The sequence below is a fragment of the Xenopus laevis genome, chromosome 1L (assembly GCF_017654675.1).
Source record: "Xenopus laevis strain J_2021 chromosome 1L, Xenopus_laevis_v10.1, whole genome shotgun sequence".
Lineage (NCBI taxonomy): Eukaryota > Metazoa > Chordata > Amphibia > Anura > Pipidae > Xenopus > Xenopus laevis.
The window spans coordinates 10,966,636-11,110,814 of record NC_054371.1 but is presented as its reverse complement, the minus strand read 5'-3'; the positions used below and the strand labels follow the sequence as shown (position 1 = coordinate 11,110,814).

At 42.7% G+C, this 144,179-nt stretch overlaps 3 protein-coding genes across 3 annotated transcripts; 2 read left to right on the top strand and 1 right to left on the bottom strand.

Moving 5' to 3' along the window:
- Positions 1-50,356: 50,356 nt before the first annotated feature.
- Positions 50,357-73,543, bottom strand: LOC108697349 (disintegrin and metalloproteinase domain-containing protein 28). Its single transcript, XM_041586908.1, has 15 exons — positions 73,239-73,543; positions 72,047-72,124; positions 65,649-65,755; positions 63,955-64,031; positions 60,739-60,817; positions 59,493-59,569; positions 55,157-55,322; positions 54,574-54,627; positions 54,080-54,151; positions 53,536-53,705; positions 53,291-53,375; positions 53,052-53,188; positions 52,273-52,378; positions 51,903-51,948; positions 50,357-51,799 (listed from the first exon to the last, which is right to left on the bottom strand). Exons 1-15 carry the CDS (start codon positions 73,336-73,338, stop codon positions 51,702-51,704), a joined length of 1,452 nt encoding a protein of 483 aa, XP_041442842.1. The 5' UTR covers positions 73,339-73,543; the 3' UTR covers positions 50,357-51,701.
- A 5,513-nt stretch (positions 73,544-79,056) lies between these two features.
- Positions 79,057-94,495, top strand: spef1.L (sperm flagellar 1 L homeolog). The gene is made up of 7 exons (XM_018227328.2): positions 79,057-79,521; positions 81,846-81,957; positions 82,693-82,849; positions 86,649-86,691; positions 87,417-87,477; positions 92,534-92,639; positions 94,066-94,495. The coding sequence occupies exons 1-7, from the start codon at positions 79,413-79,415 to the stop codon at positions 94,165-94,167; spliced, it is 690 nt and encodes a 229-aa protein (XP_018082817.1). The 5' UTR covers positions 79,057-79,412; the 3' UTR covers positions 94,168-94,495.
- An 8,380-nt stretch (positions 94,496-102,875) lies between these two features.
- LOC108719387 (UPF0687 protein C20orf27 homolog) lies at positions 102,876-142,105 on the top strand. Its single transcript, XM_041586900.1, has 6 exons — positions 102,876-103,029; positions 114,641-114,723; positions 118,465-118,607; positions 124,507-124,645; positions 130,279-130,401; positions 141,438-142,105. Exons 2-6 carry the CDS (start codon positions 114,705-114,707, stop codon positions 141,536-141,538), a joined length of 525 nt encoding a protein of 174 aa, XP_041442834.1. The 5' UTR covers positions 102,876-103,029; positions 114,641-114,704; the 3' UTR covers positions 141,539-142,105.
- Positions 142,106-144,179: the final 2,074 nt, after the last annotated feature.

Here is a 144,179-nt window from a genome sequence, read left to right as displayed (position 1 = left end):
AATCCAAATCAAAATAGAAGGCTGGGATAAAGAACCTTTTTATTTTTAAAGTTCAGCCTTACATCAGTTACAATACTACTGCCAATATTATTTATTATTATTTATTATTTTTCAGAATATTTTATTGGTCATGCCCTTTTTTTTATTACCGTAGCACCTTTAATCCACACTTTGCCAGTCTGTTTTTTTTGCAGGCTTGGGTGGGTATACCTTGCATTAGGAAAAGAGCTGGATGGGTGATAAAATAGGGCCGTAGACATTGTAGTGATTTGGGAAACCCATTGTTCCACTGTTTTCACCCAAGGTGAAAGAGTTGTACTGTTAGGAGAAGATGGTGACAATAGGGCAAGATGTAGACTGCAGGACAAAATAAAGACGGTAAGGCAAGACGGCAAAATGATGGTGACAGTTGCTAAACCATGGTGATCATGCCACCATTTAAGACACATTTTATGCTGCTTTGGTTGGGTCCTCTTGCCCAGATGATGGCCACTTTTAAACGATGGACCCTAGGTAGCCCTGTGCATTATCTGACTCTGTACAACCTCAACCCTGGAGAAATAATTCAAGGAGCTATTTTTGTGGGTGTTGGATGAAAGTATCCCCCCAACTTGCCCAACCGAATACCCAAGCAGGGGAGATAATAATGTGGACCAAAAACATTTCAAGCATAAAACAAGGCTAGTCTTGTAGAATAACTCACCAAAGTGGAGACGTGGCCCAAGTGCTCCAGCCCCAGGCCCTCAGCTCAAGGGAGCGCTCAATCCGTATGCAAGCAAATAAGTGTTGGTGCAAGGCACACTGGTAACCCACGTATAGATCAGACCAAAAGTTTGTAGATAAAAAATGGATACTTTTATTTATACAATCATCTCTTGCCTGATGCATTTCATGTCACTAGGACACTTAGTCATAGGCTACTGTGCATAATGTACCATCAGGCTGGGAAATTCATGTTTTTTACTCTGTTAGTTAAATGTGTTGCTCCAAGCTCAGTATGATGGACTTCCAACATCTGGGCACTAAGACTGATAGACTGCCCAAGGCCAAGATACAGGTTCGGGGGAAGAAGCATATAAACTCACTACTGGCCGTTATTACTCTGATACTGATACTTACGCTTGATAGAACTGTCTCAGTTTCACTTTAATGCTAATGCTGTACTATAAATTGTGTTGAAAGCATATGAAGTAGTGACACTCAATTACTGGCATAGGTGAAAATTTGTACCAGCGATATAACTCATAGCAACCAAGCAACAACAAGCTTTGATCTGTGTATGCGCTTATACTAATAGAGGCAAATCTGACCGGTTGCTATGGGTTACTGCACCAGTGCAAATTGGCACCATGTAGTAAACGAGTAAACAAGCCCTACTGAGCAAGAAGGTATTGTGAGTGTTGTGAGTCGGAAACAGTGTTACCAGCTGACGCCTATTTAATGCAGTGTTTCTCAGTCAGCTAATGGGATTCTTATTAAATTATATATTCTTATATAATATTATAGTAATATATACACACACACTATATAAATGTACTAACTGTTACATATAAGGTGAGCTACCCCCTTAAAAGTCATATGTCATCTTCCAGCCCCTTATTTGCTGGTTTCATACAAAGTTACATTCACTTACATGCATTGTGCACCAAGCTTGCATCTTCCCCCCAACAGAGAAATCTAATGAGCCCCCACTCATGCCCTCCTGCTGTCCCCTGTTTGGGGTGAGGGACACCAGGGTCCTTGTTGACAGCCAATCACAGATTCAGACTCAGTTCCATTTCAAGTTCAGCTTTCCCCAAGCTTTGGTCTCCTCCACTTGAACCCCCGCACCCCCTCTGAGCTCTTTGTTTTTCTTTCTCCAAGGCCCATTGTTTTGCTATGTGGGAACTAAGATGTCAGCAGGGGGGCGATTCTCTATTTATTTATTTATTTAACACAGGTAGAAGAGGCTGCACACAAACACACGGTGGGGATTTTTCTTTGCCAACTTTACTAATTTGGTTTCATCAGATTCTGATACCAACCCCAACTTTACGACTCTCTCACCCCAAAGCCCAGCTGCCCAGATGAAAAGAGGGTGAGTACTTTCAGCCCAAGATTAGGATGGATCAATAGATCTCTACAAAATAGGAATTCTTAGGGAGCCATGTTATGTGATTCTGTATCACCCCCAACACAGCCTTTATACTGGCACTAGGTGCTAAACTGGACCCTTCTATTATACCTAGACTAAATACCAAATTGGCACTAAGTATTGCCCTAGCTATTATACTGGCACTAATAACTATACTGTCTCTGGGTATTATACTGACACTAGGAACTATACTGGCTCTGGGTATTATACTGGCACTAGGAACTATACTGGCTCTGGGTATTATACTGGCACTAGGAACTATACTGGCTCTGGGTATTATACTGGCACTAGGAACTATACTGGCTCTGGGTATTATACTGGCACTAGGAACTATACTGGCTCTGGGTATTATACTGGCACTAGGAACTATACTGGCTCTGGGTATTATACTGGCACTAGGAACTATACTGGCACTAGGTACTATACTGGCACTAGGTACGGCCCTAGCTTTATACTGGCAGTAGTTGCTAAACTGGCTCTTTCTACTACACATTAGACTGGCCCCTCTCTATAATATTGGCACTAGGACTAAACTGCCACTAGCATTAATATAAGGGATACAATTAATCCACTATTTTAGGATTTGACCAAATTCTGAATCCTTTGTGAAAGATTCAGCCGAATACAGAACCAAATCCAACCCCTAATTTGCATATGTAAATTAGGCAAACAAGGGGAATTTTTTGGGTTTGGATTCAGTTTGGCCCGGCACTTGGATATGGCCGAATCCAAACCATGGTGGTAAAAGGCCAAACCCTGAACCGAATCCTGGATTTGATGCAACCCTATTTAATACTGTCAGTAGATACTACACTGGTTCTAGCTATTATACTGGTATTAAGTATGGCCCTAGATATTATGCTGGCACCAGGTATGGCCCTAACTATTATACTGGCACTAGTTGCTAAACTGCCCATAACTATTACACATTAGACTGGCCCTTGCTATTATACTGGCACTAAGTAAAAAACAGGCCCTAGATATTATACTGACACCAAGTATGGCCCTAGCTATTATACTGATATTAAGTATGGCCCTAGATATTATACTGGCACCAGATATGTCCCTAGCTATTATACTGGTATAATACACAAAAGCCATGAATATCTTGTAAATTATATCCTTATAAACGGTGAGTTCTGATGTCATCAGTTATAAACAGTGAGTTCTGATGTCATTTCTGTCACATGACTCACTCAAACTTGTGTATTATAATAAATAAAGTACCCCCAGTTGCAAAATATGAAGATATTAGAAGTTACCTCAGAGTTCCATGACCTGTATAACAACACTCGGCCTTTGGCTTTGTACTTTTATATGGTCCTGAAACTCCTCGGTAACTTATAATATCCTTATATTTTACAAAAGGGGGTACTTTATTCACTATATTAAGTATGGCCCTAGCTATTATACTGGTATTAAGTATGGCCCTAGATATTATACTAGTATTAAGTATGGCCCTAACTATTATACTGGTATTAAGTATGGCCCTAGATATTATACTTGCACTAGGTATGGCCCTAGATATTATACTTGCACTAGGTATGGCCCTAGATATTATACTTGCACTAGGTATGGCCCTAGATAGTATACTGGTATTAAGTATGTCCCTAGATATTATACTGGTATTGTGTATTATGTATGGCCCTAGATATTGTACTAGTATTAAATATGGCCCTAGATTTCATAATGTCAGTCACTAAGTACTAAATTGGCCCTAGCTATTATACTGGCACTAGTTGCTAAACTGGCTCTGGGTATTACACTTTAGACTGGCTCTTGCTACTATACTGGCACTAAGTAACTTTAGTATATAGCAATGAGCAAAATGTTTACATCCGTAGATCGAAAAATTGCTTCGAATTGGACATTCTATAACATACTAAAAGTTATTTTAAAGGTGAACCACCCCTTTAATGTGTCACTGGGCTTAAACTGGCCCTTGCTGGGTTGCTGGATGTTAAACTGGCCTTAGTCAATAAAATATAGGTGCTAGGTGCTGAACTGGCTGTTATACCAGGAATATAGACATTATAGGACCTTACGAGACCCCCCAGTCACAGAATGGGCTCCCCTAAAGTTTCTGCACTGGCCAGTACTCTAGGGCAGCTGCAAACGAAGTGACAGTTATTAGTGTGTGTTGTTGTGTTAGTGATATGTTATCAGTAGTACTGGCTGTGAGCAGCTCCCTGGGCTCATTAGCAAGTGTGAGGGTGGGCACAGACCTGACAAAGGGAGGGGGCCCCTATCTACTCCCACTGACTCTTTGCCTGGACCTTGCTATGCTAATTTACTATAACTTCTGCTTCTGCAACTTGTTTACAAACCCGAGGCAATAAATATATTTGATAAATATATACATGCAATTGTCATGGCTGGGGGGCACTTTCTGTATGGAGGCAGCAGCCCAGCAGCAGGAGAGGGGCAGCTGCCATATTTACTTGGCATGGGTATGAGGAGGACACTTGGCAGCATGGGGAGATTGAATTGCCAGTGATTATCTATTCAGGGAAGCTTATCTGTCAGTGTTTGCATCTGAAGGGAGCATGGTAGCTTCTCATTACCTGTTCATGGAGGGATGACAATGCCCCCCAATAGCTACAATGAAGTGCAAATCTGTTATTTAACGGGATACACTTTTTAACTCTTCTCAAGCCAGGAATAAAATACTAATCACCTGCACACAGGGAAGTAGCACTACAGGGATCCCAGATGGAGAGGATTTACTATTTAAAGTTCATGGGGGGACCTATGACAGTCATTAAAGGGGGATTAAAATCAAATAAGGTAACATTTATGGGAAATGTTAATTTACAGTAAAGTCTACTAAATATTCCTGTGAAGCCCACTGCCATGACCAGTGAGGTCTGTTCCAAGGCAAATGCTTATTTATGTTCCTAGATATTTAAACATGGCACATAAATAATACAACAATATATCCAGGGTACCCCTAGGCCCACTGCCATCCATCCCCCCATCAGGTCCAGAGTACTAGGGATTGGAGCACAGTAAATTTTAACAACTATTGTATCTCCTGCGAATCCCCGGTAGTTCCAAACCAACGCAGGTGTGGTTGGGCAGCATGCCATCCCCCTAAAATTCTGACACCCTAGGCCCGGGCCTTTGTGGCCTTTCCACAAATCCAGGCCTGGAGTTGAGCAAATGCTCAACTTTATAAAGTATATAGTACTAGTGAGATAATAGTCTCTGGGAAGGGAGTGTGACTTTGGGATAGCAGGTATAGTAGGGAGAGATGGTGTCTATAGTAACAGTGAATAATAGTCTCTGGGAAGGGAGTGTGACTGTGGGATAGCAGGTATAGTAGGGAGAGATGGTGCCTATAGTAACAGTGGATAATAGTCTCTGGGAAGGGAATGTGACTGTGAGATAGCAGGTATAGTAGGGAGAGATGGTGCCTATAGTAACAGTGGATAATAGTCTCTGGGAAGGGAGTATGACTTTGGGATAGCAGGTATAGTAGGGAGAGATGGTGCCTATAGTAACAGTGGATAATAGTCTCTGGGAAGGGAGTATGACTTTGGGATAGCAGGTATAGTAGGGAGAGATGGTGCCTATAGTAACAGTGGATAATAGTCTCTGGGAAGGGAGTGTGACTGTGGGATAGCAGGTATAGTAGGGAGAGATGGTGTCTATAGTAACAGTGGATAATAATCTCTGGGAAGGGAGTGTGACTGTGGGATAGCAGGTATAGTAGGGAGAGATGGTGTCTATAGTAACAGTGGATAATAGTCTCTGGGAAGGGAGTGTGACTGTTGGATAGCAGGTATAGTAGGGAGAGATGGAGCCTATAGTAACAGTGGATAATAGTCTCTGGGAAGGGAGTGTGACTGTGAGATAGCAGGTATAGTAGGGAGAGATGGTGCCTATAGTAACAGTGGATAATAGTCTCTGGGAAGGGAGTGTGACTGTGGGATAGCAGGTATAGTAGGGAGAGATGGTGCCTATAGTAACAGTGGATAATAGTCTCTGGGAAGGGAGTGTGACTGTGGGATAGCAGGTATAGTAGGGAGAGATGGTGTCTATAGTAACAGTGGATAATAATCTCTGGGAAGGGAGTGTGACTGTGGGATAGCAGGTATAGTAGGGAGAGATGGTGTCTATAGTAACAGTGGATAATAATCTCTGGGAAGGGAGTGTGACTGTGGGATAGCAGGTATAGTAGGGAGAGATGGTGTCTATAGTAACAGTGGATAATAGTCTCTGGGAAGGGAGTGTGACTGTTGGATAGCAGGTATAGTAGGGAGAGATGGAGCCTATAGTAACAGTGGATAATAGTCTCTGGGAAGGGAGTGTGACTGTGAGATAGCAGGTATAGTAGGGAGAGATGGTGCCTATAGTAACAGTGGATAATAGTCTCTGGGAAGGGAGTGTGACTGTGGGATAGCAGGTATAGTAGGGAGAGATGGTGCCTATAGTAACAGTGGGATAATAGACTCTGGGAAGGGAGTGTGACTGTGGGATAGCAGGTATAGTAGGGAGAGATGGTGTCTATAGTAACAGTGGGATAATAGTCTCTGGGAAGGGAGTGTGACTGTGGGATAGCAGGTATAGTAGGGAGAGATGGTGCCTATAGTAACAGTGGATAATAGTCTCTGGGAAGGGAGTGTGACTGTGGGATAGCAGGTATAGTAGGGAGAGATGGTACCTATAGTAACAGTGGATAATAGTCTCTGGGAAGGGAGTGTGACTGTGGGATAGCAGGTATAGTAGGGAGAGATGGTGCCTATAGTAACAGTGGATAATAGTCTCTGGGAAGGGAGTGTGACTGTGGGATAGCAGGTATAGTAGGGAGAGATGGTGCCTATAGTAACAGTGGATAATAGTCTATATAGTAGGGAAGGATGGCTACAACAGAAGTAAATGATGTTAGTAACACCTAGGCCTACAGTTGTTGTAATAAAACTCCCAGTAGTACTGACAATTGAAGGCACATTTGCTACCCACTTGTACATCAAAGTCATTGCAGTGAATACATCCTTTACCTATAAAAAGGTAGTTTCCACTAGCTTGATTGCAGCCGGTAAGAAAGAAGTAGTCATTGGTAGAGTAGAGGGGAGGGTGTTACTGGGAGTAAGGAGAGGAATGTTACTGTTTATCTAATAAGAGGATGGGGGTCTCTCAGTGAATGTGGACTGTAGAAAAGCTGGGGAGGCCTTGGAGAGAATGGCCTGAGAGACAAGGGAATGCCACACACTGAGGGTCCGGGAGGTTATTTGGGGTCAGAGAAATGGACTTTGGGGGATGGAATCCTGATAGACAGAGCTGGGGGCTGTGGGAGAGAATGTAACTTACACAGGAAATACGTGGCAGACGCTAAACAGACCCTCCAATCAACTCACCTTGTTTCAACATTTGGCTCTAAAGTGAGTTACACCCCCCCAAGCTGAGTGTAAACAACCCCCCAGTTACTGAATTACTAGGCCTGAGAAATGCGAAAATGATCAGTTGTTTATTTCCTGATGTATTGAAGTTGGGGTTCCCACCTTTTGTGGAAAAAATACCGGCCTTCCTATATATTCATAATTTTCCCTATAAATGACATTGGGATCCACCATCATTTTTGCCAGCCAGGCCGGTAAAATACTGGCCAGGTGGCAACTGTAATTGAAGTTGGGGTACAATATGGTTGTCAGTGTTACCCTAATCTGTAAACCAGCACCCCAAACATTTAGATTTATTGTGTGCACATTCCTTCTCTGTGTATGTGTTATCCAGAATGCTTGGGACCTGGGGTTTTCCGGATAACAGATCTTTCCTTAGTCTACTAGAAAATCATGTAAACATGAAATAAACCCAATAGGCTGGTTTTGCTTCCAATAAGGATTAATTATATCTTAGTTGGGATCAAGTACAAGTTACTGTTTTATTATTACACAGAAAAATTCTGATTATTCGACTAAAATGCAGCCTATGGGAGTTGGAAGGCCTTTCCTTAATTGAGAGCTTTCTAAATAACGGGTTTCTGGATAACAGATCCCATACATGTATTTTTATTTGTGCAATAAATATTCTCCCCCTAAATGACATTAATGCACAACTCTAGCCTGTTAGGGAGATTTTTGGGGACTCCGGATGCTTCGGTACTGATGGAGTGTAACGGTGCATGACAATGATTGGTTCTGCTGGAGACAGACGATGCCGGACCCTCAGCGACTGAGTGGGATGAAAGTGGACATCACATCACAAGCTGAATAGGGAGGTTTCCCCATGTGCATTGATCCTGCCTGTCTTATTTAACTTTAGGCTCCATGACACTTCTTCCAGGTCACCCCTTTCTTCTGGCCACAATGGTGGGTTCATCAAGGGTTGGACGTCGTTGGGAAGATCCTATTGTCCCAATAACAAGAGAAGCACCACAAGGACAAAGCAATTGAGGGCATAAGTGTCCTATAGAGAGGCATTCCTCTGCACCCTGCTAAGCAATATAACCACACCAAGCACTCTCATTCACTGACCCCTGCCCCTCACCGACCTCCACTCCATCCATACGGAGGCTCCTCAGCAATGGTCACAAACTGGAGCAACTGAGATGTTATACTCAAAAATAGACAAAACGCTCTAATTTCCAAACAATATGTCATCCTAATCACTTATTTCTGAAATATTGTTTAGCAGAACATTCTGTCCCAGTGGCTGTACAGATCCTATCTGATCCCCATTGTAAGCAGCAGTCCTGTCCTGCTTTATGGCAGCTGAGATTCTAGCTATCTGTATAACAGAACATTTTGTCCCAGTAACTGCACAGATCCTATCTGATCCCTATTGTAAGCAGCAGTCCTGTCCTGCTTTATGGCAGCTGAGATTCTAGCTATCTGTATAACAGAGCATTCTGTCCCAGTGGCTGCACAGATCCTATCTGATCCCCATTGTAAGCAGCAGTCCTGTCCTGCTTTATGGCAGCTGAGATTCTAGCTATCTGTATAACAGAACATTCTGTCCCAGTGGCTGCACAGATCCTATCTGATCCCCATTGTAAGCAGCAGTCCTGTCCTGCTTTATGGCAGCTGAGATTCTAGCTATCTGTATAACAGAACATTCTGTCCCAGTGGCTGCACAGATCCTATCTGATCCCCATTGTAAGCAGCAGTCCTGTCCTGCTTTATGGCAGCTGAGATTCTAGCTATCTGTATAACAGAACATTCTGTCCCAGTGGCTGCACAGATCCTATCTGATCCCCATTGTAAGCAGCAGTCCTGTCCTGCTTTATGGCAGCTGAGATTCTAGCTATCTGTATAACAGAACATTTTGTCCCAGTAACTGCACAGATCCTATCTGATCCCTATTGTAAGCAGCAGTCCTGTCCTGCTTTATGGCAGCTGAGATTCTAGCTATCTGTATAACAGAACATTCTGTCCCAGTGGCTGCACAGATCCTATCTGATCCCCATTGTAAGCAGCAGTCCTGTCCTGCTTTATGGCAGCTGAGATTCTAGCTATCTGTATAACAGAACATTCTGTCCCAGTGGCTGCACAGATCCTATCTGATCCCCATTGTAAGCAGCAGTCCTGCCCTGCTTTATGGCAGCTGAGATTCTAGCTATCTGTATAACAGAACATTCTGTCCCAGTGGCTGCACAGATCCTATCTGATCCCCATTGTAAGCAACAGTCCTGTCCTGCTTTATGGCAGCTGAGATTCTAGCTATCTGTATAACAGAACATTCTGTCCCAGTAGCTGCACAGATCTTATCTGATCCCCATTGTAAGCAGCAGTCCTGTCCTGCTTTATGGCAGCTGAGATTCTTGCTATCTGTATAACAGAACATTCTGTCCCAGTGGCTGCACAGATCTTATCTGATCCCCATTGTAAGCAGCAGTCCTGTCCTGCTTTATGGCAGCTGAGATTCTAGCTATCTGTATAACAGAGCATTCTGTCCCAGTGACTCAGGATATATGATCAGTGGTTACAGTGTATCAGATACAACATTAGACATTTGTGCAATGTAACATTATCCAGCCCAACTGCGTGACACAAAGGCTAATAACAACAGGCTCTTTCACAGTCAGCAGAACGAGGGCCTGAACTGAGCTCAGTCTGGGACATACAAAGGCTTGTTGTGTTAGGCTGATACGGATTTTCCTTCCACCCACCAGTGTAATGCGTGCAGACACATGTACCTATCCCAGGACTGGATTATGTGCTGCACTAGAGGGGCCTATTCTACCCCCAGCGTCTGCATACACAGGAGATGCTTTTATAGAAAAAACATTTATTTTATGGCAGTGAAGTGTGAATATCCAATAGATAAGTGCAGATAAACACAGGGCTGGTGTAATGCTTGTGCCAGGCACTCAGAGCTAAACAGATCATGTATTTTCTATATGTAAAGGATATCTAAACTATCGACATTGAGCTGTAGTTGGACTACAACTCCCAGAAACCCCTCAAAGTCAGACTGCTGAACTGGGGGAGTGATATATATTGTGTGTAAAGTGCTGTGAAATATGTCTCACTGCTATATTAATATTGGATAATAATATCTGACTTCTTGAGCTCGGTAGCCCATACCTCCCAACTGTCCCGTTTTTAGAGGGACAGTCCCTCTTTTGACAGCTCAACCGCAGTCCCTCATTTGTACTGGAAAGTCCTGTTTTTCACTGCACTCGACAGCCAGAAAAAGAATGTTTCTAACTTAATTGGCTTTTGGAGAGCCCAGAACAGCCACAGCTTCAGATAAGATACATTTGTAACAATTTCAAGATAAGCAAATAAGTAATTGTAACAATATAAGATAACAGGTCTCTTGGGAAAAGTTAGACTCACAGCTTAAAGGGCAGTTCACCTTCATTAGCAAAACTGTAATAACTGGAAAAAAACACAGAAATATGTTCAAACATTCATAACCTGCCAAATTTTGTAAAATGAACATGGTAATTAGGGGGTGTGGCAACAAAAATAGGCGAACAATTTCGCAGCACCATGCACAACAACTTTTTTGTCCCTCTTTTTATTTCCAAAATGTTGGGAGGTATGCTATAAATTATGCTGGGCACTGGCAGTTTTAGATTAAGGAATAACTGGCAGTAGTGTAAAGGTGGGTATATACTTTAAAATCAACTTTTTTGTCCCGAGTTCATCAATCAGATCATAATAGGGCGAACTACAGCAACTAGGATTGCCACCTTTTCTGGAAAATAATACCGGCCTTCCTATGTATTTATCTTTCTAATAAAGATAAATATTAATAACATTAAAGGGCCTGTCATCAGAAAATATGTTTTTTTCAAAATGAATCAGTTAATAGTGCTACTCCAGCAGACTTCTGCACTGAAATCCATCTCTCGAAAGAGCAAACAGATTTTTTTTATATTCAATTTTGAAATCTGACATGGGGCTAGACATTTTGTCAATTTCCCAGCTGCCCCTGGTCATGTGACTTGGGCCTGCATTTTAGGAGAGAAATGCTTTCTGGCAGGCTGCTGTTTTTCCTTCTCAATGTAACTGAATGTGTCTCAGTGGGACCTGGATTTTACTATTGAGTGCTGTTCTTAGATCTACCAGGCAGCTGTTATCTTGTGTTAGGGAGCTGTTATCTGGTTACCTTCCCATTGTTCTTTTGTTTGGCTCCTGGGGGGGGAAGGGAGGGGGGTGATATCACTCCCAACTTGCAGTACAGCAGTAAAGAGTGAAAAAAAAATTATTTTCCCATGACAGTATCCCTTTAATAAAGATTAATAACATTGGGATCAACCATAATTTTTACCTGCCAGCCCGCAGGCCAGTAAAATACCGGCCAGGTGGCAACCCTAACAGCAACCCATTGAAAAGGGCCCGATACATGGCAAATAAGCTGCCAATCCTATAGGCCAAAGACCACATCAGTCATAGGCCCCTTTTCTGGTCCATTCATTGTCCTGGGGCCACTGACTAAAGGCGTTAGGTGGCTTTTTGTATGTCCTAATAAATGATTTAAACTCACAACGTTTTGCTGTTTTGGACTTTTGCACCTGTGGACTGGGGTGAACTGTGAGTATTTTCTCTTTTTCATTAATTGCCTTGGATATTTTGTCTCTTGACTAATAATGGTACACTTATTGGCAGTAAGTACCAATTTTTCTATACACTGACTAAAGGCCCCCATACACGGGCCGATAAAGTCGGCAGCTTATTGGCCCATGTGTGGGGCCATCTGCCAAAAGTCGCAAGTTAAAAAATTCAGTTGGATCGTTGCTGCATCTGTGCGTCTATGCAGTCCCGCGACCACCCCTATCGGACTCATTATGATCCAATCGTTGTGCCCTAGGGCCCACGATCGGATCAGCCGAATATCGCCCACTTCAATGTGGGCATATCGGGGAGAGATCCACTCATTTGGCAACATCGCCGAACGAGCAGATCTCTACCTTTATGGCCAATTTTAAAAAGACGCATTATATTATGTAAAGGAAGGTCTTTTGGGGGAAAACTTTTAAGTTGAAGTTGTTTCCTCTTTAAATAAAGGAGGTGGTATTTGTTGGAGCTTGAACGAATTGACTTGTGAATATACTCAAGTCCCATAGACTCAGGGCAGGATCAATATCTCACCCCCACTGCACCCTATTGTATTCTACACACAGGTGTTGTGTAACCTTTGTAGCTGGGATCCATGCATTTAGTATGAAATCTGAGCTTCTCCTATAACACAAAATAGCACAGTGTATAGAACAAGGGTCAGACCTCACTCCCCCTTCTCCACTGCCCATGGATCCTATTGCCAAACTGCTGTGGTTTCGTTTTTCGGCTGCTTTGCTTAGGTTTCTTCTCTTGACAACTCAAAGGCTAAAGTGATATAAACTAGATCCATCCTAAGGGCCCTTACACATGGGCGTTTTTACCTGCGCTCCCCTGCGTTGCGCTTTCTTCTGTTCAGCCACAGGGGAGCGCAGGAGTAGATGCACTCAATTATTTTGAATGGGGCTGTACTCACACAGACGCATGTAAGCGCCAAACACATGTTGGGATGCAGCATGTTGCATTTCATCTGCGTTTGGCGCTTACATGCGTCTGTGTGAGTACAGCCCCCTTCAAAATAATTGAGTGCATCTACTCCTGCGCTCCCCTGTGGCTGAACAGAAGAAAGTGCAACGCAGGGGAGCGCAGGTAAAAACGCCCGTGTGTAAGGGCCCTTAGAGTTCCATGCAAGCCCCTGTTTCCCCCAGCATTCCTTGATTTACTAAAATTTGTGTTTTAATCAAAATTCGCTGGATACAATTAGAGGGAATAAGTTCATGTTGCCGACTGTAGTGCTTTTTGCACAGACGTGTAACGTGCATATCATTCATTTGCTGATTATCTCTTCTATATGTGGATTCTATGAAAGTGTATAGCTACAGTCAAATATTTTATGAATATCTTATAATTTAGCACTAAATTAATGCCGGGGGAAGCAGACGATGATGGGCCCATCTAAATCATTTCAGAGAACTTCCTGCACCTGCCGGTGCCCATTCGTTATGCTTATTATGCTCGTTACCACTCCGTTTACACAACTAAGGAATTGTTTACACTGAGACACTTCAGATTATTGAGTTACTATAATGGAAGCTCATTGGTCAGAGAGGAGAAAACATCACTTTCAAATGCTAATTAATTAGCAAGTCTAATTTAAGATTGGGGGTGCCATCTCTATGGGTCAGAATTTCATGCAATCATCCTGTGAATTAGATCGAATCACAGTTTATATGCGGCCAATCATGACCAACTAGCTGTTGGCTCAGACAAATCATGACCAATCAGCATTTAGTAAGACTGGATATTGATTCAAATGAGAGATTGGGCCTTGTTGCTAAGCTGCGTATCTAAAGCAACATGAAAACAGTCTAAGGGCAGAGACACACGTGGAGATTCGGGAAGATTTAGTTGCCCATCGTCAAATCGCCTCTTCTTTGGGCGACTAATCTCCCCGAACTGCATTACCGCTGGCTAGAAAGTAAATCGCCGGTGGGATGGGACTCGGAGCAATTCGCTTTCTGAAGTCACCCAAAGTTTCTTTGTGAGGCGACTTTGGAAAACAAAGCACTCCGGATGCCATCCCCCCCGACGGTTTACATTCTAGCCAAAAGGAAGGCAGTTCGGGGAGATTAGTCGCCCGAAAAAGAGGTGATTTGTCGCCAGGTGACTAAATCTCCCCGAATCTCCACGTGTGTCTCTGCCCTAAATGCCAGACAGGGAAACTGCAGAACCTAAAGAAATCAAATACTTTATTAAAGGACCAGTAACATCAAAAAATGAAATTGTTTTAAAGTAATACAAATATAATGCAGTGTTGCCTTGCACTGGTAAAACTGGTGTGTTTGCTTCAAAAACACTACTATTGTTTATATAAACAATCTGCTGTGTAGCCATGGGGGCAGCCATTCAAGCACAGGATACACAGTAGATAACAGATAAGTACTACTATAGTTTATATAAACAAGCTGCTGTGTAGCCATGGGGGCAGCCATTCAAGCACAGGATACACAGTAGATAATAGATAAGTACTACTATAGTTTATATAAACAAGCTGCTGTGTAGCCATGGGGGCAGCCATTCAAGCACAGGATACACAGTAGATAACAGATAAGTACTACTATTGTTTATATAAACAAGCTGCTGTGTAGCCATGGGGGCAGCCATTCAAGCACAGGATACACAGTAGATAACAGATAAGTACTACTATAGTTTATATAAACAAGCTGCTGTGTAGCCATGGGGACAGCCATTCAAGCACAGGATACACAGTAGATAACAGATAAGTACTACTATAGTTTATATAAACAAGCTGCTGTGTAGCCATGGGGGCAGCCATTCAAGCACAGGATACACAGTAGATAATAGATAAGTACTACTATAGTTTATTTAAACAAGCTGCTGTGTAGCCATGGGGGCAGCCATTCAAGCACAGGATACACAGTAGATAACAGATACGTACTACTATAGTTTATATAAACAAGCTGCTGTGTAGCCATGGAGGCAGCCATTCAAGCACAGGATACACAGTAGATAATAGATAAGTACTACTATAGTTTATATAAACAAGCTGCTGTGTAGCCATAGAGGCAGCCATTCAAGCACAGGATACACAGTAGATAATAGATAAGTACTACTATAGTTTATATAAACAAGCTGCTGTGTAGCCATGGGGGCAGCCATTCAAGCACAGGATACACAGTAGATAACAGATAAGTACTACTATAGTTCATATAAACAAGCTGCTGTGTAGCCATGGGGGCAGTCATTCAAGCACAGGATACACAGTAGATAACAGATAAGTACTACTATAGTTTATATAAACAAGCTGCTGTGTAGCCATGGGGCAGCCATTCAAGCACAGGATACACAGTAGATAACAGATAAGTACTACTATAGTTTATATAAACAAGCTGCTGTGTAGCCATGGGGGCAGCTATTCAAGCACAGGATACACAGTAGATAACAGATAAGTACTACTATAGTTTATATAAACAAGCTGCTGTGTAGCCATGGGGACAGCCATTCAAAGGAGAAAAGGCTCAAGTTACACATCAGATAGCAGATAAGCTCTGTAGAACATAATGTTATCTGTTATCCACTATTTATCCTGTGCCATATAGCCGTTTTTCAATTTCCGCCATTGCTACTCAGCAGCTTATTTATATAAACTATAGTAGTGTTTCTGGAGCAAACACGTCAGTTTTACCAGTGCAGGGCAACACTACATTATATTTTTATTACTTTAAAACACTTTCAGTTTTTGGTGTTACTGTTCTTTTAAGACTGAAAGGATAAAGGGGACAGTATCTGTAGCTGTTAGAATATCCTTGATGTGAAGCCCATGCAGATCTTATAATCGGCCTCCAAAGAGAATTAAAGTGGTTCATGGGCCATGGACTTAGACTACTGATCAACTCACGGCCAATTTAAATGCAATCAGCTCTTTAAACATAGAGACTAGTACCAATATAAAGCTGCATCTGTCCTCCTGTTGTAAGACTAACGTAGCACACGTAAGGCAATGTTCCTTCTAATTCCTTCTCAGCTATGTAGGTAAAACATTTTCTTTTGTGCTCACATTTAAAACTTGTGTGTGTGTGCAGTTTTTAAAAACGGTTTGCTCGGGTCAGAATTGATACAACATTCTTTGTGCACACCACAATTTGTAACGTGCGCAGGCCTCAAAATGTGTGTGCGTCTGCATGAACTCACATCTTGGAGGGAACATTGATGGTGGGGCATTGCTGGGGTAAAGGGGAACTGTTCCCACTGTGGGCAGCAGCCGGACATACTGGAAAGTCTACAGTTTAATAAGCAGACTGTGCTTACGTTTATTATACTATGTTATGCCCTGCCATGAGCCTGGGGCACTTCCTCGCTCCTGGATTCCACAAATTCTCATGTTAAATACCTCTGGGCTCATTACTACATCTGACCCTTGTAAGATCTGATAGATCAGCTGCACTTGTTACTATCACTCCTCTCTCTATATATAGGGAATAAAGTACCCCCTGTTGTAATATATAAGGATATTATAAGTAACAGAGGAGTTCCATGACCATATAAAAGCACAAGGCTGAGGATCCAGGATTCAGTCTGGGATTCGGCCAGGATTTGACCTTTTTCAGCAGGATTCGTCTAATTTGTACATGAGGGCGGGTAGGGAAATCACGTGACTTGATTTTTTCCATGTTTTCCTTTCCTGTCCCTAATTTGCATATTCAAATGAGCATTCGGATTCAGTTTGGTATTCGACTGAATCTTTCACCAAGGATTCGGGGATTCCCAAATAGTGGATTGGGCGCATCCCTAGTTTTTATACAGGTCCTGGAACTTCTCTGTGACTTCTAATATCCTCATATTTCGCAACAGGGGGTACTTTTTTAATTATAATACACAAGTTTTAGTCCTGTGACAGAAATCACATCACTAAGCTCTGATTAAATATAGTGAATAAAGTCCCCCTTATTGTAAAATATAAGAATATTATAAGCCGAAGGCCAAGTGCTTTTATACAGGTCATGGAACTACGAGGTGACTTCTAATATCCTCATATTTTCCAACAAGGGGGACTTTTTTATTATAATACACAAGTTTTAGTGAGTCATGTGACAGAAATGACATCACTACTCACCGTTTATAACTGATGACATCACTACTCACCGTTTATAAGGATATCATTTGAAGGATATTCATGGCTTTTGTGTATTATATATATATATATATATTTTACTCTTATGGCCCGGGGACATAGAACTCCTCTGCAGCGTCTTTACTTTCTCTCCACTTGTTCACACTTTTTCCTTCACTTGGGTTGCTAGGCGCCCTAGCAATGAATTTTGGCGCCAATTTTCTGGATTTAAAAGGTCACTCTGACCACTCTGGTCATAATGAGTCTTAGTCTAAGCTCTATGAGTTCTAACTACAAAACTATCAGTCTTCCCCCTGTCACCTTTGAGAATAATTTACCTTCATTGCACAGAGGAGGTAAAAATAAATGACTTGAGGTCAGGGGAGCACAAGGAGTGTTCTTATTGGTATGTGCCTGGGAGTGGCACCGCCTACACCTTATTAACCACAGGTGCGTCCAACCTGTAATGCTCCTCAGCTAAATGTGTATGTTTGTATGATCACGGAATTCCTCAGTGACTTCTAATATCCTTATCATTTACAGTAGGAGGTACATTATTCCTTATAATACATGAGTGATACTCAGAGTTCCCTGTATAACTCAGCCTGCAGCCTTGTGCCTTTATATGGTCACAGAACAACCCCTCAGTGACTTCTAATATCCTTATCATTTACAGTAGGGGGTACATTATCCCTTATAATACATGAGAGATACTCAGAGTTCCCTGTATAACTCAGCCTGCAGCCTTGTGCCTTTATATGGTCACAGAACAACCCCTCAGTGACTTCTAATATCCTTATCATTTACAGTAGGGGGTACATTATCCCTTATAATACATGAGAGATACTCAGAGTTCCCTGTATAACTCAGCCTGCAGCCTTGTGCCTTTATATGGTCACAGAACAACCCCTCAGTGACTTCTAATATCCTTATCATTTACAGTAGGGGGTACATTATCCCTTATAATACATGAGTGATACTCAGAGTTCCCTGTATAACTCAGCCTGCAGCCTTGTGCCTTTATATGGTCACAGAACAACCCCTCAGTGACTTCTAATATCCTTATCATTTACAGTAGGGGGTACATTATCCCTTATAATACATGAGAGATACTCAGAGTTCCCTGTATAACTCAGCCTGCAGCCTTGTGCCTTTATATGGTCACAGAACAACCCCTCAGTGACTTCTAATATCCTTATCATTTACAGTAGGGGGTACATTATCCCTTATAAAACATGAGTGATACTCAGAGTTCCCTGTATAACTCAGCCTGCAGCCTTGTGTCTTTATATGGTCACAGAACCCCTCAGTGACTTCTAATATCCTTATCATTTACAGTAGGGGGTACATTATCCCTTATAATACATGAGTGATACTCAGAGTTCACTGTATAACTCAGTCTGCAGCCTTGTGCCTTTATATGGTCACAGAACAACCCCTCAGTGACTTCTAATATCCTTATCATTTACAGTAGGGGGTACATTATCCCTTATAATACATGAGTGATACTCAGAGTTCCCTGTATAACTCAGTCTGCAGCCTTGTGTCTTTATATGGTCACAGAACAACCCCTCAGTGACTTTTAATATCCTTATCATTTACAGTAGGGGGTACATTATCCTCTATAATAATGCCATGTTTTCAAACACAGGATCTCATACAAGGTGCGTAGATGCAGCAGGATGTAGGTGGGAAGGAGAGGGTTATATTCTCACAGTTCTTATACTCATACAGTAAATATTTACATTAAACATGGAGTAGAACTGTACAAGCTCATGCTTGAGGGTAATGTAGTTATACAATCCATGGAATGTTCTCAGTGATTAGCTGAGCTGCTTTGGTTCATGTGAGAAAGGATGGAGAGGGTTGGAGGAAGGTCACATTTGAGTCCCATGTTTGTCAGCATGTGAGCCTGTGATGGTTATACTGAATAAAAATCATTAAACCATTGTCCTGATGAGAGAGGTCACCATGCAACTGATGAAGCATCCCAAATGTACCAAAGCTAGAGTTGGAGGGGCAGGAATGTCTATAGAAGGGCACACTATGAGCAATTGCACCCCTGGGGTACCAATTCAGGAGCTCGAATGCAGGACGATCTGGGGACGGGGAGATTGTTCTCAATGGGGCGACATGGCTGGGTTGGTGGAACCTTGGGTGACAGGCCCTGGTGAGACCCAAACACCCCAGTCTGCTCAGTAATGGGAAATCTGAGGCCACATGATCAATCCCTGCATTCTGATTGGTGTACTGTGCCTTTTAAATCATATTATGGAACATCTCCCCAACCCCAGGTGATACATTAAATGTATTCACAAGTCGTTCACCAATGATGAGTCACAGAGATGCAATTCACCCACATATTTACAGAGAGATCAATCAAGCACAACCACAATATCCACATACCAGTCTGTGTAGGATGGGAAACCCTGGGATTTACCTACAGTGCTACACACATTATTAATACTATCATTAACATACTCTGCAGTGATATACAATGATCTTGTGGTACCAATTTACTCTCTGGGGATGCTGGGAGTTGTAATTCAGTAAATTCTGGGCTTTAATAGGGTTTGTTAGGCTTGGGGCCAATAGTCGGTTGATGTGGGCTCTACCTAATGTAGGCGCATTGTGTGACGAGTGAGTAAACCGGCTGTTGCGGGTGGGCAGAAGGGAGTTGCATGTTGCAGCCTTCACTGATTTCTGTTCAGCCATGTAGAATGCATCAAAATCAAACTGCTTACTAGCCATGCAGCATGGGGGTTTTATATGAAATACCTGCACATTTTTGATGATAAAATATGGCAAAGTGCAAAACGCCAGCCAATGATCAGCAGGGAACACATTCAGAACTCCCTGTTTCTTAGCTATGCCGGCTTGTAAATTGCTCTGATGAAGGCCCGGGCTTGGAGATCTGAAGTCTTGGTGGTCTATAGTCCCATAAACCTTCTGGCCGCATCCTTCCTGAAGGCTTCACTACCTGAAAGGCTCAGTTTCCCTATAAAGTGCCCAGTATTTTCATTCCCCTTCAGCCCAGCGACTGAGCCGGGAATGTGAATGACATTGGGAATGTGGGATGGTGGGTTGGCCTCCTACACTTGTAAATCAGCAATATCCAACAATGGCAATCTGTCTGTCTTTAGTATCTAGGTACATAATAATGAAAATAAGGAAATACCTTTATTATCTTCCTTTCCTTTCTCCCACCTGGAATTGAAAGTTCTTACATTTTTCCTTAAAGGAACAGTTCAGTGTAAAAATAAAAACTGGGTAAAGAGGCTGTGCAAAATAAAAAATGTTTCTAATGTAGTTAGGCAAAAATGTATAAAGGTTGGAGTCAGGTCTGGACTGGTAGTCAACATAGGCCCTGGCCTTCCAAGTACACAAAGGCCCAAATAGTCCTCCACCAGCCCAATAAATAGTGGCTGTCTATGGGACCTTAAAGAAACCCATCTGGCCAGTCCGGGCCTGGCTGGAGTGACTGGATGTGTAACATAATAGCCAGAACACTACTTTATGCTTTTCAGCTCTCTAACTCTGAGTTAGTCAGTGGGGCTCATTTATAAACACTGGGCAAATTTGCACCTGGGCAGTAACCTATGGCAAGAATCAAATGTTTGCTCTCTATGTTCAACCTGCAGCTGGCTGAAAAAAGCAAGTCACTGATTGGTTGCTAAGGGTTACTGCCCAGGTGCAAATTTGCCCAGTGCTTATAAATGAGCTCCAGTGACTATAAGGGGGGGCCACATGGGACATAAATGTTCAGTGAGTTTGTAATTGATCCTCAGTGTTCAGCTCAGATTCAAAAGCAACAGATATGACCCATGTGGCCCCTCTTCAAGTCTCTGATTGGTTACTGCCTGGTAACCAATCAGTCAAAACCAAGAGAGCTGCAAAGCAGGAAGTAGTGTTCTGTTATGTTAGACATACAGTTCTGTTATGTTAGACATGCAGCCAGGGGAAAAAACCCGTCCCTTGTGGGCCCCCGCTGACCCAGGCCAGATCCCTGGTGGACTTTGAGCTCCTCACTCTGTTCACAACTAACTTTGAAAAGAGGTGTGCAGCAACATCACATGATATGGAGGGGGATGGGGGATGTCCACCATTGGTGAAAGATGGCGCTGACTTAGCCTATGGGGTGGGGGTAGGGTTGCCACCTTTTCTGGAAAAAAATACCGGCCTTCCTATATATTTATCTTTTTCCCTATTAAATAACATTGGGATCAATCATCATTTTTACCAGCCAGGCCGGTAGAATACTGGCCAGGTGGCAACCTTAGGTGGGGGCCTCAGGGGGAAGCCAAGGTGGGCCTCAGACAGCCCAGTTGACCACTGGAGACTGTATGAGTGAGCAAATATGCAAGTGGGTGCAGGAGGGAAGGTGTGGGGGGGGCAGGGAACTTTGCTGTCTATGGGACCTTACAGCAACCCATCTGGCATTTGCCTGAACCCACAAATTGGGCCAGTGTGTTTATGGTTTGCTGATGTAGTGGCAAGGTCTATAGTGATTTCTCTAAATAAGTAGTTTGTTGCCTGAGAAACCCGTAATCTGGGCCATATTGATCTGAACTAATTGGGCTAAAATAGAGTTATACAGTGAAGCCTAAGAAGACCCGTCGGAAAACAACCAACTTAATACCCCTTGTGGTCCTGTCCATTGGGATTTTCATATCTGCCCAGTAGATAGTTGGGTGGTTTTCGAAGGTCACCCCTAAACATCAACCATCCCACCCTACTGATCATTCCTCTGCCCCCTAATGCCCACAGATAAACAGAACACTAGGCGGAAGCCCAGGTCCCATATTCTGGGATTCTGGATAGGCCTTTTATTAGCCCATGTCTTAGCTCCTCCATACCTGTTGGCTAGTGAAATGGCATATACCTTCCATGTCTTGGGTCGGTGAAGACCAAACAGCAAGTTCATGGAAACCCCATAGTGGCAGGGCCTTTACCAATATTCAGATATATAAGTTCTAGTTCTAATGCTGATATTTTTTCAAGTGAAAATGGAAGGAAAAGTGGTTCTGCACAGTGAGAGACCCCCTCCTACCCCAGCAGAACATTATCTGTGAAGGCTTCCTGCTGGGCAATGATAAACCTTCTTCTTAACCCCATATGGATCATCCAAAAGTGGATTCAACCCCCAAGGGACCAGTTGTTTGTTTTGTAGGCCCAGATGAAGGGAGGTTGGGACTGAGCTTGGAGGGGGTGGGGGATTAGGAGGAACCATTGAGGAATTTCAAGGCAAGTTTAGGAAAGATTGTGAGGTGGGTTCCCATTAATGGTCTTTTCACAGAATCTGCCATAAAGATTAGCTTGATGACAAGGGCCCTGGGAGTGTTTGACCTTTGGGATCAACCACCTTCCAAGCTGGAGACAAAGAGTTGGACTGGGGGTTTTGTTTCTAATGTTTAGTCCATTTTATGACTAAATTTAGATTTATTATGTAGATTTATTATTTTGTAGCTTTATTATGTTTATTTTCAGACATTGTTAATTATTATATATGATGCTGAGCACTAGGTTATTCATGCCAGTTTCTAGGTTGAGGAGCATACAATCTAAATTTAAGACACATTATTCTGGGATATCTCATGTGAAAACCAGAAAAAGTTTACTCGGGAGTCACCATCAGTTGTCCAAAGTGTAAAATGCAGTTGTTGACCTGTGTAGTAAAGTGAAGTAATTAGCATGTTACTGTAGGAGTAAAGTATGATCAGTGCCCAATTGTATTTTCGGTCCTGACAGACAAATATATGGTCGATATTAGAGGCATGCAGCCATGAGCAACCCAGTTTATGTGCCAACAAGTTACCGACTGTGGAGGGACCTAGTTAGCAGATTTTAGAGGCCTGTGCTGTGTATGACCAGCTTTACTGACTACGTTCTGCCCTAATGGCACCGTCTTGCCTTACTGTCAGCATTTTGTTCTGTTGTTACCATCTTCTCTTATTTTTTCATTTTGCCCTTCTGTCACCAGCTTATCCTACAGTCTCAAACTTGTCCTATTGCCTCCATCTTTTCCTACTGTAACCATATTGCCCTACTATTACCATCTTCTCCTATTCTCTCAATCTTGCCCTTCTGTATTGATCTTGTCCTACTGTCTCCATCCTGGCATAATATCACCATCTTGCCCTACTGTCTCCATCTGCTCTTACTGTCTTCATCTTGCCCTACTGTCTCCATCATGCCCTTCTGTCTCCATCTTGTCCTACTAAAACCATCTTGCCCAACTGTCACCATCTTGCTTTACTTATTCTATGTTGCTCTACTGACTCCATCTTGCCCTACTGTCTCTATCTCGCCCTTCTGTCTCCATCTGGCCCTACTATCTCCATCTGGCCCTACTGTCTCTATCTTGCCCTACTGTCTCTATCTTGTCCTACTGTCTCCATCTTGCCCTACTATCTCTATCTTGCCCTACTGTCTCTATCTTGTCCTACTGTCTCCATCTTGTCCTACTGACTCCATCTGGCCCTACTGTCTCTATCTTGCCCTACTGTCTCTATCTTGTCCTACTGTCTCCATCTTGCCCTACTATCTCTATCTTGCCCTACTGTCTCTATCTTGTCCTACTGTCTCCATCTTGTCCTACTGACTCCATCTGGCCCTACTGTCTCTATCTTGCCCTACTGTCTCTATCTTGTCCTACTGTCTCCATCTTGTCCTACTGACTCCATCTGGCCCTACTGTCTCTATCTTGCCCTACTGTCTCCATCTGCTCTTACTGTCTTCATCTTGCCCTACTGTCTCCATCATGCCCTTCTGTCTCCATCTTGTCCTACTAAAACCATCTTGCCCAACTGTCACCATCTTGCTTTACTTATTCTATTTTGCTCTACTGACTCCATCTTGCCCTACTGTCTCTATCTCGCCCTTCTGTCTCCATCTGGCCCTACTATCTCCATCTGGCCCTACTGTCTCTATCTTGCCCTACTGTCTCTATCTTGTCCTACTGTCTCCATCTTGCCCTACTGTCTCTATCTTGCCCTACTGTGTCTATCTTGTCCTACTGTCTCCATCTTGTCCTACTGACTCCATCTGGCCCTACTGTCTCTATCTTGCCCTACTGTCTCTATCTTGTCCTACTGTCTCCATCTTGTCCTACTGACTCCATCTGGCCCTACTGTCTCTATCTTGCCCTGCTGTCTCTATCTTGCCCTACTGTCACCATCCTGCCCTACTGTCTCTACCTTGCCCTACTATCTCCATCTTGCCCTACTGTCTCCATCTTTTCCTACTGACTCCATCTTGTCCTACTGTCTCCATCTTGTCCTACTGTCTCCATCTTGTCTTACTGTCTCCATCTTGTTTTACTAAATTCATTGTGCCCTACTTACTCCATATTTGCCTACTGTGATTATCTTGTCCCACCAACTCCATTTTGCCCTACTGTCTTAAACTTGCCTTACTAAAAACAATTTATATGATGAAAACCATATTGCCTTCCTGTCTCCAGCTAGCTTTTCTGACTCCATTCTGCCCTCCGACTCTATCTTGTCCTAGTGTCTCTACATTGCCCTACTATATCTATCTTGCCCTATAGTCACCATCTAATCGAGGCTGTCTCTATTTTGCCCTACAGTCACCATCTAAAGCAGGCTGTCTCTATCTTGCCCTATTATCCCACATTCTTCCTAGGTAGAACTTCAATGTACAAGGCCCAGTGTAGTTGCCCGAGTGTGGAATACCTCTGTGTATTGCATATTTAATTGCACTTTTAGCCTCGAGGGACCTAGTTTACCTATGAAAGCACCCCTATACACAACAAATGGGGCAGTAAAATTTGTTCTTTCACTAGCACTGCTGGTTCTGCCCCGCTGCTTTTTATTGTATGCAAAGTGAGGGAGTCACTAACTTGCTGAGAAAACTCCATGTTGAATTGTGATGGGTCCATATTAACAAAGTTTCCTGGGTGTGAACCCAAAGTAAATAGAATCAAAGAGAAAAGCTTCAGAATAGAACCAGTGGGAATCCCTATTGATACCTTACTGACCAACCATAGAGCATTTGCATTAAAGTTTCAAATGCATTGCACCCCGGGAATCAATATGGTAACCATAGCCCTAGTTGAGCTAATATATACAATACATTCATTAGTGCAAATGCATTCAGTGCAACTGAGAGTGGGTACATAGAACATTCCTTCTCTGTATGCATGTGATATATATATATATGTATATACAGTATATGGGTATGAGGTGCCATGGTGTTCCCCTTGGCAGAAAAGAGGGACAATATAACTAAATGAGTTCCCTAATTTCCCCAGGCCTAGTTGCTGATTCATAAGAAAGAATGTGTTGACGCACTAATGTGTCTGTTTCTGCAACAGAGAGAGAGCTCAGTATATAATCTACATGACTGGTGTCTCCCTTCTTCCTCTTTAAGTCAAGATTTTATGAGATATATTTGATACTGAGGGAAATAAGGAAGGCAGGATCAGCAATCAATCTAAATTAGCTTGTCATGTGGAAGTGATAAGAAGGTTAAATAAGTGCAAAAGTTGGTCACTTGACGATGTATAAATATTTAGTCTAGGGGTGATGGGAGTGCTGGGGGTTACATGTCAACAAGGACTGAATATCAATATGTTGGACATTTATTTTTTTATATTAATAATGGGGCCTCACAATCCATTTTGCACAAAACCCAGTCTCTGAGAAGAGACAGCAAGATTGCAGGTATAGTAGGGAGAGATGGTGCCTATAGTAACAGTGGATAATAGTCTCTGGGAAGGGAGTGTGACTGTGGGATAGCAGGTATAGTAGGGAGAGATGGTGCCTATAGTAACAGTGGGATAATAGTCTCTGGGAAGGGAGTGTGACTGTGGGATAGCAGGTATAGTAGGGAGAGATGGTGCCTATAGTAACAGTGGATAATAGTCTCTGGGAAGGGAGTGTGACTGTGGGATAGCAGGTATAGTAGGGAGAGATGGTGTCTATAGTAACAGTGGATAATAGTCTCTGGGAAGGGAGTGTGACTGTGGGATAGCAGGTATAGTAGGGAGAGATGGTGTCTATAGTAACAGTGGGATAATAGTCTCTGGGAAGGGAGTGTGACTGTGGGATAGCAGGTATAGTAGGGAGAGATGGTGTCTATAGTAACAGTGGATAATAGTCTCTGGGAAGGGAGTGTGACTGTGGGATAGCAGGTATAGTAGGGAGAGATGGTGCCTATAGTAACAGTGGGATAATAGTCTCTGGGAAGGGAGTGTGACTGTGGGATAGCAGGTATAGTAGGGAGAGATAGTGTCTATAGTAACAGTGGATAATAGTCTCTGGGAAGGGAGTGTGACTGTGGGATAGCAGGTATAGTAGGGAGAGATGGTGCCTATAGTAACAGTGGATAATAGTCTCTGGGAAGGGAGTGTGACTGTGGGATAGCAGGTATAGTAGGGAGAGATAGTGTCTATAGTAACAGTGGATAATAGTCTCTGGGAAGGGAGTGTGACTGTGGGATAGCAGGTATAGTAGGGAGAGATGGTGCCTATAGTAACAGTGGATAATAGTCTCTGGGAAGGGAGTGTAACTGTGGGATAGCAGGTATAGTAGGGAGAGATGGTGCCTATAGTAACAGTGGATAATAGTCTCTGGGAAGGGAGTGTGACTGTGGGATAGCAGGTATAGTAGGGAGAGATAGTGTCTATAGTAACAGTGGATAATAGTCTCTGGGAAGGGAGTGTGACTGTGGGATAGCAGGTATAGTAGGGAGAGATGGTGCCTATAGTAACAGTGGATAATAGTCTCTGGGAAGGGAGTGTGACTGTGGGATAGCAGGTATAGTAGGGAGAGATGGTGCCTATAGTAACAGTGGATAATAGTCTCTGGGAAGGGAGTGTGACTGTGGGATAGCAGGTATAGTAGGGAGAGATGGTGTCTATAGTAACAGTGGATAATAGTCTCTGGGAAGGGAGTGTGACTGTGGGATAGCAGGTATAGTAGGGAGAGATGGTGCCTATAGTAAGAGTATTTAGAATCAGAAAGACAGATGTTCATGGGGATTTGGCCAGTGCACGTTGCTTATATTTCTATGTTTGGGGGAGTGTAAAGTCATTAGTCAGAGGGATGTTAGACAACACTCCCACCCCCTTCCATCACCTGCTCACTTCCCTCCCAAAACAAAGACAAAGCTCAAACTGAGCTGGACTCCCACCTGCTCCCTGGCTAATGAATAACAGGGAAAGCAAAGAAGGAGCTGGAATCCATTTACACAAAGCCTGATAACCCAGCACTGCCAATACTCCTCCTATTGGGGGTACTCAGAGGGAGCTTACTATACCCCCAGGACATACAGGGGTATCATAGTCTCAATGGCTTTGTAATGAGCACATTGGCATGTAGATGTAATGTGAGGACATAGTGAAAATTGCTGGACTCTTTGTTATTCATAGATATCTCCAATTTGGGCAAATGAATCGGGGCCTGCCAACAACATACACGTTACTCTTTTAGCTGTGCAGTAGGTTTAGCAGTTCCATACATTAACGATTAAAGGGAAACTATTGCAAAAAATTACAATTTAATATAAGCTTCATCATACTGAAATAAGAAACTTTCTAAATACAATGAATTAAAAATTCAGTACCGTTTCTGAAATAATCAAGTTTATCTTCACTATTCCTCTCTCAGCATCTGTTTATCTTTATTCTCTCTTCATGCAGCAGTTGGGTGTCAGATATTCACTGACAGTTAGATCCAATATATCTTATAGGGGGCTCCTTTCCTAGCAGATGTATTAGAGCTCACTCTATTAAACTCACCAGACATTATGCATACCTCCCAACTGTCCCGTTTTTAGAGGGACAGTCCCTCTTTTGACAGCTTAACCCACAGTCCCTCATTTGTACTGGAAAGTCCCGTTTTCACTGCACTGAACAGCCAGATAAAGAAATGTTTCTAACTTAATTGGCTTTTGGCAGAGAGCCCAGAACAGCCACAGCAGAAGATAAGATACTTTTGTAACAATTTCGAGATAAGCAAATAAGTAATTGTAACAATATAAGATAACAGGTCCCTTGGGGAAATTTACACTCACAGTTTAAAGGGAAATTCACCTTCCGTACTGTAATAACTGGGAAAAAAAACCACAGAAATATGTTCAAACTTTCATAAGCTGCCAAATTTTGTAAAATGAACATGGTAATTAGGGCGTGTGGCCACAAAAATGGACCTTGTCAAAAAATGTCGCCGCACCACGCACGAAAACTTTTTTGTCCCTCTTTTTATTTCCAAAATGTTGGGAGGTATGATCATGTCTCTCTACATGCAGGATTTGTGCAAAAGGCAGTTATTTTGTTAGATTTTGTTTGTACTGGAATCAGTCATTTGAGTGAGCTCTAATACATCTGCTAGGAAAGGAGCCCCCCTATAAGATATATTGGATCTAACTGTCAGTGAATATCTGACACCCAACTGCTGCATGAAGAGAGAATGAAGAGAAACAGATGCTGAGAGAGGAATAGTGAAGATAAACTTGATTATTTCAGAAACAATGCAGAATATTTAATTGATTGTTAGTAGAAAGTTTCTTATTTTAGTATGATGAAGCTTATATTAAAGGAAAACTATACCCCCCCAAACAATGTAGGTCTCTATAAAAAGATATTTAATAAAACAGCTCATATGTAAATAAACCATTTTCATAATAATATACTTTTGTAGTAGTATGTGCCATTGGGTAATCATAAATAGAAAATTGCCATTTTAAAAAATAAGGGGTGCCTCGTAGGATTCCTGTTGCACACAAACAAACCATACATGTTAGGTCACATGAGCCAATTAACAGACAGAGTTGTGTCTTTTGCTTCAACACTTCTTCCTGTTACAGTTAGAGCTGCAGTATTTCTGGTCAGGTGATCTCTTCCTGTTACAGTTACAGCTGCAGTATTTCTGGTCAGGTGATCTCTTCCTGTTACAGTTAGAGCTGCAGTATTTCTGGTCAGGTGATCTCTTCCTGTTACAGTTAGAGCTGCAGTATTTCTGGTCAGGTGATCTCTTCCTGTTACAGTTAGAGCTGCAGTATTTCTGGTCAGGTGATCTCTTCCTGTTACAATTAGAGCTGCAGTATTTCTGGTCAGGTGATCTCTTCCTGTTACAGTTACAGCTGCAGTATTTCTGGTCAGGTGATCTCTGAGAAAGCACACAGACCATCACAAAATGGTGGTTCAAGGCAAGAGATGTAAAAGGGCAATATTTACTTAAATATATATATATATATATATATATATATATATATATATATATATAAGTTTGATAAGGTTCTTTTAATATGCCACTTAATATGATATCTGTTGCTTAAATATTCATTTTGGGGGTATAGTTTTCCTTTACATTTTTATTTTTGCGTGAGTTCCCCTTTAAGTTAGAGGAGCAGTTTTGTAGAATGGCTTGTGCAGAACCATCCAGCACCCCATAAGCCTCTACTTCCCATGACCCCCTTTTCAGAAGCCTTGTGCTGTACTCTCTAGGGCTCATTTACTAACAGAGGTGCTGAATTGCCCCAATGCAGTTGAATATGGCAAATATCAGTTAGAAAATGAAATCAAAGATCCACTGGTGCAGTTTAGCACCTACCTTAGTAAATTGGCCCCACCCTGGTTTGCACATGGCATTCCAGCCAGAGATAACAACCTCTATTCTATGGCAGGGTAAGAATTATGAAAGTCAGAGCAATATACTGAGATTCCTGTTTTTAGGAACTAGAAATGGACTCTGCTTTTAGTGTATTCGCTGGAACGAGCATAAATATTTGCCCTTTGTCCACAACCTTGATAAATCAGCCTGTTATTATACCTGCGGTGTTGGCGTCCAGCCATAGAGGAGAACAGGGAGTCTTATTGGCTCAATCAGCTGCTGGACACACCCAGGTTCCTGGAGAGATTTCACCGATTCTGTTGTACAGAGGCCGGACACAGCAGCACCGCACTCTAACGCACAGAATAAAAAAATCTGCTCCTTAGGTAAACAGGTGGGAAGCGGTACTGCAGGAAGCAAAGATATCCATTCTTACAAATGGCATGTATGGATAAAAGTATTTATGTGGGGGATAGGCATAACCAAACCAGGCAATAATAATTCTTTCTATTTATATATATGTGTGTTTGTGGATATTTGACTTAAAGTGGTAGTTCACCTTTAAATTAACTTTTTAGAATGTTATAGAATGGCTAATCCTAAGGGTTGCCACCTTCATCGGCCTAGCCTGTAAAATATCAGCCAAGGCCAGGCCGGTATTACAAATTTACCGTCAATGTATTAGCCAGTAAATTTGTAATCCCTATTGTTCCGCCCCTTGCCTGCCTCAGATCTGCCCCTCTCCCCTACTCACCTAATCCAAGGGTGCAGTCCTTTCTGGCGAAACTCAGTGACTCCGCCCTGAAATGTCCTAATCCCGCCATGGAACATCATAACCCCACCCCCGGACCAGCAAAACCCCCTCTCTGGCCCGCCCCCACCCTTACATCACCGGACGGTAGGGCCAGATCGAAAAGGTGGTAACCCTAATTCTAAGCAACTTTTCGATCGCCCTTCATTTTCTCTTTCTTTTTATAGTTTTTAATTATTTGCCTTCTTCTGACTCTTTTCAGCTTTCAAATGGGAGTCACCATTGCCATCTGTAAGTAGGGTTGCCACCTGGCCGGTAAAAATGATGGTTGATCCCAATGTTATTAATAGGAAAAAAAAAGATAAATATATAGGAAGGCCGGTATTGTTTTCCAGAAAAGGTGGCAACCCTATCTGTAAGGCTAGACATTATTTTTATTGCTACTTTTTATTACCCCTCTTTCTATCCAGCCCCTTTCCTATTTATATTCCAGTCTTTTATTAAAAGCAATGAACGGTTGCTAGGGTAATATGGCCCTTAGCGACCAGATTTTTTAAAACTGAAGAGATGCTGAATAAAAAGCTAAATAACTCTCTACCTCATACTAAAAGTTAATTTAAAGTGATACTGACACATTTATCTTGTAGTGCATGCTGGGAGTTGATTCCATAACTGAAGGGGTGCAGGTTGAACATTCCTAAATCCTAGTGATATTTGGGGGTCCCCTTTTATCTTTAACTCTGTAGGCCCAGGCCCTAACGGACTGATTCAGTTGCCATAATGATCCCATTCATGAATTCTTTGCTGAGGGGGGGGTAATATATTCAGGGGCAGTTGTAGACTAAATGATCCCCTCCTCTCGGACTCCCTGCAAGTAGAAATAGGCGAGTGCAGGGGGTTGGGGCACATTTGTATTCCAAGCCAGGGCTTTATAAAGCCGAGTGAATGGGATCACAGAGCTATTGAGAGACAAGCCCAGCCAGACAGATGCCTAATTATGCAGCGCTCTAATGCTATTGTGCAGCACTCTCTATCCTGTGGGATGCCAGCTGTCCCCAGACACTCCAGGGCCCCATCTCTCTATTGTTCCCCGAAATTAGAGCAAGCTTGCACATAAGAGAAATGTATAAAGGACTCGCTTGGCACAGCGCTTAACCCCGTCTGTGTCAGAGGAAACTGCACTGTTTATGTAGCAAGAATAATAGGGAGGTTTTCTTATCTTCTATCTATGTATATGGGGGAGGGAGCTGCCATAGAGTTTCCCTTGGATAATAGAAAAGATATAGGTCATTGTGTACAAAGACCAATCTCTATCTGTACTGTACACAGCAGAGTGCAGAAATATATATATATATTGTAAGCGGACTCTGTTTTTCAGGGCAAGTGTTGCTTAAGAGGCAGATAAGGTAAAAAGCAGCGTAAAGCGTAAAGTGACAAGAGTCTGTTTATCACCACTGAGGGTAACTGCTCACTGAGATAAATCCTGCCCCTCCTGGCCTTAGGGATTTAAAGGTAAATACAACTCAAGGGATCTCAGTTCACAATGGCACACGGTAAGATTAGTCGCCTGCGGTAAATCTTCGCTACTGCAAGCGACTTATCTCCCCAAATGCCTTCCCACTGGCAAGAATACGAATCGCCAGTGGGATGGCATACGAATCACTTCGGATTTCTGAAGTCACCCGAAGTTTTCTTGTGAGGCGACTTTGGAAACGTATGCGATCCCGCCAGCGATTTGTATTTTTGCCAGTGGGAAGAGATTTTTTGGGGAGATTAGTCGCACAAACTGATTACATGGGTACATTTGTGCACCCTACAAGTTGCAAGGAGCATAGAAGGTGGCTGGTATCTTTGTGAACACCATCAATTTGCTGTTTTGGGTCTATTCTATCATTTGCACTGCTGGTCAGGGCCGTCATCAGGGGGTACATCTGTACGAGGCCCTGGCCTGAAGGGGGACACAGCTGTGTTGCACTTTTCAAATCAGCTGTGCCCCCCTTAACAACGCCTAAGTTCACACGATGCTGAAGTGCTGAAAGACCCAAAGCCGCCACGAAGACCCGAAGCCACAAGGAGACCCGAAGTTGAAGTCCTGACGCCGCGAAAACACAAAAATACCCAAAGTTGAAATCCTGAAGCCGCAAAAAGACCTGAAGCCACAAAAGGAGCCAAAGGAAACCGAAGAAGCTGAAGAAGCTGAAGAAGAACCTAAAGTTGTTGGTAAGATGTTTTTTATTTTATCGAAACCCTTGCCACCAATGTTTTTTTAAAATATATAATATAATATGTGGGACCACCAATGATATTTTAAAAACTTTTATGGGGGGCCCTGGCACCAATGTTTTTTTTTTAAACTTATAGGAGTGCCCTGATCACCAATGTTTTTTTTTAAATTGTAGGGGGGCCCTGTGCACCAATTTTTATGCCGGACCCTGGCCGCCAATCTTTTTTTTTTTTTAAATTATAAAGGGGCCCTGACCACCAATGGCTTTTTATAACTTGTGAGTAAGGGGATTATAGTTTTTAGTGCTGGTGTCTTTGTGGACTTTTTACTGTGGTGTCGGCTGGGCGGGATTTGAGGTGAGGCTTTGAGGCAGGATCTGGGGTGGGCAGGGACCCGGGGGCCCAGAAAATGTATGGGGCTGGTGATTTTTGATGGCAGCCCTGCTGCTTGTAATCCTATATTTGTCCCCTTGCTACAGCTAGGAGTGCTGTGATCAAAGCTTGGGCTCAGGGTTGGATTGGGTTTATAGGAGAAAGAAAGCTACCAAAGCAGTTTATTGCCAATAGATTAGCCACAATAGTGCAAGCTATAATACTTTATTTATTCTGCAGAATGCTTTACCATACCTGAAGCTCTCTCTGTTTGTTTAGGATAGCAGCTGCCATATTAGCTTGGTGTGACATCACTTCCTGCTGAGTCTCTCCTTGCTCACTCATAGCTCTGGGCTCAGATTACAGCAGGGAGGGAGAGAGGAACAAACTGAGCATGCTCAAGCCCTAGCCCTGGAGGTTTAAGCTTAAAACAGGAAGTCTGATACAGAAGCCCATGAGTACACAATAGAAGGAAAGAAATGTGCTGTTTCTTTTGACAGAGGACTCAGAGCAACATTACTTTGAGAGTTTACTGGTGTATTTATATAGACCTTTCTGATAAAGATTTACTTCTCCTTTATGGGACACCAGGGAAATAACCCAGTGGGCCCCCCCAGTCTGACACTGACTTAGACGGCCAAGAGGCTTCAACTGAAAATCCCACAATCTCTGCCCTAGAGGATTGTATACATGAACACAACTGAGTTGCTGTACAACTAAAGCAAATGCTGGTACTGTTGCTGGATTGGCTATAAAACATGAATTAATAAAAAGCAAGGGTTCAGTTGCTTCCATATTCACACATTTTGCCAGTTCGAAGGTGCCCACCATGATGCCGAAATTCTGGGAAAAACATCACATTTGTCATTGCACACAAGGACTTGCAGGCAGCAATGCTGACAAATGATGGTGGGAGATGTAGTTTAACAACAGTAGAAGGGTGGCAGTTGTTACATCTCTATTGCATTTACACTATTAAACATGAAAGCAGCCCTGGCTAATAGTGCCTGTACCTGGGCTACCAGTAGAGTTGCCAACTTTTCAGGAAAAAAAATACCGGCCTTCCTATATATTTATCTTTTTCCCTATTAATAACTTTGGGATCAACTATCATTTTTACTGGCCAGGTGGCAACTCTAACTACCAGTTGGGTCTGTGGCTAATGGACTCATTGGCTAAGGATCAGATGTGTATTTGCAGCTTTAGTGCTATGCGTCCATCTGCACTTGTACAAATTCCTTTCTTTTCCCAAGGGCTCCCCCTGCCTTCCAGGGAAACCTTCCTGCCACAATGAGACTTTTTGTTAGCCCCGTGCCATTGCTCAGTACAAGGAGAACATTTAACTGCACACACGAGAGAACAAATACTCTATTCATGTACCCAGTGTTCCCCAGGCAGCCCCCCGAGACCCTGACCGCAGGGGAAAATAAACACCAATTTTCACTTTGATTAAAAAGGGCAAAGCTATAAGAGAATGGTCCTACAAAAAGCCCTTCCTTCTATTGCACCCATTGGTGCCACTGTCCTCGGTATTAATATTCCTACATCTTCCTACTTCATCTATCTACCACTACCAGCATAATGAAGTCCTATCCTGTAGAGCAGCGATCCCCAACCTTTTGTACCTGTGAGCAACATTTAGAAGAAAAAGGAGTTGGGGAGCAACACAAGCATGAAAAATGATCATGGGGTGCTAAATAAGGGCTGTGATTGGCCATTTGGTAGCCCCTACGTGGGTTGTCAACCTACATTGAGACTCTGTTTGGCAGTGCACCTGGTTTTTATACAACCAAAACTTGCCTCCAAGCCTGGAATTCAAAAATAAGCTCCTGCTTTGAGGCCACTGGGAGCAACATCCAAGGGGTTGGGGAGCAACATGTTACTCACGAGCTACTGGTTGGGGATCATTGCTGTAGAGCTTGCAATCTAAGGTATGAGGCAAAGGGAGGATCAATAATAAATTGCACCAAATACTGAACCCTCTGTCATTAAGACTATTGAGATACTGTATGTGCTGGCCTTTCAATCCAACCAATATCCATGTACTGTCTGAAATTAGGCAGGACTGAAAATTCATCTCTGAATTCATGACAGCCAGTTCAAGTTCAAGGCGACCAACCCTTAATGGCCTATCATAAACTCTCCTTGTGTCTCCCCATGGGCTTATCAGGGGGAAAGTGTAACCGGTCAGCCTGTATATGGCTGCCTTAAGTATCATGGCAGTTTATCACTTGAGGTAGTAGACGCTGATACATTAACCTTACTAAATGTAGACCCCACATTGGTAAAGTGTTTGATTTGCCTTTTATGACGAAGTAAAGGTGGCCATACACGGAGATATCCACTCGTTTGGCGGATCCTAACGAATGATAACGGGCGGTCGGATCGCGGGGTGCGACCGCGATCTGACGGAATTTTTTGTCGCATCCGATCGATATCTGGCAGACTTTCGGCCAGATCTCGATCGGGGAAGCCCGTCGGGGGCCCCCATACACGGGCCAATAAACTGCCGACTCGGTCTGTCGGCAGCTTTTATCGGCCGTGTATGGCCACTAACAGTAAGATGCTGGACAGTGGGGGGGCAGTAGATGTGATCTATTTGGATTTTGCCAAAGCGTTTGATACTGTGCCCCACAAACGACTGCTTTCTAAACTAAGGTCTGTTGGGCTTAATGAAGTCGTTTGCACATGGATAGGAAACTGGCTACAGGATCGGGTACAGAGGGTGGTTGTTAATGGGACATTCTCTACTTGGAGTAAGGTTCTTAGTGGGGTCCCTCAGGGCTCGGTATTGGGTCCACTTTTATTTAACTTGTTCATTAATGACTTAGGGGAGGGTGTTGTAAGTAATGTATCAGTGTTTGCAGATGACACAAAACTATCAGCCCAATTAATTCCATCCAGGATGTGGCACTTGCAACAGGATCTTGACTAACTGGCAATCTGGGCAGCTAAGTGGCAAATGAGATTCAATGTTGATAAATGTAAAGTCCTGCACCTGGGATGTAACAATATCCACTTATACCCTTAATGGGACTGCACTAGGCAAATCCATAATGGAGACGGAGCTTGGAGTCCTTGTAGATAATAAACTTGTCTGTAGCAGTGCCGGGCCAAGTTGGCTATTCTCCCGCAATGCCGTATTATCTGAAGACTTTACACTGCACGTGCCCTGTGTCTTACCTGGTTAATGTTTGTGCAGAAATGCTAGTTAGTTGGTAGTGGTTGGTTTGTTAGAATCCTGTTTCATGGGTGAAGATTCTGATTTGATCCCCTTTAGGATGGTTAGTTGGTTTTGTTTCTTGGGTGTTCAATCTGATTCTAACCTTTAGTATGACTAGTTGGTTTTGTAGCATACTGTTTCATAGGTGATGAATCAGACTCTTTATGTTGGTTGGTTGGTTTGCTGGTCACTTGCTTGAAGCTGTTTTTTTTTTTAGCGTTTTTGCTAATTGTGAAGTCTCCTGTATGAATCCATGTAATGTTGCACAGTACCATGTCCCACTGGCCCAGGCTGCATGTATGAATGAACCTCCCGCAATCTCATATTATCTGAAGACTTTAGGGTAAGGGCACACTGGGCGACTCAGGGAGATTTAGTCGCCTGGCCTCATGAGGAAACTTCAGAAAACGAATTGCCACATGTGATTAGAGCCTGCGATTTTTCATTTTAGCCAGGCGCAGAGTGAGGGAAGGCATTTGGGGAGATTGGTCGCTGCAAAGTCGAGGCAATTAGTCACCAGGTGACTAAATCTCCCCGAATCGCCCACTGTTCTCTTACCCTTACACTGCACATGCCCTGTGGCTTACCTGGTTAATGTTTGTGCAGAAATGACTCTTGCCAGGAATCAGATTGAAAACAATGACAAGAAATGAAAGTAAAAACAGCTCCTCTGAACTTCTGCTCAACAAAAGCTGATAAGGGGCAGATAAGGATCCTGACCAACACATTCTTTGGCTAAAGGGGAAGTCGTGCATCATCTATCATTTCTGACTTCTCTAAGATGATAATAGTCTCTTGGAAGGGAGTGTGACTGTGGGATAGCAGGTATAGTAGGGAGAGATGGTGCCTATAGTAACAGTGGATAATAGTCTCTGGGAAGGGAGTGTGACTGTGGGATAGCAGGTATAGTAGGGAGAGATGGTGTCTATAGTAACAGTGGATAATAGTCTCTGGGAAGGGAGTGTGACTGTGGGATTACAGGTATAGTAGAGAGAGATGGTGCCTATAGTAACAGTGGATAATAGTCTCTGGGAAGGGAGTGTGACTGTGGGATAGCAGGTATAGTAGGGAGAGATGGTGCCTATAGTAACAGTGGATAATAGTCTCTGGGAAGGGAGTGTGACTGTGGGATTACAGGTATAGTAGAGAGAGATGGTGCCTATAGTAACAGTGGATAATAGTCTCTGGGAAGGGAGTGTGACTGTGGGATAGCAGGTATAGTAGGGAGAGATGGTGTCTATAGTAACAGTGGATAATAGTCTCTGGGAAGGGAGTGTGACTGTGGGATAGCAGGTATAGTAGAGAGAGATGGTGCCTATAGTAACAGTGGATAATAGTCTCTGGGAAGGGAGTGTGACTGTGGGATAGCAGGTATAGTAGGGAGAGATGGTGTCTCTAGTAACAGTGGATAATAGTCTCTGGGAAGGGAGTGTGACTGTGGGATTACAGGTATAGTAGAGAGAGATGGTGCCTATAGTAACAGTGGATAATAGTCTCTGGGAAGGGAGTGTGACTGTGGGATAGCAGGTATAGTAGGGAGAGATGGTGCCTATAGTAACAGTGGATAATAGTCTCTGGGAAGGGAGTGTGACTGTGGGATAGCAGGTATAGTAGGGAGAGATGGTGTCTATAGTAACAGTGGATAATAGTCTCTTGGAAGGGAGTGTGACTGTGGGATAGCAGGTATAGTAGGGAGAGATGGTGCCTATAGTAACAGTGGATAATAGTCTCTGGGAAGGGAGTGTGACTGTGGGATAGCAGGTATAGTAGGGAGAGATGGTGTCTATAGTAACAGTGGATAATAGTCTCTGGGAAGGGAGTGTGACTGTGGGATTACAGGTATAGTAGAGAGAGATGGTGCCTATAGTAACAGTGGATAATAGTCTCTGGGAAGGGAGTGTGACTGTGGGATAGCAGGTATAGTAGGGAGAGATGGTGCCTATAGTAACAGTGGATAATAGTCTCTGGGAAGGGAGTGTGACTGTGGGATTACAGGTATAGTAGAGAGAGAGATGGTGCCTATAGTAACAGTGGATAATAGTCTCTGGGAAGGGAGTGTGACTGTGGGATAGCAGGTATAGTAGGGAGAGATGGTGTCTATAGTAACAGTGGATAATAGTCTCTGGGAAGGGAGTGTGACTGTGGGATAGCAGGTATAGTAGAGAGAGATGGTGCCTATAGTAACAGTGGATAATAGTCTCTGGGAAGGGAGTGTGACTGTGGGATAGCAGGTATATTAGGGAGAGATGGTGTCTATAGTAACAGTGGATAATAGTCTCTGGGAAGGGAGTGTGACTGTGGGATAGCAGGTATAGTAGAGAGAGATGGTGCCTATAGTAACAGTGGATAATAGTCTCTGGGAAGGGAGTGTGACTGTGGGATAGCAGGTATAGTAGGGAGAGATGTGTCTATAGTAACAGTGGGATAATAGTCTCTGGGAAGGGAGTGTGACTGTGGGATAGCAGGTATAGTAGGGAGAGATGGTGCCTATAGTAACAGTAGATAATAGTCTCTGGGAAGGGAGTGTGACTGTGGTATAGCAGGTATAGTAGGGAAAGATGGTGTCTATAGTAACAGTGGGAAAATAGTCTCTGGGAAGGGAGTGTGACTGTGGGATAGCAGGTATAGTAGGGAAAGATGGTGTCTATAGTAACAGTGGGATAATAGTCTCTGGGAAGGGAGTGTGACTGTGGGATAGCAGGTATAGTAGGGAGAGATGGTGCCTATAGTAACAGTGGATAATAGTCTCTGGGAAGGGAGTGTGACTGTGGGATAGCAGGTATAGTAGGGAGAGATGGTGTCTATAGTAACAGTGGATAATAGTCTCTGGGAAGGGAGTGTGACTGTGGGATAGCAGGTATAGTAGGGAGAGATGGTGTCTATAGTAAAGCTGGCCATAGATGTTGAGATTTTTAAAAAATCAGATCCTGATCGTGAGACCGCGATCTTCTCAGAACGATCGTACGATCGTACGAATTTTCCATCAACTAAAAAGACCAATTTACCAGGAAAACAAAGGGGAGCTGCCTGCTTGGCCCTGCAAACATAGAGAGATTGCACTGGGACCGACAAAGATTTTTTGACCTGGCCGATCAATTTCCCGACAGATGTCGGCCGAAAAATCGTAAGATGTACGATCGTTCGAATACCACTAACCACACGATAATTGGTCGGGCTTCCCTAAAATCGGTCGTTCGGCAAGAAGAATCGTCGCGTCTATGGGGAGCTTTACAGTGGGATAATAGTCTCTGGGAAGGGAGTGTGACTGTGGGATAGCAGGTATAGTAGGGAGAGATGGTGCCTATAGTAACAGTGGGATAATAGTCTCTGGGAAGGGAGTGTGACTGTGGGATAGCAGGTATAGTAGGGAGAGATGGTGCCTATAGTAACAGTGGATAATAGTCTCTGGGAAGAGAGTGTGACTGTGGGATAGCAGGTATAGTAGGGAGAGATGGTGCCTATAGTAACAGTGGATAATAGTCTCTGGGAAGGGAGTGTGACTGTGGGATAGCAGGTATAGTAGGGAGAGATGGTGCCTATAGTAACAGTGGATAATAGTCTCTGGGAAGGGAGTGTGACTGTGGGATAGCAGGTATAGTAGGGAGAGATGGTGCCTATAGTAACAGTGGATAATAGTCTCTGGGAAGGGAGTGTGACTGTGGGATTACAGGTATAGTAGAGAGAGATGGTGCCTATAGTAACAGTGGATAATAGTCTCTGGGAAGGGAGTGTGACTGTGGGATAGCAGGTATAGTAGGGAGAGATGGTGTCTATAGTAACAGTGGATAATAGTCTCTGGGAAGGGAGTGTGACTGTGGGATAGCAGGTATAGTAGAGAGAGATGGTGCCTATAGTAACAGTGGATAATAGTCTCTGGGAAGGGAGTGTGACTGTGGGATAGCAGGTATAGTAGGGAGAGATGTGTCTATAGTAACAGTGGGATAATAGTCTCTGGGAAGGGAGTGTGACTGTGGGATAGCAGGTATAGTAGGGAGAGATGGTGCCTATAGTAACAGTGGATAATAGTCTCTGGGAAGGGAGTGTGATTGTGGTATAGCAGGTATAGTAGGGAAAGATGGTGTCTATAGTAACAGTGGGAAAATAGTCTCTGGGAAGGGAATGTGACTGTGGGATAGCAGGTATAGTAGGGAAAGATGGTGTCTATAGTAACAGTGGGATAATAGTCTCTGGGAAGGGAGTGTGACTGTGGGATAGCAGGTATAGTAGGGAGAGATGGTGCCTATAGTAACAGTGGATAATAGTCTCTGGGAAGGGAGTGTGACTGTGGGATAGCAGGTATAGTAGGGAGAGATGGTGCCTATAGTAACAGTAGATAATAGTCTCTGGGAAGGGAGTGTGACTGTGGGATAGCAGGTATAGTAGGGAGAGATGGTGCCTATAGTAACAGTGGGATAATAGTCTCTGGGAAGGGAGTGTGACTGTGGGATAGCAGGTATAGTAGGGAGAGATGGTGCCTATAGTAACAGTGCGATAATAGTCTCTGGAAGGGAGTGTGACTGTGGGATAGCAGGTATAGTAGGGAGAGATGGTGCCTATAGTAACAGTGGGATAATAGTCTCTGGAAGGGAGTGTGACTGTGGGATAGCAGGTATAGTAGGGAGAGATGGTGCCTATAGTAACAGTGGATAATAGTCTCTGGGAAGGGAGTGTGACTGTGGGATAGCAGGTATAGTAGGGAGAGATGGTGCCTATAGTAACAGTGGGATAATAGTCTCTGGGACGGGAGTGTGACTGTGGGATAGCAGGTATAGTAGGGAGAGATGGTGTCTATAGTAACAGTGGATAATAGTCTCTGGGAAGGGAATGTGACTGTGGGATAGCAGGTATAGTAGGGAGAGATGGTGCCTATAGTAACAGTGGATAATAGTCTCTGGGAAGGGAGTGTGACTGTGGGATAGCAGGTATAGTAGGGAGAGATGGTGCCTATAGTAACAGTGGGATAATAGTCTCTGGGAAGGGAGTGTGACTGTGGGATAGCAGGTATAGTAGGGAGAGATGGTGCCTATAGTAACAGTGGATAATAGTCTCTGGGAAGGGAGTGTGACTGTGGGATAGCAGGTATAGTAGGGAGAGATGGTGCCTATAGTAACAGTGGATAATAGTCTCTGGGAAGGGAGTGTGACTGTGGGATAGCAGGTATAGTAGGGAGAGATGGTGCCTATAGTAACAGTGGATAATAGTCTCTGGGAAGGGAGTGTGACTGTGGGATAGCAGGTATAGTAGGGAGAGATGGTGCCTATAGTAACAGTGGATAATAGTCTCTGGGAAGGGAGTGTGACTGTGGTATAGCAGGTATAGTAGGGAGAGATGGTGCCTATAGTAACAGTGGATAATAGTCTCTGGGAAGGGAGTGTGACTGTGGGATAGCAGGTATAGTAGGGAGAGATGGTGCCTATAGTAACAGTGGATAATAGTCTCTGGGAAGGGAGTGTGACTGTGGGATAGCAGGTATAGTAGGGAGAGATGGTGCCTATAGTAACAGTAGATAATAGTCTCTGGGAAGGGAGTGTGACTGTGGGATAGCAGGTATAGTAGGGAGAGATGGTGCCTATAGTAACAGTGGGATAATAGTCTCTGGGAAGGGAGTGTGACTGTGGGATAGCAGGTATAGTAGGGAGAGATGGTGCCTATAGTAACAGTGCGATAATAGTCTCTGGAAGGGAGTGTGACTGTGGGATAGCAGGTATAGTAGGGAGAGATGGTGCCTATAGTAACAGTGGGATAATAGTCTCTGGAAGGGAGTGTGACTGTGGGATAGCAGGTATAGTAGGGAGAGATGGTGCCTATAGTAACAGTGGATAATAGTCTCTGGGAAGGGAGTGTGACTGTGGGATAGCAGGTATAGTAGGGAGAGATGGTGCCTATAGTAACAGTGGGATAATAGTCTCTGGGACGGGAGTGTGACTGTGGGATAGCAGGTATAGTAGGGAGAGATGGTGTCTATAGTAACAGTGGATAATAGTCTCTGGGAAGGGAGTGTGACTGTGGGATAGCAGGTATAGTAGGGAGAGATGGTGCCTATAGTAACAGTCAGGTCCAGACTGAGATTCATAATAGACCCGGGTATTTCAGGTACACAGAGGCCCAATCAGCCCCCACCAGCCCAATAAATAGTGACTGTGAGTATCTATGTCAATGGTATCTTACAGCAGTAGGTAGTAGTAGGTATAATGATATGTGCAGTGTTCATGCTACTAATCAGTAATATATTATGTATTATTAGGGAAGAAACTAAAACCTGCCCTTTCCATTGACTGGTGGACAAAAGGCCCAGATAACAGATGTGTCTCTGATCTCTCACTTCCTCAGTGCGTTTGCCAAGAGACAATTAAAGGACACGCTTTTATTACTACCATTTCATAATGGCCCATTCAGAGGGGGGATTTAAATAAATATAGAGTTACCCCAACAGTCTTTGGACTCTCTGAAACACCCACAAAGCTCTTTTCTAATGTTAATGAGCAAAGAAGAGCAAGGAAACAGCATCGCAGGGGCATCTGCCTTGGTGGGATCAGGATTTGGGAACATTTATAGCAATAAAAATTCATTTTGCAGAGGATTTGCTGTGACTGATGCACAATATGAGGTTGTGGAGTTGTGAATATGCAGTGACTCCATCTCCAATAGAAATAATACTTCGCTTTTTGTCATATGCGCTGAAAGGAGGCAGAGAAATATTTAGTAATTAGAAGTATTTAGTAATTAGAAGTATTTAGTAATTAGAAGTATTTAGTAATTAGAAGTATTTAGTAATAAGAAGTGTTTAGTAATTAGAAGTATTTAGTAATTAGAAGTATTTAGTAATTAGAAGTATTTAGTAATTAGAAGTATTTAGTAATTAGAAGTATTTAGTAATTAGAAGTATTTAGTAAGGGTCCCATTGCAGAAAGGACAGGTTTAATGGGTCATTGATGGATGTGCTGAATGCAAGTGCAACAGACTAACAGGTGCAACATTGTGCCCTGAAGTTGCCTCTGGTGGCAACTTTGGGTGATTTAGCAATAAGTTGGGCATACCACCTACGATTTCAATTATTGGCAATGGAGAGGCATTTTCTGGAAACAAATCTTACTTTGTGCCACTGCCCTTAGTGCTAATTGTACTGCACTTGTCCCTGGCACTGCAGCACTCTGGGATTTTGGAGCAAGATGCAGAGTTGTTGGGCAGTAAGTATAGGGCTGTGCTGTACCCTGAATGATGCACAAGTTACGGGGTGGGATAGGGGACCCCAAAGGTTATGGGCACCAGGCTGAAGGCTGTTGTTAGTCTGTGTGTTTTTGATGCCTCAAAGAAGCCTCCATCTCTCAGCCTGCAAAACATGCTGCCCCAGTGTGGCCCTGGTGAATACAGAGCTGCTGAAAGTGGGCAGGCTCAATATCATAATGGGCAGGCCATTGGTTAATTGGCTGATAGACAAATTGTCCTTTACCAGGGTCAGACTGGCCCCCCGGCCCCTGCCACATTGGCAAAGATACCTCAACCCCCACACCCCAGCCACAACCCCCCTGACCCCTCATGCCTGACTTTTTTTCTGATCGAGAGGGAGGGAGGTCGGGAGGCAGCGCTAACAGCGGGACTGGGCCAGCAGGGCCCACAAGGGTTGCCACCTTTTCTGGAAAAAAATACTGGCCTTCATATATATTTATCTTATTCCCCTATTAATAACATTGGGATCAAACATCATTTTTACCAGCCAGGCCGGTAAAAACAGGTGGCAACCCTAGGGCGGTAGAATCCTGCGCGGGTCCATTTTTTGGAACCCGTACCCGACCTGTACCCGCAACCTGCAATCCGCAACCCGGACCTGCAACCCGCATTCTTACCTGCTTGGACCCGCTACCCGATCCAAGCCGCAAGTAGGGTTGCCTTCCTATATTCTTGCTGTTTTTCCCTATTAATAACATTGGCATCCAGCATTATTTTTATCGGCCAGGCCGGTAAAATACCGGCAAGGTGGCGACCCTACCTGCAAGTACCTTATCCACAACCCAGACCCACAACCCGATGACCATCAAGAATCAGGAAGTGCTGTCATTGTAAACCAGAAGTGACATCATTGGAAGTAGACGTGATCAGAAAAAAAGAGTAAAAATCGCTATTGAGAAGACCCGTGGGCCGACCCGAGACCCGCAGAACCGCCGACCCGCGTCTGTACCCGCACTCGGAACTTCTACCCGCAACCTGCAGGAATCTACCACCCGGTTTTTTCCCGGTGTCCCGCCAGGCCAGTCTGACCCTGCGCAATATAGACCATGTCTGCAAATTAGGCAGCTTCCCAAACACATGGATCAACAGGACTGAACTGGGCCAGCGGGATACAGGGAAAAACCCAATGAGCTCCAGCCTTCATGGGCCCTGCCAAACTAGACTTGCGACCCTCCCTGGGCACTGCTCCATCACCAATCACGGCTAGGGTTGGCACCTTTTCTGGAAAAAAATACCGGCCTTCTTATATATTTATCTTTTTTCCCTATTAATGACATTGGGATCACCTCCCAAAGCGTGCTGCTGTCCCACCAGAGAGCAAGTAGAGAGGGTCTCGTGGGTTACAGGGAATACCCCCCCCCCCACACACACACACATTAGCCCAACAAGTCACAACTGCTTCATTTCCCCATTCTGCTGTTGTAGCACAGAGTGCTGTGTGTTACAGTTCTGCAGCAAATCTCAGAGAGGCGGAACCTTTGGTCTGTGGGTCTCTATTGGCCATTATTGTTGCTTGCTGGCCATCTGTCCCTGTGAATGCCGACAGGTTAGACTGCATGGAATTTGCAGGCTGAATAGAGAAGCTTATCTCTTGTTATTGCCCTCGCTCTACAGCTGTCACTGTTTGAGGCAAAGATAAAGCAGTGGGGTGCGGCTCTTACTGGGGAAATCTGTGGCTTTTTTACATCAAACAGACGATAGTTAAACACAATTATAGGCTTTTTGCACTTACTCCATCTGCTGCGGTTACTGGCTCCAACCCAACGGCATTGCAGTATGGCAGCTTCCAACCAGCCCCCAATCCTCAGTCTTATTACTGGAATTAATATCAGATTATCTGCCTGTCCGATGGACCCACGCCACCAATATCTGGCCAAAACTCACCTCCGAGTTCCATGACCTGTATAAAAGCACTCGGCCCGAAGACTTGTACCCTTATAGGGTCATAGAACTCCTTGGGCGCTATTAATACTTATACTTGTAATATAGTGAAAAAAGTACCCCCTATTGTAAAATACAAGGACATTATAAGTTACCAAGGAGGTACTCCGAGGTGACTTTTAATATCCTCATATTTTACAATAGGGGGTACTTTATTTATTATAATAAAGTCATGTGACAGAAATGACATCACTGATTATAACTGATGACATCACTAAACAGTACAATACAATTTATGACATCACTGAGCTCAGATTATAACGAATGACATCACTAAGCACTTTTTATTATAAGGATATAATTTACAGGATATTCATGGCTCTTGTGTATTATATATATATATATACTGTACCCCTACTGTGAATTATAAGGATATTATAAGTAGGGATGCACCACTATTGTGCCCCCAAAATACTAAAACTAATCCTAATTTGGGGGGGAAGGGGAAACATTTTTTACTTCCTTGTTGTGTTACAAAAAGTCACGTGATTTCCTTACCCACCCCTAATTTGCATATGCAAATTAGGATTCCGATTTAGTTCGGCCTGGCAGAAGGATTTGGCCTAATCCAAATTCTGCTGAAAAAAGATGAATCCCGAACAAAATCCTGGATTCGGTGCATCCCTAATTAGAAGTCAGTGAGGGGTTCTGTGACCATATAAAGGCACAAGGCTGCAGGCTGAGTTATACAGGGAACTCTGAGTATCACTCATGTATTATAAGGGATAATGTACCCCCTACTGTAAATGATAAGGATATTAGAAGTCACTGAGGGGTTGTTCTGTGACCATATAAAGGCACAAGGCTGCAGGCTGAGTTATACAGGGAACTCTGAGTATCACTCATGTATTATAAGGGATAATGTACCCCTACTGTAAATGATAAGGATATTAGAAGTCACTGAGGGGTTGTTCTGTGACCATATAAAGGCACAAGGCTGCAGGCTGAGTTATACAGGGAACTCTGAGTATCACTCATGTATTATAAGGGATAATGTACCCCCTACTGTAAATGATAAGGATATTAGAAGTCACTGAGGGGTTGTTCTGTGACCATATAAAGGCACAAGGCTGCAGGCTGAGTTATACAGGGAACTCTCCCTTATTGCCATAAGCTTTCCCAATTTATCTGAGATACTTTTTTATTCCTGGAAAAGACCCAAATTGGCCAACTGCAGGGAGGTATTACATTGTTCCAGTGGCTGTTCATTGAAAGAACAATGGGATTGTAATTATCACGGCCGAGGCACAATCTGACCCGTGTTATGTGGGACGTGACCCTGGGAATGACATGCGGAAGCTGACAGCGTGCGGGACTCCATGGGGTAATATCTCCTCCTTAAAGAAGTAATGACACACAAAGGGGAAGTTCACCTTACAGTTAACTTTCAGTATAACAGACACAACACTTGCAGTGACAGTTCATATTTCAGGTTGAATGGTTGCAGCTGTTTTTTACATTAAAGCAATACTCCTGTCGCATTAATGTGTAAACGTAGACCGAAAGCTTTTGAGACAAGAACTGGCTCATCATGTTGCTGTTTAATTTCTGCAGTGTTTTTTTTCCGGTCCTTCTTTATGTCTATTCATATGTGTTGCAATTCAGTGTGAATATTTTAAACAGAAAAAGCACCGTGATGTGACAACTGCTCCCTCTAATGGCCACTGAATGAACTGCAGAACCCAGAGCTTTGCCCTCACTCTGGGCCAGCATCAGTCCCTGCTCACTAGCCCACATCTGAAAGCATCTTCCCCACTGTCTGGCCCTTTTAGCTTTGAAAGCTGCACACTTGAAGTTTCAGCTGTGCAGGAGGGAGAGGCAGCTCAGCAGCACTGAGAAAGAAGAAAAGTTTCTATACATTTTGTGCAGTGATCTTACTGGCATGTCCGGATGTAGTTAATGTGTTCCTAAACCATTTCTGCAGTGATCTTATGGGGATGCCTGGAGTTAATATGCTCATCGTTCATTCTGCTTACTAGTATGTCTGGGGTTAATATGCTTGCTCTCCATTTTCTACAGTGGTCTTACAGGCATGTCTGTGGTTAAGGTGTTCATTGTCCATTTTCTGCAGTGATCTTAAAGGAACAGTAACACCAAAATATGTAAGTGTTTTGAAGTAATGAAAATACTGCTATAGTTCATACAAACAAGCTGCTGTGGTTGAATGGCTGCCCCCATGGCTACACAGCAGCTTGTTTATATAAACTATAGTAGTACTTATCTGTTATCTACTGTGTATCCTGTGCTTGAATGGCTGCCCCCATGGCTACACAGCAGCTTGTTTATATAAACTATAGTAGTACTTATCTGTTATCTACTGTGTATCCTGTGCTTGAATGGCTGCCCCCGTGGCTACACAACAGCTTGTTTATATAAACTATAGTAATACTTATCTGTTATATAATGTGTATCCTGTGCTTGAATGGCTGCCCCCATGGCTACACAGCAGCTTGTTTATATAAACTATAGTAGTACTTATCTGTTATCTACTGTGTATCCTGTGCTTGAATGGCTGCCCCCATGGCTACACAGCAGCTTGTTTATATAAACTATAGTAGTACTTATCTGTTATATAATGTGTATCCTGTGCTTGAATGGCTGCCCCCATGGCTACACAGCAGCTTGTTTATATAAACTATAGTAGTACTTATCTGTTATCTACTGTGTATCCTGTGCTTGAATGGCTGCCCCATGGCTACACAGCAGCTTGTTTATATAAACTATAGTAGTACTTATCTGTTATCTACTGTGTATCCTGTGCTTGAATGGCTGCCCCCATGGCTACACAGCAGCTTGTTTATATAAACTATAGTAGTACTTATCTGTTATCTACTGTGTATCCTGTGCTTGAATGGTTACTCCCATGGCTACACAGCAGCTTGTTTATATAAACTATAGTAGTACTTATCTGTTATCTGCTGTGTATCCTGTGCTTGAATGGCTGCCCCCATTGCTACGCAGCAGTTTATTTATATAAACTATAGTAGTACTTATCTGTTATCTACTGTGTATCCTGTGCTTGAATGGCTGCCCCCATTGCTACGCAGCAGTTTATTTATATAAACTATAGTAGTGTTTCTGAAGCAAAAACAGCAGTTTTACCAGTGCAGGGCAACACTGCATTATATTTTCATTACTTAAAACACTTTTATTGTTTGACATTACTGTTCCTTTAATTGCATGCCAAAGAGAGAAGGACATAGTAAAGGGGGTTGATGGGAGAGCTCAAAATAATGAATTTGAATTAAGTTCCAAGAGACAAAGAAGGGAGAATCTTAAAAGCAGAAGAGAAACAGGAGAAAATAAAAAACATGAGAGTTATCAGTGGATGAATGGAAATTAGCGATGTAGCGAACTGCCGATTTGGTGTTCGCGAACTTCGAACACCCGCTAAAATCGTTCGATTCGAACGATCGAAGGATTTTAATCGTTCGATCGAACGATTTTCATTCGAATCGAACGATCAAAGCATTCGATCGAATGCTTACAATCGTTCAAACGAATGGAAATCGTTCGATTTTTAGCGGTCGAAGGAATTCAAATGGTCGAATGGTCGAACGATTTGTATTAGAATCGAACGCGAACTCAAAATGCGAACATCGCGCGACGTTCGCGAACATTCGGCGGACGCGAACGGTCGAAGTTCGCGCGAACAAGTTCGCCGGCGAACAGTTCGCTACATCCCTAATGGAAATGGAAATTCTTAATTTAGGCAGAATTGTGGCTGCTGCACCGAGGGATCCCACCAACTCCCAGTCTGAACTCGTCTGTATTTGTTCTGTTAGGAGAAGGTATTGTGTGAATATCACTCCCCATGAAGTCTCTTATATGTCTGGCTCACTATATATGTGTAACTTTATTAAGTACTACTAGGATACACAGCGCTGTACAATGTTATCTTATAGAAAAGTACCTGCAGGGAGGAGAGGATTATAATAAATAATATTAAGTAAATAAGTATACATACACAGGTATGGGATCCATTATCCAGAAACCCGTTATCCACAAAGCTCCAAATTAAGTAATGGCCGTCTCCCATAGACTCCGTCTTATACAAATAATCCACATTTTAAAAACCGATTTCCTTTTTCTGTGTAATAATAAAACAGTCGCTTGTACTTGATCCCAACTAAGATATAATTAATCCTTATTGGAGGCAAAACCAGCCTATTGGGTTTATTTCATGTTTATATGATTTTCTAGTAGACTTAAGGTATAAAGATCCAAATTACGGAAAGAGCCATTATCTGGAAAACCCCAGGTCCAAAGCATTCTGGATAACAGGTCCCATACCTGTACAGCGATTAAGCGACACTTATGACCAGGGCTGCCATCAGGGGGGGACAGTGGGTACAAGTGTCCCGGGATCAGGCCTGAAGGGGGGCCCAGCAGTCCTGGACTTTTTGAAAGAGCTGGGCCCCATCTTGATAGCGCCGAAGCCGTGCTGCCTCCTTCCGAAGTCCCGACAGCCGAAAGGCGGGAGTGCCGAAAAGCTGAACAGCAGATGTCCCGAAGCAGCGATAAGACCCGAAGTCACAAAAACAGCCGAAATTGAAGTCCTGAAGTGGCGGAAAGACCCATAGTCATGAAAACAGTCAAAATTGAAGTCCTGAAGCGGCGAAAAGACCCGAAGTCACGAAAACAGACGAAATTGAAGTCCCGAAGCAGCAAAAAGACCCAACGTCACAAAAACAACCGAAGCCAAAGTCCCAAAGTGGCGAAAAGATCCGGAGTCATGAAAACAACCGAAGCCGAAGTCCTGAAGTAGCGGAAAGACCCAAAGTCATGAAAACAGCCAAAATTGAAAAAAAGACCCGAAGTCACAAAAGGAGGGGAAGGAGAATTCATTTCTGCATTAGTCTTGCTTGCGTGTCCCAGATTACAAAGGAGGAGAGGGTGCAGAGGGTACAAGAGACTCCCCCCAAATGTCTCAGGCTTTTTCATCACCTGCAAATGCCTTTATTTAGCCATTTGTTTTACATCAGATAATAACAGTAATGCTTTTTGTTTTTAACCGTGACAAATATTTGAACATTGGTTGGCGCCACCTATTGGCAGACAGAAGAACTGTCAGTAAAGCAGTTAAAGGGTAAATAAAAACACTCAGGCACATCAGTGATGACACTTTTATTTGGATGAACAATTCTCTTATTAGGACAAGCCTCTATGGCCCAAAAATCTCCTTAGTGCATTTGCATTACTATTAATCATTCATAGGATTATTGGTTTAAAAACAGTCATCATAATTTAAGTGCTTTTTTTTTTTTTTTTTTACAGAGCCTGTGGGGGCCCTATGGCAACCCCAGCTCTACTCCTTTATCAGTAGGGGATTTTGAAAGTCAGCTCATTGGGCTAGGATTGCCTACAGAACTGAGAAACAGAGGTTAGATATGGATAGGGTATGACAGGGACATCATTAGGTCCCACAAAATGGCATTTCAGTTTAAATGGAGTAGTCACAGCACGGCTTATTCTGGGCAGCCAGGAGCAAGTCATAACATGACCCCAGGAGACGTACTATAGTGGCACTGAGGAATATAAATGGGACTAGAAATGATATTCATTATGCATTGCAACCAGTCCTCGGGTCAATATATGCCACATGTTTGAACTCACCCAATGAATCAATCTTTACATCTCTCATGATTAAACTAGCTACCTTTAAAGAAACCCTTCCTATGCTTATGGTGAAATCTTCTCTCCTCTAGTTTTAGAAAGTGTCCCCTTTTTCATCATTTCATATATGCTGATAATTGATATATAGTGTTCCGCTCCAGTGTACTTGGATTCCAGCAGATGAGGCTCCAGCCGAGACCTGTACCAATAATAACGTCTGGGTTACAAGCTAAAAGTCTCATGGATGGTCAGTGAAGTGGAACAGTCAGAAGCAGAAAACTACAGGGCATCTTTCTAGTGCAAACGATGTCCCCAAAATCCTGGGGGTGCGGCAGACTTCTCTCCTTCTCCATGATTCTCCATCCCCTAGGATGGTCCTTGGAAACAACCAGTTTTGGACTTCCCATCAGACATATTAACTGCTTTGCTGTGATCCATCCCATTCCACCTTCATCATTTTTGATCAGCACCATCAGGGGTCATGGCACCCAGTTATCCTTCCCATGACTGCACGTGGGAGGAAAAACAACTCTTCCCGCATCTTCACTGTCTCCCCACTTACACAGCCTGTGGTTTTTTGCAGGACACTCTTCTCCAGATGATCAGGAAGGATGGCAGGACAATCAGAGAACAAAGGAAAATGGAGACTTTTCCAACTGGAAGAGAGACAAATAAAATCCAATAGTGTGGGTCAAGCTGAAGATATCAGTAAAACCCAGATATATAGAGATGCCCCTATCCCGAAAAGCTAGCTCTTACCAGTTTCAAGAATCATGTGCTGATCAGCCCCCGGGGGAGATTCCTCCTGGCAACACAATGTAGTATAATCACATATTAAATATATATGAATACAAGACGCTGGCACAAATATGCAAAGGGTAAGCCTAGTCTATAGAACTAACACTCTAGCATTTGTAAACCCATGTAACGTTGTACATTTATATTAAGGGGTCACAGTGTCCCCATGGGCAGTGACCCATGTGTGACCCACAGTCATGAGGAAATTATAGGAAAAGCATTGCATTGTGGGTAAAAACATTGCAATTGCATCTGAAATTGAACTTTGCACACTGCACTTGTGGTCAGTAAATTATTCCTAAAATGTAACCCTTCCCCCAGCAGCACTTACGATGTATGTGTGGGGCCGGTCCTTTAAGCAGGTGATGTCCTTCTCCTCGAGGAACCGATCGAGGAAGTGGTGGCTGCATTCGCTAAACACTGGATGAATATGGGACCTAGGGGGCGGGACAGCTCATTAGCATGGATGCAGAACTAGCCAATCAAACAAGATAGAGTACTAGACATTAAGCCCGTTAAATTAACGGGCACTAGAACATATGTCGTCACATACCTCCCAACATTTCAGAATGGGTAACATTAGTAGGCAGGGCCCCCTTTGTAGCACTGGTGGCCAGGGGGTTAATGCTGGTGCCCAGGGGGGTGTTAACATTGGTGGCTAGGGGGGTTAACATTGGTGGCCAGGGGGGTTAACATTGGTGGCCAGGGGGGGTTAACATTGGTGGCCAGGGGGGGTTAACATTGGTGGCCAGGGGGGGTTAACATTGGTGGCCAGGGGGGTTAGCAGCATAGCCCTGAACACTTCACATCCCCCTGTTACCTGCTTTCTACTCCCTACTATCTTCTCCCCTCCATCCAGCACAAAGACGACATCTCGCCTCACCTCGAGCCACAAGTAGCATGACCCGCGTCAGTAAAATAAAGATGGCGGCGCCGGCTGGGCTGCAGCAAGCTCTCACGAGACTTTGGACCTGTGGGGCACATGCGCAGTAGCGCATTTCCACGGACACAGGGACTGGGACTGGACGCAGAGACACTTGGACTTTATTATATAGGATTTCTTATTATGTTGGCCAGAATAAGGGCCTTTGGTTCTAGTGGGCCACTTACCAACTCCGATTTGAAAGGAGGCACATCCCCGCGCCCTCTGGACAATAGCAATTTTCCGTATCGTGACTCATGCCCAGATTGTGTCCTATCTCGTGTGCAACGTGCTTGGCCAACTCTTTGGAGCTGAGCCCTGTGTCCTGCAGAGGAACATCAATGATCTATATCAGCCATACAAATGCATGCCATACGCAAGAGCCACAAACAGCCTGCATATGAAATCCTTATAAACAGATCCTTACCCGGATGACCCCACCACTATGGGACGCTGTGCACATTTTGGCCACAAAGGCTTCCCCGATGGTGTGGTCCTTGAAGCGAACCCCGCTGTGAGATACAGAAAAGCATTAAGTACACACATTAAGGAAGTTCCTGCTTGACCAGGGGAAAGAGAGCAGCCCAGGAGTGTGGTTTCTAATGAGTTCAGATTTTATCCCAAGTAGACTTGCCCTTTAATAATCAAAGACATAAAAGAGAAGAGCGCTACCTTATAAGCTGAATGTTGTCGTGGTGCATCCGGGGCAGAAGAACCTGCTCCCGCCACTCCAAGAAATGCCGGAGAGATAACGACGCCGTGTCAGAAATATTCACTTTATTCTCTTGAGTCCAAATCTCAATCCCCACGAGAAAGATCTGGAAGTTTATTTCCAAAAAGATCTGGAAAATAAAACCATAGTACAAAAAACACCCGTTAAGAAATGTAAGGTTCTCTAATTTCATGATTCTTATTTCTGGACAAAGGGGTGGAGCCAGAGCTGGATATAAAAAAGGAGGAGCCATTGCATCCAGAGAAGGTGGGGTCTGTGGGCTCCTCAGCTGTTGTAGAACCTACAACTTGGGAGCTGTAGTTGTTACACAACATAATATGTCATTAGTGCTTTTATCTATAGTGCTTTTATCTATGGTCTTCCTCTCTGATTCTGGGAGCCAGGGGCAATTGCCTTTTCTGCCCTTCCCTAAATCCACCCTGGTGCATGTAGCTACCCCTTTGCCTCCCGGCCGTACCCCTCTGTAGGCAGCCTCCCTCCTACCTGATTGAGATGGTGGGCTACAGCTATGAGATGCTGCCTCGTTGTCTCCACCTTCTCTTCATGCCTGTGGAACTGAGGAGAAAATGGGAGTGGTGAGACTCATAACCGGAACACACAAATATCCAATAAGATTTGTTGCTGGGGGATCAGAAAGTTCTCATTGATCTAGAAACACCATCCTAATGGAACCCTATGGGGCAGGGTCTATGTTATTAAGAGGTTTGGGCCAGGGCTTGGAAACCAGTGAGTATTGTAGGAAGCTTGGGTCCCCCTAGCCTGGGAGTTATTCTGCTTAGTACAGTGCTAATAGATACAAGTTCAAGCACAAGGGAAAGGTGAAAATCACAAAAATCACTGGGAGGGATTGGGGGTCTCGGTATATTAACTATTTTAATAAGTGACAGAATGGAGAAGAATGTCCACTGGCTGGTCTACTAAATAAAATGGTGGGACTGGAGGGAATAAAGACATTATACTCATTGCAGGCCACTTACCTCTTCTTTATCTGCCACCAAAAAGAGCTCAATCTTGTACGTCTCTCTGCCGCCCTTTTTTGGAAAGGAATAGGTCAATATATTATATTGTGAGATACAACAGAAGTAATATTGGTATTGACTATCATACAGATTGAGGAAAACACAACTTAATTGTCTATCTCCTATCATTGAGTACTGAGACAGTACAGTGACCCAGCAGGAGAGCGGCTGAGAGGGACTGGTGGGGTCCAGCTGGAATCAGATAGTGGAGTGACCGAAGGAGTTCAGAGGGGGTGGAAGGGCTCAAATACAGAGGGGTAGATGCCTGTAAAGCTGGAGAAGGATGGAGGCTGAGCTGGAGAAGTGCAGATGAGGCTCAACTGGTTAAGGGATTCAGCTGCAGTAGCTAAAGAGAGGGTCAACAACAAAGAAACATGGAGATAGAGAAAGATGGAAGGGGACAGCAGGAATAGAGGGAGAGAGTTTGTGGGCAGAAATGAGATGAGGAAGCAAAAGCGCAGTATTTTTATTATTTGTACTGGATACACTAGACAGAGAGAGATAGATGATAGACAGACAGACAGATAGATAGACACGTTACCTTCTCTGAGCCGGAATCCTGGAGGGAACGGAAGGGGCGCCTGGGTGTCGCACCCATAAATGACTTTTTAGGGTGATAGTGCAGCTTTATGGGTGTGTGTCCGGCAGTCTCAGCTGGTCTCAGGGCATCAAAGCTGTAAATTCCGTCTCTCATGGTGATGTACCCACTGCAACACAAAGGCATATCAAGCTGGGGGCAGGAGGCTGTTCCTTTGCCAATCACTTTTATACAGGGAGGCCTCTTGCTATAAAGAGATCAAAACTAAATTGTCTGGAAGCAGAATCCTCACCTGACCCTTCTGCCGTTTACGCTGCCTTTTATATACGGTATATATATATTGCTTTCTTTAGTCTTAGGCATACGGTTTTTTTTTGTAATGATCCTAAATTCCCACTGGGTGGCACTATTATGTGTATTATTTGGAAGCTGTTGCCTTCATTGCCATTCCTATTGTCTCATTTATTTCAGCTTGACACCTTTTTTGCCCCAGAGCCACTGAAAGGGGAGCTTTCTGATTTTCTGGGGGGTCACTCAGAATGAACCTCACACAGTTAATAACAGCTCCTGGGCTTTAGTTTGTTACAGAACAAATATGATATTGGATAAAACAAATGTGATATTGGATAAAACAAATATTATATGGGATAAAACAAATGTGATATTGGAGAAAATGTGATATTGGATAAAACAAATGTGATATTGGATAAAACAAATGTGATATTGGATAAAACAAATGTGATATTGGATAAAACAAATGTGATATTGGATAAAATGTGATATGGGATAAAACAAATGTGATATTGGATAAAACAAATGTGATATTGGATAAAATGTGATATGGGATAAAACAAATGTGATATTGGATAAAACAAATGTGATATTGGATAAAACAAATGTGATATGGGATAAAACAAATGTGATATTGGATAAAACAAATGTGATATGGGATAAAACAAATGTGATATGGGATAAAACAAATATGATATGGGATAAAACAAATGTGATATGGGATAAAACAAATGTGATATTGGATAAAACAAATGTGATATGGGATAAAACAAATGTGATATGGGATAAAACAAATGTGATATGGGATAAAACAAATATGATATGGGATAAAACAAATATGATATGGGATAAAACAAATGTGATATTGGATAAAACAAATGTGATATGGGATAAAACAAATGTGATATTGGATAAAACAAATATTATATGGGATAAAACAAATGTGATATTGGAGAAAATGTGATATTGGATAAAATGTGATATGGGATAAAACAAATGTGATATTGGATAAAACAAATGTGATATTGGATAAAACAAATGTGATATTGGATAAAACAAATGTGATATTGGATAAAATGTGATATGGGATAAAACAAATGTGATATTGGATAAAACAAATGTGATATTGGATAAAATGTGATATGGGATAAAACAAATGTGATATTGGATAAAACAAATGTGATATTGGATAAAACAAATGTGATATGGGATAAAACAAATGTGATATTGGATAAAACAAATGTGATATGGGATAAAACAAATGTGATATGGGATAAAACAAATATGATATGGGATAAAACAAATGTGATATGGGATAAAACAAATGTGATATTGGATAAAACAAATGTGATATGGGATAAAACAAATGTGATATGGGATAAAACAAATGTGATATGGGATAAAACAAATATGATATGGGATAAAACAAATATGATATGGGATAAAACAAATGTGATATTGGATAAAACAAATGTGATATGGGATAAAACAAATGTGATATGGGATAAAACAAATATGATATGGGATAAAACAAATGTGATATTGGATAAAACAAATCTGATATGGGATAAAACAAATGTGATATTGGATAAAACAAATATGATATGGGATAAAACAAATATGAAATTGGATAAAACAAATGTGATATTGGATAAAACAAATGTTATATGGGATAAAACAAATGTGATATTGGATAAAACAAATTTGATATTGGATAAAACAAATGTGATATGGGATAGAACAAATGTGATATTGGATAAAACAAATGTGATATTGGATAAAACAAATGTGATATTGGATAAAACAAATGTGATATTGGATAAAACAAATGTGATATTGGATAAAACAAATGTGATATTGGATAAAACAAATGTGATATTGGATAAAACAAATGTGATATTGGATAAAACAAATGTGATATTGGATAAAACAAATGTGATATTGGATAGCACATGGGCCGCTGATCCCCAACCCTTTGTGCTTCAGGAATCTCTGATGGGACAATGACCCTTACATTATAATATGTACAGCACCACAAATACCCCTTTTACTCCATGGCCTCTCCCAATCACCACCCCCTCAATCTTCTGCCCATTCACTACAACAGCCCCCTACTTCAAACCCCAGTCCCCCCAGTTAGCCAACACTATAACAGTTAATGGGACAAATAAAAACAGGATAATTATGGGATGACTGTATCTCTTTAAGATTGGTTCAGCTCTCAGTCCCACTGCTGATATTTGCACAGAACCTGCCTCTAGGGCCCCGGGCCCAGTAGAACATATAGACACTGCTAGAATTTCATTCTCTGGAAAACTGTTTTGAATCGGGAGGCTGAAATCAGAGCCGCTATCTCAGACGAGACAAAAGGGGGTGACCTAGTTTTGGTTACCTAATACCCCTGACTTGGGTTGGTGGGGGGGAGGCATAAATGGGAAATATTGAGCTTCAGTTTCACTATAAATTACTTATATACACACAAACATAAGCCACTGATTAACAATTTGGCCTCTAGGTAGAATGTACCCCAATATGCACACTGAGGCACAGGCTTAAAGAAGAACCAAACCCTAAACATGAATGTGGCTAAAAATTTAATATTTCATATACTGAACTTATTGGACGAGGCTAAAGTTTGAGCTTGTCAATAGCAGCAATGATCCAGGACTTCAAACTTGTCACAGGGGGTCACCATCTTGGAAAGTGTCTGTGACACTCACATGCTCAGTGGGCTCTGATTGGCTGTTGAGAAGCTAAGCTTAGGGCTCGTCACTAATTATCCAGCAGAAAATGAGCTTCCCTGGCTGTAATATAAGCTGATGCTACAGGTTTGCTGATTATTCAATTCTGATGCTAATTGCACTGGTTTCTGTGCTGCCATGTAGTAATTATGTGTATTAATTACTAATCAGCCTTATATTGTGACATTTCTATTCTATGTGTACTGTATATTGTGAGTGGGTCCCTAAACTCAGTAAGTGACAGCAGCACAGAGCATGTGCAGTGAATCAGCAGAAAAGAAGATGGGGAGCTACTGGGGCATCTTTGGAGACACAGATCTTTACTGCTAAAGGGCTGTGGTTGCCTTGGGCTGGTACAGAAGCACAAAACATCATGTACAACATTTCTAGCTACTTCTTTAGTTAGGCCAGTGATCCCCAACCAGTAGCTCGTGAGTAACATGTTGCTCCCCAACCCCTTGGATGTTGCTCACAGTGGCTTCAAAGCAGGAGCTTATTTTTTAATTCCTGGTTTAGGGCAAGTTTTGGTAAAAACCAGGTGTACTGCCAAACAGAGCCTCCCGTAGGCTGCCAGTTAACATAGGGGCTACCAATAGCCAATCACAGCCCATATCTGGCACCTCCCAGGAACATTTGTCATGCTTGTGTTGCTCCTCAACTCTTTTTACAATTGAATATGGCTCATGGGTGAAAAAGGTTGGGGATCCCTGAGTTAGGCTTTAGTTCTCCTTTAACTGCAAGCTTCAGCCCAATGAATCAACCTGGTGTCGAAGTGCCCCTGTGTATGCCAAGGAAGCCACTGGGCACTTTAAGGCATTTTCTCTATAGCAATGGAATTGTGCCTAAAAATGAGTTACATTGAGTTAAATTGGCGTCCCAGCCAATCAGAACTGGATACAAAGCTGAGTTGCTCCACCCACGAGGAGCAGAGGCAGAGATGCCAGTACTTGTCAATGGCAGTGGTTCCAGGAGTCTAAAGTCACTGCCCATGATATATTAGCACTGATATATATATATATATATCTATATGCAGAGAGCTGGGAAAGGAAAGCATGTATACAGTACATTTATCCTAGGATTTACCAGACAATACAGAGACACTAGGAGGGCCCCTTTCTTGTCATCCTGGGGTGCAAGGAGGGAGTAGCAGAGGTGCAAGTGCCGTATATATATCACCTGCTTGCCTAGGATTCCTTGCTCCTGCAGCTTGCACTTCCTTATGGGTATGGGCTCCTTAATGCTTCATTCCTAGTCCCTAGAGTCTCCCATATCCCAAATCTTAGCATGAGAAGGCAACACTATCTCACCTGACAGTGGGACAGGTACACAGGGAGACCAGGGAGTCTGGGATTCCTTCCACGGAGCCCGTATAGCAGCATTGCTCCTGGGAATAGAGGCACAGGGGAGGCAATGTTATATACAATGTTATACACACTCACGCTTGCTACATGATACAAGTTAAAGGGATACTGTCATGGGAAAAAAAAAATTTTTTCAAAATGAATCAGTTAATAGTGCTGCTCCAGCAGAATTCTGCACTGAAATCCATTTCTCGAAAGAGCAAACAGATTTTTTTATATTCTATTTTGAAATCTGACATGGGGCTAGACATATTGTCAATTTCCCAGCTGCCCCTGGTCATGTGACTTGTGCTCTGATAAACTTCAATCAATCTTTACTGCTGTACTGCAAGTTGGTGTGATATCATCCCCTCCCTTTCCCCCCCCCCCCAGCAGCCAAACAAAAGAACAATGGGAAGGTAACCAGATAGCAGCTCCCTAACACAAGATAACAGCTGCCTGGTAGATCTAAGAACAACACTCAATAGTAAAAACCCATGTCCCACTGAGACACATTCAGTTACATTGAGAAGAAAAACAGCAGCCTGCCAGAAAGCATTTCTCTCCTAAAGTGCAGGCACAAGTCACATGACCAGGGGCAGCTGGGAAATTGACAAAATGTCTAGCCACATGTCAGATTTCAAAATTGAATATAAAAAAATCTGTTTGCTCTTTTGAGAAATAGATTTCAGTGCAGAATTCTGCTGGAGCAGCACTATTAACTGATTCATTTTGAAAAAAAAATTTTTTCCCATGACAGTATCCCTTTAAAGAGAAAACCATAGGGATAGCATTCAGTTCCATGGAACAGCTCCCCCGAAGCTATCCAAACTGTCAGTCCCAAGGGTAGAGAACGCTGCCTTTATATATATATATATCTTGCCTGCCCCAGCTTGCCTGGAATTTCCCCCCGTACAATCCCCCCCAAACAGCTGCTGGCTAGTGATATTCTCCCCTGGGAAGGTCTGTGGCCAATAAAAAGATGTTTTTATATAAGAATCCTTAGTTCATTGTATGATGTTTATATATATCATAGGTTTGCTGTATGTGCAACAACATCTGTGCCCTGCCCATATACTGGCACTGAGCTCAGCAGCAGCTTATACCTGGGTTTGGCTTTATACAGAGGGAGTGTAACACACAAGGAGGGCTATGGGAGCACAAAGAATATAAGATGGGTGTGTAAGACGGGTATTACTGTAACAGGACCTACCAGGGGCCCCAGTGACTCTGTCACTAGTCGTCCATCTGCTTCATAATGGGATGCTGAAAAATTTCCTGCCAGCAAATCACTGAAACAAAAACACAAATTCATTAGAAATTAGAATACTATAGATTGATAAGGAAAATAAAGGGAAATAAAGTTCTCATGGCTCTTCTGGGTGACCAACAAGTCATTCAACCTCCCTGTGTCTCAGGCCCAAACTCGGGGGATCCTGTCATCGGAAAACATGTTTTTTTCCAAAACGCATCAGTTAATAGCGCTGCTCCAGCAGAATTCTGCACTGAAATCTATTTCTCAAAAGAGCAAACAGATTTTTTTTATATCAAGCCACATGACCAGGGACAGCTGGGAAATTGACAAAATGTCTAGCCCCATGTCAGATTTCAAAATTGAATATAAAAAAATCTGTTTGCTCTTTTGAGGAACTGATTTCAGTGCAGAATTCTGCTGGAGCAGCACTATTAACTGATTCGGTTTGAAAAAAACATTTTTTCCCATGACCGGCCATGACTTGTTTTTTCATTTTTCAAAAACATGTGCTTTTATAGAATTCTTACATTCCTCTTTGGGCGAATCTACAAAAACACCATGTGTACCACCAGCTTCGAGGGAATTAGCCACTGTCAATGTGCCACATGCTTGGGGGGCAATGGCAGCTATTTAAAGGGGATGCTGAACTTAAAGGGGTTGTTCACCTTTAAAGGAAAAGTAAACCTTTACAATAAGTGAATGTAAAATTAATAAATGTGCTGTTCTAAGAACTTTTGTAATTTACATTCATTATTTATTGTTTTTTAATTCCAAGATATTAATGAATGCATTTTGTTACAACAGCGCCACCTGCTGGTCAGTTTCCCAAAAGTCTGACCACCAAGTAGTCAAGGAAGTTGTCAGGAGAAAGAAAGAGGCGGCTCTGATGTTCTTCTGCTTAGGAATAAAATTAGAAATCTCTCTCAAATCTTTCCTAAGCAGAAGAACATCAGAGCAGCCTCTTTTTCTCTCCTGACAACTTCCTTGACTACTTGGTGGTCAGACTGGTGGGAAACTGACCAGCAGGTGGCGCTGTTCATTCATAGTAACATTAGATGTATCTTTTAATATCTTGGAATTAAAAAGCAATAAATAATCAATCTAAATTAAAAAAGTTTTTAGAATAGCACCCGTATTAATTTTACATCCACTTATTTTAAAGGTTTCCTTATCCTTTAAATTAACTTTAAGTATGATGTAGAGAGTAATATTAAGAGATAATTTGCAATTGGTTTTCATTTTTTATTATTTATGGTTTTCTGTTATTTAGCTTTTTATTCAGCAGCTCTCCAGTTTGCAATTTCAGAAGCTATCTAGTTGCTAGGGTATTGTTTTCCTTAGCAACCAGACACTGGTTTGAATGAGACACTAAATTACAAAAAGTAGAGTGACTGAATAGAAAGAAAGGAATAAAAAAACAACATAATAAAAAAAATTGTAGCCTGACAGAGCAATGTTTTTTGCTGGGGTCAATGGTCACAAAACCCCTCAGTGACTTCTAATATCCTTATCATTTACAGTAGGGGGTACATTATCCCTTATAATACATGAGTGATACTCAGAGTTCCCTGTATAACTCAGCCTGCAGCCTTGTGTCTTTATATGGTCACAGAACAACCCCTCAGTGACTTCTAATATCCTTATCATTTACAGTAGGGGGTACATTATCCCTTATAATACATGAGTGATACTCAGAGTTCCCTGTATAACTCAGCCTGCAGCCTTGTGCCTTTATATGGTCACAGAACAACCCCTCAGTGACTTCTAATATCCTTATCATTTACAGTAGGGGGTACATTATGCCTTATAATACATGAGTGATACTCAGAGTTCCCTGTATAACTCAGCTTGCAGCCTTGTGCCTTTATATGGTCACAGAACAACCCCTCAGTGACTTCTAATATCCTTATCATTTACAGTAGGGGGTACATTATCCCTTATAATACATCAGTGATACTCAGAGTTCCCTGTATAACTCAGCCTGCAGCCTTGTGCCTTTATATGGTCACAGAACAACCCCTCAGTGACTTCTAATATCCTTATCATTTACAGTAGGGGGTACAGTATCCCTTATAATACATGAGTGATACTCAGAGTTCCCTGTATAACTCAGCCTGCAGCCTTGTGTCTTTATATGGTCACAGAACAACTCCTCATTGACTTCTAATATCCTTATCATTTACAGTAGGGGGTACATTATCCCTTATAATACATGAGTGATACTCAGAGTTCCCTGTATAACGCAGCCTGCAGCCTTGTGCCTTTATATGGTCACAGTACCTTTTCCCTTATTGATGGAATATATAGAAGTGAATAAAATCGTCCGTGCCCCTATGTAGCATAACATTATATAATACACAAAAGCCATGAATATCCTGTAAATTATATCCTTATAAATGGTGAGTTCTGATGTCATCAGTTATAAATGGTGAGTAGTGATGTCATTCTGTCACATGACTCACTGAAACTTGTGTATTATAATAAATAACGTACCCCCAGTTGTAAAATATGAGGATATTAGAAGTTACCTCAGAGTTCTATGACCTGTATAAAAACACTCGGCCTATGGTCATGAAACTCCTCGGTAACTTATAATATCCTTATATTTTACAAGAGGGTGTACTTTATTCACTATATATTGTTATATTCTGGTGCCTGTTACAGAATCCCAAATATTCACATTATTTTTCATTCACATCTGTTTTCGCATCTCCCAGGTGACCATGTTTTTTACTGTCTCTATGTGAGGAATTCTACACATTCTCTTATGCCCTCAGGTAAAATAACTCAGGATGGACTTCCATGGAATGACTTGCAGGTAACCAGGTGGACTAACAGATATATTATATAACACGTCTCTCCCCTTTTTCATCTTGTTTCATTTCTAAAGCACAGAGGTTTATATGTATTGTAACACGATTTCATGGATTTATTTGATCTCCTTTACTAAATGTATCTGTCCACATCTCTGTTTTTGGATCATTCATGGGTGTCCCTTTGTAGCTTTTTGTAATACCACAATAGGAGGGCTGTGAGAGGAGCTAAGGAAAGGCCTGAAGCCTGGGAGACAAGTTGGCTCAGGCACAGATAACCAATAACAGTTATAGTTGCCCTTTAACCATGACAGAGAATATTGAAAGAAAGTGAAAATAAAATCCATGTGTCTGTACTCACTGTGCCTTATGAAGTGTGAGAATGTGATTTTTCCCTTTCATTGTAATGGAGAACTGAATCCTCCTTTCAGTATTTGCCTGGGAAAAAGCAAGTTTCCATTTGTTATAGAAAATACCATTGGTAGTAAAGTAGCATTGTTATTGCAAATGGATTCTCATAGAACTCCCGCCATCCTCTTGCTAACTCTGATGGATGGACTTGTTATTTGGAAGTATGGGGAATGCCCAGTATTGGCTAGATCTGCAGTATATAATCTTCTGTATTGTACAGATGCTGTTACTCACAGTCCAAATAAGGGTATTAGTAGTAGGGCCATCATATAGTGAGGGACAGCTGAGTAGAAGTAATAACGGGTATGGCATAGTATATAGATTAAGACAGTAGGACAAGTTGGTGACAGTAGAACATGATGGAGACTGTAGGACAACCTGGAGTCATTAAGCAATGGAGACAATGAGACAAGCTGGAGTAATTAGGACACAATGGAGACAGTAAGGCAAGATGGAGACAGTAGGGTTAGATGATGACAGTAGAACATAGTGGAGACTGTAGGACAAGGTTGAGTCATTAAGCAATGGAGACAATGAGACAAGATGAAGTAATTAGCACTAGAGGGAGACAGTAAGGCAAGATGGAGACATTAGGGCAAGATGGAGCTAATAGGACATGGGGGGTAAGTTGGTCAAATAGAGACAATAAAACACAGTGGAGTAAGTAGGACAAGAGGGGACAGCAGGGCATGATGGAGACTGTAGGACAAGGTAGAGTCATTAAGCAATGGAGACAATGAGACAAATTGGAGTAATTAGGACAAGATGGAGACAATAAGGCAAGATGGAGAAAGTCAGGTGAGATGGAGACATTCGGGTAAGATAGTGACAGTAGAAAATGATGGTGCATGTAATACAAGGTTGGGGGACAGTAAGGCAAGATGGAGACAGTAGGGCAAGATGGAGACATTAGGGCAACTTGGAGCTAATAGGACATGGTGGAGTAAGTTGGTCAAATGGAGACAATAATAGAAAAATTTATATCAAAAAATGATATAAGTCCCAAAGCTTTCTTCAAGTAAAAAATATTAATTTATTGAAGTACATTTTAAAAGAATTAAAGCTGGTACATACTACCCCCCCATATCCCACCTTACGCGTTTCGCACCCTCCGGCGCTTAGTCATAGGTGTGTCTGACACCTTACTTGAAGAAAGCTTTGGGACTTATATCATTTTTTGATATAAATTTTTCTATAGTTGATGGCCCTTTTGAACTGGGGCAAGTCCCGTGGGCTTGGTTTGATAATAATATGGACTCCCGATTTTGTATAGAGAAATGGAGACAATAAGACATGGTGGAGTAAGTAGGATAAGATGGAGACCCCATCTAGAATATGCCGTACAGTTTTGGTCTCCAGTGCTCAAACAGGACATTACTGAATTATAGAGAGAGCAAGTTGGAGACAGTAGGGCAAGTTGGAGACAATAGGAAATGATGAGTAGATTGGGGCAAGATTGCTCACAATTACAACAAAAAATGGAGACAGTAGGGCAAGATTATCACTTTATTATACTTAACTTGCCAGTTACACATGTGTTCCTCTAAGGTCACCCCAAAATAATCACTGCATACACGACTATCTGATATGGTAAAGCTTTATGCTGTATGTAGGAACTTTACTGGAAATAAACATTAGATTTACCTGGTGAGCCCTTCCACGTGATGCTTCTGGCTCCCCCTTGATCCAGTGTAGGGTGGAGATGGTATATGGAGTTGGGAACTGTCTCCGTGACATTCTGCAGGGCACAGCTTTAAGAAGCAAAGGAAGGACTATAAGGCTTTGGGGTGAACAATAATGGAACTCACACCTTCTCTTCCTTTCCCATTCAAGTGAATGGGGGGCTCTACTAAAAAGTGAGCTGTGAGTCTTTAACCTTTATTGGCTTTATTGGTTATCTTTTCATTCAGGCCCCCTCCCATCCATCCTTGCATGCCATCATAATAAAATGGAATAATAAAGACTGTAAAGCGAACTTCCCCTTTAATACAATCCCATTTCATAGGTGGAATATGTAAACACTCACTTAAGTGCAAAATATGTAAACAAGCCATTAGACTCACACGCAGAGACAGAATGAGAAGTCAACTTCTGACAAACTTCAAAGAAAACTGGGAGATGTGTGAGAGAAAATCTGTTGGCGTAATATTCTCTCACTTATAAATGACTAGGGATGCACAGAATCCAGGACTCGGTTCGGGATTCGGACTTTTACAACAGGATTCGGATTCTGTTGAATCCTTCTGCCCGGCCGAACCGAATCTGAATCCTAATTTGCATATGCAAATTAGGGGCGGGAGGTAAATCGCATGACTTTTTGTCACAAAACAAGGAAGTAAAAAATGTTTTCCCCTTCCCATCCGTAATTTGCATATGCAAATTAGGATTCGGTATTCAGTCTAATCTTTCGTAAAGGATTTAGGGGCTCGGCCAAATCCTAAATAGTGGATTCGGTACATCCCTATAAATGACTCAACTCTATATATCAGGAGGAGGGCAAGAAAGCCTTGGGGGACTACATGATGAAACCCTCAGTAGGTAATATCTAGTAAGTCAGGTTTATTTTACAAAGTAATAAAAACATTAAATTGGCTACAACTGCTACTTTGTGGTTGCTCAACACTCAGATTTGTAAATTCACAACAACAAGGGGTCAGAGATTGGTGTTACTTTAGCTGTCCTTGTTTTACATATCTCAGTCGTGCCCTTCTGTGGCCATTTGTTACAGGCACCATATTTCCCTTCTTTCTTTATCTGGGTCTATTGTGTACATCTAACTATACTGTCTTCATATTCTCCTAGTGTCTCAATCTCCTCTTGCTCCTCTCAATATTGAACCACAGTCTCTAGCTTGTCCTTCTTTCTCCATCATCCCCCACTATTTATGGTTTGGCCTTCTGGTTTCATCATCTTGGCCTTCTCTTGACATCTTGGTCTACTACTGTATAAATCTTACCCTATCCGTCTAGTCATACTGTCTCCATCTTGCCCCTCTGTCTACAGTTTAACCTACTGTTGACATCTTGTTCTACTGTATATCTTACTCTACTATCTTCACCTTGTCCTATTGTCTCTATCTTGCACTTTTTTCTCCATGTTACCCTACTGCCTTCATCTTTCCCTGTTTCTCTATCTTGCCCTACTGTCATATTGTCTTACTGTCTTCATCTTGTCCTACTGTCTATCTTTTCCTAGTATCTCACTCTTGTCCTACTGTCTTCATCTTGTCCTACTATCTATCTTTTCCTAGTATCTCACTCTTGTCCTACTGTCTCCATCTTTCCCTACTGTCTCCATCTTGTCCTGTTTCTCTATCTTGCCCTATTTTTCTATCTTGTGTTACTGTCTTCATTTTGTCCTACTGTCTTTATCTTTCTTTAGTATCTCCATGTGTCCTACTGTCTCCATCTTGCCCTACTGGACTATATTCCTTAATCTACATACTGTTTTAGACTAAAACTGCCATGGTTGGACTGGGCTGGAGGGACACTGGGAAAGAACCCTGTCCCAAGCCTGCTCTATGTCTGGATCAGGTGTTTGCTCAGATTGTAACTGCATGCAATGAGAAGGAAGAAAGTGATAGTGGGCCCTCGAGGTAGCAACCCTGTTGGGTAAGGGACACCCCATTTCAACAATGGAAACATCTAGACTGGGTGGTGCTCCACTACAAGTTTGGCTCAAAAAAGTTCCCATCCCAATTTTCAGTCCCTGTTCTTTGGGAGCCTCACTTGCCCGGACTCAGCAGTGTTTCCCTCTACTCTCTGTTGCCGCTTTTGTGGGTGTTTGATCAAACACTGTGGGGTAGAGAAATATGAGATGTTGAGATACATGGAGTAGAGAGCTCCTGTACCAACATGGCCGCTCGCTGGTGCCAACCAGCGGTTGTGAGTGTAAATAGCAAACACCATTCTTTTTTGTATTGCCAATTTTCTGATTACTGGATTACACTGTTATCACAGAATTACTGTAATAAAACAAGCTTCTAACAATGCCAGCTCATTTGCTCGTCATTCTTGGTCTATAAAGTGTGAGGTAATACTGAATATATATCAGCTGGCACAATACCCTATTATATTGGGTTCCTAAGAAATTCTGTAAAGTTTTCTATTCAGTTGTTGATGCTAAAAATACAATAAAAATCAACCCCATCTGTATTTTATTGCCTTCTGGAGAATAGGACCCAGGGTACAAATAATCACTCACCCCAAATCTCCCCCTAACTGACCTTCAGGCTGGGCCCCCTTAGCTCATAACAAGGTTACAGATATATAGAAACATTGGGGTGTCACCCTGCTATAATTCCAGGGGTACCCAGGGTACAAATAAGCACTCACCCCAAATCTCCCCCTAACTGACCTTCAGACTGGGCCCCCTTAGCTCATAACAAGGTTACAGATATATAGAAACATTGGGGTGTCACCCTGCTATAATTCCAGGGGTACCCAGGGTACAAATAAGCACTCACCCCAAATCTCCCCCTAACTGACCTTCAGACTGGGCCCCCTTAGCTCATAACAAGGTTACAGATATATAGAAACATTGGGGTAACAGTCACCCTGCTATAGTTCCAGGGGTACCCAGGGTACAAATAATCACTCACCCCAAATCTCCCCCTAACTGACCTTCAGACTGGGTCCCCTTAGCTCATAACAAGGTTACAGATATATAGAAACATAGGGGTGTCACCCTGCTATAGTTCCAGGGGTACCCAGGGTACAAATAAGCACTCACCCCAAATCTCCCCCTAACTGGCCTTCAGACTGGGCCCCCTTAGCTCATAACAAGGTTACAGATATATAGAAACATTGGGGTGTCACCCTGCTATAGTTCCAGGGGTACCCAGGGTACATATAAACACTCACCCCAAATCTCCCCCTAACTGACCTTCAGACTGGGCCCCCTTAGCTCATAACAAGGTTACAGATATATAGAAACATTGGGGTAACAGTCACATACTGACAAAACTGGGTCCTGGGCATTATACGTAGAACTTGGCTACAGAAATACTATTTATTGATCTTGTGACTCACTTATCACAGGACATTACCTAAGAAGTAACTGCAGTAAAGTTTTGGTACAAACAGAGAATGTGCACGTTTCACCGCAGAGAAAGAAGTTTGGGGGGGGGGCAGAATATTTTGCATTGTTTGGATGGCGGCACATTATCATTTCTCACCAGAAGATGAAATCCTTCCCTGAGCTGCTATAAATTAGGAGAAAACATCTGTACTGAATTCCCTGCTCACAATGATTTCTAGCTGAGCAATCCCACAGCTGGGAATTGGAGTCAGGATTTGTCCTGGACTTAGGGCTGAGAAAAATAGGAAAGGGAAAAAAAGGGAAAAAAATTTTGAAAAAAACACTATTTCTGCTGTACAGTCTAAAAACAGAAGGAATGAGAAAAAAAAAAAACATTTGACCTGTCCCTTCAAGGGTATTGCTGATGAGAGTCTGTATAATGGGCGGTTACACTGAACCAGTACAAACGAAAGGATAGTTCATGTATAAAAGTCGCCGTGTAGCTATAGGGGGGCTCCCATTCAAGTTCCAGCGGGGCCACATTTACATAAGAGATAAAATCTAGGGAGAATATCATTTATCTCCCATAAAATATGCAAGTTGCTGCCAAGAAATCATTTACGTGCAGCGGCTGGACAAAGGGATATAGGATTTAAAGGGGAACTAAAGGTCAACAAAGAATAAGGCTAGCAATTATGCACTTTATGTTTTAAAGTTCTGTACCAGCCCAAAGCCCTGTAGCCTTTAGCAGTAAAGATGCCCCAGTAGCTCCCCATCTTTTTTTCTGCTGATTCACTGCACATGCTCTGTGCTGCTGTCACTTACTGAGCTTAGGGAGCCACTCACAATATTCTGTATAAATGCAGATCTGATATGGGGGTGCTGTCATCTTCGCAAGTAACACCTATGGGTGTCCTGCGCTTTCAAACAGAGCCCCCAGTCTGACTTGCATCCAATATATAAGTACACAGAAGCAGGTGATTTGTAAAAAAGTGGTGGGCGAAGCATGGGGCCCTCCTGTGTGGGGGTGGCAGGGGTTCACAGGTATCCACTTTGAATCTGGTTCTTACAATTTTTTTGGGGTGTTCCAGTAGCATCAGATTCTACTACAGACACACTCTTATGTTCTAATAATAATTTGATCATTTGTGATGATCCCTAAATTTAGCTTCTAAGCAGCAACCCAGAGCCCACTGAGCATGTGCAGTGCCACTGACTCTCAATAAGAGCTAAAGATAGAGAACTGCTGGGCACGTTTATTAAAGGTATGGGACCTGTTATACAGAATGCTTGGGATCTTAGTCATTTGGATCACCCTACCTTATGTCTACTTAAAAATAGTTATGCACCGGATCCACAATTTTGGATACGCCCGAACCCCCGAATCCTTCGCAAAAGATTCGGCTGAACACCGAACAGAATCCAAATTTACACATGCAAATTAGTGGTGGGAAGGAGAAAACATTTTTTACTTCCTTGTGACAAAAAGTCACGTGGTTTCCCTCCCCACCCCTAATTTGCAAATATTAGGATTTGGGTTCGGCAGGCAGAAGGATTTGGAGGAATCCGAATCCTGCTGAAAAAAAGGCAAAATCCAAGGCTGAATCCCAAACCAAATCCTGGATTTGGTGCATCTCTACTTAAAAACCTTTAAAAAATAAGTTAAACCCAATAGGATGGATTTGCCTCCCATAAGGATTAAAGGGGAACTTTTGCAAAACTGAAAACTATCATCATATTGAAACAAGAAACTTTCTAAATACAATCAATTAAACATTCTGCATTGTTTCTGAAATAATCAAGTTTATATTCACTATTCCTCTCTCAGCATCTGTTTCTCTTCATTCTCTCTTCATGCAGCAGTTGGGTGTCAGATATTCATTGACAGTTAGATCCAATATATCTTATAGGGGGGCTCCTTTTGCCTAGAAGATGTATTAGAGCTCACTCTATTAAATTAATCACCAGACATCATGTCTCTCTACATGCAGGATTTGTGCAAAAGGCAGTTATTTTGTTACATTTTGTTTGTACTGGAATCAGTTATTTGAGTGAGCTCTAATACATCTGCTAGGAAAGGAGCCCCCTATAAGATATATTGGATAATTGATCTAACAAAATAACTGCCTTTTGCACAAATCCTGCATGTAGAGAGACATGATGTCTGGTGAGTTTAATAGAGTGAGCTCTAATACATCTTCTAGGCAAAAGGAGCCCCCTATAAGATATATTGGATCTAACTGTCAATAAATATCTGACACCCAACTGCTGCATGAAGACAGAATGAAGAGAAACAGATGCTGAGAGAGGAATAGTGAAGATAAACTTGATTATTTCAGAAACAATGCAGAATATTTAATTAATTTCTTACTTCAGTATGAGGAAGCTTATATTCAATTTTCATGTTTACGATATTATCTTAGTTGGGATCAAGTACAAGGTACTGTTTTATTATTACACAGAAAAAGGAAATCAGTTTTAACAATTAGAATCATTTGATTAAGATGCAGTCGATGGGAGACGGCTTTCCCGTAACAGAGTTTTCTGCATAATGGGTTTCCTGATAATGCCTGTATATAAAGTATAGGATTTCCCATCTAGGTTTTAGGCGATTGTCACACAAGGCATTTTCTCCAGCAGCACCTCCCTGACAATGGTATCTCCCATGGTGGTGGATTTTGGGCAAAAAGTCCTCATACTTTTGTTATGGGGTAAATATGTGCACACAAAGATGCTGGGAAACTGAGGAAAAGAAATGCCTTTTGGGGTAAAATAAAGTAACTGAAAAACGAATTTGTACCAATTTGGGCACTCGCGTGTCAGTTATGCCCCTGGCAAAGTAAAATAAGTCAGAATGGGTGGATTTAACTAAAGTGGGGCGACGTTAGGGGCCATGGAAAGCAGCATAGCAGCCCTGAGGTTAATAAAAATGATGCTTATTTCAGCCATTAGCTGCAGCTGTCTATCACCAGTCACACAGCAGCCCTATACTATACATACAATAAATGCAGAATTGTCCTTACCTTGGGCTCCGGGCCACATCTGTATGAAGATACCAATAAGCCACACTCCTGAGAAGATGCCCATCATTGTATTGAAACCTCAGAGAGAGAAATAGACTGAGCTGAGTTGTGAGCTTTCTTGTCTCTGACACTGGGGAGAGGAGGGGACAGGTAATGACAGGTAATATAATGACAGGTAATCCCCTGGGCAGTCACTAACCTGAATGATGTTACCTGCGGGGCCAGTCTCTGTGTGTAGCCTTAACCCTTTCCTGCTCACACAACATTTAACCCAATATCCTCGTGCAGATGGGGCACGCCGGCGGCTATTTGAATACAGTAATCTTTAGAATTCTTACCTGTGTCAATATTGAGTTATCTGGAAATCTCATGTGATACAGTTCCGAAGAATCGATGGCTGCGGGGGATGAGCCTCCCCCATTCAAGATATTACAGATATTATCATTATAGATATATATACTGTATGACCCTTTAATTGCACCCCTGATCCCAACCCAGCCCAGTGGGGAGTAAACTGTTCCTTTGGGAATATCCCTGACTTATAGGGACAGATACAGGCTCTGGTTGAATCTCGGGGCCCACTTTCATTGACAGTACATTGAACATTGTATATTTGGGCATAGCAACCAGGTTCACAATCAGAAATAATGGGGCCCCATACTTTATTAGCAGAGCCCTCACCCCAATTTCTATTGGCCAGGCTGATCCTATGCAAGTCCACTACCTGCCTGGGGAGCCTGAACTGTGGCCTCTGCCAACTAAGTAGAGTGGCGCCCAAATAAAAAAAAAAAGAAAACCTAATGGAACCCTGCTCCTGACTATGCCCCTGAGCCACCCATTTTACCCCTAACACATTCACAATCTGCCCAAACTGTGCCCTCACTTCTACAAAAACCACATACATCTCCCTTTTGTGTTTCTAGGGGCCCACTCTGCCATGGGGCTCCTGACTGGTGTACCCCTTTGTTGGCAGATGTCTGTGGAAGGCAAAACAAAAACTACAGAGATTTCAGGTTAGAATTGAACCCAAACCCCCATCTAAAGCCCATGGTCCTCTTGTAGATGTTGTGTCCTCTGATCCAGAGCAGCTCATTCCTCCCACACATTATCCTGCCCCTCAGCACATCGCTTCTCTGTAATATCTATTTTACTGGGAAATGTTCCGCTGAACTCTTTGAAACCTGAAACTTACTATTAAGTAAATACAAGTAATGCAAGTCCTGCTCCCTGTTGTATTTCATTGTGAGACTCCTGATTCCTCTGGGCAATGAGAGAATCGCTGACCAACACATGGTGCCCAACGCAATGTCTGACTGTTTAGTGGAGACTCAGCAGGAGAGGATTTAGATAGATCTAAACAAAAATAAAGATGATTTAACATGAGACATAACACAACAGAATTCTAGTGAATGGGGGGAGTCTTCTTTTGGTTTATATGCAACACCCCCCCCCCCATCCCCATACTCAAGCAGTGGTGTAATTATTATTACACTGCAACCACGGATGGGGCCAGATCTGTCATGTTACCCCACTGTACTCCAGGTATTTACAGAACTTATACAATTGTCTCCATCTTGCCCTACTGTCTCCATCTTGTTCTACTGTCTCCATCTTGTCCTACTGTCTCTATCTTGTCCTAATGTCTTTGTCTTGTCCTACTGTCTCTTTCTTACCCTACTGTCTCCCTCTTGTCCTACTGTCTCTATCTTGTCCAACTGTCTCCCTCTTGTCCTACTGTCTATATCTTGTCATACTGTCTCTATCTTGTCCTACTGTCTCCTTCTTGTCCTACTGTCTCTATCTTGTCCTACTGTCTCCCTCTTGTCCTACTGTCTCTATCTAGCCTCACTGTCTCCCTCTTGTCCTACTGTCTTTATCTTGTCATACTTTCACTATCTTGTCCTACTGTCTCTATCTTGTCCTACTGTCTCTATCTTGTCCTACTGTCTCCCTCTTGTCCTACTGTCTCTATCTTGTCCTACTGTCTCCCTCTTCTCCTACTGTCTCTATCTTGTCCTACTTTCTCTATCTTGTTCTACTGTGTCTATCTTGTTCTACTGTCTCTATCTTGTCCTATTGTCTCTGTCTTGTCCTACTGTCTCTAGCTTGTCCTACTGTCTCCATCTTGTCCTATTGTCTCTGTCTTGTCCTACTGTCTCTATCTTGTCCTACTATCTCCCTCTTGTCCTACAGTTTCCCTCTTGTCCTACTGTCTCTATCTTGTCCTACTATCTCCCTCTTGTCCTACTGCCTCTGTTTTGTCCTACTGTCTCCTTCTTGTCCTACTGTCTCTATCTTGTCCTACTGTCTCCCTCTTGTCCTACTGTCTCTATCTTGTCATACTGTCTCTATCGAGCCGTACTGTCTCCCTTTTGTCCTACTGTCTTTATCTTGTCATACTTTCACTATCTTGTCCTACTGTCTCTATCTTGTCCTACTGTCTCTATCTTGTCATACTGTCTCCCTCTTGTCCTACTGTCTCTATATTGTCCTACTGTCTCCCTCTTGTCCTACTGTCTCTATCTTGTCCTACTTTCTCTATCTTGTCCTACTGTGTCTATCTTGTCATATTGTATCTGTCTTGTCCTATTGTCTCTGTCTTGTCCTACTGTCTCCATCTTGTCCTACTTTCTCTGTCTTGCCCTACTGTCTCTATCTTGTCCTACTATCTCCCTCTTGTCCTACTATCTCTGTTTTGTCCTACTGTCTCTATCTTACCCTACATTCTTGTCTCACAGTCTCCCTCTTGTCCTACTGTTTCCCTCTGATCCTACAGTCTCCATCTTGTCCTATTGTCTCTAACTTACCCTACAGTCTCCCTCTTGTCCTACTGTATCTATCTTATCCTAATGTCTCCATCCTGCCCTACTGTTTCCATCTTGCCCTACTGTCTCCAACTTGTCCTACTGTCTCTATCTTACTCTTCAGTCTCCACCTTGTCCTACTGTCTGCACCTTGTCCTACTGTCTCCATCCTGCCCTACTGTGTCCAATTTCCTTATGGACTCCATCTTGCCCCACTGTTATTCTAAATTAATACAAAATACAAAAATGAAGTTAGTTGTGCATTTTCCCCCTGAAATGCTTAACCATACATGACTTTTAAAAGGATTTTTGCTCACTACAATCGCATTCAATGTATCAAAGTGCAAACAACTGTTTTTGGAGTGGAGACTGCATCATGTGTGCATGTAATTCTCAAGGCAAAAGTCTGCTGCAGCTATTAATGTCTTTAGTGGGGTCCCTATACTTACTGCCACCTAGACTTGTGGGTATAATGGAGTGTGGTGCAAATACACACAAGTGTGGGGAGATGTAACAACTGCATTTACTTTTGCACTTCTACAACTGGCTGTGGTCAGAAATGAGCTGAATGACGTTGACTTTTCCATTTCACTTTATGGAGAATATCACGGATCATTTACAAACAAAGTGTATGGTTTATTGAGTATTTACTCAGAATTCCAGTGTACATGCCCTAATCACCTCATTATAATGAATCATACGCAAGTTGCAGCCAACATTTGTAGGGAGGGTATGACTTCCAATGCATGTGGCATTAATAATGGCAATATTGTGCACTTTGCTTGGCACTAATCAGTTGCAGCTATTTGTAACTATTGTCAGGGGAATCGTGAATTGGGAGGCAGTTAATCCAGGTTTTATTTGTGTCAACGGGCTCACTTGTGCACAATCATCAGAACGGCTGGATGGGTGCATTGGGTGCAATTACACAGAAGTGCAAGGGTCATTACAAGCACCTTTTATGATATTTTATGACATGTGATATGCGCACAACTGTGCGTCCATTTTTCACAAATGAGCCTTTCGATTTTGGTATTCAGGGCCACCTCCAGAAAGTAAGAATAAAGAAGTAAAACGGTGCACACGTACAAATTGCTACAGTGTACCCCAAAAGTACCTCCAAGCACAGGAGTAACTACAGAGAAAGCAGACCCTGCAGGGGGGCCCAGGAGGTATAGGGGCCCCACGAGACCCTAATTCATATACAGTTTCAATAATTATTAGTAAAACAAGTCAACCTCTATACATTAGAAAAATAATTTGCTGTGGGGCCCAGTAATATCTGGTTACACCACTGCTTCCAAGTGTTTATTTTGCGGAGTACAAAAACCAAACATTTCAAAGGCTTTCTGTCTTTCTTGTCGGTTGTATAGTACACAAGTATGTCCCCAACAATGTGCATAAAATTAGGGATGCACCAAATCCAAGATTCGGTTCGGTAGTGGGCTGTTTTCAACAGGATTTGGCCGACTCCTTGTGCCTGGCTGAACGAATCCTTAAAATCATGTGACTTTTCATCACAAAGAGAGCGCACGCGGCTCTCTTTCTCCCTCCCCCTCACTGATTTGCATATGCAAATTAGGGGTCGGATTCGGTTCATTATTTGGCAGAATCATTCACAAAGGATATGGGGGTTTGCCCGAATCCAAAATAGTGGATTCAGTGCATCTCTAATAAAAATCACCAACTTTCCAAGCATGTGTCTGACATCATAAACGTGCACATGACATCTTAAGATGTCTTCATTTTGCCCAATAGAAATACAGATTAATGGAGGGCACTCCCAACTCAACTACAAAGGACTATGTTATAATACAAATTCTCTGATATAGAATGTAAGTGAGGTGCAACTAGCCCAAGGGTACACCCACAATATGCACCCAAAAACTCAATAGACAATGTATTGGGCATGCACACATTTATTTGCAAACAACAGGAGGTATGAAGAAAATATCTTTATATTTCAAGTAGTAAAACATACATCAAAAAATGGCTGTTCAGTGTAACACATGTACAACAGAATAAGCAAAGATATATATACCACCTAGCAATATATTTCTGTCAGGGGGCCTATCGGTAATGCGCACCAAGGTGGAAGCTTCAGGCAAAAGTCCAAGTTCACAGTACAATTCGGGATCAGGAGTAGTTGTAGTCAATATTCAGGGAATAGTTCAATAGACAGGCAGATTAGTAGCAAAGTCAAAGTTCAGACAAGGTCAAAGTCCAGGAATCAATACAAGATGAATTATAGAACACCCAGGAATGCGGCAAACAAATCCTATAATCGGGCATTGAACCCGTGACCTCGGTGTCCTTTTATTTTGATGACTTTGTATTCTGTAATTCAGATAACCCATGTAGTGCTCAGCCTGGGAGGTGTGTCCATTTCATCGGATCCTGGGATTTGTAGTTTTTTCTTTGAGTGACACATCGGGTGGCTCCGCCTACTCATCTTCCATTGGCCATTTCTCTTTTAAATAGTGTGCATGTATTGTTTAAAGTCTAGCCTATGAGTAAGTGTCCCTGGTAGACATGAAACGCGTCAGGCCTGTTTTCTTAATTATGGAAAATAAAATGTAAGCTTTTTTAACTCTTTTACAACCTGACTCTGGCTTTACTACTTCGTGGGTCCAGGCTTGTGCCAGTCTTCTTCTGAAGTTTCCATGATGAACATACCCTGCCTGTGATCTGCCAATCCCCTGAACACTAGTCTGCAAGCCCTGCCCCTTTATGGACCACAAATCAGCCTTTTGGGTCTCGTTGTCCCCCTAACTTGGTTCCCCAGGAGGAGGCATTGAGAAGGATAGAGAGGGAAGAGGAAGAAAGAAAAGTTACAGAGGGGAAAAAAAAAGGAAAGGCAGATTAATAAGGCAGAAGGTGACAGTCAGGAGGAAGACCGGGCGCAACAGAAAAGGAAATAGAAATGGCAGTTGCAGGCTCCTGCAGTTGAATCCCTTGTTTTTCTGCAAAATCAGCATGTGGGAGAAAAAGCCCATCATAGAGGATCAGGGGAAGATAATGAAATTGCCACCTGTCCAGGTCAAAACTGCCTGCCGGGTTCTCCTAATTTGGAAAACCGGGCAGGATTCCCTGGAAGTCCCCATAGACGCAAAGATTTTTCTTGCAGAACGACGGATTTTAGTGAAGTCCGACCAATTCGGCAAATTATCGTGAAGTTAGTGGGATTCGAACGATCGTACATCTTACGATTTTTCGTCCGACATCTGTCAGAGAATTGATCGGCCAGGTTAAAAAATCGTTATCAGTCCCAGTGCAATCTATCTATGTTTGCTGGGCAATCAGGCAGTTCCCCTTTGTTTTCCTGGCAATATTGCCTGAAATGTTCTTTTTAGTTCATGGACACATCGTACATTTAACCCATCATTTCGAGATAAACAATTGGATCTTTTAAAAATCTTTACATCTATGGCCAGCTTAAGACTGACGCGCGATTGGGCAATGCATATCATAGCTCTGCCCACCGTCACCACCCCCATGACATCATTCCCAGCGGGAAAAGGTGGCAATCCTAAAAGTAAAGAAATGGGAGAGCAGGGAATTTCAGAGGGAGGGGGGCTGGTGTTTCTGGAGGACGAAAGTGATTCCCAAGGAGTTTCAGGTAAAGAGATTTGAGGAAGGATTGGATGAATATTTTGTTAAATCCTCAAAGGCCCCAAAATCACCAAAGAAACCTAAAGGGGCAACTAATTAAATATAGTTAAATGTAACAGGGAGTCTCTCAGTTAATGATAGGGGAGGTTTAGGGGGAGAAATCATTTGCTTATTAACTATATGGTTTGTATATTTAGTGCATTTAGTTTTTGTACAGAAGATTGTATATTGTTTTGTTTTATAGTTGTGTGTAGGGTTTCACCTTTTCTGGAAAAAAATACAGACCTTCCTATATATTTATCTTTATTGGGATCCACCATCATTTTTAGCGGCCAGGCCAGTAAAGTAGCGGCCTGGTGGCAACCCTAGTCGTGCGTTATGTAACAAGAATTTTATAAATAAACAAAGTTCCCTCCCATTTGTATAAACACACAGCGGCTGATAACTCTTTCAATTTATTGACTAATTCCAATTCAGAGGAATGTTTTTCTCCTCTCCGTGTTTTAGCTGGAATTTCTCCTCACACACGGGATTCATATACTGTGACACATGACTGCACTGAGGAGCCTGGGAGGGAAACACACAAACATAACATGGAATTATAGAGACCCCCAAGGCTTTCTGACAGGGGCTAATAACTGAATTCTCCATGGCAGGAGGGAGAGGATAAATAATTCAGGATCACTTCAGTGTGTCATGTAACAGGCTAGAACTACATCTCCCACAATTCCAAGCTTCCACTTCCTGGAGTCCTGGCACAGCTGTTGCTATGGCTACCCTAAACAACATGGATGCTGGCAGCAGGGGATGTGAATGAAGGAGCTTGCTGGGGATGTAACTTGATAGGATAAAGGGAATTTGCCTACAAACTACACATACACACACACAACTGTGTTTATTCCTAATCGAACAGGACACACACTGTATATCGGGGATTCACAAGTCACAAAATGGCGGTGGAGTTTGAAGAGGAGGCCCTGCAGGAGCTGTATTCTTGGGTGGACAAGATTCCATTATCCAGACCCAAAAGGAACATCGCCAGGGATTTCAGTGACGGCGGTGAGTGCGGTTCTGGAATTTTATGCATCTAGGCACAAAGGGATTGTGGGTAATGTGCTGCAGGGTTATCAGCGGCCAATCAGCAATTTGTTTTGATCAGTCTAATGCGAGCGAGAAAATGAAAGCAGAGATCTGATTGGTTGCCGTGGGTTACTACTAGGGATGCCCTGAATCCTGGATTTGGTCTTTTTCAGCAGGATTCGCATTCAGCAGAATCTTTGTGCCTGGTCGAACTGAATCCTAATTTGCATATGCAAATTAGGTTCAGGAAGGGAAAATCACTTAACTTTTTGGCACAAAAAAAGGAAGCAAAAAAATTTTTTTCTACTTTTTTTCCTTCCTGTCCCTAATTTCCATATGGAGTAGTAATTACTACTCACTGTGTCTATTAGTTCACTACAAATCCCAGCATCCCTTACACACACTTACTTGGGTTCATCATTTGTGGGTGTGGGGGGGAATTAGGAAATTTTTGGAAGGGAAGCACTTCTATCTCATACCTCCCAACTGTCCTGTTTTTCGTGGGACAGGCCCAGTTTTAACAGCTCAGCCCTCAGTCCCAGAATGTTACTGAAATGTCCTGACTTTCACTTTGATCTCCTGCACTGAACAGCCAGAAAAAGATACAAAGTTTCTAACTTAATTGCCTCTTGGCAGAGCCCAGAATATGTGGCAGTTGCACTTCGATACATGTGTAACAAATTAAGATAAGCAACGAAACGATTGTAACAATTCAAGATCAGCAGGTCTCTTGGGGAAACTGTCACTTGCAGCTTAAAGGGCAATTCAGGCAATTTAGCAAAACTCTAATAACACATAAAAACCACAGAAATGTGTTCAAACTTTCAACCTGCCAAATTTTGTGTAATGAACATGGTAAATAGGTGTGTGGCCACAAATATTTTCTATTTCCGAAGTGTTGTGAGTTATGTTATATATACACAGCTGGGGCGACACACTTAGTAGCTGTCGGCCAGTGACACTCCTACAACACAAGTGTGAGTGCGCAAATATTGCCACACCTTGTGGGAATGTTACACGCTGTATATTATTGTTGTGCTCTATCTATCTATCTGGGGGTCTGTGAGCAAGAACTGAACCTCTGAGAGCTTATTGCCCCCTTATTGCCCCTCAGTCTGTCCTAGGAATCCATAATGTGTCCCTGAAAGTGTCAGATTATAATACAGGCAATTGGGCAGCTCTGGATGGATGGGGCCCATAGCAATCAGGAAGATTCTCCTGGCCTGTGTGTAATGCAAATATTAACCCACTGTGGGCACCAATGCTAGACTCGGTTGATCAGTAAGGGTTAAGCAGGCAGTACTTATCGTCTCATAGAGGCCTGGGTGCTCGGGCATCTTCTTGCTGCACTCTATAGGCCACAAGTGAAGCAGACAGGGCTGATTTATGGAAGGCATCACTACACATATAGATTATTAACGTCTAGTCGCTGATTTACATCCCTGTTATATGAAGCCCCCAGACACAGGGGAGACGCAGTGTAAGCAGCATTTATTGCATGTTTGTAAGTCAGGTTTATGTTCCCTTTATGTTTTGTTCCAGTTCCCTTTAAAGGGGAAGTTGAAAAAAACATTAACTTTCAGAAAGACGCTGGCAATTAAATTCTTTGTTTCTAAACATCCCATGATGGGTAGTAAATCATTTCCAGGCTGATCAGAAACACAGACTCATCTTCCCTTGGCTGCTGATGGAGTATATAGTATATCTGATAACAGGCCTGTCTCCAGCGATTCATTATGTATTGCTTGTGTGTATGTGGGGTGTACAGCAGGATCCTGGCAATGAATCTGTATGGGAAATGTATTAACAGCACAGCAGCAGGTAGAACAGAGCTAGTGAGGGGCCACTTCTTATTTTTATATATATATATTTGCAATTAAAGGGTAAATCTATTTAAGATTAAACTGGGACCCATTATGATGAGTAGCCCCCTGAGGAACCTAATCCAGCCCCTCCTCCCCAGTACTGACCCAGTACAGAGCTCTGATTCTCTGTATTTCCTGCTCCTGGGCTGCTCTCTTTCCCATGGTCAGACAGGAACCTGACCCCTTAATAAATTAATCCAGCCTGTCCCCTGTACGTACCTAGGCACAAAGCTAGGTTGTGGGTTTAATGAGTTTCCTATCAGACTAGCAGCAAATAGCACCCCCCTGTTCAATGCACGTCTCACATGTCCAGATGCACAAACAGTGAGGATTATTTTATTTGCACCAAACACTTGTGAATTAAAGGGGAACACTCCACATTATATATACACGCCAGATGCAGATAATCACATGACCCGTGCCCGTGTTTCCTCGCAGTGCTGGCGGCTGAGCTGGTGAAGTTTTATTTCCCAAAGCTTGTGGAAATGCACAACTACGTGCCGGCCAATTCTATCAGTCAGAAACTCAGCAACTGGACTATACTGAACAGGTAAGTGTCTCCTGCAGCCCCACCTGCTGGATAACTCAGGGAATGACATCTGCTCTGCCTTTTAATCTCGATATTGATGTTTAGCCTGGAATGGGATAATACTTTCTATTGGTTACAGATAAAAATACACTATGGAGCTTTTATAAACAACCCTGTAGCCAATCACAGCCTTAGAATATCCACAGATAAAACCTCAACGGATATCAGCCAATCAGAGCATTTACACACTGAGATGGTAACAGAACCAAGTGCCAACTAAATGCCCCTGTGTATGGAACATCCAGCTTATATCTTGTGCTGCAACATTTACGGGATGATCAAATACGTTTAGTAAGCCAATCAACCGCCAGCATTTACTGGTTAATTGTTTAAAAGCAAAAATCGTATTGGTTGCTATGGGTTACTAGACCCGATTCGCAGCAAACAGAGGCATCACGGATCTCTGACCTGACACCCTCTAGCTGGCCATTAGACAGAGTGTTCAGAACCCCCAAATATTTCCCTGGGGAACCTCTATGCTTGTTAAACTCCTGCTACAGTTTTGGGGGTTCATTAGAGTTGATTAGAGTTGCGTTTGAATGCAAAACCCTTTATCTCGTTTGCTGTTTGTCCTGCAGTTCCCTCGAGGCAGGGGAGAAGTCAGCGGCTGCTAGTGAAATGGAATTGGGGGGTGGGTTGAGCGTTTATACGTGAGCGTGTATGTCGGAATATAATTTAGATTGTCCCCCCCAACAGGAAAGTTCTCAGCAAGCTCAGCTTCTCTGTTCCTGATGACGTGATCCGTAAGATTGTCCAGTGCTCCCCGGGGGTGGTGGAGCTGGTGCTGATTACCTTGCGGCAGAAGATCGAGGAGAAACAGAGACTAAATCACATTTCAGCTGATTTATCTCAGGTAATGCACAGCGGGGCCCCCGTCTGTCTGTATTGGGAGCTGCAGTTCATCAGCACTATGTCTGCTCTCATTTCATTTCATGCAAGGACTTCTATTATCCTTTATTTGTACAGCAGCAACATGTTCCATAGCTCATTATACAGATTATACATCATTCCCATCAGCCCCTGCACCAGTGGAGCTTACATTCTAATCATGTCCCTATCACATCTGCAGACACCAGGATCAGTTTTATCAGGAGCCAATTAACCTACTTGTATGTTTGTAGCGTGTGCGAAGGAAATCAGAGAATCGAGAGGAACCCATGTGAACATGGGAAAGAGCATACAAACTCCTTGTAGATAATTGGCTGGAATTCATCTCCTCCCATTGCCCTCCTATTTTATTATAATTCCCTCAGCAGGGGGTGCCGACTAGTGACCAAAGACACATGGTTATTAGGGGTATGGCACTTTATTGGGTTGTGTTTGCTCATAGTCTGTACAGAGAGATACCGTAAAACGATGGCAGCATAGGTATCCCCTGTACTAAGCACAATTCAGCAGGAACAGTCCCTAAGTTTGTTCGTAGACTGTACAGAGAGATCCCATAAAACTATGGCAGCATAGGTATTCCCTGTACTAAGCACAATTCAGCAAGAACAGTCCCTAAGTTTGCTCATAGTCTGTACAGAGAGATCCCATAAAACTATGGCAGCATAGGTATTCCCTGTACTAAGCACAATTCAGCAAGAACAGTCCCTAAGTTTGCTCATAGTCTGTACGGAGAGATCCCATAAAACTATGGCAGCATAGGTATTCCTCTGTACTAAGCACAATTCAGCAGGAACAGCCCCTAAGTTTGCTCAGTCTGTACAGAGAGATCCCATAAAACTATGGCAGCATAGGTATTCCCTGTACTAAGCACAATTCAGCAGGAACAGTCCCTAAGTTTGTTTGTAGACTGTACAGAGAGATCCCATAAAACTATGGCAGTATAGGTATTCCCTGTACTAAGCACAATTCAGCAGGAACAGTCCTTAAGTTTGCTCATAGTCTGTACAGAGAGATCCCATAAAACGATGGCAGCATAGGTATTCCCCTGTACTAAGCACAATTCAGCAGGAACAGTCCCTAAGTTTGCTCATAGTCTGTACAGAGAGATCCCATAAAACTATAACAGTATAGGTATTCCTCTGTACTAAGCACAATTCAGCAGGAACAGTCCCTAATTTTGCTCATAGTCTGTACAGAGAGATCCCATAAAACTATGGCAGCATAGGTATTCCCCTGTACTAAGCACAATTCAGCAGGAACAGTCCCCTAAGTTTGCTCATAGTCTGTACAGAGAGATCCCATAAAACTATGGCAGCATAGGTATTCCCTGTACTAAGCACAATTCAGCAGGAACAGTCCCCTAAGTTTGCTCATAGTCTGTACAGAGAGATCCCATAAAACTACGGCAGCATAGGTATTCCCTGTACTAAGCACAATTCAGCAGGAACAGTCCCTAAGTTTGTTCGTAGACTGTACAGAGAGATCCCATAAAACTATGGCAGCATAGGTATTCCCTGTACTCAGGGCCGCCATTAGAAATCACGGGGCCCCGTACAACAAAATTTTTGGGGCCCCCTGGGCCCCGCCCACACTGACGACCAAGCTCCGCCCCATATCCCGCCCACATCGCAGTTAAAAGACCACACAGACATCAGCGCTAAAAAAGTAACCCCCCCCCCACACAAGTTGTAAAAAGCTATTGATGGTCAGGGCCCCCTTATAAAAAAAATTGGGGCCCCAAAAAAAAAAAATTAAAATTTTTTTTTTTTTAAAAACATTGGTGGCAGGGGCCCCCTGTTAAAAAAAACTTGGGGCCCCAACAAAAAAAAATGTAAAAAAAACTAAAAAATAAACAAACATTGGTGGCAGGGGCCCCCTTCTAAGTTAAAAACAAATTGGGGCCCCAAAAAAAAATTTGAAAAAAAATTTATTTTTTTTTGAAAAAAAAAAAAACATTGGCGGCAGGGGCCCCCTTATAAGTTAAAAACAAATTGGGGCCCCAAAAAAAATTTTGAAAAAAAATTAATTTTTTTTTGAAAAAAAACATTGGCGGCAGGGGCCCCCTTATAAGTTAAAAACAAATTGGGGCCCCAAAAAAAAAATTTGGAGAAAAAAAAATTTTTTTGAAAAAAAAAAAAAAATGGTGGCAGGGGCCCCCTTACAAGTTAAAAACAAATTGGGGCCCCAAAAAAAATTAAAAAAAAAAATAATTTTTTTTTGAAAAAAAAAAAAACTGGTGGCAAGGGGCCCCTTACGAGTTAAAAAAAAAATTGGGGCCCCAAAAACAAAAGTTTTAAAAAAAAGATTGGTGGCAGGGGCCTATAGAATATTAAAATAATACATTGGTGGCCAGGGGATTAAAAAAAAAAAAAAAACACAAACTGGTGTTCAGTAGAATTGAACTCATGGCTTCAGTACTTCAACTTCGCCTCCTTTCGTGACTTCGGGTCTTTTCACCGCTTCAGGACTTCGGCTTCGGCTGTTTTCGTGACTTCGGGTCTTTTCGGCGCTTCGTGACTTCGGGACTTCGGCTTTTTCCGTGACTTCGGGTCTTTTCGTCGCATCGGCTTCGGCTTTTCGGCACTTCCGCATTCGGCACTGAAGAGGCAAGACGTACGGCTCGGGCACTCGTAAGGGGGGCCCGGATCTTCAAAAAAATGCAGCGCTGCCGGGCCCCCCTTCATGCCCGGGCCCGGTACGCTTGTCCCCCCTGTCCCCCCCTGATGGCGGCCCTGACTGTACTAAGCACAATTCAGCAGGAACAGTCCCTAAGTTTGCTCATAGTCTGTACAGAGAGATCCCATAAAACTATGGCAGCATAGGTATTCCCCTGTACTAAGCACAATTCAGCAGGAACAGTCCCCTAAGTTTGCTCATAGTCTGTACGGAGAGATCCCATAAAACTACGGCAGCATAGGTATTCCCTGTACTAAGCACAATTCAGCAGGAACAGTCCCTAAGTTTGTTCATAGTCTGTACAGAGAGATCCCATAAAACTATGGCAGCATTGGTATTCCCTGTACTAAGCACAATTCAGCAGGAACAGTCCCTAAGTTTGCTCATAGTCTGTACAGAGAGATCCCATAAAACTATGGCAGCATAGGTATTCCCCTGTACTAAGCACAATTCAGCAGGAACAGTCCCCTAAGTTTGCTCATAGTCTGTACGGAGAGATCCCATAAAACTACGGCAGCATAGGTATTCCCTGTACTAAGCACAATTCAGCAGGAACAGTCCCTAAGTTTGTTCATAGTCTGTACAGAGAGATCCCATAAAACTATGGCAGCATTGGTATTCCCTGTACTAAGCACAATTCAGCAGGAACAGTCCCTAAGTTTGCTCATAGTCTGTACAGAGAGATCCCATAAAACTATGGCAGCATAGGTATTCCCTGTACTAAGCACAATTCAGCAGGAACAGTCCCTAAGTTTGCTCATAGTCTGTACAGAGAGATATAATAACTATGGCAGCATAGGTATTCCCTGTACTAAGCACAATTCAGCAGGAACAGTCCCTAAGTTTGCTCATAGTCTGTACAGAGAGATCCCATAAAACTATGCAGCATAGGTATTCCTCTGTACTAAGCACAATTCAGCAGGAACATTCTTAGTTCAGGGAAAAAGATTTAAATCCTGTTCTCACACAAATACAGTTATACGTGTGAGTACAAGTGCCAGTGAATGTGCAGCACAGACACAAGGGTGATTATTACAGTAGATAATTCTTTCCTTCTCTAAACCTTTTTGTTCTTGTCTTGTACCCAGGAGCAAGTGCCACACAATAATACAAACACTCACTCCGATAAAGGTAAATTTACTCAACGTATATGTATCGACTATGAACTTCTAAGTACTTTTGGCAGAATTGGAGGTGTTGTGTTTATTTATTTATTCTTATAGTAAATCACAGTTATAGGAGCAATGCCAGGGATTCACTTCCATATGCCCAATCCTCAGCTAATTTACAATTAATTACATACCAGTAATTACCACTCGCCTGGCCCTCTGTCTCAGGGTAAATCTGGGGTTACTCATTCCCTATGTGCCCATCTCATTACCCTCTGACTGGGCAGGGAGCTGATATAGGAATATTTTATTTTATTCACACTCCATGTTTCCTCTAATAAACGGCTCTTGATTATATAACGGCAGGAACAGCCCAGGTTCCCCAATACTGTGACACAGGAATGATTGTCTGCCTCTCAGTCAGCCATGATCTGTGCCATGTTACATCAGTAATAAATAAATCAATAAATACATAAGGTTTTAGTCCTTTTAAGCCAATATAAAGAGCTGCGTGTAAGTAGGATACACATAGAAGCTTCCGTAAAGAGCACAGTGAGCAGAAACTGGCACAGATCGATTATTTAATAATAATAATAATAAACGGCCTTGTCAATCTGATTGGCATGAGAGCGACGCAGAATTACAGGCTTGATACCACAATCCATAGTTAAATCATAGAGTTCCATGTACAGACATAATGTAATATATTCTGGATATTATCTAACATTTTCCTTTCACGTCACACAGGGTATAAAAGCAATGGCACAGAACTCAGCCCGAGACAAGGTGCCAAGGCTGATCCAGCAAGGTGAGTGGGTTGGTTCCACGAGACGTGTCAGTTACGGGAGAGACGGACAAATTGGTCCCTGTTGGGTCTAGCCTATGATTAAGTGCCCAAAAGGCACGAAACGCGTAAGGCATTTGGGATGTTGTTGTTCTAAATAAATACATTTTTTAAGTACATCGTGGAGAGTGATCCAGTTTGTGCCAACCTTTTTCATTTGATATTCTGTCACAGTGTCTTCCTGAGCTGAAGGCTTAAGGTGTGAGCACCTGGATCCCCCAATGCATTGGGTAAGTTAAACCCTCAAAAAATTTACAATTTGGAGCTTCAAGCACTATACAAATTATTTATGTATATAATCCCCGTTGGGTCTATCTTATACCCAATGCAACAGAACAGCACCATCTAGTGTTACAATAGCTGAATGACTTCCTGCTCAGATGTATCTATATATATATATAATACACAAAAGTCATGAATATCTTATAAATGATATCCTTATAAACGGTGAGTTCTGATGTCATCAGTTATAAACGGTAAGTTCTGATGTCATTTCTGTCACATGACTCACTAAAACTTGTGTATTATAATAAATAAAGTACCCCCTGTTGCAAAATATGAGGATATTAGACGGCACCTCGGAGTTCCATGAACTTCGGCCTCATGTTTTTATATGGTCATGAAACTCCTCTGTAACTTATAATATCCTTATATTTTACAAGAGGGGGTACTTTATTCACTATATATATACACAACCACTGGCCTGGTGCACACAGATCACCTGTAACTGCCTAGGTGCTGGTACAAACAAAATAAGTATTAAGCAACAACAAAGTCCGCACTCATCGGTCTTCTGATGAAAAAGAAAAATGTGTTTATTTCAACATTTCGGCTCTTACACGCGAGCCGTCCTCAGCCGAAACGTTGAAATAAACACATTTTTCTTTTTCATCAGAAGACCTTTGAGTATATATATATATATATATATATATATATATATATATATATATATATATATATATATATATATATATATATATATATATACACGGTGGTCTGAAAGCCGGCACTACACGTCTAAAGGTCAAAGTTGCCTGGGTGCAAAAAGCCCAAAAATTAGGTAAAGGAAAGAAGAAGCTCGCACTCACAGGACTCATCAAGTCAAAAAAGGTGTTTATTTGATCCAAATAAACACCTTTTTTGACTTGATAAGTCCTGTGAGTGCGAGCTTCTTCTTTCCTTTTTCTATATATATATATAAGGTAATCTGGAAGCCGGCACAACACGTCAAAAAGTCATAGCTGCCTGGGTGCAAAAAGCCCAAAAATTAAGTAGAGAGATGAAGAAGCTCGCACTCACAGGGCTTATCAAATCAAAAAATGGTGTTTATTCAGTAATGAAAACAACTAACGTTTCGGCTTGCACTCAAGCCTTTCTCAAAGTGCAAGCCGAAACGTTAGTTGTTTTCATTACTGAATAAACACCATTTTTTGATTTGATAAGCCCTGTGAGTGCGAGCTTCTTCATCTCTCTCTCTCTCTCTCTCTCTCTCTCTCTCTCTCTCTCTCTCTCTCTCTCTCTCTCTGTATAGTGTGTGTGTGTGTCTATCTATATAAATAAACTAGGGATGCACCAAATCCAGGATTCGGTCTTTTTCAGCAGGATTCAGATGAATCAAATCCTAATTTACATATGCAAATTAGGGGCAGGGAGGGAAATTAGGAGTTTCACTATATTGCAATATATTTAAGCTGAACAACTACGTCAAAGTCATCCCATATCTGGCCAGTCCTACGCTCAATTTTCATCTGATTCATTAAGAATTCTATTGCTTAATTATACATTTTACAAAGGGACTAAGTTTTACCTGCAACTTACTTGCTGCTTTCAAAGTAAAACTCCCAAACTTGGCTGCCCTTTTATTAGACACCAGTGGGATCACCTGACTATAGCTGGCATAGGACTGGCCAGATATGGGATGAGTGTGACGTAGTTGTTCAGCTTAAATATATTGCAATATATGGACAAACAATCCCTGTGTTGTTTAAAGGGTAAGGCATTTTTCAGTAGCAGTAGCACAAAATGTCTCTGTCTTAAATATATTGATAATGGGTTGAGTGCAGAGGACTCTTGTGTTTGTCTATATATATATATATCAAACAGAATGGAATGCACAACCATTAGTATGCAGAAACCCGGGTGCTAGTCTGAGAAGTATGTAGACAAAATGCAGGGATTGACAGCACTCCAAGGAAATACATCAAGTCAATAATTCAAATGAAATTGGTGATCCTTGGAGGATCACCAATAAATCTCCACTTTCATTTGAATTATTGACTTGATGTATTTCCTTGGAATGCTGTCAATCCCTGCATTTTGTGTGTGTGTGTATGTGTGTATATACCCTTTTACTACTGTATATATATATATATATATATATATATATATATATATATATATAATGCATATAGAGGGACCCACACTGCAAAATCTTGAGTTACGGAATTTTTATTGATTCATCACTCGATGCACGAGTGATGAATCAATAAAAATTCTGTGACACGAGATTTTGGAGTCCGGGTCCCTCTTTAAGCATTATATAACTAAAATTGACCAAGCATCCACAAACGAATATTGACGTAGGAGTGCGGGTACTTACTGGACTTATATATGTATATAAGAAATTGCTAGAACACGTAAAATGCATATAAAGTGCCTGGGTGCAATCAGCAAGCAAATGGATAATTATCCTACAGTAGGCATGCACTCACTGGTCTTATGAAGAGTGAAAGTGGTGTTTATTCAGCAAAAAAACAGCTAACGTTTTAGCTACCACTCTTTGAGAAAGGCTAGAGTGTTAGTAAAGTAAAAATAGCAAACATATTTTTTAATATTTGATTTTGATATTTGACATGGGACTAGACGTATTGTCAGTTTCCCAGTTGCCTCCAGTCATGTGATAAACTTCAGTCACTCTATACTGCTGTACTGCAAGTTGGAGTGATATCACCCCTCCCTTTCCCCCCAGCAGCCTAACAACAGACCAATGGGAAAGTAACCAGATAGCAGCTCCCCAACACAAGATAACAGCTGCCTGGTAGAACAACACTCAATAGTAAAATCCAGGTCCCACTGAGACACATTCAGTTACATTTAGTAGGAGAAACAACAGCCTGCCAGAAAGCAGTTCCATCCTAAAGTGCTGGCTCTTTCTGAAATCACATGACCAGGCAAAATGAGCTGAGATGCACCTACACACCAATATTACAACTAAATACACTTGCTGGTTCAGGAATGACATTTTATATTGTACAGTGAATTATTTGCAGTGTAAACTGTGTGATTTAGAAGTAAAAACTACACCATAAAAATCATGACAGAATCAATTTAATATGTTATATATGCAGGTTATGCCATTATACTGAGCTGTATTTGGAGAGACAGCTAAATTTGTTTTTTATATATATATCCCCTTTCAGAACAATTACATATCCTGCCAGCAAATCTGCTGTAATGCTGTTAGATCCTGTCTAATATTAGTGGGTATAGCTATTGAGTGTATTATTACACAGACATCTCACAGCTCCTGATCTGTTGCAGAACTACAACTCCCAGCATACACTGCTGTGTTTAATCTAATCTACAGCTAACCAGGTGCTCATGGCCAGGGTGGAGGCCAAACCACAAAGTCAGTGTGTCCTCAGATACAAATATAACGCAGGCCCCTTGATCGTTGTCTCTGTGGAATCTGCACAACAGAACTCCTGGCACGTGAGCGCTGCAGGGCAAGTGGGGAATAGAATGCAGCCGGGGGGGATGTAAATATAGTGACATTTAAATAAAGGTCAGGGACTTGGAACCGGCAGGAATACGCGGTAAATGAAATGCAGAACTGCAGTCTCCCTGCAGCACATTACTCTACTAAAACAGGGTACTGCAGGGCCTGTAACCCATAGCAACCAATCAGATCATTGCTGTATTTATGCAGACTGCTCAGAAAGTGTAAAAGTGAACTGCTGGTTGGTTGATATGGGTTATATAGTATATTAAAGGGGAACTATCACAGAAATAAAAATTTAATATAAGCTTCAGCCTACTGAAATAAGAAACGTTCTACATACAACTAATAAAATATTCTCTCAGCATCTGTTTCTCTTCATTCTCTCTTCATGCAGCAGTTGGGTGTCAGATATTCACTGACGGTTAGATCCAATATATCTTATAGGGGGGCTCCTTTTGCCTAGAAGATGTATTAGAGCTCACTCTATTAAACTCACCAGACATCATGTCTCTCTACATGCAGAATTTGTGCAAAAGGCAGTTATTTTGTTAGATTTTGTTTGTGCTGGAATCAGTTATTTGAAAGTTTCTTATTTCAGTATGATGAAAAATTTTCATTTTCACAATAGTTCCCCTAAATAATTCACTTTCATGTTAGAGAAAGCTGCTCTAAAAGGAGGTGGGAAAAGAAGTTGGGTCCCCCAAAGACCTGTTGTTAAAGTGGACCCGTTACCCAAAGAAATTATTCCAAATCCTATTTTATCACATTAGTCAAGCAAAATGAACTTTAATTACACTGTATAAATTATTTGAATCTTGTTTCCATCAGTCTGGGATTTCAAAATTATAACAAGCAGGCAGCAGCCATTTTGTGGACACTGTTATTAAGACAAGTCTTGTATCATCTCAGAATTTGTGCACCAGAATGGGGGACCTGATGTCCATCCCCATGTCCTGGTTACACAATTAAATGGTGAAGAGAACGGGGGGAATGTGGGGAGAGCAGTGACATGTAGGAAGTGCTGAATGGAAAGTGAAAGTAATTGTCTAAGGCTTAGAGGAGGGGCAGACAATATTTGATTGACAGCGGAGATGTTTAAATGAATTTACAACAGCTATGAATGCTTTAATAAAAAATAGAAATTGGATTTCATGTTTAATTTGAAAAGGACTTTTATTATACAGATTTTTGTGTCTGGGTGACAGGTCCACTTTAATCGGGCTTAGTTTTCATGTTGCTGTCAGAACAGTGTTGCTCTGCAGAGCAGAATGCTAGAAATTCTTCCCTTTTCACCCCCAGTAAAACACACCAAGGATACACCCAGGCAGCTAATGGCGACAGCACCCTGCGCTTCCAGCTGGCAGAGAAAGAACAAGCCTTGATCTTATCCCAGGAGACTATTGAGGTGAGGCTTCTGCAGTCACACAGAGCAATGGAGAGCAGGACCAATGGCAACCAATGTTCACCTTCAAACAACTAGTTGGTTTCAGATAGATCACCAGAAATAACCACTTTTTCCAATTACTTTCTATTATCCATGTCTTTTTCTAATATTGAAGTGTAAAGTGTCATTTTTCACCTTCTAAAGCAGCTCTGGGAGGGGGAGTCGCCGACCCTGTAAACTGTTCTGAATTGATACATTTAGTTGATACATTTGTTATCTTTGTCCCTGCTGAGCAGAATCTCTGGGTTTCATTACAGGCAGCTGTTGGAATTGATACAATAGTTACTGATACTCCAGAGATGCTGCTGAGAAATGGATCAACTCAATGTTGTAAAATTGTAACAGAATCTGAACCTGAATTACTGAGCTGCCAGACTCAAACACCAGAGACAGGAATATTCAACTCTAAAGGGATACTGTCATGGGAAAACATGTTTTTTTCAAAACACATCAGTTAATATTGCTGCTCCAGCAGAATTCTGCACTGAAATCCATTTCTCAAAAGAGCAAACAGATTTTTTTTTATATTTAAATTTGAAATCTGACATGGGGCTAGACATATTATTAGTTTCCCAGCTGCCCCCAATCATGTGACTTGTGCTCTGATAAACTTCAGTCACTCTTTACTGCTGTACTGCAAGTTGGAGTGATATCACCCCCTCCCTTTCCCCCCAGCAGCCTAACAAAAGAACAATGGGAAGGTAACCAGATAACAGCTCCCTAACACAAGATAACAGCTGCCTGGTAGATCTAAGAACAGCACTCAATAGTAAAATCCAGGTCCCACCGCGACACATTCAGTTACATTGAGTAGGAGAAACAACAGCCTGCCAGAAAGCAGTTCCATCCTAAAGTGCAGGCACAAATCACATGACTGGGGGCACCTGGGAAACTGACAATCAGTCTAGCCCCATGTCAGATTTCAAAATTGAATATAAAAAAGTCTGTTTACTCTTCTGAGAAATGGATTTCAGCAGCACTATTAACTGATGTGTTTTGGAAAAAACATGTTTTCCCATGACAGTATCCCTTTAAACTTAGATATTGGAACAACAGTAAAAAAAATAAATAATGGAAAGTAATTGAAAAAAGTCTTTATTTTTATATGCACTGACCTTGAAAATATATTGCCGATTGTGGACTTTACATTTCAGAAAAAATATCACCCGTTTCTCCAATATATCATCTTTTAATATCATTCATTTATACTTTTTCCTGTGCCTTTATATTTTTTTTATACTTTTATAATACCTGTGATTTCTGTACCTGGAAAACCAGAAGTCTGGCCAAAATCCGAGTTGCACCCCTTGCCCTGCTAGTTCCTCCACAGAATAGAATCCTCCATAAATCTGGGAAGCTGTAACTGAATGTTGTCCCTTCCTCTCAGATTCTGCAGGCAAAGTTGCGGCGACTGGAGCAGCTCCTTCAGTTGAAGAACGTCCGGATTGATGATCTGACCCGGCGACTGCAAGAACTGGAGAAGAAATGATCACATTTATATAAGTTTATTTCCTTTTTATATCATTATATATGGGGATATGTTTGCCGTGCTGCTTATTTAAGGTTTTATATGTGTATATATATATATATAGGGTTGTATATACCAAAGGACAGTTATACACTAAAACAACATCTAGTAGTCAGTCAGCTCTTTGTGTAACCATTTCCCCAACTGCCCCTTTCTCTGAGACTCCAGCAAAGAATGCAGCACGACTGGCAGTGCAGAAAGGCTGTGGCCCCAGAGTAGGTTATTAAAGGATAAGTAAACCTTAAAAATAAGTGTAATGTAAAATTGATGAGGGTGCTGTTCAATGTACATTCAATATATATTTTTTTGAATTCCAAGATATTAAAGGATACATGTACAGTCAAAGGAGAACTAAAGCCTAACTAAAGAAGTTGGTAGAAATGTTGTACATGATGTTTTGTGCTTCTGTACCAGCCCAAGGCAACCACAGCCCTTTAGCAGTAAAGATCTGTGTCTCCAAAGATGCCCCAGTAGCTCCCCATCTTCTTTTCTGCTGATTCACTGCACATGCTCTGTGCTGCTGTCACTTACTGAGCTTAGGGACCCACTCACAATATACAGTACACATAGAATAGAAATGTCACAATATAAGGCTGATTAGTAATTAATACACATAATTACTACATGGCAGCACAGAAACCAGTACAATTAGCATCAGAATTGAATAATCAGCAAACCTGTAGCATCAGCTTATATTACAGCCAGGGAAGCTCATTTTCTGCTGGATAATTAGTGACGAGCCCTAAGCTTAGCTTCTCAACAGCCAATCAGAGCCCACTGAGCATGTGAGTGTCACAGACACTTTCCAAGATGGTGACCCCCTGTGACAAGTTTGAAGTCCTGGATCATTGCTGCTATTGACAAGCTCAAACTTTAGCCATAAGTTTTGTATATAAAATATGCCATTTTTCGTCATATTCATTATTAGAGTTTAGTTTTAATTTAATATGAATGAATTGTGTTACAACAGCGCCACCTGCTGGTCATTTTCCCACCAGTCTGACCACCAAGTAGTCAAGGAAGTTGTCAGGAGAAAGAAAGAGGCTGCTCTGATGTTCTTCTGCTTAGAAAAAATAATTAGAAACCTCTCTGAAATCTTTCCTAAGCAGAAGAACATCAGCCTCTTTCTTTCTCCTGACAACTTCCTTGACTACTTGCTGGTCAGACTGGTGGGAAAATGACCAGCAGGTGGCGCTGTTGTAACAAAATTCATTCATATTAACAGCACATGTATCCCTTAATATCTTGAAATTAAAATAAAATAAATAATGAATGTACATTGCAAAAGCACTTATAATAGTCCCCTCATCAATTTTACATTGGCTTATTTTTAAGGTTTACGTATCCTTTAAGCAGCTGCCCAGAGCCCTGGATGCCAGTTGTAGTTGAACTGGTACATGCACACTATACACTGGCACTATGATGAGTTCAATTAAAGATCTGTCATTTAATAAATTTATGTTCATGTTTTTTAGCATTTCTAAAGTGGATTCTCCTCTGCTTGATTATCACTCTTTAAAGGTCCCACACACCCTCGTTATAGACATTTCTTCTGTGTGTGTGTGTGTGTGTGTGTAGCTATGGGTGGGAGTCGGGGGTCGGGGTCTGAATTCATCCATTCATTGTCAGGTGCCCCCCAAACTACATGCACAGGAGATGAACAGATTCACAATGATCACAGACAAACATGCCAAGTGGATTACACGCGTGTAAAACATCTGCTGCTGGAAAACATTATAACATGTGCTCTGCTGCCTGCGGGTGAGGGGGTCGGACACTTCAGGGAAAGGACGTGCATCCGGCCAAGGCCAAATATATCCCTCGCAATTCAGATTGGAAACTATTTCTGTACAAATGATAAAATGGAAATTGATATGAAAATGCTGCGCGGGGTCTTCCGAATCCAACAGCAGCTCTACATACAGTCATGAGTCACGTGATGTCACATATGTGCACTGGGGGTATGTATAATAGGAGGGGAGTCTCTAAACGGCTGTAAATAAGAAAAGTTACCCTTTGGCTACTGGAACTAAGTTTGTTTTGATAACTGCAAGAAATGTAGTACTTAATATGTCCCTCACCCTGCACCCCCTCCTATTAATATGAACTGAATCCTGTCTAGTTATACAGGGAACTCTGAGTATCACTCATGTATAATAAGGGATAATGTACCCCCTACTGTAAATGATAAGGATATTAGAAGTCACTGAGGGGTTGTTCTGTGACCATATAAAGGCACAAGGCTACAGGCTGAGTTATACAGGGAACTCTGAGTATCACTCATGTATTATAAGGGATAATGTACCCCCTACTGTAAATGATAAGGATATTAGAAGTCACTGAGGGGTTGTTCTGTGACCATATAAAGGCACAAGGCTACAGGCTGAGTTATACAGGGAACTCTGAGTATCACTCATGTATTATAAGGGATAATGTACCCCCTACTGTAAATGATAAGGATATTAGAAGTCACTGAGGGGTTGCTCTGTGACCATATAAAGGCACAAGGCTGCAGGCTGAGTTATACAGGGAACTCTGAGTATCACTCATGTATTATAAGGGATAATGTACCCCCTACTGTAAATGATAAGGATATTAGAAGTCACTGAGGGGTTGTTCTGTGACCATATAAAGACACAAGGCTGCAGGCTGAGTTATACAGGGAACTCTTGAGTATCACTCATGTATTATACGGGATAATGTACCCCCTACTGTAAATGATAAGCATATTAGAAGTCACTGAGGGGTTGTTCTGTGACCATATAAAGACACAAGGCTGCAGGCTGAGTTATACAGGGAACTCTTGAGTATCACTCATGTATTATAAGGGATAATGTACCCCCTACTGTAAATGATAAGGATATTAGAAGTCACTGAGGGGTTGTTCTGTGACCATATATATATTGGATGCAAAGCAATCCTATTGGGTTTAATTGATGTTTAAATCTAGAAACTCCCGAGCATTCTGTATAACAGGTCCCATACCTGCATAAATATACATATGTATATATAAATAACCAAACGCTTGCACTCTAATCCAGTCTTCAGCTGCAGTGATATGAGAGTGCGGGTCCATTAGAATTATATATATATATATTATTAGCAAACACAAGAGCTGACAGAAACATTTACGAGCTGTATATCAGAGAGCACATTGGGCGACACATAAAAATGCTTTATTTTGGTGACAGTGTTCCTTAATGAATGACAAATATAAATCCTGCTTGTTATTGAGCTGGGGGTGATTTACAGCTGTTTATAAGTCAGAATGTGTCTTGTTATGACAGGGGTGACTTTGCCTGGCCATGTTTATATGCAGCCCACGTCGCAGTCACTTGTAACAACATCAAGTCTCTTTCTTTCTCATCAGTTGTGGCTACTGACACTGCCCCTGGGCTAAACACCAGCGTTTGTCTTCACTCACTGCCATAATAATCAGCCTTCTATTATAAACTGCCAGATAAACATGAGGGTATCACATGATGGCTACTCAGGGTTGGCACACATACATACATACATATATACAATCTTTTTCATTGGCTTTGGGGTCTGGGCATGTGCTAAGCCTGCTGGGAACAATACAGTAACAGAACCAATCAGATATTAGATCTCATCATTCTATCTGCACTAGATACATCAAAGCTAGCTGCTGATTGGCTGACACGGGTAACTGCACATTACACAGCGGTCAGGTGACAAAGAGAAAGGGCACAGTTACAGGGCAGCGTGGGGTTTCTGGATGTAGCGAGTGAGACACATCATCTCAATCACCCATTGGTCTGTCAAATTCCTGTCCTGCCGAAAAATAGCAATTCTTTAAAGGGGTGGTTCATCTTCAGGTTATCTTTTAGTATGTTACAGAATGGCCAATTCTAAGCAACTTTTCAATTGGTTTTCATTTTTTATTTTTGATAGTTTTTGAATTATTTGCTTTCTCCTTCCAGATTTCAATAGGGGTCACTGACCCCATATAAAAAAAAAAAATGCTCTCTAACGCTATAAGTTCATTGTTATTGCTACTTTTTATTACTCATCTCTCTACTCAGTCCCCTCCTATTCATATTCAAGTCTCTTATTCAAATCTATGCATGGTTGCTAGGAGAATGTTGACCCTAGCAACCAGATTGTTGAAACTTCAAACTGGAGAGCTGCTGAATAAAAAGCTCAAAAACCATAAATAAAAAATGAAGACCAATTGCAAATTGTCTCAGAATATCCCTCTCTATATCATACTAACAGTTAATTCCCCTTTTAACTCCACTGCCACATTTCACAGTGAGTCTCCCCCCAGGCTGCCACTCTAATGCCCTGTGGGTGCCCATATAGCCCTGATTATTAGTACAGCTTTGGGACCAATTATCCAGAATGCTCAGATAAGGGGTCTTTCTATAATCTGTATCTTCCTACTTCAAAATACTTATCTTTATAGTCAGGCCTCTCCTATCCATATTCCAGTCTCCTATTCAAATCAATGTATGGTTGCTAGGGGAATTTGGGCTCTAGTAACCATATTGCTGAAATTGCAAACTGGAGAGCTGCAGAATAAAAAGCTAAATAAGTCAAAAACCAGAAATAATAAAAAATTAAAACCAATTACAAATTGCCTCAGAATATCACTCTCTACATTACAGTAACAGTTAACTCAAAGGTGAATTACCCGTTTAAGATAAACCAAAATGAGGCCGTATTACTGCTCAGTGTCAGTTTGATTCTCCATGAATCTACCAGTTATTCTTTCCTGTACATCTCCCCCAGCTCTTTTCTAGCCAAGATTCCCATAATGACTTGTTTGCTTCTTCACAGCTCTGATGCTCAGCTGGCTCCTTCTGCTACATTCTTGCTAAAGCCGGAAGCAGCAGTGCAGAGAATAGACAGGTGACTGATTGGAATAAGAGACTGGAATATGAATAGGAGAGGACTGAATAGAGAGATAATAAAAAGCAGCAATAACAATAAATGTGTAGCATTTGTTTGTTTAGATGAGGTCAGTGACCCCGCTTGAAAGCTGGAAAAAGTCTGAAGGCAAATAATTAAAAAAAACTATAAAAAAGAAAAAATGAAGGCCAATTGAAAAGTTGCCTATTGTGTAACATATTAAGAGTTATGATTTCTCTGCCTATAGTAACAATGATTGCAAGTGATTCCCCGGTGTGACAGGAACATTACCCACAGGGTAGCAATGAGGGAGGTGATTATACAGTGTGGGACAGATATGATTGGCTGGACAACTACACACAGAGTCCCATGATGCAGTGCAATATATATTCCTGGCCACTCACATTACTCTCATCTGATGTTTCACATAAAGACAAACAAAATCTCTATGGTAATAAACACGCTGCGTGAGCTGTATGAGCAGCAGGGGATTGTGGGAGTTGTAGTGTAAGACAGAGCTGTATGAGCAGAGGGGGATTGTGGGAGTTGTAGTGTAAGACAGGGCTGTATGAGCAGCTGGGGATTGTGGGAGTTGTAGTGTAAGACAGAGCTGTATGAGCAGCAGGGGATTGTGGGAGTTGTAGTGTAAGACAGAGCTGTATGAGCAGCAGGGGATTGTGGGAGTTGTAGTGTAAGACGGAGCTGTATGAGCAGAGGGGGATTGTGGGAGTTGTAGTGTAAGACAGAGCTGTATGAGCAGCAGGGGATTGTGGGAGTTGTAGTGTAAGACAGAGCTGTATGAGCAGAGGGGGATTGTGGGAGTTGTAGTGTAAGACAGAGCTGTATGAGCAGCTGGGGATTGTGGGAGTTGTAGTGTAAGACAGAGCTGTATGAGCAGAGGGGGATTGTGGGAGTTGTAGTGTAAGACAGAGCTGTATGAGCAGCTGGGGATTGTGGGAGTTGTAGTGTAAGACAGAGCTGTATGAGCAGCAGGGGATTGTGGGAGTTGTAGTGTAAGACAGAGCTGTATGAGCAGAGGGGGATTGTGGGAGTTGTAGTGTAAGACAGAGCTGTATGAGCAGCAGGGGATTGTGGGAGTTGTAGTGTAAGACAGAGCTGTATGAGCAGAGGGGGATTGTGGGAGTTGTAGTGTAAGACAGAGCTGTATGAGCAGCAGGGGATTGTGGGAGTTGTAGTGTAAAACAGAGCTGTATGAGCAGCAGGGGATTGTGGGAGTTGTAGTGTAAGACAGAGCTGTATGAGCAGCAGGGGATTGTGGGAGTTGTAGTGTAAGACGGAGCTGTATGAGCAGAGGGGGATTGTGGGAGTTGTAGTGTAAGACAGAGCTGTATGAGCAGCAGGGGATTGTGGGAGTTGTAGTGTAAGACAGAGCTGTATGAGCAGAGGGGGATTGTGGGAGTTGTAGTGTAAGACAGAGCTGTATGAGCAGCAGGGGATTGTGGGAGTTGTAGTGTAAGACAGAGCTGTATGAGCAGCTGGGGATTGTGGGAGTTGTAGTGTAAGACAGAGCTGTATGAGCAGAGGGGGATTGTGGGAGTTGTAGTGTAAGACAGAGCTGTATGAGCAGCTGGGGATTGTGGGAGTTGTAGTGTAAGACAGAGCTGTATGAGCAGCAGGGGATTGTGGGAGTTGTAGTGTAAGACAGAGCTGTATGAGCAGAGGGGGATTGTGGGAGTTGTAGTGTAAGACAGAGCTGTATGAGCAGCAGGGGATTGTGGGAGTTGTAGTGTAAGACAGAGCTGTATGAGCAGAGGGGGATTGTGGGAGTTGTAGTGTAAGACAGAGCTGTATGAGCAGCTGGGGATTGTGGGAGTTGTAGTGTAAGACAGAGCTGTATGAGCAGCAGGGGATTGTGGGAGTTGTAGTGTAAGACAGAGCTGTATGAGCAGCTGGGGATTGTGGGAGTTGTAGTGTAAGACAGAGCTGTATGAGCAGAGGGGGATTGTGGGAGTTGTAGTGTAAGACAGAGCTGTATGAGCAGAGGGGGATTGTGGGAGTTGTAGTGTAAGACAGAGCTGTATGAGCAGAGGGGGATTGTGGGAGTTGTAGTGTAAGACAGAGCTGTATGAGCAGAGGGGGATTGTGGGAGTTGTAGTGTAAGACAGAGCTGTATGAGCAGCTGGGGATTGTGGGAGTTGTAGTGTAAGACAGAGCTGTATGAGCAGCAGGGGATTGTGGGAGTTGTAGTGTAAGACAGAGCTGTATGAGCAGCTGGGGATTGTGGGAGTTGTAGTGTAAGACAGAGCTGTATGAGCAGAGGGGGATTGTGGGAGTTGTAGTGTAAGACAGAGCTGTATGAGCAGAGGGGGATTGTGGGAGTTGTAGTGTAAGACAGAGCTGTATGAGCAGAGGGGGATTGTGGGAGTTGTAGTGTAAGACAGAGCTGTATGAGCAGCTGGGGATTGTGGGAGTTGTAGTGTAAGACAGAGCTGTATGAGCAGCAGGGGATTGTGGGAGTTGTAGTGTAAGACAGAGCTGTATGAGCAGCTGGGGATTGTGGGAGTTGTAGTGTAAGACAGAGCTGTATGAGCAGAGGGGGATTGTGGGAGTTGTAGTGTAAGACAGAGCTGTATGAGCAGCAGGGGATTGTGGGAGTTGTAGTGTAAGACGGAGCTGTATGAGCAGAGGGGGATTGTGGGAGTTGTAGTGTAAGACAGAGCTGTATGAGCAGCAGGGGATTGTGGGAGTTGTAGTGTAAGACAGAGCTGTATGAGCAGAGGGGGATTGTGGGAGTTGTAGTGTAAGACAGAGCTGTATGAGCAGCAGGGGATTGTGGGAGTTGTAGTGTAAGACAGAGCTGTATGAGCAGCAGGGGATTGTGGGAGTTGTAGTGTAAGACAGAGCTGTATGAGCAGAGGGGGATTGTGGGAGTTGTAGTGTAAGACAGAGCTGTATGAGCAGCAGGGGATTGTGGGAGTTGTAGTGTAAGACAGAGCTGTATGAGCAGCTGGGGATTGTGGGAGTTGTAGTGTAAGACAGAGCTGTATGAGCAGCTGGGGATTGTGGGAGTTGTAGTGTAAGACAGAGCTGTATGAGCAGAGGGGGATTGTGGGAGTTGTAGTGTAAGACAGAGCTGTATGAGCAGAGGGGGATTGTGGGAGTTGTAGTGTAAGACAGAGCTGTATGAGCAGCAGGGGATTGTGGGAGTTGTAGTGTAAGACAGAGCTGTATGAGCAGCTGGGGATTGTGGGAGTTGTAGTGTAAGACAGAGCTGTATGAGCAGCTGGGGATTGTGGGAGTTGTAGTGTAAGACAGAGCTGTACGAGCAGCTGGGGATTGTGGGAGTTGTAGTGTAAGACAGAGCTGTATGAGCAGCAGGGGATTGTGGGAGTTGTAGTGTAAGACAGAGCTGTATGAGCAGAGGGGGATTGTGGGAGTTGTAGTGTAAGACAGAGCTGGATGAGCAGAGGAGGATTGTGGGAGTTGTAGTGTAAGACAGAGCTGTATGAGCAGAGGGGGATTGTGGGAGTTGTAGTGTAAGACAGAGCTGTATGAGCAGAGGGGGATTGTGGGAGTTGTAGTGTAAGACAGAGCTGTATGAGCAGAGGGGGATTGTGGGAGTTGTAGTGTAAGACAGAGCTGTATGAGCAGAGGGGGATTGTGGGAGTTGTAGTGTAAAACAGGGTACGGGTACAATACGTGACCACAACAATAACGAGGCCTGTAGGCAGTGACGTCAATAAAACAACAGCCAATAAGAAAGGAGGCGGGAGGGCGGGATGGCGAGCGAGGTTTATAAGCGGGTAAGGAGTATGTGGGCGCGGCGTCTACGTCATTCACATAAATTCTCCAATTATAAGTCGCGGCTCGGAGTGGTGGGCGGTGCTATGGAACGGGCGCTTAGTGGCTAGAGTGGAAGACGCATAAGTTCAGTGTGAGTCCGGGACTGGAGACGGGCGGTTGTTTAGTAGCTACAGTCACAGACAGGTGAGTGGGGTGCGAGCAATAGGCTGCTTGTGCCGCTTCTTTCCCCGGGCTGCGCCGCGCTCTACAGTAGGACACGTGCGGGCGGCTAGTACTGCGGGGCGGGGCTGTATTGAGTTACTGAGGTGCTGGGCTTTCCCTCCTCACACCTCTGGATTCCACTGCTCCTACACTCACTCTATTGCTCTACTTCATGGGGTCACGTGGGACAGCACCTGGGTGTCACTGGAAATAGCAACAAATACACAGGAGCCTGGGATACAGGAGTGTGTGAGACTGACCCAGTGAGCTTGCACTCTAGTACACAGGGAATACTCTGCAGTTCATGTTGTGCAAGCTACTGACCCAGGGAGCTCAGTCTGGAGCATTGATCATACCAGTACTGACCCAGGGAGCTTGCACTCTAATACACAGGGCATACTCCTGTATTCATTTTGTTCCAGGTACTGACCCAGGGAGCTTGCACTCTAATACACAGGGCATACTCCTGTATTCGTTTTGTTCCAGGTACTGACCCAGGGAGCTTGCACTCTAATACACAGGGCATACTCCTGTATTAATTTTGTTCCAGGCACTGACCCAGGGAGCTTGCACTCTAATACACAGGGCATACTCCTGTATTCATTTTGTTCCAGGTACTGACCCAGGGAGCTTGCAGTCTGCAGCATAGGGCAAACGTTGACAAACATATAGTGACCCAGTGAGCTTGCAGTCTGGTGGTGATATCATCCAGGTGCTTCTTGAATCTGTAGGGCCTTTACTAAACACATGTTATAATGGGCATTAGTGGTGATTGTCAGTCTGATAACTGTCATGTTTGTTATTTGTGTGCGACTATTGGCTGCTCCCCCGCTTGCTGTCTGCTCCTACGTAGCCACTGCACTGGTTAAAGGGGATATAAACCCAACAACATTTTGTCCGGTGTAGGAAAATCGAATGCAAAGCAACTGTCTGATCTAAAATCACTTTTATTTTAGCTCGTTATTAATGCTGTGTGTTCATGTAATTGCTGCTGATGATTTAATTGTATACACATCACATGACTCAGACATCCCTGTATTGCACCCAGCTCACGGCTGCTCTATGTAAATGTCTCCCTATAGTTCAGCTTCAATGGCTACACAGCGGCTTATTGATATAAACTACATGAAGCTTCTGATACAGACACACCCTATCCCCCCCCAGTGAAAGAAACAGGTGCGTCCATAGAAACCCCCTTCTGATTCTGGTTTTACTTGTCCTTTAATGCAGTCCTGCTACATACACAAATGAGAATTAGATGTTTATTGTGTCAATACCACCATCGGGTGCCTAAACATCACATAAGCTTTGTCTGACTCTTACTCTGTTTACAGAAATCACAATACAATTATTTTAAAGGAGAACTAAAGCCTAAAAAGTAACCAAGGCCCCCTTTAGACCCCCCCTCAAAGCTATACCAATGGAGACTCCCTAATTTTGACCATTTATTTGCCATGTGTTCCAGTGGGGGCTCTCTCTGCAATTCTGCCCATGAGGGTTGGGGGCATTGGAGCTTTAGTTTTGGTGATTTCTTTAGAGGACCAGTTAAAGGAGTTGTTCAGCTTTAAATCAACTGTTAGTATGATGTAGAGAGGGATATTCGGAGAAAATTTGTAATTGGTTTTTATTTGTTTATATTTATTTGGGTTTTGACTTATTTAGCTTTTTATTCAGCAGCTCTACAGTTTGTAATTTCAGCCATCTGGTTGCTAGGGTCCAAATTCCCCTAGCAACCCTGCATTGATTTGAATGAGACTGAAATATGAACAGGAGAGGCCTGAAAAGAAAGATGAGTGATAAAAAGTAGCAATAACAATAAATGTGTAGCCTTACAGAGCATTTGTTTTTAGATGGGGTCAGCGACCCCCATTTGAAAGATGGAGTCAGAAGAAGGCAAATTATTCAAAAAATTATATATATATATATATATATATATATATATATATATATATATATATATATATATATATATATATTTATATATATATATAAAAAAAAAAAGAAGAGCAATTTAAACATTGCTGAGAATTAGCCGTTTAGAACATAATAAAAGTTAATGAAAAGGTGAAACATCCCTTTAAGAGTCCTGCAGGAGTGGGCTGAGCCCTGACTGACCAAGCCCCTCCCCCAAGGTCTTACCTGCAGGAGGTTTTTTTTTTTAACCAGTGTCAAATCCTGATATGAAACAGCCTAAGCCGCTAAATATCCAGTGAGGAGTCGCTGCTTCTCTGTTTATTAGTGAAATTCCCTTGGTCCGTGCAAGTAGGTACCAAATCAACGGTGGGGGGGGGGGTTTGGGGGGTAAGATAATGTCATTTTAGGGGCCGGGGGGGGGGTAAAAGGGCCCAAAAGGAGAGCAATGGAGCAGAGGCATTTACCCTGTGTGTTTTGGAGTCAAATGTTGGTAAACCCAGCTGCTGAGTCTGCACTATTGATCCTATGACAGTTAGTCCCACACAAGTATTATGTATCAAACACAACGTGCTGGGCGGAGCTTTGTTTAGGCAACAGATCAGAATCAACTGAACGGGGCTGAGCCGTTGGCAAAACTCGCTGCAGGAAAACCACAACTTCTGCTTCAAAGGAACATTCTGACACGTGAGAGATAGAAATAACCGTTCTGTCGAGTCAAATGAATATTTGTTTGGGTTTACTGGCCCTTTAAATAGATGGTTCACCTTTAAGTTAGCATGGCTGTACAACTTTTAAATTGGTCTTCATTATTTATTTATTTTCTATAGTTTTTAAAGTATTTGTTGTCTTATGACTATTTCCAGCTTTGAAATGTGGGGTCACTGACCCCATCTAAAAACAAATGGTCTGTAAGGCTACAAATATATTGTTATTGCTACTTTTTATTCCTCCTCTTTCTATTCAGGCCTCTCCTATTCATATTCCAGTGTCTTATTCAAGTTTCTGGTTGCTAGGGGAATTTGGACCCTAGCAACCAGCTAAAACTGCTAACTGTAGAGCTGCTGAATAAAAAGCTAAACTCAAAAACCACAAATAATAAAAAATGAAGACCAATTGCAAATTCTCAGAATATGACTCTCTACACCATACTAAGGGGCAGATTTATCAAAAATCAAGGTGAATTTTCGAATTCAAAGAATTCGAATTTTAAGCTATTTTTTCGTCTAGGGAATAGTCCAAATTGCATTCGAATTTGAGGAAAATTCGAATATCAATTTATCGTGTACTGCCTCTTTAAAATTTAGACTTCGACCATTCACCATTTAAAACCTGCCCAATTGCTGTTTTAGCCTATGGGGGACCTCCTAGAACCTATTTGGACTTTGATTTAATTTCAGTTGGTCTTTTTGAATTTCGAAGTTTTCCAAATTCGAAATTCGACCCTTGATAAATGAGTTAAATTAAAGGTGAACAACCACTTTTAAGGAATTGCTGTTTGATCGGCTTGTTGTGATATTTCTGTGCAACTGTCAGTGAGAGTTTCCTTCTCCTTTACTCCTGACACACAATGTGATATTGGAAGATAAGTAGGTGACACTTTGTATCAAAGGGTGAACAGACAAACCTTTTATCTGCTCCGGGAATCTTGCGAAGCAATGATATCCTACACGCACGCACGATATTGCAGCTGTGTGTATAGTGATAGTATAGTTTTCTGACACAGTACTGCTAAGGGCTTATTGAATACTTTCATTATTAGCCTGTATTTAATAAGGATAATTAATAAATAATAAAACTGTAACATTCCATCTGGCTCCATAAAACTCCAGTGTAATCCACATGTGTAACTTGCTGACACTACTGTATAAATCTCATGGGGAGAGAGAAAGTGACACTAGTGGTTTTGGCTCAGCCGTGGTAGTGATGTGCTCACTAATTACCATATGCAAATAAGGGGCGGGGAGGGAAATTGTGTGACTTTTTGTCAGAATGTTTTCCCTTTCCCACCTCTAATTAGGATTCGGTTTGGTATTCGGCCAAATCCAAAATAGTGGATTCGGTGCATCCCTACTGGAAATATATGTCATGATATGTTAGCCCAGCCAGGCTCTGTTGTTTACTGCTGCTCGCTCTGTTGTTTACTACTTCCGCTCGCTCTGTTGTTTACTACTTCAGCTCACTGTTTGCTTCCGCTCGCTCTGGTGTTTACTGCTTCCACTCGCTCTGTTGTTTACTGCTGCTCGCTTTGTTGTTTACTACTTAAGCTCACTGTTTGTTTCCGCTTGCTTTGTTGTTTACTACTTCTGCTCACTCTGTTGTTTACTGCTTCCACTCAGTTTGCTTCCACTTGCTTTGTTGTTTACTGCTTCCGCTCGCTCTGTTTACTGCTTCTGCTCGCTCTGCTTCCGCTCGCTCTGTTTGTTTACTGCTTCCGCTCGCTCTGTTTGTTTACTGCTTCCGCTCGCTCTGTTTGTTTACTGCTTCCGCTCGCTCTGTTTGTTTACTGCTTCCGCTCGCTCTGTTTGTTTACTGCTTCCGCTCGCTCTGTTTGTTTACTGCTTCCGCTCGCTCTGTTTGTTTACTGCTTCCGCTCGCTCTGTTTGTTTACTGCTTCCGCTCGCTCTGTTTGTTTACTGCTTCCTCTCGCTCTGTTTGTTTACTGCTTCCTCTCGCTCTGTTTGTTTACTGCTTCCGCTCGCTCTGTTTGTTTACTGCTTCCGCTCGCTCTGTTTGTTTACTGCTTCCGCCTGCTCTGTTTGTTTACTGCTTCTGCCTGCTCTGTTTACTGCTTCTGCCTGCTCTGTTTACTGCTTCTGCCTGCTCTGTTGTTTACTGCTTCAACTCACTGTTTACTGCCGCTCGCTCTGTTTACTGCCGCCGCTCGCTCTGTTTACTGCCGCCGCTCGCTCTGTTTACTGCCGCCGCTCGCTCTGTTTACTGCTGCCGCTCGCTCTGTTTACTGCTGCCGCTCGCTCTGTTTACTGCTGCCGCTCGCTCTGTTTAACTGCTGCCGCTCGCTCTGTTTACTGCTGCCGCTCGCTCTGTTTACTGCTGCCGCTCGCTCTGTTTACTGCTGCCGCTCGCTCTGTTTACTGCTGCCGCTCGCTCTGTTTACTGCTGCCGCTCGCTTTGTTGTTTACTGCTGCTTGTTCTGTTGGTGACAACTACTACTTACTTTACTACAGCTGTAAATTATAGGCTTATCTATAAACCTGTTATACAGAAGGCACCGAATTATGGAAAGGCCGTTCCTATAACCTAGAATTGGCCATTCTATAACATACCAACAGGTGCAACACCCCTTTAAAGGAGAAGGAAACCCTGTAGAAAAAACCCCCTTAACCTTCCCCCCACCCGGCTAACTGCCCCCCTGGGGAAATGCCCCATACTTTATACTTACCCCTTGGCACAGATTCTGGCATTGGACTTCACGGCATCCATTGTCCGCGGTAAGCTGACTGTGAGGTCGTCAATTTCGGCGCAGTTGTCGAAAACAAATTGCTCCAACTGCGCATTCGCTGACATACCGATCTCCCAGTCGGCTTACAGAGGAGCCAGATGGATGCCGTGAAGTCCGATGCCAGAATCTGCGCCAAAGGGTAAGTATAAAGTATGAGCTATTTCCCTGGGGGGAGGGGGGTCTATGTGGGGTGGGGGGTACAGGTTTTTTTTCTACAGGGTTTCCTTCTCCTTTAAGGTGGGAGTAGGTTGCTTTGAGCCTGATGCATAGCAACCCCAGTGGGTCAGTTCTCGGCTCCAGATGGAGAGGCTGCAGAGTCCCGGGCCCTAGTGGCTTTCAGAGTGGCTAATTGGCCGGCAGCAAGTGAAACCTGAGCCCTGGTGCAGACACTACTGTTCATTCTGCTGCTTCCTAATGTGCCATTAGTCTTTTATATTCACTGGTTTGAGATGGAGAGGTGCTTCACCTTAACTTTTATCATGTCATAGAGTGGCCAAGTCTAAGCAACCTTTAAATTGGTCTTCATTTTTATTTACCTTCTGACTATTTCCAGCTTTTAGATGTTGGTCACTGACCCCATGTAAAAAAAACAAATGCTCTGTAAGGCTACACATTTATTGTTATTACTTTTTATTACTCCTCTTTCTATTCAGGCCTTCAAATCCGTGCATGGTTGCTAGGGTAATGTGGACCCTAGCAACCAGAGTGCTGAAATTGCAATCTGGAGAGCTGCTGAATAAAAAGCTAAATAACAAAAAACACAAATAAAAATGACTTACAAAATGTCTCAGAATATCACTCTTTATATCATACTAATATTTAATTTAACAACCCCTCAATTCCCCATAGTGACCCTGACAGCCAGACTAAATGTTTAGATTCAGGCAGTAAAGTGACCCAGTAGGATTGCTGCAAATAACAAGTAAAGTATGAAGGTCGGTAAAGGTGATTAGAAGGTGTTGCTCAATCTCTTGTGCTAATGACTTCTAATGGGACGTGGAGTGTCAGGGTTTATATAAAGAATCTGCCCCTGCAGCACGGCCTCTCATTTCACTGTAATTGCCCAAAAAACCAAAAATACTTCCAGGCTCTGATGTAGCTTACAGGGGGAGGGGCAGGGAGTCTGACTCTAGCAGTGGGTGGGACTAGAGCATTCTGCTGGTAGCTTACAGGGGGAGGGGCAGGGTGTCTGTGACTCTAGCAGTGGGCGGGACTAGAGCATTCTGATATCTTACAGGGGGAGGGGCAGGGAGTCTGTAACTCTAGCAGTGGGTGGGACTAGAACATTCTGCTGGTAGCTTACAGGGGGAGGGGCAGGGTGTCTGTGACTCTAGCAGTGGGCGGGACTAGAACGCTCTGATGGCAGCTTACAAGGGCAAGCATATGTCTGCCTGACCAAACCCACACAAATCTTGGGTGTCAAGTGTTGTAAAGGGGAATATATTTTTCAATTTAAAGTGGATTTAGTCTGCCTTTTTTCTCTCTTTAAACACATGAGTATTTTATCATTTACAGGCTTTTCATTATCTGCTTTAGAGTGTGTATGGGAGCTGCCATATTGATCATCTCCGCTGCTTCACAGACCCCATAGACTATAACAGAACAATTAGAATTGTTCAGCAAAGGCTGAGGCGTGTGTATAATATATATTTATTTGTCTGTGTTCCTCTCTGTTCTACCCACGATCCCGGCATGGAACAGACAGAATCCATGATGCTTATTAAGCGCCTCCGTGCTGAGATGGCTCCAGACTGGATTTGGGCGCTGGCAGGATCAGAGGGGGGACGTTGTACTAAGATTCAATTACTGGAGCTCAGATAAGTCACAGACTGGGGGGATTCTCATTATAGAGCAGAAATCATTCTAATGAGGCAAATGCTGAGCAGACCCTGGACTTGCCCGTAATGGCTTGTGAGATGGATCAAATACAATTATTTTTATTGGATAAAGGTTTCTCCAGCTCTGTTTCTTTTAACGCCATTAGGGAATGGTTTCTCTTTCCCTTTAAAGGTATACTGTCATGGGGAAACTAACCAGATAGGTAACCAGATAACAGTTCCCTAACACAAGATAACAGCTGCCTGGTAGATCTAAGAACAGCACTCAATAGTAAAATCCAGGTCCCACTGAGACACATTCAGTTACATTGAGAAGGAAAAACAACAGGCTGCCAGAAAGCAGTTCCATCCTAAAGTGCTGGCTCTTTCTGAAATCACATGACCAGGCAAAATGAGCTGAGATGCACCTACACACCAATATTACAACTAAATACACTTGCTGGTTCAGGAATGACATTTTATATTGTACAGTGAATTATTTGCAGTGTAAACAGTGTCATTTAGAAATAAACTACGGTACATCATAAAAATCATGAATCAGGAGTTCCTTTTAAGTCTAACTTTAGGCGTAATATGGCCTTTATATAATTGTTCCGACTTCTAGAGTTACCCCCAGACACACTTGAATGATAAAAAAAAAAAAAGTATATGTTGGTACACATATGGGATCCATTATCCGCAAAGCTCCAAATTACAGAAAAGCCGTCTCTAGGGATGGACCGAATTCTTTTCACATTGTTTTGCTGCGGAAATGACGCCAATAGACTTGAATGGCATCGCGCATCAAAAATAAAATGACGGGCGTAAAAAATATTCTCCACGCACCAACTTTTGACGCCCATAGATTTTAATCGCGTCTGCGACATTTTGCCGGCGGCGATTTTTTGGCAAAACTAAACTGGTCAAACTCGACAAAGCCTAGCCGTCTTCCCATAGACTCCATTTTAATAAAAGAATTCAAATTTGTTTTAAAAAAGTTGTTTCCTTTTTCTGTGTAATAATAAAACAGTCGCTTGTACTTAATCCCAACTAAGATATAATTAATCCTTATTGGAAGCAAAACCAGCCTATTGGGTTTATTTACATGATTTTCTAGTAGACTTAAGGTATGAAGATCCGAATTACAGAAAGATCTGTTATCTGAAAAACCTCAGGTCTAGAGCATTCCGGATAACAGGTCCCATACCTGAATCATCCAATTCCTAGCCCCCCCCTCCTAGTTTAGCTGCTCATTTCTGGACACTGATATAGATGATACTCGCTACTCCTCATTGGGACAGTTTGACAGCTTTGCTCATAAACACCAGGGATTAGAAAACAAAGGGGAAGAAAACCTGCAGGACATGGAAAGAAAAGCATCTGTTGTGTATTTACAAAGCAAACAAAAGTGTTTAGCAGGTGATGTACTAACAATGTCGTGCGGGAGCCGCCCTGTAGCGAGTAGACCATAAAATGTATAAAAGGCACAGACAATAAAATGTATAAAAGACACAGACAATAGCTGCTTGTTCACCTGCAGCTCTAGGCTTGTTATGGGTCGATCTGAAGCTCCCAATTTCTGCCATAGAGAGAAGAAACAATGACTGCAGCAGATACCGACCCATAACAGTATGTGTGTATATATATATACGCACACAAATATCAGTCATTTAGTGGAAATAAGATCCTTCCCATCGCACAGCGACTTGTCTTCGATGCTGAGGCCCAGAGCTTTGTACCTGCCCCAGATCATGACCCCAAGCAAATGAAACTGATGCAGCGTATCACTTTCCCATCAACCATTACAGCAAAATGTTCTTAGACTGTAAAGAGACTGTTCCTGCTGAATTGTGCTTAGTACAGGGGATACCTATACTGCCATAGTTTTATGGGATCTCTCTGTACAGACTATGAGCAAACTTAGGGACTGTTCCTGCTGAATTGTGCTTAGTACAGGGAATACCTATGCTGCCATAGTTTTATGGGATCTCTCCGTACAGACTATGAGCAAACTTAGGGGCTGTTCCTGCTGAATTGTGCTTAGTACAGGGAATACCTATGCTGCCATAGTTTTATGGGATCTCTCCGTACAGACTATGAGCAAACTTAGGGGCTTTCCTGACTGAATTGGTGGCTTAGTACAGGGAATACCTATGCTGCCATAGTTTTATGGGATCTCTCCGTACAGACTATGAGCAAACTTAGGGGCTGTTTCCTGCTGAATTGTGCTTAGTACAGGGAATACCTATGCTGCCATAGTTTATGGATCTCTCCGTACAGACTATGAGCAAACTTAGGCTGTTCCTGCTGAATTGGCTTAGTACAGGGAATACCTATGCTGCCATAAGTTTATGGGATCTCTCCGTACAGACTATGAGCAAACTTAGGGGGCTGTTCCTGCTGAATTGTGCTAGTACCAGGGAATACCTAATGCCTGCCCATAGTTTATGGGATCTCTCCAGTTAACAGACTATGAGCAACTTAGGGGCTGTTCCTGCTGAATTGTGCTTAGTACAGGGAATACCTATGCTGCCATAGTTTTATGGGATCTCTCCGTACAGACTATGAGCAAACTTAGGGGCTGTTCCTGCTGAATTGTGCTTAGTACAGGGAATACCTATGCTGCCATAGTTTTATGGAATCTCTCTGTACAGACTATGAGCAAACTTAGGGGACTGTTCCTGCTGAATTGTGCTTAGTACAGGGAATACCTATGCTGCCATAGTTTTATGGGATCTCTCTGTACAGACTTATGAGCAAACTTAGGGGCTGTTCCTGCTGAATTGTGCTTAGTACAGGGAATACCTATGCTGCCATAGTTTTATGGGATCTCTCTGTACAGACTATGAGCAAACTTAGGGGCTGTTCCTGCTGAATTGTGCTTAGTACAGGGAATACCTATGCTGCCATAGTTTTATGGGATCTCTCTGTACAGACTATGAGCAAACTTAGGGACTGTTCCTGCTGAATTGTGCTTAGTACAGGGAATACCTATACTGCCATAGTTTTATGGGATCTGTCTGTACAGACTATGACCAAACTTAGGGGGCTGTTCCTGCTGAATTGTGCTTAGTACAGGGGAATACCTATGCTGACATAGTTTTATGGGATCTCTCTGTACAGACTATGAGCAAACTTAGGGGCTGTTCCTGCTGAATTGTGCTTAGTACAGGGGAATACCTATGCTGCCATAGTTTTATGGGATCTCTCTGTACAGACTATGAGCAAACTTAGGGACTGTTCCTGCTGAATTGTGCTTAGTACAGGGGAATACCTATGCTGCCATAGTTTTATGGGATCTCTCTGTACAGACTATGAGCAAACTTAGGGACTGTTCCTGCTGAATTGTGCTTAGTACAGGGGAATACCTATGCTGCCATCGTTTTATGGGATCTGCCAGCTTAATGGTAGTAACACCAGTATTTAGTATGAGTCTGTGAATGTCACCGGGTTATTACAGACCTGTAAGTCTGACACTTGTCATGAGATATTTTAATCCCCCCGGTATTTTTGCTGAATAATGTTACAATTTCTAGAGTCATTGGCTTTCAGTATGTGCTGATGTGCAGTAAGGCCCAGCCCTGAGTTCTTTCCCCGGTATCTGCCAGAACCCAAACATCTGTGTCCCTCTTGTAACTTCTCGTCCCTTTCAGAAGGCTCAGTAAAGCCGCAGATGGGTTAGATCATTAGAGACAGTTTGGTACCACTTGCTCTTTTCAATTATTTCCTCTGTTTAATCAACGCTGGGCATGAATGCCCCGATGCCAGGGATTTAGGGATATTCTGTTTATTAGTTAAACTTGTAAGTGTCGTGTTCTGTAATTTATAGAAACACTTCCATTTGTACTTGCAGAGTTCAGATGGGCATCATAAAGAGGGTCTGGATTAAAGGCGTTTGTTCACCTTTAAATTAACTGTTAGTATGATGTAGAGAGGGATATTCAGAGACAATTTGTAATTGGTTTTCATTTTTATTATTTAGGGGTTTTGAATTATATTTATAGATATATGTGTGTGTGGGTCGGGCAGTGTTACTGTGAAGGAGGTGCCAGTTCCCATAACTTGAGCTAATGACGGGCTCCCGGCTTTCTAATGATAAGCTGACGCTATTCTAATTGGACTAATCAATAGTGTCAGTACTAACGAGCACATGATGTACTTTCTAATGAGTCGAGCGCCTGATCTGTGTTTTAACTCAGGGAGAGGCACCCACTGGCGTTCTGTCTGTCACCCAATAAACTAACAATACACATATATATATATATATATATATATATATATATATATATATATATATATATATATATATATATATATATATATATATATATATATATATATATATATATTCCTCAGCTTGTACAGTCACAACCCCTTCACTGTGTCATTTATTTTATTCCAGGACCTGCACCTCCAGGAGGATGAGAATCTTTTGATCCAGTCGGACCCCTATTCAGGCACAATCAATGGCGGCCGCTAAAAAAGGTAAGACCTGGATTATTCCGCACTCTACATTAAATACAAAAATAATAATTATATGTGGAAATAGCAAATTTAAACCGCAATCGCCATGTTGTCATTCATCAGGCTTGGGCCTCTCTTCAGTAGGCGTTTCCTTTATCAATAACCTGTACAATATATATATTTATTAGGAATGTACAGAATCCAGGATTCGGTTCAGGATTCTGCCAGAATTCGGCCTTTTTCAGCAGGATTCGGCCGAATCCTTCTGCCAGGCTGAACCAAATCCTAATTTGCATATGCAAATTAGGGGAGGGAAATCACGTGACCTTTTGTCACAAAACAAGGAAGTAAAAAAATTTGCATATGCATATTACGGTTCGTTATTCGGCCGAATCTTTCGCGAAGGATTCAGAGGTTCGGCCAAATCCAAAATAGTGGGTTCGGTGCATCCCTAATATTTATTTCTAAATGCTTCTTTATTTTAAAGGGTCAATGTCAACAAAAGAATGAGAGGGTCTCATTTATCTTAGAAGGAGAACTAAAGCCTAACTAAAGAAATAGCTAGAAATGTTGTACATTATGTTTTGTGCTTCTGTACCAGCCCAAGACTGGTTCCCTGTATAACTCAGCCTGCAGCCTTGTGCCTTTATATGGTCACAGAACAACCCCTCAGTGACTTCTAATATCCTTATCATTTACAGTAGGGGGTACATTATCCCTTATAATACATGAGTGATACTCAGAGTTCCCTGTATAACTCAGCCTGCAGCCTTGTGCCTTTATATGGTCACAGAACAACCCCTCAGGGACTTCTAATATCCTTATCATTTACAGTAGGGGGTACATTATCCCTTATAATACATGAGTGATACTCAGAGTTCCCTGTATAACTCGGCCTGCAGCCTTGTGTCTTTATATGGTCACAGAACAACCCCTCAGTGACTTCTAATATCCTTATCATTTACAGTAGGGGGTACATTATCCCTTATAATACATGAGTGATACTCAGAGTTCCCTGTATAACTCGGCCTGCAGCCTTGTGTCTTTATATGGTCACAGAACAACCCCTCAGTGACTTCTAATATCCTTATCATTTACAGTAGGGGGTACATTATGCCTTATAATACATGAGTGATACTCAGAGTTCCCTGTATAACTCAGCCTGCAGCCTTGTGTCTTTATATGGTCACAGAACAACCCCTCAGTGACATCTAATATCCTTATCATTTACAGTAGGGGGTACATTATCCCTTATAATACATGAGTGATACTCAGAGTTCCCTGTATAACTCAGCCTGCAGCCTTGTGCCTTTATATGGTCACAGAACAACCCCTCAGTGACTTCTAATATCCTTATCATTTACAGTAGGGGGTACATTATCCCTTATAATACATGAGTGATACTCAGAGTTCCCTGTATAACTCAGCCTGCAGCCTTGTGCCTTTATATGGCCACAGAACCCCTCAGTGACTTCTAATATACTTATCATTTACAGTAGGGGGTACATTATCCCTTATAATACATGAGTGTTACTCAGAGTTCCCTGTATAACTCAGCCTGCAGCCTTGTGTCTTTATATGGTCACAGAACAACCCCTCAGTGACTTCTAATATCCTTATCATTTACAGTAGGGGGTACATTATCCCTTATAATACATGAGTGATACTCAGAGTTCCCTGTATAACTCAGCCTGCAGCCTTGTGCCTTTATATGGTCACAGAACAACCCCTCAGTGACTTCTAATATCCTTATCATTTACAGTAGGGGTACATTATCCCTTATAATACATGAGTGATACTCAGAGTTCCCTGTATAACTCAGCCTGCAGCCTTGTGCCTTTATATGGTCACAGAACAACCCCTCAGGGACTTCTAATATCCTTATCATTTACAGTAGGGGGTACATTATCCCTTATAATACATGAGTGATACTCAGAGTTCCCTGTATAACTCGGCCTGCAGCCTTGTGTCTTTATATGGTCACAGAACAACCCCTCAGTGACTTCTAATATCCTTATCATTTACAGTAGGGGGTACATTATCCCTTATAATACATGAGTGATACTCAGAGTTCCCTGTATAACTCGGCCTGCAGCCTTGTGTCTTTATATGGTCACAGAACAACCCCTCAGTGACTTCTAATATCCTTATCATTTACAGTAGGGGGTACATTATGCCTTATAATACATGAGTGATACTCAGAGTTCCCTGTATAACTCAGCCTGCAGCCTTGTGTCTTTATATGGTCACAGAACAACCCCTCAGTGACATCTAATATCCTTATCATTTACAGTAGGGGGTACATTATCCCTTATAATACATGAGTGATACTCAGAGTTCCCTGTATAACTCAGCCTGCAGCCTTGTGCCTTTATATGGTCACAGAACAACCCTCAGTGACTTCTAATATCCTTATCATTTACAGTAGGGGGTACATTATCCCTTATAATACATGAGTGATACTCAGAGTTCCCTGTATAACTCAGCCTGCAGCCTTGTGCCTTTATATGGCCACAGAACCCCTCAGTGACTTCTAATATACTTATCATTTACAGTAGGGGGTACATTATCCCTTATAATACATGAGTGTTACTCAGAGTTCCCTGTATAACTCAGCCTGCAGCCTTGTGTCTTTATATGGTCACAGAACAACCCCTCAGTGACTTCTAATATCCTTATCATTTACAGTAGGGGGTACATTATCCCTTATAATACATGAGTGATACTCAGAGTTCCCTGTATAACTCAGCCTGCAGCCTTGTGTCTTTATATGGTCACAGAACAACCCCTCAGTGACTTCTAATATCCTTATCATTTACAGTAGGGGGTACATTATCCCTTATAATACATGAGTGATACTCTATAGAGCGCTGGTGTATTGGGCGTGTGTTGATAGAAGGTGCTGGTGAGGTGCAGCTGCTAAAGTCTGACAGTTGTTCTATTCCCCGGGGCCCAGTTTCTCAGTATGTGACAATAGAGTGTGAGCTTGTGTGTATGTGCCAGTGAGGCTATTGGCAGTGTATAGGGAATTGATTCTGAGTGAATTTTTAACATTGTCGGAAATAGACAAGTCGCCCTGAGGATGTGTCTGAACTTAATAAACCTACTCGAGATCAATGACTGGGGGGTTCACTGATCATCAGACACGTTACTTGCCCAATGGGTCTCTGCATTATCAGATCGGTGTGTTGGTGGCCAAATTGGACAGCCCAGATCTGGATGTTTATGGCCAATTTAAATCTCTCTAGCCCTGAGCCCCAGAAGGGAAGGAAATCGAGAACATAATCTACTTGTTTCTCTAAGCACCACTTACCAGTGGTATCTGAGCGCAGACTGTAATAATCTCATTTATTTCATTGCCAGGCACCAGGCCCTGAGGTTGTTCCTGATCAATAACCTGCTCTTGCTCTGTCAGTGAATTCCCAGTGGGTGTGTCTGACCCACACAATCATTAGGGCTCCGTAGGGAGGCACTGGGTCTGCTAATGAGATTCTGTGGCAGATAAAGGCTTCAGTACACACGTAGTATAGTAACTGATACACTGAGCTGTGTGACTAGCATAAAAACGGCAGTGCTATGCTGCTTTATGGCAGAGATTCAAAGTCTATATTCAGTAATAGTCTCCGAAGACAAAAAGCAAAACCCGCGTGTTTATATTTACAGCTCTGTTATAATTGTAGCGGTGTTAGAGAGAGGGAGAAATTAGATTAAACCATCTTTATTGTTTGCTGAATACCCTCCATCTTTTTTCTGCTTCTACAGATGCGAAGCCTAAAGTGGCCGGGGTCCGTTTTGCAGCAGGATTCGCTGAAGAGGGGGCTCATAACCACGTCCATTTCGATGAGCAGCTGCACGATTCCGTGGTTATGGTCACCCAGGAAGACAATGGACATTTCTTGGTCAAGGTAAGTCGGCCGCCCAGGGCCATGAATCACTGTGTGACCTGTTTTCTTTGCACCAACGTAGTAAATCTGAGTAATAAGACCAACTGCAAGTTGTCAAAGGCGGAATCTCTCTTTTACGTTGTAGCCAAGTCGGTTTGATCTGAAAACCTTTTTATTTATTTATTTTTTATTTTTTTCTTTCTGTATTTTACCATTTTGGCTAGGGATGCACCGAATACAAGATTCAGTTTGGTATTTGGCCAGGATTCGTTTTTGTTTTTTTTTTTTGTTTTTCAGGAGGATTTGGATTCGGCTGAATCTTTCTGCCTGGCTCAACCGAATGCTTATTTGCATATCGGGGTGCGAAATTGCATGATTTTTTTTTTTTTTTTAAAACAAGGAAATAAAAAATGTTTTCCCCCTGCCCACACCTAATTTGCATATGCAAATTTGGATTCAGTTTGGTATTTGGCCGAGTCTTTCACAAAGGATTCGAGGGGGTCGGCCGAATCAAAAATAGTGGATTCAGTGCATCCCTAGTTTTGGCCTTTAAAGGAGAACTAACCCCTAAAAATAAATATGGCTGAAAGTGCCATATTTGATATAGTGAACTTATTGCACGAGGCTAAAGTTTCATCTTGTCAATAGCAGCAATGATCCAGGACTTCAAACTTGTCACAGGGGGTCACCATCTTGGAAAGTGTCTGTGACACTCACATGCTCAGTGGGCTCTGATTGGCTGTTGAGAAGCTAAGCTTAGGGCTCGTCACTAATTATCCAGCAGAAAATGAGCTTCCCTGGCTGTAATATAAGCTGATGCTACAGGTTTGCTGATTATTCAATTCTGATGCTAATTGCACTGGTTTCTGTGCTGCCATGTAGTAATTATCTGTATTAATTACTAATCAGCCTTATATTGTGACATTTCTATTCTATGTGTACTGTATATTGTGAGTGGGTCCCTAAGCTCAGTAAGTGACAGCAGCACAGAGCATGTGCAGTGAATCAGCAGAAAAGAAGATGGGGAGCTACTGGGGCATCTTTGGAGACACAGATCTTTACTGCTAAAGGGCTGTGGTTGCCTTGGGCTGGTACAGAAGCACAAAACATCATGTACAACATTTCTAGCTACTTCTTTAGTTAGACTTTAGTTCTCCTTTGAGTGCAGTGACCCTGCTTGTACCACTATGCCCCCAGGACAATCATATGTTGGCCTGAGGTCTCAGTATTATTATGTCTTGCGGTGCCTTCCTGGCGTTTGCCATTGGGTACATGAGAGGTGCGAGTGGAAATTCTCTGTATAAATAACTTAAGTGTTATTGTTTTTTTAGCCAATAGAAGCTTTCCATGTAACATTGTCCCTTCTGCTCCTCTTTGCCTCTGTTTCCCCCCCATTGTCCTTCTCAATCCTCCTGCCTTGTGCTACAATTATTCTCATTCTCTGCTACAATTTGTCCCCATTGTTCTTGGCTCTTTTCAGCTCTATGCTGTATTTGTTGCTATGGACACAGAAGCCATTATTGTGCATTTAGTGAAAGTTGTACAACACCTATAGACGTCCAGAAGAAGCCGATGCTAAAAGGCATAGGATTGTGATTGCAGGAACAATAGAAGTCTGAGTTGGTACTCCTGTGGCACGACATTAAAGGGAAAACCTGTACTGTCTACAAATACAAATATACAGAGAAGGAATGTTCTGGGCACACAATAAGCTATACCCTCATATTGTACTGTCTAAGGGAATCAATATGGCACCTCCTCCTCCCATATGTATAAATACAAATATACAGAGAAGGAATGTTCTGGGCACACAATAAGCTATACCCTCATATTGTACTGTCTAAGGGAATCAATATGGCACCTCCTCCTCCCATATGTATAAATACAAATATACAGAGAAGGAATGTTCTGGGCACACAATAAGCTATACCCTCATATTGTACTGTCTAAGGGAATCAATATGGCACCTCCTCCTCCCATATGTATAAATACAAATATACAGAGAAGGAATGTTCTGGGCACACAATAAGCTATACCCTCATATTGTACTGTCTAAGGGAATCAATATGGCACCTCCTCCTCCCATATGTATAAATACAAATATACAGAGAAGGAATGTTCTGGGCACACAATAAGCTATACCCTCATACTGTGCTGTCTAAGGGAATCAATATGGCACCTCCTCCTCCCATATGTATAAATACAAATATACAGAGAAGGAATGTTCTGGGAACATAATAAGCTATACCCTCATACTGTACTGTCTAAGGGAATCAATATGGCACCTCCCTCCTCCCATATGTATAAATACAAATATACAGAGAAGGAATGTTCTGGGCACACAATAAGCTATACCATCATACTGTACTGTCTAAGGGAATCAATATGGCACCTCCTCCTCCCATATGTATAAATACAAATATACAGAGAAGGAATGTTCTGGGCACACAATAAGCTATACCCTCATACTGTGCTGTCTAAGGGAATCAATATGGCACCTCCTCCTCCCATATGTATAAATACAAATATACAGAGAAGGAATGTTCTGAGCACACAATAAGCTATACCCTCATACTGTACTGTCTAAGGGAATCAATATGGCACCTCCTCCTCCCATATGTATAAATACAAATATACAGAGAAGGAATGTTCTGGGCACACAATAAGCTAAACCATCATGCTGTACTGTGAGTTATTGCTGTAAAGGTGACGTCAGTAGGTGAGAGTTTACAGTTGTGCCCGGGGGGCAGTGCCAGTGCATATAAATGAGTGCGGCCCAGTTACAGAAGGGTCAGACAGCATGGAACAGAGGGGGTTAATTGGGTGCTGAGTACGTGCACAGGGAGCAGGTCTCGTGGCCCCTTTCAGCACATCCATTAATGACGCAACTGAAACACTGAGTTTATCTGGAAGCAATGGCAATAATGTGCCTGCTGTGCCAGGAGAATAGGCCAGCGCTCAGCTGAGTATCAACTCTTGGCCTTACAGCTTATAATGGGATTAAAGGGATTGTTGGCAATGTAAGATCCTGCTAAATAATTATAGGAAAAATTCCTTTAGTTTTCTTTTTCACCCAAATACCCGGCCGGCACATTAACACTGGCATTTGCTGGACTTCCAGACTAGACACCTCCTGGCACAACTTTATGGAGAACAGGGGTCGGCGACACCTGCACTGTGACTTCTAAATGTGACTTGAGCCCTGTTCTGACGGCAAAAGACGGATGATCTCTTGGTAATAGCCCAGCAGTGTGGAGTACAGTCCTGCGCTCAACCAATTTCTGAGACCCGCAGCCCGTAACCCAGAGCGCAACCCACATATTTACCCTCTTTGAACCGCTACACGACCCGGACCCGCAACGGCCTTATCTGCAACCCGCCGACCTCCATCAAACCAGAAGAGATGTTGCTGCAAACTGGAAGTGGCATGAAATGTGCCCCATAGTCGAGAGGGACAGAAGCGCACCGTGGGATGTAAGAAAGCTGTGCCGGAAGTCGGATAAGAGGGGGAGATGCAGGGAGAGACCCGCAACCCGACCTGAATACTGCAGTCCCGCATCTATACCCGCACCTGAAAAGCCTACCTTCATTCTGCTCGGTACCAGCTTTTTTTTTTTGTGGGTAACCCGCAGGTAACCGACCCGCTGTGGAGTGCCAGGCTCCGGCATTGATTGCATCTAGAGACACATTCAGTTTATTCTTCTTCTTTTTAACTTCCCAGCCGAGTTATTGTGCAACTGTAAGTCTTGGTAGGGAGTCTCCCTGTTATACTTATATAATATATATATATTAAACTAACACATTGTGATTTATGACTCTCTAGCCAGATCTGCTGAGCTTATAACACTGGCACAGCCATCGCGTTTCGTGCACCTCGTATAAATAGCACAAGATGGCTAATCTCACATCTAGACGTAGCAGTGTTACATTTATGATCTCCGGCCCAGGAACTTTTCCTTTTAGTTCATATAAATATGTATGAATGACTCAGAGAGCGTTTATTGAAGTGACACTTTTATGAGCCCCAATTACTATCATTACGCCTCCATTACTGCTGCGAATAAGTAACGACTCCAGAACGGCTCTTACACTCACATTAACCTTACTCACTAACATCCCAGAAAAGGATTTTCTTAGATTCTTTCCTCTACTTTTCTGATTACTATAAAGACCTGGGGCTACAGTGTTCTCTGCCTATTCCAGGGGTTTCCATTTTACACAGTCAGACTTGGACTTTTTGGGCCGTTCTCTGGAGAGTTGACTGGTTGGTGAGTTTAGGCAGAAAACAACTTTATTCTCCGCCAATCTCCTTCCTTTGCTTCCCATAGAGATATTTGGCAGGCGTGGGGGTGACTGTCGCATCATCGTTGGGAAAACTAGAACAGGCAGTTGTGTGACATAGCCTTCATGTGATGAATTGACATTCGAACAGAGGCTCCTGTTTCCATGCAGCTGTCTCTCTCTTGGGTTTTGTAGTTTTTAGGTTACATTAAACACCCATATTGGGATTCAGCTTATGAATAGCACATTTACAAGTATTCATGGGCATCTCCAGAGATGGGAGACACCATGTCGGTTTATCTTAGCCAGGCTGAGTCTTCTCTATCCATATTTTACCAATTGGTTGTTGTCCTATATAGAGGCCTATAGAGCCCTTTGGGCACGTAGTAGTGATGGGCAAGCCGGCCGTGGGTTTACCAGTGGGTCAGGCAGCTTCAACTTCAGCACAAGGGTTCCGGATTGTGGGTTTGGGTTGAGCTCTTCCTTCCACTCTCCCAGACCAGGACCTTACTCTATAGCAAATTAGTTTTTTAGAAAGCGCACACCCAATTTTAATTTAATAGTGAGGTGCTTGTCCCCTGAAGACCGCCCAAATAAAGTCTCCACAAAAGAATCAAACAAAAGTTAAATATAGGGACAGCACACTCCAATTTAAAAGGCAAAAATTTTATTACATTTACAAAAAATACACTCGCATATTTGGCTACGGCCCAGTAATGGCCATTACTGGGCCGTAGCCAAATATGTGAGTGTATTTTTTGTAAATGTAATAACATTTTTGCCTTTTAAATTGGAGTGTGCTGTCCCTATATTTAACTTTTGCAGGACGGCTTCTCCTGCAGCAACCTCTATTTATAGGCTCATGCCGGCCTCACCCCACCCCCTATCGTGATGTCAGAGATGGACGGGTCAGGCATGGGCCTATTAACTTGCCATGGTGGGTTCAAGTCGGTGCGGGTCGACTTTTCGTCGACCCACTCAACACTAGCATATAGTCCATTGGCCCATGTTCAGGAAAAACTAAACCTGTACCCTACACTAACCCACAAAACCATAACCTGCACAGCAGCAACAGTAACCCTTAAAATGTTGTCATTGTGGAACCCGCACCCAACCCGTACCCACATTTTCATGCTCTCTACGCTACTTCACTACTCTACGTTACTCTACAGTGGAAGAGTGCACTTCCCCAGTCTGGCCTGCACCCAACCCTAACCCATAACGGTTGACCAAATTTCAACCCAAATCAGTGGTCAACCCGCCAGTCACCACGGGTTTCAGGTCAACCGGCAGATCACTTGTGTATGTGTGAATCTCACCCCACACTGAAGGAATGCTCTGGGCACGCAGTTTGCAATACCCTCATGCTGTACTGTTCTTAAGCTTGGGTTCCCCTATGTTACCGGGCTACAGCTTCCAACATATAGTCAAGGCATGCTGGGAATTGTAGTTGTGCAGCATCCACATCCTAAGTCTAATAAACCTGGGAAACTGTTATAAGGCGATAAGACTGTGATCTTTGTAGGAACAAGGAATGATGTATGTAAAACGCTAATTAATGCTCATTGTACATAAATCACAATAGGACTCTGTCGGGGGCTAAAATATTTCTTCACCAATTTTCCCCCTAATATTACAGGTGGGTTTCCTGAAGATTTTGCATAAATACGAGATCTCCTTCTCCTTGCCGCCAATACAGAGACTGGGGAAGAGCATCTGCGTGGTCCCTCTCCCCACCCTCAACCTGAAAGTGCTCAGCATAACGTCTCAGGCTGAAGGTAAGGCTCCATTCTTCATCCAGAGGCAATTTTGTGTTCCCTCTATATATGGTGTCGTAATGGGTCCGTCACTCTTGTAGAACCATCCAAAAGCTATTGAGGCTCCAAATAAACCTGTGATTGCCTGTGATTAATGGCACTTTCCCCGTTTGGTTTCTTGGGTTTGTGCCACAATTACAATGATGTTTGGGGATAACAAATAGCCTGTAAGTTCTGTTTAGAACCAGCAAATTCTTTCCCCCTACTCCTCCATTGGCATTGCAATGTTATTTTTTTGGATAATCAAATTCTTGCCAACCCTGAGCCACTGAGTTTTTATAACAAATAAGGGGAATAAAGGAAATGTCCATCTGCCCTCTCTTTTTGCTGTCGCCATATTGGATTTCAGTAATCTGTAAAAATGGAAAGAGTCGTCTGTCTCTTGATACCCATGGAAATCCCATAGTTTCATTTCTGTTTATGCTGAACTTTCTGCAAGTGATTAAATGAAAATTGCATCTTCCCCCCCCCCCTCCCGAGTTAATCAAGGCTCTTCAGCAATCTTTCCTTTTGTGCCGCCTCTCGTTAACCAACCGTTCCTGATGAACAGATGTTAATGGAGCTCGTTCGGTTGAACATACAGTAGATGGTGTTCCGGTACTTGGAGACCTGACAATTTAATTTTCTGTCTTCGTGGATGGAAACAAAAAAAATAAAAGTGTGAAATCAGCAGCAAATTAGAGTTGTGAAGTCTGTGCAGTTTTGGCATCATTGGGACTGATCTATATTGTGAATTTGGAATAATGTCCTAGAACTATGGCACGGTCTCCAGCCGCAATAAAGGATCCCATAAAAAAGGCACCATTCCCATCGGATCAGAACTGAGTGAAATCAGAACTGTCAAGTATACACATGAATAACCACTCAGTTGGCTCCAGACCTGGTTGGCCTGGTGATATGACTATTGGAAACCAAGATCCATGGAATATCTGAGATGCAGTTTACAGTTACAGTCTACGTAGAGTTTGAAACATCTCCCTCAAATGCAAGAACCAGCTGGAATATTTATGGCCACTTTGCACTGATCCCTTCTTCTATTCATCAGTCATCTCATGCCCATGGCAACTTTTTCTCTGGAGGAATCCTACTGCCACCAAAAGCTCCCCCCCCCTCCCGACATGCCCAATATTTCTAAGCGTTGGTTGTCATTTTCTTTACTCTGCAACAGAAAACACCTACACATGAATAATATAACAACAAGAAGTGATTTTCTTTATCTTAATGGCCTGTTCTGAGACAGGAGCTGACTGACGTGGGAGAGAAAATCCATAGCAGCTCTCGATGCACATGGAAAATTGAGCCTCCGCTGCATGGGTGCCCTGTGTTTGTACAGTAGTAAGTTGGTCAGGGCCCCAATATTCTGCCCAAACACGGGAGCATACATAGCAGCTACCTCACCTTTGCATATTGGTACATTGGTCAGAACTGGGCTTACTGGACCACCATGATATTTGAGTAGGAAGAATGGTGTCTGGACGCACTCTACATTATATAGACAATGGTTACTGACCTCCAACACTGCAGGACTTGATTTTCTGGATGCCCACTCATTCACCTTTATCTCATGATAGACTGCGTGGCTCAACCGTTGCCAACACTTCACACCTGCCCACACGTCCTGATGATTTTTGTCAGGGATGGTTGAGCCTGAGGACTGGGAGTCAAGCCACCTCAGTGTTTTTCTGATAAAAAGTTCCAGTGCCCTTCTGTGTAGTCTTGGCATTAGTGGAAAAAGTCATATGGTTTCAGCACTGAGCAAGAATAGCCCCCATCAAGGGGTTTCAGGATTAGACGTATCCCTTTCCCGATCCTTATGCTTGGGGCTAGTGATCTGATCCTAACACAGGTCAATGCAGGCACATTGGGAGAGGAAGGCATGGACAGGTCAATGTAATCTTCACTAGTTATGGAGGGGACAATATGAAAGCCAAGTGGAGATTGCCTCTTTCTCAGCCTTCAGCCTTTTAGTCCTTCCTATTGGTGCTTTTGTGGCAACTGTTCAGCCACGAAGTACAGAAATGGTTTTGAATTTCTCTTTGTACATGATTTAGGCTGAGCTCTACGACAGCAGTGACTCGTGTTGCTCAACTGCTTGATTGACTCCCAGGCCACAAGGCCAAGTCTAATTGGCTCATACACATGAAATTACAAATAGCAGCAACTCGCTCATCTGGTTCATGACCCAAACAAGTGGAAACCTATAATGAGATTTGGCTCGTGTGCCCTGATCATGCCGACTTTAGTATTTCATTCGGTGCCGGTGACCGCCTAACTCGTGGTGGGCTCAGCCTGAAGGCCAGAGATCTTGAGACTCTCTCTGTTGGTGCTCTGAGATACACCAGAAAGACCAGTTTATTGGTCATTTAGGGTGAGATTATTCTTGCAATTTTGTGTATTCGTCTGTATTGCCATGAATTTTGGTGGGTATGTGGGCTGTCCAAAGGACCTATATAGGGTTCTAGAACGAAAAACTTCTCTAAAATCCTCTTGTTTGAGACATACTTTCCTCTAAGGTATTGTAATTTGCTGTCACAGCTTTGTGCAATAAATTGCCTTTAATTTAGTGTATAAAGTGCCACGAAAAAGCCATTACCGACCCGCTCCATCCCCAGGGAAACGACTAAGTGATAGATCTTAGCCCTGTTTGTACTGCGGTGATCCACAAGAGCTTCCAGCATTTGTTCCAGGCAGAGAAATAACAATTTGTGCTTAAGCCGAGGCTCATATAAATGTCAGCTTATCGGACGAGGCCAATTATATGCGCGCAGAGCTCAGGACTAATGACCTATCTTATCATTGATCAGAGTGCTGCTACATCTACGCTCATGTGACTACACCTAAAAGATATTTTCCACTCCACTTTGTACTTAGAGATATTATTTAGAGCACTTAGAGATATTATATTGCAATTTCCCTTTCTATTGCACTTGTTGGTTTTGCTTACAATAACCCCCACCCAGAATGTTGCCCATTGGTAGCCTTGGAGAGTGGAAGTTTCAACAAGTTGTTGGCAAAGAATTTACTGGAATCTGTGGGTGTGGCTGCAGGCTGGGGACATTGATAGGACAACCATGTGGGATGTTCTACATCAGTCATAATTGTGGATGGTATTGGGAACACTTCATGTCGAGGAACAAGTCAAGACCACTACACATTTCTGGATGATCAAGCAGTTGCTTTGAACTTTGAGCCAACCAACCATGTCACTTGTCTTTTGGCCACACATCTAGATGTACCCCCATGAGTTGGAAAGGCATGAAGAGCGAGAGGCCATTCTGCACATTCTCCCCATTCCTTAGATCATTTGTTCACCTACTAATTAGTGGTCCCCCAACCAGTAGCTCGTGAGTAACATATTGCTTACCAACCCCGTGGATTTTGCTTTTGGTGGCCTTAAAGCAGGAGCTTGTTTTTGAATTCCAGGCTTGGAGGCCAGTTTTGGTTGCATAAAAAACAGGTGTATTGCCAAACAGTCGTCTGTAGGTTGCCAGTCCAGATAGGGGCTACCAAATAGGCAATCGCTGCCATTATTTGTTGCTCCCCAACTCTTTGTACATCTGAATGTTGCTCACCGGTAAAAAAAGTTTCGGGATTCCTGTACCACATACTTAGAGGCACATTTATCAAGGGTCAAATTTCGAATTCATGTAAGTTTTTTTTTTTTTTTTTTTTTTTTTTGTTTTTTTTGTTTTTTTAAAAAACTCCCATAAATTCGAAATTTATTAATAAAGTCAAATTTTTTTTTTTAACTTGGACGAATTTAAACGACCCGAAATTTAAAGCAAATTAGATCAAACTCGATTCAATGTCAGGAAGGCTGCAAACTACTCCCAAATTGATCCCCGGACTTCTCCCATTGACTTAAACCGTAATTCTGCTGGTTTTAAGTGGCGCATAGTTGAATTCTTAAAGGGCCACAGTATGATAAGTCTCGAATCTATTTAGATTTTTTTTTTTTTTAAAAAAAACAAACAAAAAAAAAACTGTAGTCGAATTTGGATAACTCCCTAGTCAAATTTGACTGTTTTTACCATAAAAAAAATTCAACCCTTGATAAATTTCACCCTTAATGTTCATATAAAGGCACTTCCCCACATTTCATTGCTGCCTCATGGATTTAGGGGTTGTCATTAAATTGTAAATAGTCTAATGCAGGACCCATTTACATTCGCTGTTGCGGCCCGTCATGTGATTCCCATTAGCGCTCGCTGGCATGTTCTTGGGCAGTAATTTCAGGTATTTCGCCATTGGGCGCAACCCATAGTGTATATGAGATATTGTTCGGGCGCTGATCATAACGAGGCCGTATTCGTTTAAATAGTAGCTGAAAGGACTTACCTCTAATGATGGCAATTAATCACCTGATCTGAAACACTTAAAATGAATTAACGAACAGAAAGATCTATTCATTGCGCACAACAAAGCCATTAGTCACCGGCTCCCAGAGTGAGCAATTAGCGCCAGCATTCAGCAGAAATCTCAGAATAATTCCGAAATCGGCTTTATGCTCTGGATAATGATTGTTTTTTATTTATTTTTTTTTACTTATTATTAAGTAATCAAAGTCTGCTCATGGTCTCCTTGTGATATCCTAATACAATACAAATACAGTACAGAAGGTCAGTTAAGAGAACAATCTTCAATTCATCTCTAAAAAAAAATAATTTTCCTTGAGCCCCGCGTTGGAATGGGCTGTAAGCTCAATGGGCTGTGACTGTTATATGGGATCTCTCTGTACAGACTATGAGCAAACTTAGGGGACTGTTCCTGCTGAATTGTGCTTAGTACAGGGGATACCTATGCTGCCATAGTTTTATGGGATCTCTCTGTACAGACTATGAGCAAACTTAGGGGACTGTTCCTGCTGAATTGTGCTTAGTACAGGGAATATCTATGCGGCCATAGATTTATGGGATCTCTCTGTACAGACTATGAGCAAACTTAGGGACTGTTCCTGCTGAATTGTGCTTAGTACAGGGGATACCTATGCTGCCATAGTTTTATGGGATCTCTCTGTACAGACTATGAACAAACTTAGGGGACTGTTCATGCTGAATTGTACTTAGTACAGGGGAATACCTATGCTGCCATAGTTTTATGGGATCTCTCTGTACAGACTATGAGCAAACTTAGGGACTGTTCCTGCTGAATTGTGCTTAGTACAGGGAATACCTATACTGCCATAGTTTTATGGGATCTCTCTGTACAGACTATGAGCAAACTTAGGGGACTGTTCCTGCTGAATTGTGCTTAGTACAGAGGAATACCTATGCTGCCATAGTTTTATGGGATCTCTCTGTACAGACTATGAGCAAACTTAGGGGACTGTTCCTGCTGAATTGTGCTTAGTACAGAGGAATACCTATGCTGCCATAGTTTTATGGGATCTCTCTGTACAGACTATGAGCAAACTTAGGGACTGTTCCTGCTGAATTGTGCTTAGTACAGGGAATACCTATGCTGCCATAGTTTTATGGGATCTCTCTGTAGTAGTAGTAGTAGAGCTTGCTGGAAATTGTAGTTGAACTATGAGGCTGGCGCATGACTACATGTTGCTGTGAGTCTAATGAGTGGTGTTTGCCCTTTCTCCCCAGGACACAGCATTAAGTGTGAGTACACTGCACATAAAGAGGGGGTCCTGAAGGAAGAGATGATGTTGGCGAGTGAAACCAACGATAAAGCCGTCATTAAAGTGGTGGTTCATGCAAGAGTGCTGGGTAAGTGCCGATGTGGGCGGGACTTGTGTGATACTTGAATTCAAAAGAAAACATGTCTCTGAATGCTGCTCTGATCCAGGTCACATTTCTTGTTTTCCTGATAGTAGCAGTTTAACCCTGCCAATATGTTGCTTCTGAGCTGCCACTCTTAAATAACCGTCCCTGTTGCTTAACCCCTCGGCAGGATCATCATATTTCATGGTCTAAACAATAATGTGTTTAATATGAATGAGAAGCCGATCCCGCACGCGGTTCCTGGAGCACTAATAGAATTACACTGATACTGTAACGTGACCGCACATTGTAGCAGCAACAATAAATCGGTTTAAAGGGGACCTGTCACCCTAAGAAATAATTTCAAATACTTTTCTATCATGTTAGTTGAGCAAAATAAACTTTACTTACACTGTATTTATTATTTACATTTTGTTTCCTTCTGTCTTGGAATTATACAATCACAGCCAGCAGGCAGCAGCCATTTTGTGGACACGGTTATTAAGGGAAATTGTGTATCACCCCAGAATCTTGTGTAAACACCAGAATGAGAGACCTAATGTCCATGTGCAGTGCCCTACACAATTATAGAGCCTGAGGAGGGAAGGGGGAATGTGGGGAGAGCAGTGACATGTAGGAAGTGCTGAATGGAAAGTGAAAGTAATTGACTGCCATGGGCATAGAGGCGGGGCAGGTAATATTTGATTGACAGTTTAGATATTTAAACACCTTTATAACAGGTATGGATGTTTTAATGAAAACAAATTTGGGGGTTTCATATTTTATTTGCAAAGGACTTTCATTATGCAGCTTTTTATGTGTAGGTGACAGGTCCACTTTAAGATTTCCTACTGTCATAATCGAACGCAAACTAACCGAGCCCCACCCCCAGCAGGTGATTAAGCCTTTATAGTTGGCCACGCTGGAGCCTCCTAATTCTACCCCCAGTTCTGTTTTGGATCAGGGGCGCTGGCGTTTTAAACATGCAATACCTCTGTGGGGTTTTCATTTTCATGATTGAGTCCATTGTGGGCCCCTACATGTCTCTGCTCTCTATTGCAGTCAATGTATTTCCAGTGAATTAATGCTGTTACTGACAACCAGCTGATAGGCCGACACCTCCTGCCATCATTATAGAGAGTGAAGCTCCTCCCCGCTCTGCAGTGCTACTGACTGGAACCTGATTGGCTGAGGTGATCTTCATCCAGTATCAACTGCAGTGTTTGTGTTACTGACTGTCAGACGATTGGTTGAGATCTCCAGTCTTTCTCCAATCAGCTTGTTTGGCACAGCATTGGAGCACTGAGTTTTGCATGAGCAGCCGGTCATACCAACATGTCAGGGTGGGGTATTTTTCCATGACAGAAGCAAGAGGGGGGGCGGGCGTTTTGGTAACCTCAGAGGTAACCTCAGAGTTGGCACCTGCAGTACATAACAAGGTGGTTACACGGCTTATCACCCCCCTACAGATTCCATTTAAGGGTTAACACAAGAATCTTGTGGTCATTTTAGTCTTCCAGACTGTCCACATTATATAAAGTATGTGCACCCTGTATCTCCCTCAATTTTCCCTTTAACAGGGGCAGGAACACAGAAACTGACACTTTAATTTTAATCCTCTGCCTGGCACTGACTCTAACACGTCTGATAGGTGGCAGTCAGTGTGTGGCCCTTCCTGCAGCTCAGTGAGAAATAGAAACCGGATTTGTGACCCCATTAAATTGAGTTCTGCTCCGGTGTGTTCTGTTTATGCACCCCCCCCCCATTATACACAGACAAGAGCTCCTTTTATCCCTTATTTGCCCCCTGTCTGTGTTGGGCAGAGCATGGGGCCCCTTTTCAATAAAAATGGTTCAAGGGCCACAGGAAAGGTTTCTTTAATGGCAGTCATTTACTTGATAGGAAAAAAAGTTTTGTTTCTTGTTGTGTTTTCTAAATATCATCTGGAATAATAGGAAAATGTAAGTAAATTGGCCCCTGAAATAGTAAATGTGCCACGGGAAGGAGCAGTTAGTGGTGTATTTGTCCCAGGACATGTAAAACAGACGCAATCAGTGTCTTTATATCAGCAACAGATTGAGGTACGTGGGAGAAAGGGGATTCAGAAGGTTGGGCATGGGGTTGTTTATACAGGAGTACGTAGAAGAAATCACATGGGTGGCAGTTGTACATTCGAAATTTACCCAAGAGCTTCATTTCACTGAACCTGTCCCCTCACATCCCTGTGCTGGAAATGCACCGTTGCATGGCAGGGTTGTTGCTTATCTTCTGCAGTGTCTCTTCCCGTTTCTTTAGTTCTGGACTGTCAGCTCTTGGTCACAGAGGAATTTTGGTGGGGGGGGGAGGTCGGCACTCGGGTGCAGAGGCTTTGGGATGTAATACATTTCATTTGCATGTTAAAGGGTTTGTTCACCTTTAAATTAAATGTTAGTATGATGTAGAGAGGGATATTCTGAGACCATTTGCAATTAGTTTTCATTTTTTATTATTTGTGGTTTTTTACTTATTTAGCTTTTTATTCAGCAGCTCTCCAGTTTGCAGTTTCAGCTGTCAGGTCGCTAGGGTCCAAGTTACCCTAGCAACCATGCATTAATATGATGAAGAGACTGGAAGATGAATAGGAGAGGCCTGAATAGAAAGATTGCATAAAACAGCTCATATGTAAAACCCTGCTTCATGTAAATATGGTGCACACAAACATATCAACAAACCATACATGTTAGGTCACATGAGCCAATTAACAGACAGAGTTGTGTCTTTTGCTTTAACTCTTCTTCCTGTTACAGTTAGAGCTGCAGTATTTCTGGTCAGGTGATCTCTTCCTGTTACAGTTAGAGCTGTAGTATTTCTGGTCAGGAGATCTCTGAGGCAGCACACAGACCATCATGAAATGGTGGTTCAGAAGCGTAACTAGAGGGGGGCGGGCCCTGGCGCAGGACGCGCAGCCCCGCCCCCCTCCGGAAACTGGCCGGGAATATGCGCCGCACATCGATGTGCGGACTGCCGGGGGGCCCTGAGGGGGTGCGGGCCCTGGCCCGCTCCCACCCCCTGCTCCCCCGGTAGTTCCGCCACTGTGGTGGTTCAAGGCAAGAAATGTAAAATGACAATATTTACATATATATATTTCAGTTTGGTAAGATTCTTTAATGTCACTTTAAATATAAACTCTCTGTTGCTCAAATATTCATTTTGGGGGTATAGTTTTCCTTTAAAGGTGAACCACCCCTTTAAGGCAGGGCTGTCCAACTGGTGGCCTGCTTCTGTGGCCCCCCAGATGCTGTCTGTTTACCATCTGTAAGATTTAAAAAGTTTCACTTTTTTTTTTAAACTGGCCCCTGCATTGTCTAAACCTCGAATTCAGACTAATCCCCTGTATTGTTCACACCTGTGATCCCCCTGTATTGTTCACACTTGTGACACCTCTATTGTTTATATCCTAAAGCCCCTGTACTGTTCTACCTGAGACCCCTCTATTGTTTATATCCTAAAGCCCCTGTACTGTTCTACCTGAGACCCCTCTATTGTTTATACCCTAAAAGCCCCTGTACTGTTCTACCTGAGACCCCTCTATTGTTTATATCCTAAAGCCCCTGTACTGTTCTACCTGAGACCCCTCTATTGTTTATATCCTAAAGCCCCTGTACTGTTCTACCTGAGACCCCTCTATTGTTTATACCCTAAAGCCCCTGTACTGTTCTACCTGAGACCCCTCTATTGTTTATACCTAAAGCCCCTGTACTGTTCTACCTGAGACCCCTCTATTGTTTATATCCTAAAGCCCCTGTACTGTTCTACCTGAGACCCCTCTATTGTTATATCCTAAAAGCCCCTGTACTGTTCTACCTGAGACCCCTCTATTGTTTATATCCTAAAGCCCCTGTACTGTTCTACCTGAGACCCCTCTATTGTTTATACCCTAAAGCCCTGTACTGTTCTACCTGAGACCCCTCTATTGTTATATCCTAAAGCCCCTGTACTGTTCTACCTGAGACCCCTCTATTGTTTATACCCTAAAGCCCCTGTACTGTTCTACCTGAGACCCCTCTATTGTTTATATCCTAAAGCCCCTGTACTGTTCTACCTGAGACCCCTCTATTGTTTATATCCTAAAGCCCCTGTACTGTTCTACCTGAGACCCCTCTATTGTTTATACCCTAAAGCCCCTGTACTGTTCTACCTGAGACCCCTCTATTGTTTATATCCTAAAGCCCCTGTACTGTTTCTACCTGAGACCCCTCTATTGTTTATACCCTAAAGCCCCTGTACTGTTCTACCTGAGACCCCTCTATTGTTTATACCCTAAAGCCCCTGTACTGTTCTACCTGAGACCCCTCTATTGTTTATATCCTAAAGCCCCTGTACTGTTCTACCTGAGACCCCTCTATTGTTTATATCCTAAAGCCCCTGTACTGTTCTACTGAGACCCCTCTATTGTTTATATCCTAAAGCCCCTGTACTGTTCTACCTGAGACCCCTCTATTGTTTATACCCTAAAGCCCTGTACTGTTCTACCTGAGACCCCTCTATTGTTTATACCCTAAAGCCCCTGTACTGTTCTACCTGAGACCCCTCTATTGTTTATATCCTAAAGCCCCTGTACTGTTCTACCTGAGACCCCTCTATTGTTTATACCCTAAAGCCCCTGTACTGTTCTACCTGAGACCCCTCTATTGTTTATATCCTAAAGCCCCTGTACTGTTCTACCTGAGACCCCTCTATTGTTTATATCCTAAAGCCCCTGTACTGTTCTACCTGAGACCCCTCTATTGTTTATACCCTAAAGCCCCTGTACTGTTCTACCTGAGACCCCTCTATTGTTTATATCCTAAAGCCCCTGTACTGTTCTACCTGAGACCCCTCTATTGTTTTATATCCTAAAGCCCCTGTACTGTTCTACCTGAGACCCCTCTATTGTTTATACCCTAAAGCCCCTGTACTGTTCTACCTGAGACCCCTCTATTGTTTATATCCTAAAGCCCCTGTACTGTTCTACCTGAGACCCCTCTATTGTTTATATCCTAAGCCCCTGTACTGTTCTACCTGAGACCCCTCTATTGTTTATATCCTAAAGCCCCTGTACTGTTCTACCTGAGACCCAGACTGAAACTGCCACATTGTTCTCCTGTTCACACTTTATACAAAATACTAATGGGGCCCCAGCACTGTGTCACTGTATGTAGTACATATTAGAGCTTTCCCTGTCTCCTGCTCTCTTCTGCCTTCCCTCCCTCCCACTGTGTGTGCTGCCACCGTTAATGTGGATATGATCTTAAAACTTCTTTTGGTAAAATGGGTGTGGTTTACAGTGGGTGTGGTTTAAAAGAGGAGTGGCCAACACAGACTGACTTCCATTATCGGCCCTCCACCACATAGGCCAGTAAAATTTTGGCCCTCGGTACCACAGAACTTGGACAGCACTGCTTTAAGCTGGGAGATTTAATACAGTTAGATTTGCACCTCCTGCCAGTTGCGTTGCTCAGTTCTATGTAGTCTCATAGAATAAAGTGAGTATATGAGCGGTTAAGTTGGCCTTTAAAAGCATAAACTGTTGACATGACTTGTTTATGGTTGTAATAAGCATCGTGCCTGAGAATATTTCCACAGAGAAGCCGCCGCTATTTTATCCAAAGCTTCTCGGTTTAATTAGGATTTTGCCCCCCAGGAATGTGCCTTAATGAAAAGGAGATTAAAAAGCATTTATAACAGCAAAGCCTCTGTGACGTTGTTTTGTAGCATTCCCGGCTGCTTCAGTCTCTTCCTTCTGTTCAGATCAGACCTTTCCTACCCACTCACCGGCCCTCGCAATCCTCCTGTCCTCACCCGCTGCCCAATTCTTATGGGGTTTTCTTCATTTCATCTTATAATGGTGATTAAAGGAGAACTAAAGCCTAACTAAAGAAGTAGCTAGAAATGATGTACATGATGTTTTGTGCTTCTGTACCAGCCCAAGGCAACCACAGCCCTTTAGCAGTAAAGATCTGTGTCTCCAAAGATACCCCAGTAGCTCCCCATCTTCTTTTCTGCTGATTCACTGCACATGCTCTGTGCTGCTGTCACTTACTGAGCTTAGGGACCCACTCACAATATACAGTACACATAGAATAGAAATGTCACAATATAAGGCTGATTAGTAATTAATACACATAATTACTACATGGCAGCACAGAAACCAGTGCAATTAGCATCAGAATTGAATAATCAGCAAACCTGTAGCATCAGCTTATATTACAGCCAGGGAAGCTCATTTTCTGCTGGATAATTAGTGACGAGCCCTAAGCTTAGCTTCTCAACAGCCAATCAGAGCCCACTGAGCATGTGAGTGTCACAGACACTTTCCAAGATGGTGACCCCCTGTGACAAGTTTGAAGTCCTGGATCATTGCTGCTATTGACAAGCTCAAACTTTAGCCTCGTGCAATAAGTTCACTATATAAAATATGACATTTTTAGCCACATTCATTTTCAGGGTTTAGTTCTCCTTTAAGGAATTACAAATGGAGATCCATATTATTAAACCTGTGAATTTTATTGACCGAACACCAGTAAGTCAGGATACACCCGAATAATATGATTGTCCTTTATATATAGTGTCTAAGATTATGCTTCCCTGTCTCAGCAGAGCTTACAATCTAATGTACGTGTCACACTGATGTATTGGAGTGTGGGATGAGTCTCGTGTAGAGATCGGGAGAACCTAAAAACTGCATAGAAATGAGATATTAGATGCACAAGACTCGGGTGGGAGTTGTACAACATGAATGTCCCCATTCTATCCATGTCCTGCTGTCCATCCTGTTCCTTCTGATTATTAATGACATTTGTGAGTCCTGACACCGAGCGGCACTAAATGTCATGCAGAGGAATTAAATCCCTTAACCTGCGGACGAAATGCCTGAAACGTGACTGTTCTAGCACTTCTGTATAAATATTAATGGCTGTAGCCCTGACCCAGAACAAGATGTTCCGAGTGCCGCCAGTATAATTCCTAATGTCCGTCTTTGTATTCGACTCATTAATGTCTATAATCAGCTCTGACAATCTCCTCCAGGCTTTTAGCAGCCAACGTAATCAAATCTAATGCTCTCCACTTAGTGAGCCGTCGTCTTCCTCCAGGTAACGGTTCAGCCTCTGCCAACCTCGGGGATCCATTCAGTCCAGTCTCATAAATACCTGTCGGCCCATCACTGACTCTCAGCGTGGCTTTGAAAGCTCCGAATTTAGTAAAGAGCAACTGTTCTGTATTAGGGGAGCATTAAATCCATTATTTCCAAATTTGGTCAAAAACGATGAACTATAAAAGGCTTTTACTAATACTGAACCAAATCCCATCCTCAACTTTCCTGTACAAATTTGAGAAAAATAATGGGTCCTCTTAGCTCATAACAATGTTACAGATATATAGAAACATTGGGGTGTCACCCTGTTATAGTTCCAGGGGTACCCAGGGTACAAATAAGTACTCACCCCAAATCTCTCCCTAACTGGCCTTCAGACTGGGCCCCCTTAGCTCATAACAAGGTTACAGATATATAGAAACATTGGGGTGTCACCCTGCTATAGTTCCAGGGGTACCCAGGGTACAAATAAACACTCTCCCCAAATCTCCCCCTAACTGGCCTTCAGACTGGGCCCCTTAGCTCATAACAAGGTTACAGATATATAGAAACATTGGGGTAACAGTCACCCTGCTATAGTTCCAGGGTTACCCAACACACAAATAAGCACTCACCCCAAATCTCCCCCTAACTGACCTTCAGACTGGGCCCCCTTAGCTCATAACAAGGTTACAGATATATAGAAACATTGGGGTGTCACCCTGCTATAGTTCCAGGGGTACCCAGGGCACAAATCTCTCCCTCCTGACTGGGGAAGGGCCACTTGATTGGGGCAGGTAAAGGGGAGCAATGAGTGGGTTCAGCTGTTCCCTGGTTCCAGAGCTGTGAAAGACGGTGGGTTTGTCCTATAAATGATATTTAAATATCTCTGTATTTAAAGGACTAGAGATGATCTCTCTTGCCTGATGGATGGTATTTAAGGAGAAGTGAAAGATTATAAGGATTGTCAGAGAGAGTGATTCAGCATTTGCAGCTAAACAATTCTAACAGGCAGCTGGGGATAAGACAACTGTCAGCTGGCAGTCAGTGAGTATGAGACTGCGCTATAGGGAATGCAGGGGAATAGTCCATGTTGGGTTAAAACTGAGGCCCATTTTGTTAGGAACCCCTAACGGAGAATTGATTAACCCCCATTTCCCAAGAACAGAACTCTGGATTCTCTGTTACCTTTCCATGAGCTGCTCTCCTTCCCATGGTCGGCTGTGGGGACAGTTTTTGCCAAAACATGACTGTAGTTTCCCCAGTACATTGACCTCAGTGGCCTCTTATTTGGGATCGGTGTAGCCATTGGGGAAAAGAGCAGCCCAGGAGCATAAAGTAAGAGAATAAAGGGTAAGTCAGACAATCAATACTGGACTCTTGTGCAGAGACAGAGGGTAATACCTTTATTTTACTGCTCTTGGACCCAGGAGACTGTGCTTGTTGCAGAACTGTAAATCACATTGTTGGAGAGACTTGAGCTCTTCTCCCATGAGACACCAGGCGTATCCTTATGACAGGCCCCTCCACAGGCTCATTTTGTTGGACCGGGGGAGAGCGATTTCCGTGCCAGTGTTTTGCTTCCGTCACATCTGTCCATCTGGATGCGGATCAGAGACGTTCCTTAACAGCAAATTAATTAGCGCCGAGCTTGATGAGTCCTGCTCGTTTCAGATAGAGATGTGCTGCCCCTTCATGTAGACTTTCCATATAAGAATAATTAACACTTACATCTGAAGAGAACACACCACCTGCTGCTCCTGCGAGGGTTTAACCCTTTCACGGCCAGAGCTTTCTCTTACTCTTTGTACTGTTGGATTGGTTTTTTTTTTTGGGGTAATTCCTAAATTTAACGAACTCTTGAAGGCCAAGAATGCTCCGAACAGTAAGTTGACCCCACAAAAAACGTATGTTTTTGAAATGCACACATTTTTAACCGATTACTGCCCAGGTGCAAATGTGCCCAGTGTTAATAAATAAGAATAAGCTGCCCCAATATAAATTTAACTCTCTGTTTGCCAGTACACACAACATATAGAAGCCAAGGTTAAACCTCAAGGACTATTGACGCTTGGCCCTAGTGGGGTCTGAGCCTTATGGTTATAAATAAGACGCACAGAGGAGGGTGATTATGGCTTTCGCTATAGGGAACGTTTATCAGTCACGACCTGAACTCTATGGAAATGAGTCTCCTGCGTCGTTCCTCCCCCCCATTGATATTTACGTCAATGTTTAACTGAGTAAAGATCAACGGAATGATTTTCATCTCCCCTCCTGCTCCGCACAGACATATGTGTTGTATCCGCTTTAAACTCCATGAAACAACATCCACATAATGTCACGTACAACCGCTGCCCATAGATGTAAAGAACTTTAAAAGATCTTTTCGTTATCGTGAGACCATGATTATCTCGAAACGATGGTTTAACTGTACGATGTGCCATCAACTAAAAAGACCATTTCAGGCGATATTGCCAGCAAAACGGAAGAGTAGCTGCCTGCTTGGCCCTGCAAACGTAGATAGGTTGCACTGGGACCCATAAAGATTTTTTTTAACCTGGTCGATTAATTTTCTGACAGACGTCAGCCAAAAATTTGTAAGATGTATGATTGCTCACTAACTTCACAAAAATGTAAATCGCCAGCGGGATGGCACTCTGAGCGATTAGTTTTCTGAAGTCGCCCTGAAGTTGCCTCGTGAGGCAACTTCGAGCGACTTCGGAAAACAAATCGCTCCGATTTAAAATGTAAATCACCAGCGGGAAGGCAGGGGAAGCAGTTCGGGGAGATTAGTTGCCCCGAAGAAGAGGGGATTTGTTGCCGGGCGACTTATCTCCCCAAATCTGCCGGTGTACCCTGACCCTAAAGCTGGGCACACTGTGAGATTGAATCTTTTGGCAATAGTCACCAAACAAGCAGATCTTTGTCAGGTTTGGCCATCAATGAGTTTGGCCAAATTGGGATAATCCAGTTATCTGGCCACTGGGACAACAATTGGGTAGAGACTCCCGGGCAGATTCGGGAAAATTAGTCACCCGGCGACAAATCTCATCTTTGGGGCGAATAATCTCCGCAAACTGTCTTCTCGCCGGATAGAATGAAAATTGCCGGCGGTATGGCACTCAAACTGCTTAATTTCCTCGTGAGGCGACTTTGGAAAACAAAGCACTCAAAGTGCCATCCCGGCAGGAAGGCCATTCGGGGAGATTTTTCAAAACAAATAGACTGCTCCAAGTTCACCCTCCCATTGGCTGCTCCATTCCCTCCTTGTTAGGTGCTCAGTCCGCGCGTCCCCACCGCTTAGTGTCAGTTCAAGGCCAAAAGAATGGACGGCACTCAAGGTAGCAGGTTTATTGCAGGCTCCTACAAGGATCTCATGCCCTACGCGTTTTGGGATAAAATCTCTAAATCATAGGCAACTAACCTATGAACCTATGACGCGTAGGGCGTGAGATCCTTGTAGGAGCCTGCAATAAACTTGCTACCTCCTTGAACAGAGTGCCGTCCATTCTTTTGGCCTTGAGTTCTGGGAGATTAGTAGCCCTCAAGAAGAGGTTTGTCCGAATCTCCCCAAATCTCCACGTGTGTCTCTGTCCTTAAGGAGCCTTGAAATATCCATTGGGAGAGGACCACATCAAGGTGACAAACTGACAATGTGACCTTCATCCAGAATGCCCAATAGATAACTGGCCGATAACAATATGTCTAGTATCACTCAAATTATGTTCTAACTCTTGTGTTCCTCAATTATCTCAGAGATATGCTGGTAGTTTGTGTTATACTGAAGAACCTTGAAATACTAATTGGGGGGGTTGGTTATACTCTTGCTGTACTTGGAGTAGGTCCTCCCTCCAATGAGCTGATTGTTGGGTTCCCTAGTCTAGTCATTGTTTCCATTCTGGTAGATGTACCTCTAATAAGCCAACCATGGCCCTCTTTGTTCTTGCAGATCGACACCATGGGACCCCGATGTTGCTGGAAGGAGTCCGATGCATCGGCACTGAGCTGGAGTATGATTCTGAGCAGAGCGACTGGCATGGATTCGACTAGAGGCCAAAGGTTTCCCACGGAACTCTGCGTCCAACAAGAATAGTCTGACCCAGCCATAAAGAAAGATGGGAATCTCTTACCTTGATTAGTTGGTCAACGTCCCACCACTTTTGGAGAAATGTAGGGGCTCTCCTACGTTCTCTAGCATTTAGCAATGAGGCATCATGATTGGGGGCTGATGGAGAAGAGGGGGGTCAGGACCCTTGTGTTGGACTTGCACCTACTCATCGTCAGCTTGCACTCGTGTAACTGTCCTGTGCTCTTGTATTTCTATTTTGTCAATTTCTATCTATACCTGCGTGTGACATGCTCCTGTGTGCTGCAATGTGTGTAGGACTGGCTGAGTGTGCAGCTACTGAGTATCTGTTAACTGTTGTACTTTATTACTCTCAATGGGACTGTTGTACTTTATTACTCTCAATGGGACTGTTGTACTTTAATACTGTCAATGGTACTGTTGTACTTTATTACTCTCAATGGTACTATCGGTATTCCCAAAATATGGAGGACATGGGGGGGGGGAGTGGTTTAAGTACTTCTAATACAGATGGTTCAGACTTGGTTCTACTTTATTTTTACTTTATTTGCTTTTCTTCCATAGATTCCATGAATGTGCAGCTGAGACTTGCAGTTTCAGTCTTGTCTAAGCTGCTATTGTCTAAACCCTTTTAAGGGAATTCTTATCCACAGACACTGTCCCAACTAGGGGTAAACTGGCCACAGACGCAAAGATCTGATTGTACGAATTAATGTACGATCGGACTTTCCCATCTCCCGACCTGCCACTAACCAATCAGATCAAATAAAGTAGTAAAAGAACAGATCAGCCGATGTTCAGCAATCGTGCGATAGTTATGTCTGACAAAGCTGGTGACAGTCTCCCACTGAAAATCGTACGATCCCAAATACACGCAGAGATATTATCGGCAGGCGACAGAAATCTTTTAACCTGTCCGACCGACCAAACGACCGATCTCCGCCGGACATAAAATGTCAGAAAAATCGTACGAATCCTCGATTCATACGATCAGATCTTTGCTTAATCCAGTATGAGAATTGCTCACAGTCCTCTGCACAAAGAATGTCGAGCTGCGTCCAGCCAATAGGGTGCCAGGCATCCAGGTAAGGCCTAGGACTCTCTCTTCCATTATGAAACTGTAACTCCCATCTTCCCTCCTTTTGGTTTGAGAGGCCATTTCATTGCCTGCTTTAAATATGAATTTTAAGTAAATTCGGCAACTAATATGCACATGTTCCAGCAATAACTTATTTACACTAATGCTCATGGGATATAACTATATACACCATTGTGTAAGTCTGTAGTACACACAGTGTATAGTCCTTTCCTCTTATAAACCCCTGCTCTCTGCCATATCCAGTGCCGGGAGGGCTGTGTGTATTATCTAACGTCTGCTTCTATAGAAAGAGACAGACAAACAGACGCTGTTTCAGTAATAATTCCCTTTATACATAGTGTGGAAACTGTGTAATGAAACTGGAGCAGTGATTACAATTACGTGTTCTTTAAAGAACTCTGTTTGGGAGGATTTCCCCCTTTTTCGGAAATATGGCTTCCCAGGGGCCTTTCTGGGATGAGAAATCCACGACTCCCGTAGGATAAATGGATGGAGCGATTATAATAGGAACGAGAGGCGCGGGGAGTTGCAGGACGATCTCACTGGGAAGATATTTCACACTCAATTTGTCTGTCTCTCTGCACAACGGACACTTTGTCTTTAGTATTTTCTCTCTTCCTCCAATAGGAAAGCCGGGAGTCTGGGCCAACCAGCGGCCCCCAAAACAGTAGATGTCGGGGAGACTGGCCTATACTGTGTGTGTGTGTATAAATATTTATATATATATATATATAATATGAAGCTAATTGCTTGTAATGTGTGAATGTGTCCAGTATATTCCTCCCTTTGCCAAACTGTTATTACTGTCACGTCCTCTAAACATTCCCATCAACCTCAGCCAAATACTGACAGTTTGTGTATCTCCATGTAATTCTACTAAGGAAAGATGGAGGACGAGACTACCCAATAGTAACCTTGTTGGTTAACTTCTTCTGACAACAGAAAAGGGTTTGGCAGCCACAAATGGTCCTGACTGTCGCCCAAATGAACACAAAATATAATGTAATGTTCAGGCCAGGGAATCGCACGTCTCTGCACAGTCACGTTTGGGTAACGTTTTTTTGTAACGTTCAGATTTACTGGCAATGTGTTGCCGTTGTGCGGTTTTCACAAGTGATTTATCTGCTCTTGTCTCTTTTTCCTCTGTGATGTTTTATTCTATGGGAGAAAAGACCGATCAATAGGAGCTGCAGACGCTGCGCTGCCATTGGCTCTCGCTGGTGCAATAAGTCACAACCCTCCACAGGCACCGGGGAACCTGATCTCATTTCAGCTTGTGATTTAGAGGCAAAAAACTCATATTTTCCAGATAAACAAAATGTGATGCGGCGGCGGATTGGCTGGAAGGGGGGGGGCAAGTTGTTCCTCAGTCTCGCAGAAATAATAATAATAGTAAAACAACAGGGAACGACAGAAATCTTGGGCACAAAAGACACGAGTCTCTTCTGCACACCCCTAGTTCTGTCCCTGTACAATAAAGAGTTAACAACAAAGACGACAGTTGC

Bases quoted from the DNA above. Each gene is read 5' to 3' on its own strand.
- LOC108697349 (XM_041586908.1), bottom strand. From the start codon at position 73,338: ATGTGTTGGTCAGCGATTCTCTCATTGCCCAGAGGAATCAGGAGTCTC. The intron at 52,379-53,051 runs GTAAGTGGCCCA...CCCGCCCCCTAG, and splicing joins CTCCTTTCAAATCGGAGTTG to GTCCCATATTCATCCAGTGT. The intron at 51,949-52,272 runs GTAAGTGCTGCT...TTGTGTTGCCAG, and splicing joins ACCGGCCCCACACATACATC to GAGGAATCTCCCCCGGGGGC.
- spef1.L (XM_018227328.2), top strand. From the start codon at position 79,413: ATGGCGGTGGAGTTTGAAGAGGAGGCCCTGCAGGAGCTGTATTCTTGG. The intron at 81,958-82,692 runs GTAAGTGTCTCC...CCCCCCCAACAG, and splicing joins AACTGGACTATACTGAACAG to GAAAGTTCTCAGCAAGCTCA. The intron at 87,478-92,533 runs GTGAGTGGGTTG...TTTCACCCCCAG, and splicing joins GCCAAGGCTGATCCAGCAAG to TAAAACACACCAAGGATACA.
- LOC108719387 (XM_041586900.1), top strand. The intron at 118,608-124,506 runs GTAAGTCGGCCG...CTAATATTACAG, and splicing joins ATGGACATTTCTTGGTCAAG to GTGGGTTTCCTGAAGATTTT. The intron at 130,402-141,437 runs GTAAGTGCCGAT...TTGTTCTTGCAG, and splicing joins GGTTCATGCAAGAGTGCTGG to ATCGACACCATGGGACCCCG.